The sequence below is a fragment of the Conger conger genome, chromosome 14, assembly GCF_963514075.1.
Source record: "Conger conger chromosome 14, fConCon1.1, whole genome shotgun sequence".
NCBI lineage: Eukaryota > Metazoa > Chordata > Actinopteri > Anguilliformes > Congridae > Conger > Conger conger.
Genome location: NC_083773.1, coordinates 26,104,682 through 26,231,031, shown reverse-complemented (window position 1 = coordinate 26,231,031; position 126,350 = coordinate 26,104,682). Strand labels below are relative to the sequence as shown.

The window sequence follows — 126,350 nt, the reverse complement described above, 5'->3', positions numbered from 1 at the left end:
TACTACGAGTACCTGGCCATACCATTCGGGCTCACTAACGCTCCAGCTGTGTTCCAGAACCAAATTAATGACGTGCTGAGGGATATAATTTCCAAGTTAGTGTTTGTCTCCCTGGATGACATTCTCATTTTCTGCACCTCTATGGAAGAACATGTAGTGTGAACTGACCACCGAAACTTGGAGTATCTGAAATCAACCAAAAGACTCAACCCATGCCAAGCCCGCTGGTTCCTCTTTTTAAACTTCTTCAACTTCAATCTTACCTACTGGCCCAGTTCCAAGAATGTGAACCAGATGCACTTTTAAACTCACCACCCAAGGACAATGAAGGGTCAGCCGCCATCCTGCCTCCCGGTACCCTGGTCGCCGTTACTGAATTGTATATTGTCAGTAAGGTGGAAGAAGACCTGAGAAGATGCCCTGCCCCTGACATGCCCATTGACCGTCTGTTTGTGCCAAAGTGGTCGACCTCAAGTCCTGGAATGGGGGCGCTCTACCCCTCTCGTGTGTGAACCCGGCGTCAACAGCAGGTCATCAGTTCTGGTGGCCGACTGCCAAACAAGATCCTGCCGAATTCGACAGCAGATGTGGCCAGCAGTCAGCGACCTCAGGGGCTACTCCAGTCACTGTCCGTCCTTTATCATCCCTGGTCATGTCGCCCTGGATTGTGTCATTGGGCTACTGGTCTCTAAAGGCAGGTCTGTGATCCTGACCATTGTCACCACATCACAGAAATGAAGAGGTTTGCAGACCACTGCCATTGCCCTGCTCCTCGCTATTCCATGGGATAAAATGTGTGGCTCTCCTCCAGAGATATTCACCTCCGTTCTGCCTGCCACAAGCTTACTCCCAGGTTCATCGGTTCCTTCACCATCACCCGAGTCCTCACCCCCTCTGCCATTCATCTCCTACCCTCTGAAATGCATTCTTTATATCCATCCATGTGAACTTTCAAGTTTACCTACTAGTTTAATACATTATATTACAGGCATTTAGCAGACGCTCCTATCCAGAGCGGCGTACAATGAAGTGCAAATCGAACACAGGGACAAGTGCGATTATAATCTATGGCATGCACAAGGCTAATCATGGTGGTAAGGTAGGGAGGGAAAGGTGCAGCCCAAAGAGATCAGTCTTCAGTTTGTGCTTGAAAGTGGTCAAAAACTCTACTGTTCCGACATCCATAGGACGGTCATTCCACCACTGTGGGGCCAGAACAGACAGCAGTTGTGACTGAGAAGTGCTGGTGCAGCGAGGGGGAGGTGCCAGGCATCCAAAAGTAGCGGAACTACTTTGCGGAGGGGTCTAGCTGGTTCATAGGTTCTGATAAGTGATTGAATGTATGCAGATCCCTTAACTCCCTAATATGCGAGCACCAAAGTTTTAAATGTGATACAAGCCATAACATGCAGCCAGTGGAGGTCGCTGAGCAGTTATTACCTGAACTGTTATAATTTTGATAACATTCCCATAATTTTACGATACAAAAATGACATTCCTAATAGCCTAATTCAGGAGAACATATCTGATGGTATTGAGTAATTAGTGATTGAATCACTCCTGTAAATCAAGAAACCATTAATAAGAGCTTCAAGTGCTGACTGTCCTTCTTTAATTTGAGGCAATTTAGATTGATATTGAGTGATCCATGTCGGAAATGCAGCATATTTATTAGTCTTCCCATTTTAGGGGACCAAAAGTAATTGCACAAATTAACATAATTAATATAAGTAGTTATATGTAGTACTTGGTTGCAAATCCTTTGCATTCGATGACTACCTGAAGTCCCACTGCCATCATCAACTTCTCAGGTGATGCGCTGCCCAGCTTGTACTGCTTTCATCTTCGGTTCCTTAGTGTGTGCCTCGAGTCTTGTCTTCGGCAAGTGACATGCATCAGTTGGGTTCAGGTCATCTGATTGAATCAGCCAGCAAAAAACATTTGTACATTCAATACCAATGGACTGCACTGCATAAGGCACATTTCATATGTAAGGAGGCTCATCCCAAAGCAATATACAATGAATTAGAATTACAATATACAATATAACTGATCTGTTGACTGAACTAAAGCTTTGTGGACAGGGCTTCCATCAAAGGTAGGCTAATCCCCCCCTCTGAGATGGCATTCCAGGAATTCCAGAATCTTCTTCCAGGCGTCTTCCTGAGCCGCTGAATGAGGTGCAGTGCGTGCACCCCAGGACATCATCACTGGGAGAGAAACAGGTCCCACGTGAATCAGTATTCCCCACTCTAAGTGTACCCATGACTAAGGAATGGCAATCAGACCCAATTCATACAATGCAAATAAACTCTATACTTTATACACTTACATGCATGGGCGGCACTGCCCAAAGTGAGGTACGGGCATGAGGTGAGTATGGAGCCTCAATCAGGTGACCTGTGCCAGGGTATGACACCCAGGTGAGCAGGTGTGATTTATTGGCAGCTTGCAGTCTCTCCTTTATCTGAAAGTGGCACAACAGGACATACAGTTAGTGCCTTTGGGACAAAGGCATATTTTTTATTGATTTGGCTCTGTAAACAGTAGAGCCAAATCGAGGAAAATAGTTTGAGTAGTTAGCTAACATTGCATGACACTGTTCCGAAAAATGCAGAAGAGCGGCATGTGCTTTTGACGAAAGGCAAGTAGGAGATCATTGCAGCTACCCATTTCAACAATCAGTTACAATCCAATCACTAGAAAAGAGCTACAATCAATTCACTGAAAAGAGCAAAAAAGAAAACAAATGCGATACCTGTCTACCTAGTTGTAAGTTACTTCACAGCTAACATTAGCTAACTACATTATGTTCCTTTAGCAGACGATGCTATCCAGAGAGATTTACAATGTATATGGATAGCAGACCTGGGTATCAGTATTTGCAACATAATGAAGCAAAACCCCCATTCAACTATTCAGAAACGACGTCAGGGGGCAGTTGCGGATGTGTCAATAACAGACTCTAAGGCAATCAAACAGACCTCTACAGTTGATGTACGAAGAATTATCAACATAATGAAGCAAAGCCCCCATCCAACTATTCATAAACACTCTTCAGGGGGCATTTACGGATGTGTCAGCAAGGCAATTAAACGCCTAGAATCAATACTAGATACTTAAAGCTTCCTGATACCTTCACAAAGGATGTGATTGAATACACCTGACGAATCGGAAACAGCGGAGAAGCCAACTGTCCTATTACTTTTGGTCCCCTAAAATGGGAGGATGTTTTGCATAAAAACAGATGTGCGTAATTCCTACATGGATGACCAAATATGGATATAAATACCCTCAAATGAAATGTAACAGTCAGCTGTTTAACCTCATATTGTTTAATTTCAAATGCAATGTGCGGGAGTACAGAGCCAAAAGAACAGAAACTGAACCACTGTGCAAATAAGTCTTATTTGTCTGACAGTTCTAAATTATAATGGCTTTGTTTTTATCTTGTGGCAAATACATAATACTACAGTGTGACGAATGAACATACTTGTGGGGACAGATCTACTGTATTTCATCAGGTGGGGGACAAAAATATGTCTTCGTCCCAAACGTTATGGAGCACAAAGAATTCACTTCTCAAAATAATTTTCTTAATCCTTGAATCATTTCAGTACATGAATGTTGCAAAACTGCCATATATGAGTTACTGTTGTATGTGTGCCAGTTACCGGCACTGATGTGTGATATATAAGTAGGAAATGGGAAATTCACCCCTGCTGCATTCTCCAAAACCATGGAGCACTGGTCATCTTCAGAAGTGAACAGCAGCAGGGGGCAGTGGAGGTTCTCCACCTGCAGAAGAGCGCATGGAAACAGGCCCAATTGCCAAAGCTGCTCAAATGACAGCGAATCAGCTTGCAGCGTGGTGCTGGATCCTAACCTTCAACGCCCCTCTCGCCTCTCCCGATTAAAACCACAAAATTGTGCAATATGTGGCCGATATGTTGTCAATGATCATTTTTAGGTGAATACATTTTTAAAAACGGTCAAACTAAAATCCAGTTTACAAGGTGAACAGGCCAGAAGTGTTGAAGGCAATTGACAAGTATTCCCATTTATCTGATGAGCAGAAGAGGCTCCCACAGTCTCCTGTAGGTTCAGGCGCAGAGAATGGGGGAGTTCTCACTCTACTGCATTTTGCAAGAAACACCTAAGTTAGGACCAGTACCATTCAGGTGAATAATGAAATAAAGGTCAAACCAAAATCCAGTTTACAATGGGTAAGGGTGAACAGGCCAGAAGTGTTGAAGCCAAATAATCCCATTACTCTGATGAGCAGAAGAGACTCCCACAGCCTTCTGTACGTTCAGGTGTATAGATCATGTGTTTGGGTGTGAAGGTGATGCCCAATACCTTAACTTTAGCATTGGGAGGAAGCAATTTGGGATGGGTAGATTCTTTATAATTGATATAGCCTGGATCATCATGGCTGTAGGAAACCCTTAACCTGGAACAGACACACTGTTTTGTGACCACAACGGAATCTGAGTAATAGTAATTTGAGGTCCATAATCTTGGATCCATTCCAAAATGGATCCGAGGTTTTGTTACTGAAACAGCCCACATTAATTAATTTTCCAAAAACAAAAAAATCCGAAATGGACCCAAAGACAGTTGGACACCTTCGGAAATGTATCCAAGGAAATTTGGTCTTTTTGAAATTGACCGACGACAGTCAGACACAGTTGGACCCAACAAAGTTGAATAAGAGAGATCAGCCGATAACTCATGTAAGCCAAAATTACAAATGCAATATTCAACTGACAAACTTAAAGCCTACTGGTACTTTGTTTTATCCAAAACATTTTAAGAATGTGTTCTTAGGCTCTTTGATCTATGTGATGATTGATGTTTTAAATTTCAAAAAGGCCATAAGGATTGATATAGCTTTTAATTAGTTCCGGTGCTGCACAGACACTGCACTTAGAAAACAATGAAAAAAAGGAAAAAAGTTGGGAACTACTTGGCTAATGGCCTGCTACTTGCTACTTACCCTCTGTACCTTACCACTTTCCCATCAGCTTGAATGACCTGGTTTGAACACCCGATTCCCCCATTTTTTCAAATTATGCACCGGGGCTGAAAACAAAAGGGTACAAGACTGGGATAAATGTTCATGCATGTGCTCCCAACATGGTCATGAAGCACGGAGAACACCATTATTAGGGGCATGGGCCACTGCATGCCTCCACTTAATCTCACTATCAGTAAATAGCAAACCTCAAATTGCAGACTTACATTGACAGGCAGGTGAGTAGCGATGCGTAGGGCAAGGTAGGCCCCGAAGGACGTCCCAATCACAGCTACCCGGCTGCTGCACACATGAGGCTGGAACGCAGCCTGAGGGGAGACAGGACCAGGACAGATCAGCCTCTGCACAGACACACCACCAGACTCCACAGGCATACCAGATACCCAACCTAATATTCTGAACTAATGTCTTATCGGCAGTCTTGGTCGCCTTGGCAGTGGAAGTTTTGAACAAGAAAATGGCAAAGGAAACCCCATTACCACATGGATTCCTTTGTTGTCAAGAAGCCAGGAGGCCATCTGGTTAGTGAGTAGAATCTGTGCTAGGTTCCATGGTCTTGCAGGTCTTCAATGGGTTTGTGGAATAGTTAATACAAAATACTTCCAAACAGACAATTGACAGTAGCAGTAATAAGAACATGATAAGTTGACTGTGCAAGCACCCCTGGCAAAGATGACAGCCATGACATGATTATAATTGAATGATAATTGATAAGACGAGAGAGCACATTTGGAGCCATTGCAAAATATGGGTGTTGTTTTTACTTAACCACTAATTTGTTGATTTTGATGTAAATTTGGAAATCATGACCTATGACCTATGACCAAGTCTCAGCTTCCGGGCAGAGGCAGATTTTCTGCCAAGATTTCCTGGTACTTGAATTCACTGTTTTTTTTACTAGGTTATTTTATTTTGTCCCCGGTCTGGGGTTGTAGTGCTCGTATCGGCACTCATTTTGGTTGGGTTATTCGCCCTGGTTTTTAAGGGTTGTTTTATTTTCCTTTTCGTTTTTTGGGACTATTTCCTTATTTGATTTCATCTACCTTCCGGGGTTTAGTGGCGGACATGTTCGCGTGCCCGCTTACAAGGGATTTCCCTTAGTCGCTCCTGGCTCTCCGCCATTCCTCAACCCTTATAGTTAATGGAGTGGCCAGCTCAATCCCCGACCTCAACCCCATTGAAAACTTATGGGGTGACATTAAAAATGCAGTTTCTGAAGCAAAACCTAATAATTCACAGGAACTGTGGAATGCAGTTTGTAGCATCCTTGGCTGAAATACCTGTTTCTAGGTGCCAGAAGTTGGTTGACTCGATGCAACGCAGATGAGCAACAGTTGTCAAAAACAAAGGGTATGCAACTAAATATTAGTTCAGTAATTTAAAGTTAAATCTTAAATCAAAAAATGTCTTCAGTTCATACAGTTTGAAGAAAGTTTGAAGGGAAAAATATCGACACTGCCGTTTTTTTTAACAGAAAAAAATGCACTGCTTACCTATTGGCCATTTTGAAGGTGTGGGTGTGCTCCTCCCCTGTTAATACCTTTGATTCTGATTCATTCTTTTCGCTGGTTCTTATAAGTTATATTAATCATCTATATTTTGACAGTGGAGTTTCATGTCACGCAAGCTGCGTGTTTCTTTCAAGTTACCAGCTCACTTGGTGGCCATTGGTTTCGTGATTAGCCAGGTGGCTAGCCAGCTCCAGGCTAGCTATGGCTGATTTGTTGCTAGTCAGTGGAGTTGGCTTGTAGGGAATAAAATCACTTTACAGAAGGCTAACAAAATTAGTTTTATTTAGCTAGCTAGGTAAATCATTCAGCATGGATAGGTGGCTCATTAAAAAAGAGGCACCCTCAACCCCAGTGCATGCTGCCTCCACTGTCGAGCCCAGCACATCCACCAACCAGCGAGTAAGGCATTACTGCCTCAGTATGGGGGCACAAACCTCCGTCCTCCACACAATCCAGACACACCATCCTCCAGCCCTGCTGTGTCTGCTCCTGACTTAAATATGGAGAGCTCATCCCAGCTAATTTTAAGTAGTTGTCCGAAGTACCCAACTGTGAGAAGCTTTAGTGCAGGCTGGTAGCAGTCTCAACCATGGCTAGAATATTTCAGTCAGACAACTCACAATGAATTAAGCAATATTTATTGAGGTTTAATGTAAATGCAAACTGTCTGTCATTACATTATAGGAGTTCTACATTCATTTACACACACAACAAAACAAAATAGTAAAAAAATACATAATAATAATTTTTGCATCTGCCAATCATATTGGGCCTAGACATCATTGTTCTACCCTAGGTAGAACTATCCTAGTTCATCATACAAATGTTCATCATACAGGCACTGCTGTCAAATTCTGTGCATTCTATTCTATTGTACCCTACTGAAGATCCAAACCAAAATTTGCTCAAGTTTTCCTCTCTAGTTCATCATACAAATATAGCTCATCATAAAATCAAAATCAAAATTTTACAGGGTTTACAGAACATTAATAAACTTGTGACAGTAAGAGAACCAGACGGATTCATGTCAGTTATTTTATAGCTGTCCCCACGACATTACAGGTATGGTTAACAATTTGTTTGTCCCTTCATTCACTTTATATTAAAAAAGGAACACACAGACAAATATGAGGGACAGCTTTGTCACAAAAAGTAAAAATGTAGACACAAAATAGATTTTGACCCATGTATAAATTCATTTTTTCAAAATAATTTCTGCGAATCATAGCAGAAATTCGTTATTATTGTGTGCAGTAGGAGAATATACAACATCTCTTACCTCCCGAGCTCTCTCCAATAATTTAGGAGCTAAGACAATTTTTAACACATAAGAAATTTTATACAATGCACTTATTCTTACTCGTGCAATGAAGATCAGAATCGCGTCATTCTCAGAATTCTGACGCACTTGAGAGCAAAGTTTTACTCTCAGGAGCTTTATACATACCAGCCCTGGAATCCAAATTGGCTCCTGCACAAACTTAACAGCAAACCATGGCATACACACCGCATCTGACAGCGGGGGAAATAAGAAAAAGATTTTATAGCAGAGGCTAAGTGCGTCTATCAGTACGTCCCGAAGTTGCCTTATGTGTCTCCAACACGTTTGAAGAGAATGCCGGGTTCAACGAGAACATAATTGCAAAGTGGTTATAAAAATAGCTTTTGCACACTTGTCTCAACCAGCCCCAATACAGGATTGTTGGCATGTGTTATGGGGTTGGTTGGCCAAAAGAAAATAACCAAAAAGCACAAATACTCGATGGGAGAGGATAAATATAATGTAAAATAGAGTTGAAACAAAACAGTATTTCATGAGTAGAAATGCCATACCTACAGTCCCCTCCAAAAGTATTGGATTGGTTGAGATAAAAAGATGAACATGAGACAAGCTTTTATTTCCTGGTATTTACACCTAGTTGTGTTAAACTAGCATAGCACCTTTGGTATCAGACTACCCAATTTCAAGGTGAATAAAAGTATTGGAACAGAGGGTATTTAAGTAAATGAAAGTAAATAACACTTTGGGAGCATATCCCTTGCTTGCAATAACTGCATCAAGTCTGTGACCCATTGTCATCACCAAACTATTGCATTCTTCTTTTGTGATGTTTTTCAAGGCTTTTACTGCAGCCTCTTTCAGTTGTTGTTTGTTTTGGGGAGTTTTTCCTTACAATCTCCTCTTCAGGAGGTGAAATGTATGCTCAATCGGGTTAAGGTCCGGTGATTGACTTGGCCAGTCTAAAACCTTCTACTTTTTCTCCTTAATGAAGTCCTTTGTTGTGTTGACAATGTGTTTTGGGTGATTGTCTTGCTGGATGATGAAGTTCCTCCCAATACGTTTGGACGCATTTCTCCATAAATTGGCAGACATAATGTTTTTGTAGACTTCTGAATTCATCCTGCTGCTACCATCATCAATAAAGATTATTGAGTCCACTCCAGAAGCAGCCATGCAAGCCCAAGCCAGGACACTTCCTACACCATACTTCACAGATAAGCTTTTATATTTTGGATCATGAGCAGATCCCTTCTTTCTCGACACTTTGGCCTTTCCATCACTTTAGTTGGTTAATCATGGTCTCATCAGTCCATAAATCTTTGTTCCAGAACTTTTTGTGTGTCATCTCTGTCCTTCTTTGCCAATTGTAATCTCGCCTTCCGATTCTTACTACTGATGAGTGGTTTGCATCTTATATTGCATCTGTATTGCTGCTCTATAAGTCTTCTTTCATTTTCAGGACATTCCAAGTTGTTGTACAAGCTATCCCCAATGCGTGTGCAATGGATTCCCCCTCTTTTCTGACCTTCAAAATCACTTAATTTTCTCCAAAAGACAGCACTCTGGTCTTCATGTTGGTTTATCTTTTCAAACACAAATGCAGTGTTCAGAGGCAAAACCGAAGGCTAAAACCAAGAGTAGACATTCAGAACTATTTATTCTTTACCCAATCAATCTAACATCACACATCTGGGCAACAAAAACACCTGTCAGTTCCAATACCTTTGCTCACCTAAAGATTGGGTGGTCTGACACAAAAGGTGATCTGTTCTAATTTGTTTAACAAATCTAGATAAAGAAAATACCAGGAAATAAAAGCTGAAATTCGGATCTGTAAATCTCATGTACATCTTTTGACGTCATCAGTGTATAGCAAAAACAAAGAAATTGACCTTGCTGCCCCATTTTGAAGACTAATCCCCCCCTCTGAGATGGCATTCCAGGAATTCCAGAATCTTCTTCCAGGCGTCTTCCTGAGCCGCTGCATGAGGCGCAGTGTATCCACCCCACAAAACCATCACTGGAAGAGAAACAGGTCCACATGGATCAGTATCCCCCACTCTAAGTGTACCTGTGACAGTAAGGAATTCCAATCAGACACAATTCCTACAATGACAATAAACTCTACTTTATACTCTTACATTTGTTGGGCCGCATCGTCCAAAGTGAGGTACGGGCATGAGGTGAGTATGGAGGCTCAATCAGGTGACCCGCACCAGGGTATGACACCCAGGTGAGCAGGTGTGATTTATTGGCACCTTGCAGTCTCTCCTTTATCTGAAACCAGCACAACAGGATTAAACATACAATAAGCACCTTTGGGATATATTAAAGAAAAGTAATTTGAGCAGTTAGCTACAATTCCATGACACTGCTCCTAAAAATGTAGAAGAGCGGCAAGTGCCATTGACGAATAGCAAGTAGGAGATCATTGCAGCTACCCATTTCAACATTCAGCTTCAATCCAATCACTATAAAAGAGCTATAATCAAATCACTGAAAAGAGCAAAAAGGAAAGCAAATGGGAGACTTGTCTACCTAGTTGGAAGTTACTTCACAGCTAACATTAGGGTGCAAACTATTGGCTCCTCCTGCAACAAAAGTTGTGGCCTGCCAGCCAATTGCAGACAATAGCCTTACCTCAATAGCCTAGCTCACCTGAAAGAAGTAAACACACAACCCTTTCACTGCAGTCTAAATAAACACTACTTGTACTAACTAACAAACAAACAAACAAACAGCAGAATCACACTATAGTGACTACTAAACTTAGTTAAAAACAGCACAAACAGTACAATCTGCACAAACAAGCACAAACAGCACAAACCAGCGATACTTAGCTAATCCTGGAGAAAATGCTATGGAGGGTGACAGGCAGGGGGAAGTGCAAACACTTTTTTTCAGGATAAAAAAGTGTTGAATAGTTTAGTAACCAAAACGAACCATTTTATACCTCATAAGACCCATAATATAAGTTTGTTTCCATGTTTCCTTTTGGAGTCTTCTTTGATGGACAGAGCAACCTGTTAGATCAACCTTTATCAAGATGTACAACTTACAAGCAGATTAAAATTAAGATACAATATAGATCCATGTCACATCTAGAGACTGGTTCAACTACCTTAAAACAATGAAGTTAACAGACATAGATAAGTAACAGTCACAAGAGAAAAGAAGAGAAGTGCCAAACCCCACTGTATCTCCAACAGTCCCAGATAACTGAAGTCCAAAGACCCAAAGGCAGCTGAATCTTCCTGAAATCACTGATGACAATGTAGAAATGGCTAGAGCAGCAGTAAAACAGAATCCTCTGTGCACACCAAGAGCAGATATTAACCCCCCAAAATGTCAACACTCTTGACTCCCTGAACGTGTCGGTGTGAAAAAGCCAACTAAGTCAAGGAAGGCCTGCATTTTATGTACTTAAAAGTATAATCTTGCCCTCAATAGGAAGCTATTATGCTGAGAAATAAGAAAAAACTGTCAAAAACATACGCCAAACAATAAGCTTACCAAAATTAATTGTTTGGAAGAAAGAGAGCACTGGTGATCTCAGTATTCACAAAGGACCTGGTAGGCCAAGGAAAACCTTTACAGTTGATGGACAAAGAATTCTTGAAATAATGAAGCAAAGCCCTCGCCCAACTATTCAGAAATACTCTTCAGGGGGCAGTTGTGGTACCGTCAGTAATAGACTCCAAAGGCAATCAAACACATATAATCAAGACTGGATACATAAAGCTTACTTATACCTTCACTAAGGAAGCGATTGAATACACCTGACGAATCAGAAACAGCGTAGAAGCCAATGCAATGTGCGGGAGTACAGAACCAAAAGAACAGAAATTGTACCACTGTCCAAATAATTATGGACTGCACTGTGTCAAACCGTGACAGCGCTAACGTCTTATTTGATTGACAGTTCTAAATTATAATGGCTTTGTTTCTACCTTGTTGCAGATGCATAAAACTACAGTCTGATGAATGAACAAACTGGTCGAGACAGATCTACTGTATAGTGGCCCCCCACAACACAAATTTCACACATCTTTGTCCCAAACATCACTGTATGAGCGCAAGAAATGTTTTGTTTTGGGTTTTTTTATCCTTGATTGATTTCAGTCCATGTTATACTGCTATATATGAGTTAGCATCACACGTGTCATGTACTGTGTGACTGCTGTGTGATATATAAACAGTAGGAAATGGGAAATTCACCTCGCCTGCATTGTCCAAAACCTCAGCGCAGCAGTCATCTTCAGAAGTGAACAGCAGCAGGGGGCAGCGGAGGTTCTCCACCTGCAGAAGAGCGCATGGAAACAGGCCCAATTCCCAAAGCAGCTCAAATGACAGCGAATCAGCTTTCAGCGTAATGTGGGATCCCAACGCCCCTCTCCCCTCTCCCAATCAAATATTAGTGTTTGCATAATGTGACAGGGAATTGGCACTTTTTGGTGAATGAATTAAAAAAAGGTCAAAGGTCAAACTAAATTCCAGTTTACATGAAGGCGATGCTCAATACCTTAACTTTAGTGTTGGGAGGAAGCAAAATGGGATGGGTAGCTTCTTTAAAATGGACATACCCTGGATCATCACGGCTGTAGGAAATCCTACCCCTGGAACAGACACACAGAGTTTTGCTGTTTTGTGGCCACAACGGAATCTGAGTAATCGTCTTTTGAGGTCCAGAATCTTAGATCTGTCGGACAGTCGGACACCTTCGAAAATGTATTCAAGGAAATTTGGTCTTTACAAAATAGACCTGAAGGCAGACCCTGTAGGATCTGACAGAGTTAAAGGATTGCTCAGTGCTAGACCTGGTGCTGGGCTGCATGCATCATCAGCAAACAGAGACCATGATGTTTAACTTGCCGTTTAGACTGGACTGCTACATATGACCATGGCATCTAGTTTAAATGAGAAGATAAAGTAATAAAATGATAAATGCAATAAGCTTATTTAAGCAAATTCAGCGATTTAAAAAAAGTGCATGGACAAAGAGTATTCATAATAATAAACTATTCACATGTTATTTTGCCACAGAAGAACTGCCAAATAGTGAATGGTAAACGGCTGGAATTTATATAGCGTCTTTATCCAAAGCGCAGTACAATTGATGCTTCTCATTCACCCATTCACACACACACTCACACACACCAACGGCGATTGGCTAACTCCGATTGCCAGACAACTGCTCTTACCACATGAGCAAATGTTGCCCAACAATGTGTGCAGGAACAATGTGAACATACCCCCCCCCATCAAAAACAAAGACCACATCATTAAAAGAACTAGAAAAAATGGCACTATGAAGACACGTACTTACACCCGTTTTCTATTTGTGCTTGTCCAGAGAAGTGATCAGTTATGTCCAGAGAGAATTCACTCAAAACTACGACTAATTATGTTAGCCAAAATTACAAATGCAATATTCTCCATAGTGTTGGTAATCTCCAACTGAGTGGCAGCGACGAGAGCGAATCGTAATCAAAATATTCAGTCCTAAATCGTAAACAGTAGATCAACACGATGACAGAATTAGAAACCAGAAAACAAAAGTCGGATCGAAACACGGATCAGGCAATCAGTAAAACGCTGGAAAGTCAGAGGTAAGCACATAACAACCTGACAAAGAAATACAGGAAACAGAGGGGCATATATACACAGGTGAATTAACTAAAATGACAAACAGGTAAAATGAATGAATGAACAGGAGGACTACGGAATGAGAGGACGGACAAAAACACAAACACAGAACAAGTAACAGAAAACATCAAAACAGAGAACAGCACAGGGTATGACAGTTCCGGAGCTGCACATTCACTGTACACAGAAACAGTGTTAAAATGGACTCAAAAAAAAGAAGGAAAAATTTTGGGCTAATAGCCTTGACATCACATGTGGAACACAGCTTTGGGCAAGATGTGAGACATGAATTACATTTTTATTTCTTCAGTTTTTTATTCATAATATACAAAGAATTAAGTGAAAACATATCAATATAAAAACAGGTTGCAATCATTTGGGTAAGTCAGTTTCAGTGCTACGTGCTACTTACTCTCCAAACCTTATCACCTTCTCATCAACTTGAACGACCTGGTGATAACACCCGATTCCCCCATTTATTCCAATTATGCACCGGGGCTGAAAACAAAAGGGTACAAAACTGGCATAAATGTGCTCCCAACACGGCCACTGTGTGCCTCCACTTATTAATCTCACTATCAGTAATTAGCAAATGCATTCCCTGCTGCCCTCAAATTGCAGACTTACATTGACAGGCAGGTGAGTAGCGATGCGTAGGGCAAGGTAGACCCCGAAAGACAGGCCAATCACAGCCACCTGACTGCTGCACACCTGAGGGTGAATCTGCAGCAGCTGGAATGCAGCCTGAGGGAAGACAGGACCAGGACAAATCAGCCTCTGCACATACACACCACCAGACTCCACAGGCATACCAGATACCCAACCTAATATTCTGAACTAATGTCTTAACGGCAGTCTCGGTCGCCTTGGCAGTGGAAGTTTTGAACAAGAAAATGGCCCCATTTCCACATGGATTCCTTTGTTGTCAAGAAGCCGGGAGGGCGTCCGGTGGATGAATAGAATCTGCGCTAGGCCACAGACACTTGTGTAAAGGAGCTCAGGTAGTGAACCATATGTAACCAATCACCAACACACCAATGACTACTGTGGACTCTCAGTTGCTGAGCTCTTTTGCGAATTCCTTCCTTTGTTTCTGTTTAAAGAAATTAATAAAAGGCGGCAAGCCAATCATCATCAGTTCACCATGTGCCACAGTGACCATCCCTAGGCCAACAGCGTGTGAGGGATAAACTCATGTTGTGTGGAATAATAAGCCCTTTAAGGAGGACAGTGCTGGAGAATTCATCAATGGTCCACCTCCATATTTGACAGTAGGTATGAGGTGCTTCTCCTTGAATGTGTTCGATTTTGCCAGCAAACATGTCGATGGTGTGTATGGCCAAACTCTTCTATTTTGTTCTCATCTGAGGAGCGCAATCTCTTCCAGTCATAATCCCAATGAGATTTCGGAAACTCAAGATGCTTGGTTTTGTTTATTGTGCTCAGTAAAGGCTGTCTTCGTGCCACCATTCCTTTGTTGGTAAGGAGGTGTCATTTTATGATTCGTTTTTTTTTAGATTGGAGACCCTAAGACACTGCGATGGACTGGCGACCTGTCCAGGGTGTATTCCTGCCTTTCACCCAATGTTTGCTGGGATAGGCCCCCTGTGACCCTGTTCAGGATAAGCGGGTTAGGATAATGAATTAATTAATTAATTATTTTATTTACTGAATTGAGAGTTCTTTGGATTTTCCCATGCTGATTGTGGACAAAGGGATTTTGCACTAATGTTTATACTCAAGTGAAACAGGAATTCACAGAATGACACAATATAGTTCCTTTAGACTGACTTGATTTTATTTAGGGTGGCACGGATGGTGCAGTGGGTAGCACTGCCGCCTCACAGCTAGGGGGTCCTGGGTTCGAACCCCGTGTTTGCGTGGGTTTCCTCCGGGTACTCCGGTTTCCTCCCACAGTCCAAAGACATGCAGGTTAGGCTGATTGGAGAGTCTAAATTGCCTGTAGGTATGAGTGTGTGAGTGAATGGTGTGTGTGCCCTGCGATGGACTGGCGACCTGTCCAGGGTGTATTCCTGCCTTTCGCCCAATGTATGCTGGGATAGTGTGACCCTGTCGAGGATAAGCGGGTTAGGATAATGAATGAATGAATGAATGATTTTATTTACAATAATTGTTAGCCAATTCCTTTGTTTTTGCAAACTTCAGCAAAAACAAAGGAACTGAGCTTGCTGTTCCAATACCTTTGTATGCAGCCTTATTGCTCCATTTAAATTATGTTTAATTAATTCTGGAGCCTACTGTATATCCTCATGAACCTGTGATTATATTCAAGCTGCTTTTAAAATAATAATTTTACCTGCATGTAGTCGTCGCCCACATTTATAACATCAAGCGGCCCAGGAATGTCTTTGTGGCCAAAGTAAGCCAGAGCTAAGCTGGCCATGCCCCGGGATGCCAGCAGGGCGGCACGATACTCTATCAGACCGCCACCCATTCCAAAGAGGTCCAGAACCGCCGGGAACGGCCCCGGACCTGAGAGAGGAACCCAGGGACAATGCTCAGAAGCAACACCAGAGGGCAATCAGACAAGCTCAACATGAGGGGGCTCACTCAGTCTCAAAGCCTGACATTGGAAGGAATCATTGAAAAATAAAGGGTCACACTTTACAATAAGGTTCATGAATCAATGGTGTACAAATACAGTAATTACGCATTAAAATTTACTTTTCGTTAATTAATGAATTAAGGCATTATATTAATATTATTAATATTATTAATATAATGGGGCGGCCTGTAGCATAGTGGTTAAGATAAATGACTGGGACCCGCAAGGTTAGTGGTTTGAATCCCAGTGTAGCTACAATAAGATCCGCACAGCCGTTGGGCCCTTGAGCAAGGCCCTTAACCCTGCATTGCTCCAGGGGAGGATTGTCTCCTGCTTAGTCTAATCAACTGTACGTCGCTCTGGATAAGAGCGTCTGCCAAATGCCAATAATGTAATGTAATGTATTATTATTCATAATATTACAATACAAGTGGCCATTAACGGGGTCCAAGCTGCATGTGGTCGTTGGCAAGCTAGAACTGTTAAGCTGTAAGAACAGATATCTCATGAATGGTGCAAACATTTTCAGTCGCTCAACATAAATGATTAATGATGATCAGCCAATTGCTAAGCCTGGCCCTTGAGCAGTGAAAGCTGATTGGCTGATGTCGTCCATATTTCTTCAGATATGACTTTATCTTTGTTCATCCAATTGGGGACTGACAGAAAGCAATGACAAAAAATATAGCATTCAAAAGGTACAGCTATTTCAGTAAAAATGTCCATGCCCACAACAACTGACTGACATGTTGTGGACTGTCAAGGATCAGAACACTGGACCCAAGAGCGAGACATTACATTACATTACATTATTGGCATTTGGCAGACGCTCTTATCCAGAGTGACGTACAACAAAGTGCATACCCATAACCAGGGATAAGTTCGCTGAAAGACCCTAGAGGGAAGTACAATTTCAACTGCTACCTGTACAACAAAGATAAGGACAAGGGCCATTATTATTTTTTTATTTTTTTTGAACAAACAAACAAACAGAGCAAAAGTGACCAAAGTTAACTATCCAAACACTGCTTACCTAGCCAACTAAAAATACCGATACACAAAGCAAGTCACAGAGACAACAATTAAGGTTCACAGGGAGGTAGGGAGGGATGGGGAGAGGTGCTGCTTGAAGAGGTGTGTCTTCAGCTTGCGCTTGAAGGTGGGGAGAAATTCTATAGTTCTGACCTCAACGGGGAGTTCGTTCCACCACCGTGGAGCCAGAACAGACAGTAGTCGTGAGCGTGAGGTGGAGGTTCTGAGAGGGGGAGGTGCCAAGCGGCCTGTGGAGGCTGAACGAAGAGGTCTGGCAGGGGTGTAGGGTCTGATGATTTTTTGCAGATAAGCTGGGGAAGACCCTTTAACTGCTTGGAAGGCTAGCACCAATGTTTTGAATTTGATGCGAGCCATGACAGGCAGCCAGTGGAGGGAAGTAAGCAGGGGGGTGACGTGTGAGTATTTGGGAAGGTTGAAGACCAGACGAGCTGCTGCATTCTGGATGAGTTGGAGGGGTCTGATGGCGGACGCTGGGAGGCCAGCCAAGAGGGAATTGCAGTAATCCAGGCGGGATAGAACCATCGCTTGGACCAGGAGCTGGGTCGAGTAGGGGGTGAGAAAGGGGCGGATTCTCCGTATGTTGTATAGGAAGAACCTGCAAGACCGGGTCACCGCCGCAATGTTCTCGGAAGTTAATGTTAAAGTCTTTATTAACTTCAGAATTGTTCAGACAGGTAGGGGTTGAAATCCAGCAAACAGTTGTGAGATCAGGCAGTTCGAAAATGAGAGTCCAAGCAAACAGGTTCAGCAGGTATAATCCAATACGTGGTCGATGTCACAAGCAAGGGGTCGATAACACACGGGCAATCCAAACAAAGGGAGAATTCAAAATCAAAAACCACAAATCACAACAAAAGGGTAAATCAAGAGATTGCGATCTAGGACAAAACGGGAGTCAATCGGAAAATACCGCTGGAGATTATGGCGAAGGCTCATGACAATCTGGCAACAAATAGAGGGGTTTTTATACACAGGTAATGAGAGGGAATTGGAATCAGATGTGGAAACAATCAGGAAGTGGGAGACGAATGACAGGGAATGACTGAACTGACAGACAGACTGCGGTGAGCACAGAGGGTAACAAAACGGAAACGCTAAGCACTTAGACCAAAATGAGACAACAAAAAACACAGAACCTGACAGTGGACAAACTGCTTGCAGCATCAAAGTGACAACTTTTAATGGGGTTAGTCCCAGCATGCTCTTTGTCAAAGTTAGTGAAGATTAGATGAAGTTTATAGAAGAAGCAAAGAAATTGTTTTTGAAAAAATTCTAAATGGCTGAATATCAGAGGATTTGGTTATGTTGTTACTTGAGGTTAAGTTATTCATTGGCAAGAGTTGGAGCTACTGTGCTGATGCAAGTTATAGTTTTGAAGGAGTGCCAAATTATTTCAAACCTGCACATGTGCTATAGTCCCCCTAAACACTGACTGATCCCATATGACATGGGGCAGGTGCAAGCTAAGACTTGAAGATACTCAAGATAAGTTTTGTGATGATTGGACAAAGCAATCGTGAGTTACATTTGTTTTTAGTAAAAAATGGCCAGCCCATGTCATGGACAAAAGGTTTGCTGCATCAAAAAAGTGATAACTATTTCATGGGTTACATCAGGCATGCTCTTTGTCAAATTTGGTCAAGATTAGATCAAGTTTAAATGGTTGCCAACATTATTTCTTCAAGTAAAGTTGCTCATCTGAAGTAGTAGGACTTGCTGAAGTAAGTAATAGGGTTTCCCATAAACCATAGCCAAAATTACTCTCTTTGAAATCCTGCATATTTGCTATAGCTGCTACAGTACTCCTAAATGGCTAACTGGTACCAAATTCTACATTGCAGTATCAAGTCACAACATATATCATATATCTGTACACTCACTGAGCACTTAATTAGGTAGGCCGGTACACCAGCATGTTAAGTAAATATTTAATTAGCCAATCATGTGGCAGTAACTACACACACAACACATCAAACCTAAGTGGATATGCTACAGCAGCAGAAGTCTAAAAAATAAGTCTAATAAATACCTAATAAAGTACTCACTGAGTGTACACACCAAGTTTCATGATGATTGGATATTGTTTGATCTTTGAAAACCCAGTTAGACACTTGCACAAAGGTGGAAGATACTAAATTCCAACCTTATTGCTCATATGGTTGAAGAGTTATAGGCATTTAAACTTATTTGCTTGTGTTCTTGAAAAAAGAAATGTGGCAGATGCAAATTAAATCAGTAATACACATTTTGTTTGGCCCAGGCCATGGTATCTGGGGAAAAGGTATTCTGATTCTAAACTAAACAGTCCAGGAGTTATGGGCTAAAGGGTACATGATTGTGTTACAGCACCATCATGGGGCCAACAGGAGTCACTGCAATATTCTGAGTATTGGTGAAGTAACTGAACCAACATGCCAAGTTTTGTAGCTCTACAATTTACCATTTTTGCTGCCCACTCACTTTTAGTAGAGAAAAATAATAATAAAATTATTAATTAATTGCAATCATCCAGTAGTTCAAGCCTGTAAATTGTATCAATAGTTTGCTTTGATCTAAGCCGGTCCTCACCTGGTGGTAAGAACATGGTTCCCACCAACCCCTCTTCCCGAATGTCGATCCTGCGCACACCAGGGGCCATGTACCAGCGTTCCACAGTCACAGAAGCCAGCTCCTCCCCCTTTCCCTGCCCCTCATCATGTGACCTGATGCCCTGTGATGACACATGTCCATTCAGCAGGGACACCTGCACCGTGTATGGAGTCTCCACATTCTTCTTCCTCAGCCTGTGGAGGGAAACTCTAAATGAACACTGATGCTGAACACTGTATGCTTGGTTTCCAGATTGTGAGGCACTCAACACCATAAGCTTTGTTTCATGCATTTCCAGATTAATAGATATAATTAAAACATCTAAATACATTAAAAATAAATCAATAATAAATATTACATGAATAATATAAATAATAATATAAAATAAACACTTCTTTCAGATGGAGGAATTCTGAACAATGTATCAGAGAGCAACAATAGAGAGAGGTTAATTTGTTCCACACTTAAATCTGCTTATGCAGACCTCGCCCCTTTTTTTACAATGGGTCTTTCCAGGTAAGTTTCTGACGATGAGTTGTTACCTCGTACTTAATGAGTCCTTATTAGGCTTGACAGGCCGTTGGACAGTTTTGAAATTGACGGGTTACAGGCACTTCCCTCACAGTTTCTCCAATTCCTGACGGTGGCCCTTCCAGCAGAACACATCCATTTCATGGTTTCAGACGGCTCTCAATACTGATAGTGAGACTTCTTCAACCTTGCTTGGGAAGGCTTTTTGAAGATGTTCTCACTGGGGTTACAATCCTGGAAAGCTCTGTTGATGTAACTGGTGGTCATATTACCCACAAGTCACAGCACCCTTAGAGTGGAGCATGTGTTTCCTCAACTCTGATCAAACTGTTGTGCAAACAATCATGTGGTGGAATCAGAGCCATATGGTAGGAAAAGAAATACGCCTTATCCGTCATCTCCTGACAGAGAAAGCAACCCAGATCCTCATCCAGGTGCTCCTCATCTCCCATCTGGATTACTGCAACTCACTCCCGGCTGGTCTCCCAGCTTGTGCCATCAAGCCCCTCTAGCTGGTCCAGAATGCAGCAGCCCACCTGACCACCAGTCAGCCCAGGTTGGCTCATGTCACTCCACTCCTCATTGGCCTCCACTCGTTGCCTATTGCCGTACGCATCCGCTTCAAGACACGAGTGTTGCCATTCCCGGTTGTTAAGGGGACAGCCCCACTCTACATCCAAACTATAATTGCTCTCTATACCCCAGAAAAACCACTCCGGTCTGTCGGCTCTGGTCGCCCTGTGGTTTACGAGCACCAGGTGGTCAAGCTGCACGTTCCCGCCTGTTTTCCGTTCTGGTCCCTCGGTGGAGGAATGACTTGCCTACCACTGATAGGACAGGAGAATCCCTCCCTATATTTTGAAGCAGACTAAAAACACACCTTTTCAAACACACCTAGTCCACCCTCCTGATTTGACCCGCCCCCCTTCTTATATCCCTCTTGTACACCCTATATTTAAAAACAGTTAGCAATAACAAAAATAATAATAGTAGTTTATTGCACTTTCGATGACTGTTGTTTTTTGGTTAGAACTGCTCATCATGTGTGCTTTGCAATTTATGGATTTGATGTTTTTAACTTGTTAAAGAACCTGTGCACTTGTAAATCGCTTTGGATTAAAAGCGTCTGTAAAAGATTTTTTAATAGTAGACGATTGCACTGGTAGAAGCAAGTTATTGTATCACCAGCGGTTGGTGACCATCCAGTAGATAAACCTGCTTCCAGTAGGAACTGGAATGACAAAATCTGGTAAGATATGGGAGTGATAATTAACAGAGCTTGAGCATTGGCATAGTCTCTCTCAAAATCTAAAATGCTTTAGTGAGATGAAATACACTTGTAAATACATATACTACATACACTAGAATATGCATGGAGATTAATCTGAATAATTTCTATATTGAACACTTGAAATAGGAACAACAACAACAACAATCGCTATATGAGCAGAAATAATAATATAATATAAATATAATATTATAATATATACCTTACCTCAGCCCCTCTCTCCCCCCAGGTGCAGGGAGCAGACTCCAGAACAGACCCATGGGTTCACAGCCAGAGTATGACCCTCCCTGGGCCTCGTCCCGTGACACTGAGGGGACAGAGAAGCAGCGCCCACATGTCCCCGTTAGTCTGCAGCAACAGGATTTTACTGCACTATTCAAATCCACTGCACTCAGTAAATTCCAGCATCTGCCAAATGCCACTAATGTAATGTCATGTAAAAATCCACAAGCCTCCCAACACTCCTACTGAAGGGTTAAACATGCTTTTATCTGTTTTATCCTGTTCTATTCAACCTTGATTGTGAGAATTAAATAAATAAAGGTGTAAAAACTCAATAATAGAGTAAAAGTAAAAGGAAAAACCTCACGGTTCAAGACACCACTGCTGTCTGCGTAGTAATACGCCAGCGCCTCCCACAGGTCACCCTCCTCACAGCGCATGTGGGCACGCAGCGTGACGGGGCAGTGCGGGGTCAGGTGACGCGCCTCCAGCATTATGGGCTCGTCTATGAGCGCACGGGAGGGCGCAGCCATCAGCACAGGCGCGGGAGCGTAGGTGGACTTCCCTCGAACCGCACCTGCCAAGATCATCAAGCTCAATCAAGACCCATGAGCTCAGAGTTTGAAGGGACAATTGGTAAGAGTTTTGTGTTAAAACATTGTTACAAGACCACTGTAAATCCCTTCCTATCGTTGAAAAAGGCTCACTGATATGTTGACTCACCCTCTGCCTGTGTTTATAGTCCTTAAATTATGGTTTCAAAATATACTGTGGCCGTCACTCTGTACCAAAACATTGCACAGCTGTACAATAATTCAAGCTCATTGGTTGAATAAAATGGTTCTAATTGCCACAGCCAATGGCGTGGGGGCTTATTCGGATTGTTCGTGTGTAGCTGCCAAAATTGCACTCCCTGAACTTACCTCACTGAAACTCGGTATTCTATTGCTTATTATCCAAGCGAAGTCTCAGGTGGATATTTGTAAATTCGTGTTTTACACTAATTCACTGGCGTTCTGATAAAATTGTGTTCCATATATAATAAGTCATAATCAGCTAAAGCTTCAGCCTACACCTTTTTCAGTAAATATTCATTCATTCATGATCCTAACCTGCTTATCCTGAATAGGGTCGCAGGGGGGCTGGAGCCTATCCCAGCATACATTGGGCGAAAGGCAGGAATACACCCTGGACAGGTTGCCAGTCCATCGCAGGGCACACACACCATTCACTCACACACTCATACTTATGGGCAATTTAGACTCTCCAATCAGCCTAACCTGCATGTTTTTGGACTGTGGGAGGAAACCGGAGTTCCCGGAGGAAACCCACGCAGACACGGGGAGAACATGCAAACTCCGCACAGAGAGGCCCTGGCCGACGGGGATTCGAATCCAGGACCTCCTTGCTGTGAGGCGGCAGTGCTACCCACTGCACCATCCATGCCGCCTGCTCTGTAAATATTGTTATTCATTATTTGTGTATGCATTTATTCTGTAAAAATTGTTAATAAGGACCAAAATAAATAACTACTACGACTAGAAATGAAGCTGCTGAAACAATCCCTGAGACATATGGAAGATCATGCAGTCCAAGCAATTCCAAGCATCAATTCAGTTTACCTCCATCCATGTCTTACCAGTCATGCAGCATTGCCATGCCATCTTCTGCCTGAGGTAGGCCCTGACCGGCAACAAGTTCGACAGCCGGATCAGTTTCTCAAAATGGCCGGCAAACAGTGCTGATCCCCTCATGGTGATCTGTCCAACTGCTCTGTGAAAACAAAACATAAATGGAAGAGGGGTCAAAGAAATCTATCTACATCCAGGCCATCGACATTATATCTTAGCACACAGCGTCCGTTGTGCTAATAACCAGTATGGCAAATGAAATACTGTAACATCATTGAATCCCATCACTGATCACTGAAACCCATGCTGGTTATCACGGGTTCCAACTGGATGTGCCCTGCTGAACATTCACCTTTAACCGTAGCCTTGCGTAACCTACAATGACAAGTTAATTTTTTTCCAGGATACTCCTGAAAAGCATGCAGTTACATTATATTACAAAAGCTATGTAGATCCACAGTGAGATCTGTATCCAGAGCAATGTACAGAAGTGGAGAACATCAATAACATTACATAACAGAATGACAAGAATAACAGGCCATTCAGCCCAGTAATGCTCACCGTTTCCTTCCATTAAAGTTGACCTACTGCATAGTTGCCTAAAAGCTAAATAGCATCTAGCACCGTATCAAGCCTGGTCTTGAAAACCCCCTGTCTTTCTCCTCCATAAGTCCTGGCAAGCTATTCCAAACAGTGACTAAAAATACTTCCTAATGTCTGTGCGGAATTTATATTTTGCTCATTTCCAATATTACTCTGGAATACAAATACAATGCCACCAATAAGGCACATCAATAAGTGTAATGCATAAGACACAACAATTTGTTTTGTAACTAAGGAACATACTACTAGACAGATAGCATACCTTTACACAGCTACAACTATAATATTATTCGATGTGAGCCAAGATAGGTAGCCAGGGGACAGAGACGAAAAGGGGAATAACAAGGCTGATTACAGGGAGGTTGCACATCAAATGAGCAGCAGCTATGACATGAGACTTCAAATGTCCTGAAGCTGAACCAGAAATAAGCAGTTCATGCTTGAAAACAGCTACTTTTTCTGACTTTAAGCAACTCAGCAAAGAAGACTGGGCTAAAATTCCATCACCGCTATATGAAAGACTGATATCACAAAGCCTTAGGTTCTAGTTATTGCTGTTAAAGGTGTTGCAACCATTGTTGAAGTTTAAGGGGGCAATTACTTTTTCACATTGGTCAAATGGGTGTTTGAAAACTTTTTACATTAAATAATCAATTTTTACATCATTTTTTGTTTACTCTGTTTCCCATATAATATTATATTTTATAATGTCTAATATTACATTTTGTAAAAAGATCTGAAACCATTTAGTGTGGCATATGCAATAATAGAGGATATCAGGAATACTTTTCCCAAACACGGGTTTACTCTCAAATGACGGTTAATGCTGAAACTAATATACTTTAGGGCCTTTTTTTCCCTTATAGCACAAAAGAGAAAATCCTGTACAGGGACATTTTGCCCTTAAATTGGGCCATATGATTGCCACCTGTTTTTTTAGACTATGAATTCCTATTGATTACATTTTTGTTGTCTTTATGTGTGCACCACAGTCCACGTGGTCAAAAAGACCCACCCTCACCAGACAAACTGTGATAAAGCTTCTTTATTACATTTAAAACCCTAAGTCTATATTCTTACGTCTAAACAACCCGTCACTCACCAATAATTCCGCAGAACAATTTACGGAGCTCATAGTTCCTTTCCTTGGGTTCACAGGACAGAGCACGGTGACGCGGGCGCTTCCACCAGAATTAACGTCAGTTCAATGGTCGTTTTTCTCCTGAGGAATGTGGTTTATGGTTGCTTATTCCTTATCCCAGACACGAAAACACTTTTGATTGGTCTGGATTGGACGAGTATTTATAGAGAAAAAGACAAATACACCTATTCACTCTCTTATACATAAGCCTGCCCGGTCCCGGGTCTCTCGTCAGCAACAGCTTCCCACCAAAATGTCACAGTGGATCACCATTACCATGTTACTGCATGCTGAAATGGATCTCTTATGGACTCGTAACACGTTTTTATGAAAACGGAAGGAATTTGATACACGCACACGCGCACACGCACATCAAAGCTGATGTGAAAAGTTGCACCGTTCAGAACATAGTGCGATTACTTGGCGTTCGGAACACCGTGAGTTTACGCCACACACGAAGAGGTTTGGCTATGGTCAGTTGTAGCGAAATCTTACATCGTATGTAGGTACTGAATAGCATTAAACGTTGTTAATGGATATAATAGTCTATAGCCTACTGTAAATGTTATATAACATATTCTCTGACTAAACCAGGCACACACATGAATTACAATGATGTAGGCTATAAAATTATCCAATACCTCTCAGCAAAACTGTACTGTAGCACGAAACAAACTCGAGATATTCAAGGGCTGCGTCTCATTATCTTTCCTCCACTTCTCCACTCCAGCGGAAGTAACTATGTGGAGCAAAGGAGCGAACGAGGCGGAGTGAAGAAAATCGGGACAAGCTTCTCGGCTTCGCCGTCATCAAGGTCATGATCAAGTGTTAAGGAAATAGGCTAGCCCTATCATGATCGTTATTTTTTGCCGAACCCACACATATTCACATAGCCAAGTATAGCCTATATCTTACTCATGGTCAGCCCATTTAAAGCTATAAAATCCCTTGTATATTTTTGATCAAACTAAAAGTCTATACAAACATAACTATTTGCTGTAATCCCGGAATCCCAATGTGTCCGATCTAAACAATTTATAGCGAACAGTTTATGTTCTCGGCTATTGTCAGTTCCATCTCACATACGCTAATTCAGAAACATTTCTGTAGATAAGTGTGCCCCATAGCCTAGCCTATATGGCGCTTCATATGTGAGTAATGGTTTTCCAATGTTCAGTATTCATACTGAACAACAATCATTTCCCACTGTAACAGCGGTAACCAATGTAGCCTATTGGTAATAAATACGATATGTCAACAACGGTTGGTTCAATAAATTCATCCATGCATCTTTATGTAGGTTACTGAAATAATGGTAGCTTCCCTTGGAATTGGTTAATAGGATATGCACCACAAAAACAAACTGACATTTCGCAATTCGGATAGGATGATAAGCGCGATAACAATTACACACACATTTGGCAAAATATTGGGGGAATTCAGGTTCCCAGCTATCTCTACTTTCTGGATCTGGACAGTGCCAGATTTTGTGGGTTGGGTTTTCATAGTATGGACGTGAACATGATGTAACCCAGGGTGTGTCCCATTAGCCAGAAAGTGCATACTCCTTGGGTGTAGCCAGAGAGTGTATACTCCTTAACTCCTTAACTCCTTACTCCTTACTCCTTAACCAATCTTTGTGAACACCCGAGGGAGGGTATCTCATTTTTGAAGTGTACAAACAAAATGGCTACAAATCTGCCCTCCTCCACTCCCCTAGCGGAATGTACAATGATGTTTGTTTCAGCGGAAGTCTTCACATTTCAGGATGATATAACCTTGGTCTCGTGCACACATTTATTTTAGACTACCCCAATGGCCCCGATGTTCTCCCCATATACCTTTAAAGAAACCTTTAATGGAAATAGTAACCAGAGTCACCTGTACACGTGCAATAGGGGAGAGACATATCTTCAATTTCATAAAAAATGAGGTAAACCACCGCACCCCTAAACATTGGGAGATTAACTGCATGATGCAATTTAGTAAAAAAAAAAAAGGGCTCTGTTTTGTTTTTGTTTATTATCTGAGGAGATCACAGGTGTCCTAAATGCAATTAGAAGGGGGGAGAGTGTTATTCTGTCACTTTTGTGATGAGCTGGATTATTGATGTTTTCCTTTTCATATTTTGCTTTAATTGTTTTGCTGTACCGGACGCCATGAAGTCAGAATTGAGGTACCGAACCAAGATTTTTGTGTATTGTTATACCCCTACTGGACACCCAAGCCTCATCTGGATGTTTCCATATTTCATAATATTTCTTCAACTTTTTAATAAGTGTATAAATTAAATCATAAACTTTGAAATGAGAGATTCATATTTAAAAGACTAATATTCATATTTTAACCTTTTAAATATTAATATTTATTTTCTTTTGGAGTTCATTCTCATAAATAGCCACTCGTTCACTGGTTCTTGACACTCGTTCGTGTGTGTGTTTGTGTGTGTGTGTGTGTGTGTGTGTGTGTGTGTGTGTGTGTGTGTGTGTGTGTGGTTTTAATGACCAAGAAATGCAGGAAATTTTGTTTAAGGTGGTGCGAAAATACCTAGCAAAAGCCTGTCACTAGGGGAACCACAAATGGGAATGACAAAATCGTATTTCTTAAAAATATTTCTTGAGCAGATATTGCTAGACAGAGGCTTCTAACTGACACTTGATTAAATTCTGCATTAACAATCGGCTGAATCCAGAGTGCATCCATGGGCTACTGTTTCTCTCATGCTCCTGTTACTATAGAAACATTGTCATCAAGAGAGAAGCCTGCCTTTTCCCTCAGGCATTCCGAAGCATCATGCTTTGAAAGAGGGCAACCAGGGCAATCAAGACTGTGGGTTGGATGCCCCATGCTCATTGATGAGAAGGTAATACCTCTTGATTCATTATTCACTGCTGAATATGATTTTTTAAATAAGATTTCTTGTGATAGTATGTCTGTTAATTGTAAACTGAACACTGTTCAGTCTTTTTCACAGTCTTAAGTCTTTCAGAAAGCCTGTGATTACATGTGATAGGTGTATGGATACTGCATTGCTTCATAATATTCCAGTAATCATGTAAGAATACATCCATGCTGAAGTCACAAACACACACACACACACACACACACACACACAGACACACTCACACACACACACACACACACACACACACACTCACACACACACACACACACACACACAATGAGTGAATATGACTACATTTGCTGTAGCTGAATCAAGAAGTGAAAACTACAGACAAATGGAACTCTCAGACTTCTTATCATACAGTACATTTTGAGTTCATACAAGAGACATCTGAGAGACCACCTTCAGTTCAATGGAACCAGGCCAAAAAATATCAGTAAAAAAGAAAGAAGTGCTATACAGGAACATTGCTCATCTTAGAAATAATATTATTAATAATGATAAACCCACTAAAAAAACATCACAGCTGATGCACATTTCTTAACAGCTACGCATAACCCTGTACGGTTACAAACAAGTCCTAGACACATACAAACATCATTACATACAGTTACAATCTTGTACACACAGTACATTATCAAGAACCATGGCAACATATACAGAAACAGTAGTAATAACAATATAGTTATATATATTTGTATCTTTACAATACTTTTGTCTTTCTTAAAGTACAATTCTCAATCTTAAATCTGTTTTCTGTAGGATTTAGGGCAATAATCATCTATAAAATGTATGTCGTCTTTCACTGTTCAGCTATAATGCTTCATTACTTGGAGCACGCTATGCTTCACTGCAAATTCAGCACTATGTGTTCGGTCCACGAGCAAAAATAATTGGCAATGCCAGACAACAGTGGGGAGGATCCTCAGTTTTGTTTCCAGCAGTTTATTCATATCAGAATTGGCTCCAGCTTTCCTCCCTTTGGAGAAAAAAATGAGGTAAACCACTGCTCACCCTTTTAAATTACTTCACCCCTAAACGTAGGGAGATGAACTGCATGATGCAATTTAGTAAAAAAAAAAAAAGGAAGGGCACTGTTTTTTTTGTCTATGATCTGCGAGGATCACAGGTGTCCTAAATGCAATGAGAAGGGTGGAGAGTGTTACTCTGTCACTTTTGTGATGAGTTGGATTATTGCAGTTTTCCTTTAGTTCCACATTCGCGATCAGCGTAAGTGCCGTGGACCATCAAACGTCCGTTGTACCGTGAGTTTCACGTCCCTGGCAATGCTCTCTCCGAGCGGACATTCCAGCGTTCTGAGGCCAGGGCTGAGCCTGCTGGTCTCTCCCTGCTCCTGGAGAGACGGACTCTGGCAGTATGGAGGGGCCTGGCTGAGGCATCGCTGTGCTGTGGTGGCGGCATACTGACTTGGACCGCCCCTGTAATGATGCTTCCTGCGGGCGTGAGCCCATTGTCCACTTAGGGCTTCAGTTTCTTGGCCTCATCCCGTTGTGAGAGCATTGGCAATGCTTATACAGCACTGTGAATACACACCCCACTCACATTCACTCACATACGTACACCTCCCCCACTCTCACACACACCTACTCATATACACCTGCCCCACACACACCTGTTCATATACATATTACACAACCAACACTCATATGCACATACGCTCCATACATATAAACTCCACACACACAACATACACACATAGACATTCCAAACATACAAATACACACACTCCACATGCAAATTCATACATACAGTACATACAGAAGAACATACATCATCACAGTACAGGTACTGTACCATTACACGGTTGTTTGTCAATAAAGAACAAGTCACCTCTCCCTAAACCATCCCTGGAACTTCAAGCGGTTCATGAGAGAGTACGGAGAGAAACCCATGACACATACTCTGCAGATGTACAGCTCTACAGAACCAGTAGACCCATTCTCACTGGCTGACTGGCACAAAGAAACCGGAACAGTGCTCTGCTTGGGAGACTCCTGGCAGCAGCAGTTCAAGGCGCCTTAATTCTCACTCTTCTGCTTCATAGCATGTGGTACCTTCCTAAGCTTTCTAACCTATGCTTGTCTCTGAAAGGCAGTATGAAGGCAGAAACTTCAGTGGCAAAAAATCTATTGCTTCTTCATGGCTGAGCAAAATGTTTCAGTGCCCTTTATGGAGGGACATATAACAATACATAGAGTTCTTATAATAATGAGTATAACACTGTGAGAAGCTCTCTTCATCATGTCCATTATGTCTGCAGTTCACATCTTTGTCGTGCCATCCTTGTCAAGCTATGTCCAGGACAGTGGACTACACATACCCAAGGTCTCCCTCTCTCTCACATACACACACAGATAAGCACAGCTAGACCTATGTTTGTGTGTATGTGGGAGTGTTGACCGCCCCCCCGCCCCCCCATCCCCTTTGTCCTGTGCTGCTCTTGCTTCTGGGAGACGTTAGGACACCCCTCTCCTGGAGTTGGTACGACCCAGGCTGGTGCTGCTGCTCTTTCGGGAAAGGGTTGGTGTGAGGGCGGCGGCTGGGGGGGGCTCGTTAGGACAGCCATGTTGCAGTAGGATGTCCGCACACTCCTGGCTCCCAGCACGGCGTGCGAGAGTCAGAGCCGTCTGACCCTGGGCATCCCTCACTTTCACATCACTGCCATACTGCCGAAAAAGAGGAGGAGAGCAGACGATGAAGGAGGGAGGGGGGCAGTGCTTCATCTGTGCTGGAGTTCGGCTCCAGAACCTCTTACTTACCACTGCCACTTTGGGATATTTAGCCGCATTCCAATCCATTGTGGTTTAGATATCTGATTACCAGGCTTACCCTATATTTTGACATCATTAAAAACAAACTGGTTTGGTTAGATTGGCTTTAATTTGTGAATAAGGTCCATGTGAACCTGCTCCTATAGGCTACTTAATTTATCACTTGGACAAGAGACAAGAGAGTTTGCTTCACTTTGGGTTCTTCTGAATTAATAGATTCATAAATTCATCAACAGGTAAGTCCTTGATTTTCTTATTTGCAAATTAGTGTAGCTAATCGTGTTATTACTATATAAAATGGTGAGAGATTGTGTCTTATTATTGTACGAGTGTTTGTTTCATCATAATTATAGTAGCTTATGGTTTATCACACATAAACTTGTATGCTGCGTTCTGGTAGGCCTGTCATTGTCGTCATCCATCTTTGACTTCATTATACCCAAAAAGGTGCCCTCATTGGCCCACATGACATAAACACACCCTGCATAATGGCAATGTCATTTACATTTTATTTTCACAGGTTGCATATTCATATCATTGCAAATATCATCTTAATAACAAATTCAGTTGGTTAAAAACCTACAACTGAATCACAAATGTGGTCATCATATAAATTTCCTGTGTTGTAATGTCACGGTGTGCCATGGTTTACACAAAGTATGTCCTAAGGCTACAGCTTAACTGTTTATAAACCATTGGCATGTTTTTCGTAGCCTGTGCAATGTCAGCTTTCATAAATAGATTTGTCAGCTGCTGGGTAGCTCACTCGATAAAAGCCCAGCTTGAGCACCATGGACTCGGTTTGGATCTGACTCATGCCAGTGACGACTGAGGCTGGCAAGCCTGCTCTCACAGTAACTGGTGACCGAATGTTCTGACCTCTGAAATCAGCTTCTGTGTTCCGAAATCTGAACATCTGCCCCTAGCGGTTGAAGTTAACAGTACGCTAACCAAAATTGAGGCACTCCAACACATGCATATGAAACGTTTTTGTGCTTCTATGCTCAATTAATATTGTTAATGTTACATCGTAACCCGAACTATAACCTCTGTTGTTACAATTTGGCCACAGATTATGTGTAAATATGTTTGCCGTCAATTTGACCCCATTCAGTGTTTGTTTAAAAACCAGTTATACTTTTTTCATCTTGATACTGTATGATTTAGTAAATCTGGTGGGATTAAATAGTAAACATGCAATAAAAATAATGCTTTGTTTTCAGAAGTCCTGTACCAACTGTGCATGTTTGGCTTGTAACTGTATAGAATGTCAGAAAATATACAACCATTTTTCTCAGATTGCTTTTTGCCGCTTGCCGTTTTACATTATGTGTAAATACATCTATTACATTTCTCCTTACAATTGCAGAATGTTGTCGTAGGGTGGCGCTCATCCAGGATTCAGTATATGTGAACCGATTTCCAAAAATTGGTGCGAGTTCATGTTGGGCTGGCAGCCCCACAAAAGCAGAGAATAATTAACTTTGCTCTGCTCAGGGATATGCAAAGAATACAGTCGGTAGCTGACTGGGTGCACGTGGTTAACATTGCCTTCAGTCTCCTGAGCTGGCAAATAGGAAATTTGGGGAAATTTGAGATTCCAAATTTAGAAAAAAAAGAAATACATTAGCCTGCAAAAGATCAATGCAGATGTTAGAATAACGGCTTTACACATGCTTTCTGAGGGCTTTAGGCCATTATACCTTGTGAAAAGTGTGTTATTTATTGTTTGCATGTACAGTCATGCAACCGTGTGCACATGAAAACACCATTTTTGCACTTGCCTTCTGTTCTGATAATTTTTGGCTACATGTATGATATACTTTATGTATGATATTAGACAATGATATGGGATGAGTTGTTCCCTCAATGGATAAATGGAGATCAACAGGTCAACCTGGAAGTGTAACAGGCTTCTGTCAAAATACTTCACATTCATCCCTAATGGTGGAATAATCTGGAAATCTGTGACCAGAATCCCTTGCATCTGAATTTATAGCAAATGACAAAAACTGTCTCTCTGAAGAGCCAGGGTCAGTAAAATGGAAATAGATTTCACAGAGTGAAGCTGAAGAGCAGGAGGTGGAGGGCTGCTCACCCAGACGAGGAGCTGGGTCATGACCACGTCGGCGAGCTGGCAGGCCGCGTGCAGGGCGGGGTGGGGCTGCTGGGAGGCGCCGTTGGGCAGTGCAGGTGGTGGGGCATTGATCTCCTCCTTGGTGCTGTGGGCCAGCAGGAGCAACAGGGCGGGGAGGTCTCTCTGGGTGACGGCCGAGAGGAGACGGGTGGACATGGCCCCGCCCGCGGCCGGCAGGGGAGACACAAACACCCGTTGTTCGTACTTGGCCCGGATCCATGACTCCCTCTCCTCCCTGAAGAGCAAAAGGGCACAGGTGTGGACAGGGGTTGTTACCGCAGCAACAATTTAGGGGACGCCAAGATAGTCGGATCTGAGCTGAGGCACCCTGCAGATGATGGTACCTTATCGCCAAACCCTCCCCCTTCCCACTCTGTACCTCTGTGCCACAAATGCATTCATCAGTTACCCAGTAATCCAGATGCCCACTCATTTTTTATCCAGAATTCCTTTCACTTTCACCTCTGCTGTTTGCATATCCGTGTGCTGTTTTGTGTAAAAGGATGGCACTGAGCCAAGACCAAAGCTTTGGAGAGTAGTCAATCCTGGCTGCTCTGTAGGACACATTGTAGAACAACGCTCGGGGGCGTCATATACCCTGGCTAATCTCGAGGAGCTGACCCTAGACCATGTTCTCACCGTGTGGAGTCCGGTGTGGGTTTTTGGCGGCCCAGAGTGCGGCTCTCCCAGATGCTGTTGGCCATGTGGTTGCCGATGGCGCTGAGGACCAGGGTGAGCTCGCGTGGCCAGTCGTCCAGGTCCAGCGAGCGCACGCGCGACAGGTGGGTCCCCAGGTTGCGGTGGATCCCGGAGCACTCGATGCAGATCAGCGCCCCCAAGTTCAGACTGGCCCAGGTGGGGTCTGAGGGAGAGAGGAGTGGGGAACACGGAGATCTGGGGTCAGTGCCGAAACATGGCTCTCCTCTATGACACATGTAGAGAGAGAACATGAGACACTGACAAGGGGATGACACGAGGTCGGGCAAGCAGCACTTACTTGGCGCCTCGCAATCCACACACAGACTGTTGCCCTTGGCGTTACGAATGGCCTGCAGTGCCACTGCCTCACTCTGGCTGTTTCTCCGAGCCTGTTAACACACACACACATGCAAACACGCACAGTTTCTGTAAGTTTATGCCAAGCCAAGTCCCAGGCTAGATGCTAGTAGGCCACACAGCACACTTGCCTTGTTTCTGCCGCTCTCACAGGACTGCAGACTGGCCAGGATCTGGCTCTCGATGGCTTGGACCCAGGCATCCCTTTCCTCCAGGCTCTGGGCCTCAAAGTGCCAGGTCTGGCCCGTGCTGGACACGATCATGAAGTCGAAATTTTCCTCATCTGAAAAATATTGAGACAGATATCACTGACGAATGGCAGTCCATATCTTCTGAAATGATTGCCATGAACTCCTTTCACACACTCTATATACACACATACTGTACACACACACACACACACACATACAAATACTATACACACAGTGGTATAGATTCAATTATTTCCCTCAAAAATATCTCACACTCACAACACATGCATGCACATAGATGTAAATATAAACTCACATGCACACATACACACATAAATGGCATGCAGGAGAACACAAATCTAATGTAACATAACGTTATGCATCTTTAGAAATGTAGGATGTCATATCAAGGGACACATGGACAGCATGAGGCAACTGATGATGAATTGGCCATGTAAGAGGACTAATGTATTTGGCTGAATTTTACAATATCATCAGTTTTTGAAAATCAGACACAGACAAATGAAGACAATGGGTTGGCACCATGCTCTACCCTCCCAGCTCCCTGTTACCTGTCTTGTAAATGTTTCTCAAACTACCAAAGCTTTTTAATTTCCACATTTTGCGCTTGGCTGCAGAGTGAAGAGATTAGCGTGTGTCCCAGAAAGGAAAAGAAGGAGAAAGCGAATTAGAGACAAAGAGAGAAGAGAGGAGAGGTAATTAAAGAGGAAGTAAGAAGCAGACACTGGTGAATCCAGAGCAGAAATACATTGCCCTTGAGCAGAGCTAAAAGGAGAAAGTGAGTACACTCACTCAAACTCTCCTTCTTAAATGATAATTTCTCTTCCAGTATTTTCATTCATATATTTGCATCATAATTTAATTCAACATTGGACCTCATATGCAAATTCTTTTGACATATCTGCAGCACTAGCCTACATCATTGTCTTCAGTCATCCTGTTGTGATTGGCTACTCACCTTCAGCTTGTCCAATGGCTGCATCACCTTTCTGGTTCATGCTCTTCTTCCTTCTGTGTTTCTTTCTGTCAATCAGTGGGGAGGCTGGAGCCAGGTCTTTTGCAGTGGGGGGACTGGATACCGTTTCAATGGCTGAGTCTGACACAAGGACACACAAAATGGAGGAAAATATGTTTGTGAGGTAGAATCATAAATCACGTGACAAACACTGTAAAAGTATAAAATGGCTTTATTGGTTGTTAAACGTCATATTATAATCTGACATACCTACACTTTGTGCCTTGCCCGAGAGCGATGAGGGGCACCTTTGTGCCCCCTTGTCCCCTCTTGATAACACACCACTGCCACTCCCCTCCTCCACTGGCAGGAGGCTGCTGGGAAATGTAGGAGCTACAACAACCATGAAAGAGCAAGTCACCCACAGCTCCTATGAAATACATTTTGACAATCTGAAGCACACCATTCTCATTTTTTAAAAGCTTCGCTCAACCACCACTTTACTACAACAGGCTGAAATCCTGATCAAAACTTTGATCACTGGACTGGACACCTGCAGTGTTATACTGGACACCTGCATTGTATCCAAGTTAAAGTGAATATTTTGGGGGTTCTTTGAGCATTCCTGTATAGAGAATCTTTTACAATCCTTCAGATCCTTTAATCTGCCCTCTTCAATGCAACTCTTAGGTTGGGCTCAAGTCTGGAGACTGGTTATGTATGCTTGTTGCCACTGTCTTGCAGAAAGATCCATTTTGTGGTCTAATGTTTTGAATTGAAATTGAGGAGGGCAGTCCAGATATTTTACTAAAATATCTGAACATGAAAACAGGGTAATTAGCCACATTAAAAGAATATACAGAAACCAGACATGCACATGAAACACCCACCCAATTACTTAGTATGACAAATATTGATTATCAAATATCCAATTTGCATATATGACTTTAATGTTACCTGCACTTGCCCCATCAGGGCCAGACATGTCCTTGACCAATCCATTGAGGCCGGGGGCGGGGCCACAGGAAGTCACAGCACGTGGTGGGCGTTTCCCCGGCACCTTGACCGTCACTCTCAACAAGTCTATCTCCTTCCCGTGATTATTCAACATGTAGTCCTGCCACGTAAAACACAGGCAGTAACACCAGCAACACACAGACAACCATATCACACTGAGTCACTGAGAAACAACATTAGGTAACAGAAAACTGAGGACCATGTCATAGAGTATGTAGCCATAATTATGACCATTAGAGGGCTCTAGACCAAACTCAGCCGAGAAGCAAGTTGCTGGCATAGCCATTCATTTGTTTGAGCAATTGTACAGCATTAAACTGTAAATACCATTCAATAAGACAAGGGGGAACACTTGTGTTTGACATGACTTTTACTTTGATGTGCCATTCATCTGACTTTTTAAATGGCACAGCTGGAGCGCCGCAGTGACTCACGTTGACGCTGGAGTGGTACGACAGCATGCCGTTGTTGGACAGGGTGACGTACTTCTTCTTCCACTCCTTGTTCAGGGAGTTCCCACTGCGCTTCAGGAGGATGCTCTGTAGCCATGGAGACAGAAGTCAGTCACTTTGCACGGAGGAGCACTTACAGCGAGGGTCAGATCCCTCTCGGGAGGGACGCTGCACTGACCTGTTTTATGGGGATAGACCTGCCACTGCCCATGTCCCCTTTACCATCAGCAGCCCTCTTATCTGTGTCGCTGCCTCGCCGGTTCTGGAACAAAGGGTCAAGGGAAAGGCAAACAACAGTGTGGTTTAGTGCTTAACTGGGCTATTGGCTCAGAGTTTAAGGGTTTCAGTCTGCTGCGGTTTCACCTAATCTGAACTGCATCAGTTGATACTCAGCTATATAAAGATGCAATATGCAAAATCTGAGCTGAATACCTTGTTCTGAAAGGCACATCTGTGCCATACACTCTGTTATTGCGGCAACATTTCTGAAAACGTTTACCTTCACAACCTTTTCATTTCAACCACCCCAAACCACAACATTTCAGCTACGTTGGAAAAAGCTCTTTCTGCACTAAAAAATATTGGGACAGGTTTGTGACCTGACGAAGAGAACACAGCACTTCCATAAATGTCCAAATCGATAATCACAACAGGAGGTAATGTTATGCAATGGAAGGGTGGCAGGTAAATAAATCCTGTGAATAAGTGTACAGAGATTGGACAGGGAGGGAGAGAGAGTCGGGGGGTGTTCACGGGGGTCGTGGCTGACCGTGAAGCGGGAGGTGCGACGGCGGGGGGTGCTCCGCTGCGGACCGGGCGTGGCGCTCCCCCCTGCTTCCCCTCCTGACACCCCTCTCATCTCCTTGTGGCTGATGACAGGGGTGGAGGGCAATGAGGAGGAGTAGTCACTGCTCTGGCCTCCATTACTGGCCTGAGAGAGAGAGATGGACAGAGAGTGAAGTGAGACTGTCCATCTCATCGCAGTGATAGTATTTGCTCTAGGTCAGGGGTGTCAAACTCCAGTCCTGGAGGGCCGCAGTGTCTACACATGTTTGTGGTTTCCTTTCAAACAGCTGCCAATTAAGGCCTTGAGAACATGGTGTGTGGACTCTTTAGCCAATGAAAGACTTTGAAATACATCTCTCGTGCTGAAACACACCAAAATCCAGCAGACACTATGGCCCTCCAGGCCTGGAATTTGACTCCCCTGCTCTAGGTAAAGCATGATGTGCGTGTGATGGTCTATGTGTTTTGTAACAAAGGCTGCACATATTGAATACATATGAATATAGGCAAATTTCTCTTCAGTTTCCCCTCCCTCAATGAAAAGTGAGTTGGAGTTACATTATACATTATATAACTACATATTATGCTCTATAATCTGTGTGTGAACTTGCATTTCACAGAGACATGACAGAGCAGGTGGTGTTTGAGAAGGAAGATTGTAAAAGAATGTAAAAAATCTGAGTGAGGACATTGAAAGGAGTTCTATTGCGAGACGTGGAAGATAGCGGAGATAGCAGACTGAGATAAGGGGCCGATTAGAGTGAATAACATCCATCCAAATCCTTTACTCTGTCTACTGGCACACAGTCACCACCACCCAAAATGGATTCCTCGGTGTCACAAAATGGTATACAAGCCATATCATAGAACAGGGGTGGGGGGGGATGAACAATGGCAGTGGAATTGGGTTTTGGGTGTGTTACCTGTCCAGGAAAGGCTCCGGAGAGGGGAGTTGAGCCCCCGGAATGGCTGGGGGAGTTGGGCAGGGACTTGCAGGAAGCCAGGAGGAGAGCTTGCTTCTTTACTGCCACTATCTTCTGAGCAGCTGTGAGTGTGGAAAAGGCAGGTGAGTCACTTAATTCCCCAGGTACACCATGACCTCCAGCACTCACGCGCCGCGCATCTTTATCTCTGCTTCCAAACTAATCACTGCAACAAGGAAATTACATTTGCACTTCCCAACCTATCCAGAGTTTTATAATTTAGTCCTCATCTACCCGAGGAAACAGAATCAGATTAAACTCTGATTACTTACATAACGTGCTTGTCTGACATGACAACCTATTCCCTGTTATGTTCTGTTTTGTACTGATGAGGCCCACAATAAGGCCCATGTTCTTAAAGCATCTGATTAGGAGTGGCGATCTCAGATAAGGTTTCCACCATCATCATCGTAACCTTATCCTTTACCCGATAAAGAAAAACTGGTCTGAGACCAGCACTCCTTACCCTGAAATGGTCTATGCGTGAAGGCCCTGTATTTAACAACCTTCATTATCTTTGACTCAAATGCATATACAAGGCATTCTCTTCATGAATCCAGTTTGGAGAGCTTGAAAACGCCTGCACTTTTAAGTCCGTCAAGGTTAAACATATAAAGGTACATACTGTAGCAAAGTCAACAGAATATAACATACAGGTAATATAATACATAGCATACAGTATTTTTGTCAGTATTCTGTTTTTTGGTGTGTATGGTATGGTAGCTACCTCCATTGTAAAATAATAATATATAGCATGCAATAAACAGCATGCCCCAGGTGCCACAGGAATATACCCTAATGCACATTACATTTCTGTGTATCATTTTAGCTGACAGAATGGTCTGACTAGAAAAGAAGTTTGCATAATCTTTGAAACTCCATTCCTTATGAGTTTAATAATAATTCATTTCAGTGGTTTGGGGTAGTTTGATGCACCCATTTGCGCACTGTGTATAACCTTTGCTGCACTGAATACGCGTTAGCTTATAAATAAATGTATCGAATAAATATATGAAATGCAAAGAAGTGAATATGTGTGTGGCAGATTGGAGTGTGACGACGGTCTACCTTCTGTGAAGACGCGGTTGACGTTCAGACCGTAGGTGGCGCAGGTCTCGTAGTACATACACCGGCGCACGTCACAGCACAGCTGCCGCGCTCGAGCGTCCTCGATCACCCGCGGGTTGGTGCTGCTGATCTTGTCTGGTGGGGAGAGCCATTGGGCAACGTGAGATTGCACCACAGATTGTCACCATCAGTCAGATGATCAGCTCTGCATTCATATCATTGGCTCCTTGTCACTGTCTTCAATGTTGCTGAATCTCAAAGCATTCTGATTTGCCTCGCCATGAAAGTTGATGAAGGATGAAGACAAAACCTCCATAGCTAGCATGACAACACAACAAAGGAACTGTTAGAACTGCTGTGTAAGTACAGAGGACAGGTGTAAGAGCGGAGCTGGCCATCTTGTTTGTTAGTAGAGCATCGGTGTTACACAACAGTTTGAGCCATTCAGATCCAAACAGCCCCTTCACATGTAATGTAATGTGTATTCATATCCACGAAAGATTGGGGACCAAAAAACTGGAACCACAGTTCACTGCTGGGCTTCAATTAGCTCAGATGCACAAAGCAGAACACACTGTGCTATGGAAAACTGCTCATTCTGAATTTGTTGGAAGGTGACCGTATGTTCACCACACAAAGTGGAATGGAATGCCTCCCCCTTACCCTGTGTCCCCACCACTATCAGCGGGACCTCGGCAGCGTTGCGATGCATGGCCAGCTGGCTGTAGCACTTGTACACCTCCTGGAAGCTGGGCTCGTTCTCCAGGCTGAAAACCAGGATGGCCGCGTCCAGCCAGGAGCTGAACTGGATAGGGTGGTGGGAAGTGGGGAGAAGGAGCGTGGGAGAGAGAAAAGCAGAGTATAAAACAGGAGATATGGGAAGGAGGGAAAGGTATGTGGGGGCGATATGTGGTCTCCCCATCACTTTCTGTCACCTTCATTTTTCTATTCCCTCAGATGTGGCTGACAGGTCAACCATGACAGACAGTAATGTTCCCACACTCACTTTCTAAACAACACACAGACACACACCCGCACACACACACACACAAACACACACTCACACACACACACACGCAGTAGAGGGACATTTTCCAATCCTGATTTGTATTTTTATGATTTATAAATCCTAAGAAATATAAGTATATATAAATTGTGTTCTTAATACATTAAGGCAGTGTGCAAAACTTCTGAGACATTCAGACTGCAGCATGCGACAGTTGATAAGGGGAAGCTTGGGCTTCAAAATACATTGGGCAAAAGGTAATGTTGAATAAAAAATAGAGATATTCAAGTGGGGGAATAACATGTTTACAAGAAAAGATACACCTTACAGAAAAGCAGAAAAGATAAGGTATGACATCAAGCCCTGGCTTCTGTTTATTTCATGTGTTCACACCAACCCAGCCCTCTGATGAGTAATCAATATGATACACATACCCTTTGGTAGTAAACATCATCAGAAATCCTGGCATTGTACCTTGTTCATAAGCACATACCCCCATTCTTTATTGGCTTGCAAGTATGAATAAAGTCTTAAAATACTCAAAGGTCTTGTTGTGTTGAACAGGGTTCTTCACCCTCTGCTGAAAGAGGAATAAATGTTATTTCCATGACAGCGCGCGCGCACACACACACACACACACACACACACACCTGTGCATCCGGTGGCCCAGCCTCCTCTCTGATTAACAACAGGTGATTATGTCCTTCGACCAGTACTTCTTTCTTAAACCTGCCCCCTGACAATGACAGAAACACAGAAGATAAACAGCTATCAGCATGTCTGTGTCAATCACAGACTACGCCAGTGAACACTGGACACAGAAGCGGAATGAAGTAGTGAAAACAGATGAACATGATAAGAAATCAAAGTGTGCACCTTCTGCAGATTCCTGGGGAAGATAGCTCCCTGTAAGGTATCTGTGGACAAGGGCAGATTTTCCACTCCTGAGACTGCCCAGAACCCCCTGATCAAAGAGAGAGAGGTAGAGAGAGAGAGAGAGAGAGAGAGAGAGAGAGAGAGAGAGAGAGAGTAAAGATGTCCATATAACTGTGCACACAATCCACATAATTAGATCAAAACCACTATTCCCCCAATTCTGAATAAACGGAACACTAACGGAAGGAATAGCAAATATCGCAAAGTGCATTACAACTGGCAGCAATTACCATACAAATTGAAACTTTGTCACACCAATGCTCATGAGTTAGCTACAGTAGCTCGGCAAGGTGAAGTAATGCCTCTTGATGCTTACTATCTAACAGAAGTACTGTATTTGCTGTATGTAGTTAATAAACCCCCATTGATGCTGGCCTTTGTTCTTGCATTAGCTATGGCTTAGCTATAAACTCACCGTTTTTCTTTTTTGACAAATATTGCTAGCATGCTAATTACCTCAAAATATCTATCTGGCACCTACAGCACTAGTTAACTGATATGGTACAGTTAACCTTTTGAACAAATATTTATATTATCCCTTGATTACTACTAATAATACTACTAGTACAATGATGATTCTGCTGCTGGAATTGCTACAAACACTTTCAGTACTACTCCTGAAGTCCTTACTCTAATTCTTGGTAATACCATCTTAAAACAAGCAATTTAATCTGAAACTATATACGTAGTTTCTTATTCATATCATTTAACTCTGTTCCCATGTGTTTTGGAAGACATGGATATCAGATAAAACAATAAAAACAAAGCTATTATATTACATTACATTTATTTAGCAGACGCTTTTATCCAAAGCAATGTACAATAAGTGCATACCAAATGTATTACTTCTACAAACTAGTACTACTATTACCACTAAACTACAACTGCACAACTGCTTGTACATACATGTATGAACAGTGCAGGCTGTGCCAATAATGATAACAAGAAGTTTTCTCACCAGGCGAAGTTCAGGGATGGAACGACTCAGGGTCCATTCTTGACTGTTGGCACAGGTAGCTGTGAGAGTGGGGGGGGGGGGGGGGGAGAGACAGGTGAGATGGCCAGGCTTACAGTAGTGGGCTGCAACAGATTTTGTCCATCACAGCGCCATAGCTCCAGCCACATTATCTACACAGAACCCAATGACCGGGAAGCAAGACAGAAGACTGAATGCAGAATTACATAAAACTGTTACAATGTTTTACAAGTTTGTAGAAAGGTTTTGTTTCCAGCTACCAGCTACATAGCAAATAGGCACTTTCTACTTTATCAACACAGAAACACAGGAATGTGACATTTTCTAGCTGGGTGGACATACAGTTCTGCCTGGTTCATCACCCTCCCTTCTGAACCCTCAGCCTCTGCGACCAAGTTCATCCACATGAACAGCAGTTAACATCTTCTTCAACAATCCGAAGGCTGTAGCCTGCAGACACTGCCATACGCATTCCACAGTACAACAGGAGCCCCTCAAACACACACCGACCAAAGCCTCACACCCCATCTAGATGCCAGCCTCGGCCTGCTAAGTTTCTCTGCTCCTCCCACAGCATGAGCAACACCAGCCCAGCCAATCAGCACCGCTTGGAGCCCGCCAACCTCACCGAAACCATGGCAACAGCAGCAGCTGGGGCAGCCCATACCTGATCCTGTTTCCCAAAGGCACTGTGCAGTAAAGGAATCCCAGCTACACAGCAATACTCACACAGCCAGAGAGCACACAGTGGAAAGCTCAGTGTCATCTATACAAGTCTGATGAGCCAAGCACAGTCATACTGTGCCATAAATCACATTCTGCGTTAACTGCAATCACCCGTGTTTATACTTAGGCACTACATTACATTTACATTTTATGTATTTTGTACCCTCTTATTACACAGTTTTTCAATTTTACATTTAAATTTTGCATTTATACACATGGATATACGGTCTGCTGAAGCAATGAAGGTGAAGTAGCTATCTCAAGGGCACGATGGGAGTGTCCCATATGGGAACTGAATCTGCAACTTTTAGACAACAAGCCCAGTTCCCTAACCTGCCCATGACTGAAATAGCAGTCTTAAGCTACTTGATTCAGACTAATGTTGGTATCAATTCAATAGTGAATTTTATATAATGGTTTATCCTTGTTCATCTTCCTCAGAGCTTTGATCATCAGTGATGAAATCAATATCCGCTGGCATGTGAAATCTCCAGGGTCACAGCTCTTCAGCCTTTCATTTGAAAAGTTCTGCAATTCAATGAGGTCATTGAAACAATTTAAAAGAATTCAGACTGCGGTGGAAAATGGGCAGTGAGAGAGCAGTTCTTATGGGGATGGGGAGGACGTTCCACCACTGGGGAGCTAGGGTGGAGAAGCTCCGTATTCAGCTTTTTAAGGGCCAATGAATGATGGACCAGATGATTCCGTTTCTGCTCAAGTTAGTCTGCCCTGCCCAATGCCCAATATGGCAGGAACTCCCACGCTGGAAGCCATTTTTATATTGATGGAAGGTTAGTGTGGAGGCATGCTGTTAAGACATATCGTAATCCAACAGACCATGTAATCAGGGCACAATACAACCTACCACCTGCTAGTAACTGATTACAAAAACTGAATGCTGATTCTATGTATAGTAGGCCTACAATGTGGAACCTTCAGAGCAGTTGTGTAGCTCGATCTGTGCATGGGTTTAAATGTGGAAGGCTTGTAAAAGTCAAAGCTTGGCTGCAGCCAGCATCTTCCTGGAGTTTGCAACAAGGAAAAGTTTGAAAGTCACTGGGTGTCTGACGGTGGTTTTTGATATTCGGAGTGTAACACCACTTGGACGGTGTCATAGCGCAGCTCATGTGTGTCCTCTCACAGGTCCAGATGGTGCTCTGTGGGAGGCGGGGGTTGGGGAGGGGAGGGGGGTATAAGGGACTGAGGGACAGGAAATGGAGGAGAAGTGAAATTAATTGCATGGGCTCTATGGGGCAGCTCTGGTGTAGCTGAAGTTCATTAGCAGCTCAGTGTCCACGACTCAGGTAGCACTGTGTGTGTATGCATGTCATTGTGCGTATGTGTGTGTAGTGTGTGTGTGTGTGTGTGTGTGTGTGTTTGTGCGTGTGTGTGTGTGTGTGTGTGTGTGTGCATGTGTATGTGCGTGTGTGTGTTTAGAAAGTGTGAAGGCACTGCTGGGTGGCCCATTCAGTTAAGGTCCCATGCTGTGGTGCAAGGATGAGCCCCATGGTCTCGGATTGAATCCAGACCATGCCAGTGCAGACTGTGGCCGGTAGCTCTATAGGGCAGCACAATTGCCAATTGCATTGCCTAAGCTATGGGATGGTTCAGTCAGTTAGAGGTTCACATTTCATCACTCTATAACTGGTCAAAGTCACAAATGAAGGTCTCTGACTCCACTCTATGCAAGCTTAACTGAAGTCGAAATTGGATGTGTTCAGCTGCATGTTGGGCACCAAATGTATTTTTAAAAAAGGCCCTTTGTTTTGCTCAAAGCAGCTACAGTTCTCTGTGGCTACATGAGCGCTTGTATACTGTATACTGACAACATGACAGTCAAGCACGAAGACTTTCAATGCATTCCCATGGGTCACTCCTCACAGGTGCCAGATGTGACTGTGCAGAATTCATTTGACATTTCAACCGATTTCAGCCAGCGCAAACCTACACAGAAACAACACCATCTAAATCTCTGGTAAAGGTGGCAGCCTCTCAGGGTACAGGCTCATTGTAAAAACCCAAAAATAAGTCAGTCAATCTTAACAAGCATTTTAGTATTATATTCAATACGAAAATCTTATGTCTATTACATTTTTGCAAAATAGGACAAAGAAATTACTGATGCATTAAAAAAAAGTACTTGTCAAGCAAGCAGTAAACAAAAACACGCAAATATTTTCTTGAGGGAAAAATACGATTTTAAGTCTCATAACAAGAAAACAGGCCTCTCACTGCTGTACAGTTTGGAAGACATGGAGTTTGGAGAGAATGTTTCCACAAGTGTGAGCATGCTGATCCTCATGGTTCTTTATTGTGAGAAAGAGAAATCAGATCACGTACTCTCTCTCTCCCTCACACACACGCACACACACACACACACACACACAGGCGCTCATAAGCACCTGTAAGCTGGCATGTGAGGACACGATACGATGGGTCAGCACAGTCAGAGAAAGGCCTGATGGCTCATCAAATCTCCTATGCAGTGATAATTAAAATCTCCCACTCAATAAAGCGAGGGCACAAATGCAAAACCACTTCCCTCCAGAGCTGCAGAACAGGACAGAGCACCAGGAAACTCCGTGGAGCTGAAGAGCCTTGGGACATTACATTTTGAACCGATTTACACACATTTAGACACAGAGTAGCCTATGTTTCTGTGTGTGTGCATGTGTGTGTGAGTATGTGTGTGTGAGGGAATGAGAAATTTGAAGTTACTGGCGGATGGTGAAGTCAGATTGCAGAGTATAATACTGAATTTCCGTTTCCTGTTTTTTTCCGTTAGAATACAAAAACCACAGCGCTGTTCACTGCCACTGACTATCTGTAGCCAGGTACAGAAATGCCTTATCTATCTATTGCCTAGATCCAACAACAGCAGGTATTGTAATACTGTACACACTTAAGAAATGGATCCCAAAGGGACTATTTATAATGAATATGAGTGAATAAGGGCCTTGGGGGAGCACTGTAGATTGATTTATGCATGGTGCATACTCAGAGGATCAGGATAGTGCTTGGCCTCCCCTATTTAAAGAGGGCCTTTCAAGCACAAAGGCCAGCATTTATGAATCAAATCCACAAATCGCTGAATGGGTATGTACTCACACACACGGGAGACCAGGCTGCGTTTACATAGCTCTTTCCGCAGCCACACCACCCTATAATTTCTCCTGCCAGATGGCTATGGCTAAGTGGGGCCTGGCTTGGTTATTATCTGGATGGGAAAAGACATATTGGGAAAACTATCTCCTTGTAAGTAAAACAAAGAAGAACTCACTCTCATTTGTCCTTCCTGATTAAAGGAAAGTCTATATATGAATTTAATAAAAAACAGCACTAAAACTTTGCCACGGTTAGCAGTGAGATGAATGGCTGAACTCTGATACCGAAGTTGTGATCACCAGCCCTGGCTGACCATGAAGAGGGATGGGCAAAAATACATAAAAATACATTTTATTACAAAAAGTATCCGTACATCAGAAATGGCAGAAGCATAGGTTGATTTGTCGGTTCCACAGATGTATAACTCATAGAGGAGTAATGAAACTGCAAATTACATCTGATATACATCCTTGCAGATTAATATTTAGGAAACACATATTGAAAATTATTTCTGTCAGATCAACTCAAAACAACAGAAAGAGAGGAAAGGAACGTAGGGGTGAAAAGAGGAAGGAGAAGGAGAGGGGTGTGAACATAGATCACATCTGTGGGCACCAGACAGATTTCACTTTCAATGAGAGCCCATTACACACACACAAACACACAGACACATTTGTGGCTTCCAAATTAATTCGACTCCAGTCAAAGGGCACTTTTTTGGCACATCTTTGTCTGTGCTAGTGCCAAAGCAATTAGACAGTGTGTTCCTTATGCGCGGTGAATACACTCTGTGTAGGAAGATCGGGAGGGTATCCGGACCCCCTGTGCACTGGGATGTGCTGTTCTGTCACACATCAATGACATTCACCAAGCCCTCCTCCCCCAGCCAGAGATTTTCACAAACCACTCCAGTGCCTTACATCCTGCCGCCTCGTTCGCTCTGTCCATTCTCATCTCTCTCTCACACGCTTTTGCTCTCCCTCTTTCTTTCTCTTCAGCAGCACACCACCTTCCAACAGGCATCTTTCACAGCTCTCTGTTGCCATGGCAACCATTCCTCCAACAACTGCCTTGATCCCGCATAACAAAAGCGTACATGCACACACAGTTTGTGCGCGCACACACACGCACACCCAGTAAATCATGACACATCCTGCGTGTGCGCATACAGCAACAGCAAAGAGCTGAGGTTCTGGGAAATCAGCCTTGCACAAAGAAACCGATAAAATAAAATAAAAAAACAGGCAAACAACATGGCCGACCTGAACAGACAGTTCAAATGCTTGTCACGCTTTTGTAAAGAACCCATTGAACATATTTCAGAGTGAACCAGCATAGCAAATGTCAACCATACAAATTGTCAAGCAGACTTGTGCCTGCATACTGGTTGAGTGAAATCTGCATCGTCCATTTTGATAAAAACTTAGAAGGAAACATGCGAAGGGTCCCTCGCCCACGATCCTGTAAACCACACTCCCCATCCCCTTCATTTCTCTTAACAGACCACGACTCGTGTACGTCTTTCTTCAATTATTCATAAAGCACTCATGTAAAACAAATCATTGAGCACTTTTACCGATTGTGAATGCTTATTCATTGCTCACTGTGAAGGTATAACTGAAAGACAATCTACAATTTTCATTCCATTTTTATTTTTAAAATACCAAGCCGCCACCGTGAAGCAGCAACGGACTGTGAAATATCGTCTGGACACCACCGAGCTCTCGCTGTAAAACGCAATGGGTATGGTGGCTGCCATGGCTGCTGCAGGTTCCAGTTTTATTCCAGCAATATCTCACAAGCTGCAGACTCTTATACGCAGCCCAGGCGGAGAGCAGGTGCTGCTGCTCGCAACTTGTCCACATTTAATAGTATTGATTTATCGATAAGCTCCAGTCAACGCTCTCCTCGTGCCGGCCGCAGCTGGACGCTTGCCTCTGCTCTGCACTGGTTGTCAGCGGCCCCTGAAGACTTGCCGGACATCTGTCTTCTTGCACGGAGGCTGACCCGTTTGAAGGACTCTACTCCTGTTTACATGCTAATTACAGGAAGTGCGAGGAGGTGCAGGAATTTGCAGAGCGAAAGGCCGCGTGAGATATCTGCAAGTGGAGTAGCCACAGCTGATCCATCAGAGCTGGGAAGCTGAGATTTTGGCCTTCACTGCAGTTTTTCTGCCTTTCTGCCTTTCTGCCTAAAAACAGAATTAATAATTGCACTACCTTTGTTTCTTGCCCTTCTAAAATGTGTGGTTTAGATACAGAAACCATGGGAAGAAAAGCCACCTGGACTGTTCTGCGTAGAACACCTTGTCTTCTCTGAAGATTCAAAATGGGCCAAATTAGTTTATGGAGCAGGCATAGCAATGCTTAATTTTTCCACTGACCATTTTTTTCATTGCCATTTTTTTCCTTTGTGTTGTCAGACAGCTAGTTTTGAAAAGATCAAGCAAATTAATGTGGCTGGATCTTCTGATCTTCTGGTGCTTTGCAAAGCCGAAGGGTACTGAGAGGTCCATCCATGCACTGTAAGTAGGCAGGACATTGGCCACTTCTCCATTTGGTAATGTGCTAAAAATGGTAACATATGACGTATTTGCATTTATAGCTAAAAAATGCAAATGTTATGTAACTAGTACTCTAACCAAAAACCGGCCTCACAACCAGGGATGTAACAAGGAATTCTCGGCCCCCAGAACAAATATTGCTCTAGGTTCCCCATCCTACTGGAATTGTTGTGTGCCCTTTACAGCTGTTCTGTACAGTAATGCAACAAGAACCTAAATTCTGAGCTGAAAATATACATCCCTCCATTAACCTTAATTTAAGGCCCCGAACAAAACAGTAAGTCAGAACAGAATGGAATAATGGGTGAATGTGTGGAAAAAGTGCATGAGGCCCTTTCAGGGAGGGCTGGAGAGGTTGGTGGTGTTCGGGATGGGCACAGTCCTACCTTCCTCCTCACTAGACTCCCTCTGCACGGAGCTGTAGAGGGGTTGAGCCGCGGCCGTGCTGGGCTGGACGGGCGTGCTCTTGGTGAAAATGCCGCTGATGAACTTGAGCATCTTGCGGTCGCGGGCGGAGGTGCGCTGCGACTGGCCCGGCAGAGGGGGTGCGGCGTGGCCCTCCTTCCCCCGCCGCAGGTCCTCGGAGAGCGAGTGCAGGTCGCTGTTGTCCAGGGTGCGGCTCTTGCCCTTCCGCGGGGGTTTGGGGATGGGTGCCACGGGGGCGGGGAGAGAGGCGGACCCCATCTTCAGCCTCTCGGCCCTTGGGCTGTCCCGCGTCACCACCGCCCCTGCCCCACGCTGGGGTTTGAAGGTCCCCTCGCTCTCTGTCCAGGAGGCCCTGCAGGGGCCCGGGGCCAGGGTCCCCGGCGAGCGGGCCAGGGCCTTGCCGTCCTTGCGGTCCAGGCTCTTGGCTGAGGCCTCCTTCAGATCGCGGCGGCTCACCGCTCCGCTGTGGCCCTTCAGCAGGGCCCCCGGGCGTGCCCCAGCGCGCGCGGAGAAGCCGCTGTCGCCCGTGTCCACGGACACACAGGAGGACTGCGAGGTCTCACTGCTGGGCTCTGTTTTTGGGGCCTCCACTCTCTGAAACCTCCCCTCTGCTGCCCCCTCCGCCCACTCACCCCTCCTTTTTGCACCATCTTTGATTCCAGGGCAGGAGCCTCCGTCAGTACGGGATGTCCTGGCGTTGGGCTGTCCCAGCGGCTGACCATCTCTGCTCTGGGGTTTAACCTTGTCCTTTGCATACACGCTAAGGCTCTCATCCTCCTCCTGCTCGGTGTCCCCTTCCTCTTCCTCCATTTGGGAGTGAGGGAACCACTCCTCGTCCCCCGGCGCCCTGCTGGGTGTCTCGCCCCCGTCCGCCCCCCTGCCCTGCCGGACCCCGCCCTCCCCCACCTCCTCCACCTTCACCAGGGTGAGGGAGATGAGGTAGGTGGTGCGGCGCTGCAGGGTGCCGGCCTGGCTCATGGGCTCGGTGTTCAGAGGACTCGCCATGCCTGACCGAACCCCGGCCACGTGGCAAAGCTCATGGCTACACAAAATCAGGAGCCCCCTCCACTGGAATACTGATCCGGCCAAGGGCCTCCGCCGATAATTGGGATGCTATACGAGCAGGTGTGAGCAGTGGGGCTTTTCTAACGGGCCACTCTAAGAACACGGCAAACTGGCTCTAGGCGAAAAAGTCTCAGGCCCTTTCTTTCAACCCAGGGTCGAATTTCAAAATTCAATGAACCAGGCCAAGCAGGACAATATATTACACAGTTCCCGGCTCAGACACTGACGTAAGAAAGAAACCCAAGAGGATGGCAGAGAGGATGCAGATGGACAGATGGAGATGCTCTCCTCCTTCGATCTTCAGAGGCTTTGTAAACAGAGAGGCCTCGGGGCACCTCCACTCGTTTATCCCTGCCCTTCATCACTCTCTCCTTCCCTCCTGAAAGAGCGGGCTGCATCCTGCCCTCCACGCTACCGTTCCTCTCATCTGTCCACCAGTCGGGGGAAGGTAAGCACTTGGCTCCAGCATTTAAAAAAATTTAAAAATCCTTTTTTTGTTCAATTATCCCGGTCGTTAAGTCTTTCCAGTGGTCGCTGAGGCAGATGGGCAAGGTGGTTTAAATCAAGCGTCTCTCTTTCTCTGGGATCATTCTCTCGATTGGCTCCTTCCTTCCATTTCTTATAGTCATTGTTATTTTTCCATCCCTCAACCACGCATATTGTTAATCTGCCACCAGTCTATGAAGCACTTGCAATCAACATTGGAAGAATAATGGGATAACCCCAAAAATCTGTCTGACCCACCGTTTTTCAACAAAGGTCAAATTACCGAGAATTTCTTGTGCACGGGAATCAAAAGGCCGAAGCAGAGCAGCCGATGCACGCCGTCGTCCGTCACCGCGGTGCGGAGCAGCCCGATCCGATCCGACCCAGAGAGAAGAAAAGGAGCGCACACACAGATGCAGGAGAGAGGGACAGATGGATGGAGAGCGTTCCCGGCCGTGCGCGCCTGCAGATCCTCCACGGAGACGCGCGTCCTCTTCCCAAAGCGACAGCGAGCGAGACGGAGGGCGGGAACGCTGCGTGTCCGGGGAGGGGCGGCGGAAAAACGCCGATGCTCCCCGGCGGAGACGCGGAGGCAGAGGACGGAGATTCACGACGCTTCCCCGGCTCGCTGAGCCTCCCCCTTACGCCGCATCCTCCGAGTGCGTTAACCGATTACAGAGTCAATACGACGCGTCTGCTTGCTTCTGAGCGCGAGCGCCCAGCGGAAAGGGCGAGCGAGTGGTCGAGCGAGCGTGCGCAGGGCCGGATGGTGGAGACGAGATAGAGAGAAAAAAAGAGCGGGATGCTTGTCTTCTCTCCCTCCTCCGTTTTGCATTGCTTGTTCCCAGCCAAACAGAGCAGAGGAGACGGAAAACCTCTGCCTCGTTCTCCTCTCCTCCTCTCTCCCCCTCTCTCTCTCCCTCCTCTCTCTCTCTCTCTCTCTCACTCACCCTCCCTCTCACTCTCTCTTGTGCGCATTCTCACAAGGCAGTCTCCAGGCAGTCTCCCTGCTCTCTCTCTCTCTCTCTCTCGCTCGCTCTTGTTCTCTCTCAGGAAGGGGGAAGAGTGATGATGCACTAAAGGAGAGAGAGAGGAGATAAATCGTTGGACCAAATGAAAAGGGATCGGGGCAGGGAGAGGAGGACCGGGTAGCAAACAGGAGGTGGTAAAATACTGCACATGAATGAAACAGGGAGAGAGGTGAGGAAGGCTATCCAGGGAGGCAGGAAGAAAGAGGGAGGGAGGGAGGGAGGGAGGGAGAGGAGGAAGAAGGGAGGGGGTGCTCTCCTCTTCCTACCCCCACAGCACCAGCTCCGTCAGCGTCCGTCACAGCCAGTCAGCGCCGCCGTGGCAACAGTGCTGGCCAGAGCCTCCCTCTCCCCTTTCATGCTCCTCTGTTCAGGAGCTGAGGACACCCGTTACCAAGGTGTGCCTGCAGCAAGATACAACACACCTCTCTCTCCCCCCGTCTGTTTCTGCATCGCATCCTCTCATTTTCAACCTGCGTGTGTGTGTGCGTGTAAGAGTGCATGTGTGTGCGTGTGTGTGTGTAACGTGTGAGTATGCATGTGTGTGTGAGTGTGTGTGTGTAAGAGTGCATGTGTGTGCGTGTGTGTGTGTGTGTGTGTAAGAGTGCATGTGTGTGCTTGTTTGTGTGTGTGTGTAACGTGTGAGTATGCATGTGTGTGTGAGTGTGTGTGTGTGTGTAGCATGTGTGTGCATGTGTGTGTGTGTGTGTGTGTGTGAGTGTATGTAAATGAGTGTGTGTGTGTGTAGTGTGTGTGTGTGCATTTTGTAGCCTGTGTGTGGATGTGTGTTCATGTGTGTGTAGCGTGAGTGTGTGTGTGTGTGAATGTGTATGTGCACGGGTATGTGCGTGTGTGTGTGCCTGTGTGTGCATGCGTGTGTGTATGTGTGTGAGGGTGTGTGTGTGTGCATATGTATGAGTGCACGTGTGTATTTGTGTGTTTAGTGCTAGAAGCCTCTATACATGAAAGAAGAAATGTCAGCTTCACCCGGCAAAGGAAGAGCACAATGCTGTATGTGTCAAATTGTGACACAGAAAAGGATTGCCATTGTTGCTCATTGTTTTAAATGAATCATTCCTGCATGAATTCAACACACGCTTGAAAAAAAGTAATTGCTATCTTTTAAATAAAAGAAATGCTGTCATTTCATAACATACAGAATGCTGCATATCTGAGCAGATTTTCATATTTGAAATGTGGTTTACACACAGTGTGAATCCTACTCTCGCCCCACAATCCACACCCCTTTCCCTTGACTGCACCCTCTATCCCCTCTTTCTCTGGCCCCTGCCCACCCCCCTATCCCCCCCAACGGCCACAGCTGCTGAACTGTCATTGACACTGAGAGGCCCCATCACATCCACTGCACATACAGACAGTCTGCAGCACTGGTAGGGCACGGCTTGCCCTGGGCATTGTGGCAGCGATTTTCAGTTCATGAATAACACAGCAAGCAGGGTCTGTCAGGCTAAGACAGAAAGAGTGGGGTGAGAGGGGTGTGGTATCAAGAAAGGGCTATTGTCCTCTCACCCCTTCTCTGAATCAATAATCTCCTGAACATTGAGACAGGGTGTCACCTGAGTTTATATTCGGTTATAAACTGACCGCTGGAGATGGATGGCGGATGGACAGGGAGCTCCCAACTGTGTGTATGTGTGTGTGTGTGTGTGTGGTGTGTGCGCATTAGGTCATGTACATGCCTACCAGTGCACACAAACATGACCTGAGGGTCACTTGGTTCTGTGGATGTAGCTGTTTCCAGCTTAATTGGATCACTGTGATGTACGGTACTGTAATGGGATGAGCAATCCGACTGCATTTAGGCTGGAGTTAAATCACACACTGAGACGCACACGCACACACACACACACACACACACACAGATATAGACTCACACAGTGTTCTCTCCTAACTGAAAGAGACGGAGCTGCTATGCTAATTCCTCATCTCCTCACGGTGCGCCACAGCACCCACAGGACAGCTCGTACTTGTGCAGCACTCCTTCATTTTCTCCCTTCTTCCCTCCTCGTCATCCTCCCTGATTCTAGGCTGTAGGGTAGAAGCGACAGTCCTAGAGCCAGTTTAGCAGTGGCCTATTTATTTGTTTCTTCGGCACACACATCCCAAGTACAGTTGGAAAAACATGTTTTGAAAACCTCATGGGTGACGGGAAATACGATCCTGACATCTCATGCCGATCAATTGGAGCCTTGAACACATGAAATATTTTCAGTATTTATAGAATTTTGAACTGAAAAGTCCTTCAAAGAACAAGTTATTACACTGGGAACCAAGGCAGAGGGGCAGATTCCTTTTTCAGCTGCACCCTCCCTGCTTTCGGAAACCAAGTTCACAGATTCCGCACAGGGCTAACATTCTGTGCATTCCAAGGAGGTGCTACGAACGTGACACGAATTGAGCCGGTGATTCACCCGTAGCGGTGAATCGCCGGCTCAATGAAAAAAAGACTGTTCATTTTTCGGCACACAGCCATCCCCTGCTCGAAACATAGTCAACGGAAGGTTGCAGTTCTGCTACGCCGTCCCTTCAAAATATATTAACTTGCCTGGGTCGAAGGAGTGGAGCTTACTCAAGAGCAGGAGCATCAGAATTCCGTTAAAGCTACCATTTAGACGCTTTGAGCTAAAGTATATACACTGATCAGCCACAACATTAAAACCTGCTTAAACCAGTTTTTATCATGATTAAAAATGGGGGGGGGGGGTGCATTGTTTTTCATGACGATGTCTATCTTAACAGATGCACCAGGACCTGTATGCATGGCATGGCATCTATGCATGGCATCTATGCGTGGCAGTTTCATCCTATATTTCACTGCTGTATAATGCCGCTGTGTAGCTTCTGAAGTACAATACAATCACAACACTGAAATTCACATTTCACAGACTTGGAATTCTAAGGTTTTATTTGTGTTCTTAGTCGTGTTGAGTTTTTGAGCTTCAAAGCTTTCACATCCTACACAACAAAACTGAAATGCAGGGTAGTTCTTCATACACCCTAAAAGTACTCTCTAAATATACAGTACAAATCTGATTGTCTTATCAACAACATTCATGATACCAAATCATTTTTGTAAAAAATAATAAAAATAAAAATAAGGTTAGTTAAAATCGTATAATTCTCAGGTCTCGATTTGATAAGGTCTTCTCTTAAAGCAGAGACTGTCACTTGGGACTCCTGGCATTAATCGCATGTGACAAGCATGTAATTCAAGGCACATCCAAAAAAGATTTGACATTTAACCTCTCACATCCAAGGGCTCCCACGCGGATCTGCTTATGTGTAATGAGCTATTAATATCCCACCATGCACTGGGAAGGGCTATGGAGCAGATGGGCATGGGGGCAGGGCCCTCAGAGCTGCCAATCAAAAATTGGACACACGCGGCGCAGTGCTAATAGGCAGCAACTTATCTGCAATTCAGATGGAGCAATTGGGAAACTGTGCACCTCCCAGTCACATAGTCTGTCAGGGAGCCGCCCACACAATGCTCAGTTATGGGGGACATAGAAACAGACAGGTCACATTTTTACAACACTGACTCCGAATTCAAAGTCATAAGTGAGATTTTGTGATGAAGGCCTATTCATTTGTAACTGTGCAGGAAGGAGAGGACAAATCCAACATGGCCATACAGTATCTGTGTGCTCTTCTAGAACACACTGTAATTGTTGAAAATACTGCTGAAAATGTTGAAACTGTTGAAAATACAATGCCGCATATTTCACATTTTAAACAAGCAGATTGCAATAACCAAAAGTGAGGATAATTTCTTAATTTACCCATACCATGCTGCCAAAAATTTGGGCGCCTCTGTTCATAAAGCCTTTTACAATCAATATCTAACTGAACAAAAGTGAACCTGACCTCTAAATGGCACAAAGTTAAGCAGGACACATTCTTTTACATTTTAAAGCAACATTACTTTTCATTTTAATTCTTTTCAAATAATAAAAAAAGAAAAAGGCCCTGTGCAAACATTTGGAAACTCTGTCAGCACTTTGTAACTCCTCCTTGGGCAACTATAACAAGTATGCAAACACTTCCTGTAGCCTGCTAAGAGTCTTTCAATTCTCGCTTTTGAGAATATTCTTTGGCATCCTTGCATGTACAGCATGTTTGAGATCTCTTCACAGATTTTCAGTATGGGGACTGTGGTGGCCATTCCAAAACCTTCATCCAGATCATTGTCTTGCTGGGATATGTTTGGACATTAGCCTGCAGAATTTCTTGAAATTTGGTGGAATCCATTTTTCCTTCCACTTGTACAATATTACCTGTGCCCCCAGCTGCCACACAACCCCAAAGCATAATGGATCCACCTCCATACTTAACAGTCGACAAGGACTTCACCCTTTTTTCTCGAAAAATACCTTTGTTGGTGGCCAAAAAGTTCAATTTTGGTTTTGTCAGTCCAAAGCACATTGTTGGCTTCAGGCTTTTCAATGTTTTGTGGTGAGGTCATAGGAAAGGCTTCTTTCTGGTAACTCCGTCATGTAGATATTTGTTGTTTAAAGTATGTTGTATTGTTGTCCTGTGAACTGCGAGACCTGTGTCTGCTACTCTTTTTTGCAGCTCTTTTGCAATGATGTGTGGGTTCTTCTTTCTCACTGGGTCTCGAGCCATTCTATCTGAAATTCTATCGGATGCTTCTTCCCACATCTTTGACTCTGCCCCTTCACACACCACCCACCTATGTAAGCCTGCACACCTGTGCAATGTATTGGCCGTCTAATAAAGGCTTTTTATCACATCCAAATCGAGTGCCTTTGTTGCCAACTTTAGCTTATAATTCTCATCACCCTTGTTCCAAAGAGAACCTTTTTGGGTTTTATATTTTGCCTTAGACACACTCTTCTCCCTGTTTTTCTCCACAGGTTTCATTGGTTCTTTTGTGTCTGGTATGGATGTTAGAACTGCCTCAGTTTTACTGCTTTTTTGCTGTGCGTGTAACAGAAGGTTTGAACCTAAGTTGATTAAATTAAAAATAAAAATGCATTTTCTGTGTTCTGTCATGTGCTTCCAGTTAACAGCTCCAATGTGCTGACCAGAGAGGAAGCCTGTGTGTATCAGTCAGGCTTTACAGAAGTTAGCTTTGTGGGCCCACAATAACAATACATGCTCAATTCATGGAGTACAAGAGCGACAGAAAACAAAAGAGTAAGGGAGAGGAGAAAGATAGCAGAATAGGCAGGATGCAGGATGGTGCCAGGTTAGACTGATACAGGCAAGGGAGGAGCTTAGAGATGGCTGGCTTTCGCGTCTGGAAGGAAGTGGGTTTGAGGGTAGTGATTGAGTGGCAGACAAGAAATAGGCCAGCTCTGCAGGGGCACAGATTCAAGCCTCCATAGCAACACGCACTGGGATGTTAGACATCAGCATCAGCCGTGGTTACAGCAAATGTACTGTCACATGCAGTCACAGCAGTCTTCTAATGCAGCACAATTATGCTGCGCTGACACACATTCATATTCAAATTCATATTCAAATCCCTAAAACAGGGGATGTAGATATTTAGAGATTTAGAATAATGCATCACCAACATCCATAACCAATGTGTAAAATATCTGAATCAGGGTTAATATACTTGGGTTAAGACAGACTTATCCACACATACAGCAATATCCACGCATCGGTGCTGAACTGAGGCTGATCAGATCCATTTGTTTATATTGCAGTTTTGCAATTTACAGTACAGTACATTAATTTAGCTGAATATGAAGTGAATGTCACAGTTTGTCTAGTCTACCGTGCCCCTGTTTTCTAAAACTGCTCTGTGGCAGCCATTTTATTATTTTTTTATTTTATTATTAGTTTTTGGAAGGTGCAGTGAATTTGATAGGTCCATCCATTGTAAACTGACTGAGCACTTTATGGTAGACCAGTACATCAAAATATCTTCCAAATATCCAAATATCTTATCAGCCGATCATGTGGCAGTAACTAAATGCATAAAAGCATGCAGACATGATCAAGAAGTTTAGCTGTTTTTCAGACCAAATGTCGGAATAGGGAAGAAATGTGATGATGAAAAGTGACTTTGACCGTGGAATTACATTACATTACATTATTGGCATTTGGCAGACGCTCTTATCCTGAGCGATGTAAAGTTGATTAGCAGGAGACAATCCTCCCCTGGAGCAATGCAGGGTTAAGGGTCTTGCTCAAGGGCCCAGCCACTGTGCGGATCTGTGGCTACACCAGGATTAGAACCACCGACCTTGCGTGTCCCAGTTATTTACCTTAACCACTACGCTACAGGCTGCCCCGGAATGATGGTTAGTGCCAGACTACTGACAGAAACTACTGATCTCCTGGGATTTTCATGCACAACATTCTCTAGAGTTTGTAAAGAATGGTGTGAGGAGAAGGGCCAGACTGGACAAAACTGACAGGAAGATGACAGTGGTATGCAGAAGAGCATCTCTGAATGCACAATGTGCCAAACCTCTTTGGATAAGCTACAGCAACAGAAGACCAATAAGTCTAAAAAATAAGTCTAATAATGACATAATAAAGTGCTCACTGAGTGTACCTTTGTACATTGTACATGCTCCCTCGACCCAGAAGGGCACACGCTACCACATGTGTGAAACCAGTTACAGTAAGAGCAAGGGTTACTGTGGTAAAGGACTAAACTGTTGTGGCTGGGGAAGTGAGATCATAGGTCCCTGATAAAGCAGAGGGGTCACCCTTGTGCAATGGTCACCCCTGCCAAATGAAGGCCTCACTCACTGGGTGATACTGTGACCAATAGACTCCAGTCTACATTCACTTGGGCCTGTAGGGTACATATTGCATTAAAGGTACAGGAAAGGGGTTTACCTTGGGTCAAGAGGCAGCCATTTTGGGCATGTGTCTCATCATCACACAGTTTAAAGGATAATAATTAAAAGGGAGGAAGACTGAATTCTACAACGCTATCCACATTGTGAAAGAAAGGCTAGGTGTTGTGTATTTCTTTCCGTATTGGCAGTATTTTGGAGAACTTGAGAAATGCTCAGGACAACATTCACTGAAAACAAAGAACACAGTACACTACTGTACACTTCTGCATTCAGAGCATATCACAGGCTGTTTCTTAAACGGTACAGGATGTGGACATCAGGCTCATGCTTGAAGCCAGGGCAACAAGGATGTGTTTGTGTGCTGGTGCCTCCCTTAGTCAGTGCCACAACAGACAGGAAGTGCACGATAGTACAGACAGGAAGCCGAAGTTATCAGAGTTCAAGTTGCCACAGCTGAGATCACATCATGGCTAATTACTCATCTCAAAAGCATGGAAGAAGGTTCTAGTGCACACTCTTTTCAAATGTTGCATTCAGTGTTCAGTATTGTCAAAGTAGTTTTGTATGCCTGGGTGAAAAATAAGTCTCCTTTAGAGGTGGGACACTTCTGGGGATAGAGACTTCACAACAAATACAGCAAAGTGAACAATTTTTACTCAAATAAAAATAGAGGGTATTAAGTTCTTGACAGCTCCCGGGGTGTTTATTCTGCTCAGTCTGAGTTTAAGCAACATTCAAGGGCACTATTAATAGGAAGTCTACATTTTTAAAGTTCCTCTTCATTAGACTCACTGTCTGGTATCCACACAATTGTGTTCTCTGAAGTTCTCTGAAAAGTCAATCATTCCCACTTATTCCCACAGGGACTCATACTGTATCGCTACTGCCAGCACAGAAAAAATAACTAAACTCATAATTTCAGTATAATAGGTCTATGCATTCATAGGTATACTTACTCGCAAACATGTATGCTAGAAACTAGGTGTATGTGATTGATTATGCAACCATTTCCATGCTTAATCAAACAGTGATAACTGAATCTTAGCCTAAGCTGCGAAAAAGAAAGATATTGAATGTCAACTAGTAACAGACAGTCACTAACATTTAAAAGATAACCTCTCTGTGAGAGCCCCACCCCACCTCTCTCTCTCTCTCTCTCTCTCTCTCTCTCTCTCTCTCTCTCTCTCTCTCTCTCTCTCTCTCTCTCTCTCTCTCTCTCTCTCTCTCTCTCTCTCTCTCTCTCTCTCTCTCTCTCTCTCTCTCTCTCTCTCTCTCTGGTGACACTTGATGACTCTTTCTGCATTAGGACAAGAACAACACTTCCAACAGTCTTTGAACTTGCATTTTTTATATACAGTTTTACTTGGTGGAAATGGGACAAGGCCATCCGCAGTCTTAATCCATAAAAGAGATACCTCAATTCCCACACAATTACATTGACTATTTTTTGTAATTTTCAAACCGTCTGATACTGAACGTCTGTGGAATTACATGCTGTAAATGCTATTATAATATGAGTTAACAATGCACATCAGCCGTTGATATAAATATAAATTACTGAATTCCCAGGTATCTGTGTATACTGACGTGGAACTATGTGGGTTTCTATTTCTGAAATGTAATGCCAGAGACATCTAAAGAAGAGCAAATTAGACTACGGCTGAATATAGGGTAGTAACATTTTTTTTTTAAATCTAGAAATCAAGCCACGTTTCACTGTACACCTGTCACGGAAGGTTGCTCACCTTGGACGCCATGGAGACAAAGTTTCAGCCCCACGCGGAGCTGCTCATCCTCAATTTTATCCAGTTGTTTGAAAAGTTTAGTGATGCTTTTCTTCATCGTTTCGTGCCGCTTCACCTCCGCACGAATCGCACTTGAATGCGACACCTTGACACAGTTCATTTTGACGTTCGTGAAGTCTCTTTGCAAAAACAATACACGTTATCCATCCAAGCTTTGCATCCCAAGAAGATCTTAACAGCAAAGCAGTCTTAACCTCCCTGCGTTAACTAAAGCATTACTTTAAAAAAAAGATTTGAAATTAAGTACGTCTTTCAAAACAGCAAACTGTCCATTCTTTTTCAGCCGACTGAGTCCTTGCTTTACTTCCTGATTTTAAACGATTAGAGTGTTTGTGCCTGTGTGTAGGATTCTCTTATTTTGTAAAGTCCTGACACCTGATGGCGAACCCCGTCACTCAATGTTATTGATATGCCTAATCACATCTGTATTATTTAAAATAGAACAATAGGCTACCTTAAGGTTATACATTACACAGCATATTATGAGCAGGCAATTGGAAGTATATATTAGTCAACATCCCAATTCAAAATTTACGAGAAACATGAATGAATGACCTTAAAATATAAGGCCTTAACCTTAGCATTTGTCCCAACAACCCAGAGGAGTATGTCTGAGAACATTTTACAACTTATTACTAATGCCGTTGATCAGTTGAGAAATGTAGGCTATTTGTGTGAGAGGGGCGCAGTGAAAGTGTTTGCAAAGATAATTATTGGAATATATACTTTTTTGTCTTTCGATTGTGTGCAAGAATATATGTGAAAATATTTAATTTTTTTCTTCTCATGCTCCTCAGGAACTGGTTTGGCAGGTAGTGTTCAGGCTGCTAAAAATGATCCTTATCACTGAAATTCAAGATACAGGTCAAGAATAAGACTGTCAAGAGCCAATACATTTTTAGTCTTTCACATTTTACAAGTACAACACTTATAAGGTTTTAGTCATCTATGAGTTTTGGACGAGTCAAAGTGCTCTTAAAATTATAGGTTGTATTTGGCTCTTTTGTGTGTGCGTGTTTTTTTTTTCATTGTGATAACAGTCTCATTAATGCTTGATGATGGTTTCCTCAACCTGGAAGCTTGCTAATACAAGTTTATTTATTTTGTGTTAATGTGAAGTTCACAAGAGACCCCTAAGATGCATAAGGCCCTTAGACAATGGTTATTTTGCATCATGCCCAACCTTTTTTTGCTCAGAGAAATAATTAGCCACTTACTCCCCCTGCTGGATAGATTTTGAGCACAAAAGGCAGTGTGAGGAAACCTGAATTCATGTTTGTGTACAGCATAATCTCTGACATGTATAGAGGTTGCAACAAAGACACACAGAGAATGTATGTTTTATTTGAGTCGTGCACACCAGAAACAAACCAGCATTTTAAAAGTGCCAAACACAACTTTTGTGTTTCTGTTGAACAATTCCTGTTGATGCCAGGAATAGAGTGCTACTCAACTCCATGTTCTGCCGGCTACAGTGTCTGCAGGTATTTGCTCCTACCATGTGTTACACCACCTGATTTCACTAATTAGCTCATTATCTGAACCAAGCCAAATCAGGTGGTGTAGCATGCGGTAGAAGCAAATACCTGTAGACACTGCGGCCCCCACTACTATGTTTTTTTGGACATAAAATTCCAGTAAAGGCATTTGTAAGTGCCATGTCGCATGCCTCTGTGTCTTAATTCATTTACTGGTTTCTCCATTTCTAAGTGTTTTCTGTGGTTGTATTCCGTTTCACCTTTTTCGTTCCTCACAATTTCTTGTCCACACCTGATATGTTTCCTCTCTTGTAACTGTCCCATCTGCTGTTGTCTAGTCATTAGTGTGGCATATTGCCCGTTTATTGGTTCTGTGCCAGATTGTCTTGTGCCCTGCATTTGTGCGTGAGTCCCTGTACTTTCCACCCTGCGCCTTACCTGTTTCCAAAGTTCGTTTTTCCAAGGCCTGTGTCTCCCCCGTCCTGCCTGCCTCACCTGTCTCCCTTCAAGCCCTCCTGCCCATCTTACCCACCTTGTCCAAGCCCTGCTCCAGCCCCTCAGATCCTGTACCTGTCTCCAGCCCTTCTACCTTCCTGTTCTTCAGCACCACTGCTTGATCTCTGCCTATATACCATATATATATATATATATATATATATATATATATATATATATATATATATATACATATATATATATATATATGGTATGTAACAACCCCTAATAACATTTTATAAGGCAGGGACAATCCACAGATTGTCAAACAGTACACATGCCAGGTACAAAGAGAATTGGCTATCTTTACAAGCAATCCAAATTGCGGCCTTTAGGAGAATGATATCTTCTTTCCAAAAACAAAGAACATTCCTCAGTGTCACACCATTGGATAACTAGTCTGCATGGCTTACCTGTGTCCGTGCATCCTATGCCACCCCTCTCCGACAGAGAATAATAATAGATGTAGTGTATATTACCATTAAAGACAAAATAAGTAATAAACATGACTAAATGTCCGAGCAGTTTAGCTCACATAGAAAAACAGGCCATATCAGGAATCATAATGAAGTAAGATCTAGGGATGCTGAAGTAATTAAGTAACTCATATCCCAGAATACGCACAGTTATTTATGATGGGCAGGCCTGGTTGCTTATAATTATGGCTAGCATGGTTAGACAATGAGACCTCAATGTCTTTGAAAAAGGGATGATTTTGGACATGTTTGACAATTAGTGATGAAAATGGAATTCTGAAAGAAAGCCATAATCAACAAAAGCAAGTGTGGTTGTAAGCATGTACTCCTGGATCAGGATTGTCATGCATTAGTTTGAGGTGCAAGGCCAAAACAGGTGGGAAACTAAATCATTTGACTGCAATTTTCAGTCTAGTATGAGCAAGAAATTTTTCAAGGATGGTCTTTCAAGAACTCTAAAGAGCAGAATAACAAAGTCAAGTTACAGTGCACAAACCGCAATGCACATTTGCAAGTACAATGGTGTAAACAGCACAGGCGATTGTCAACTGTACTGAGCAGTGGACATATAGTCTGATGAATCACCCTTTGCCATGTTCTCGACAAATGGACAAGTGCACATACTCATGAGTGATTGGTTTGATGAATGAAGGGTTCTGGTGGCTCTGTAATGGGTGTGTTTGCCTGGCATGGTTTAGGTGGATACAACCCCAGAGAAGGCAAGTTCCTGCTTTTCTTTCCTGCCAGGAATTATGTTCCTATCCACAGAGCATGTGTGGTAATCCATTGGTTTGATTAGCATGACATCACTGCTATCCACATGCCATGATCTGGACTCAATGGAGCATCTATGACAGATCACATGCATGGCATCTGAAACAGTGTTTTCTACCTTGTGGATATCCCTCCTCCACAATTGCTGACACTGAATGTGCAGTGTCATCCAGGGAGGGAGGGCTTCAGTTTGCAGGGAATCATCTCATTGCTGATTTTTGACTGCTCTAATCATCAGTCACCTGCAGCTTGCATGCATCAGCCGTGCAAGAAATTCAGTTCTCTGGGGCAATGACTGTGCCGTTTATCTAACAGAGGACCATAGTGAACAGAACAGGGGGCTGGTTACACAAACCTGGAAGGACAGAAGTAAATGGTAAATGGTTGGAATTTATATAGCGCCTTTATCCAAAGCACTTTACAATTGATGCTTCTCATTCACCCATTCATACACACACTCTCGGCAATTGGCTGCCATGCACGGCACCAACCTGCTCCAACCCAGATGAAGAAAACCAATTGCTTGATGCCCCCATCAAACAATGCCTGTAGTAAACAATGTTGAGGAATTTACAATAAACTTGAAAATCTGATGTTGATGAAAAACCTATGGTCCCTGCAGTTTAAAGAAGCTTGAGCTCTATAGTCACATCGGATGAGGAGACATCACGTTCTACGCAAAATAAAGACACCGAGACAGACCTTCAGCTGTACCTTCAGCGTTGAAAATACGTTAAAATTCATCACGATGGATCGCATCAGCCAATCACATCATGTAATGCAAACGCCCTAGGATAACCCCCAACCTCGCCCGCAGCGGAATATCGACGGCTTTGCTGTCCAATGATACATAGAGATGGGTGGAGTTTTTATTCAGTGGGCGTTAGTTAGCAGGCGGACTCAAGTCTGAATAGCCAAAGGGATCCAGTTATTGTATGAGGGTGGGTACTACTATGATTGGGAAATTGACTGACGTTTACCGGCTGACTGCTTGGAGGAAATCCGTTTCCAGAATTCAAGGGCCAGGAGAGCCTCTCCGCCTACTTTCACGGACAGACACGAAGCAGGCTAAATAAAAGCATAGTAATCATTATTTCGGCTTGTTGGACGAATAAACAAGCATTTTGAAGATGGTTTGTGGAGGATTTACATGTTCAAAAAATGCTCTTTGTTCCCTTAACGTGGTGTACATGGTGAGTATCACAGATAGGCTATGGGTAGCGATCCATCTTGCGTATGGCAACGGTACCGCTAGCACTAATGTCTGATGATGGTTGGTCCATCTTCGTGAGTGACTGATTCAGATAATATTTCAAATCGATAACGTTTAACATTCATGTTCTGGAAGTCTAGGTTAGCTACCAAAATGTAACCAGTAGCTCGTCTAGCTACTTTACAACCTAGCTAACGGCAAACCTACTATCAAGTAATATGACGGTGTAGCTAGATAGGACGCTGTATATTTAAACAACTTAACGGACATTGGCTGGATTACTACTGTTACTGCCACTGTTTGTTTCCCAAATAGCTCTAACTACGTTGCCTGGGTGTTTTGCGGCTACGCTCACACGTACATGCTACATTAGCTATGGCGTTATAGCTTTTACAGCCTGTTAGCTAGCGCTGCCAGCTACATTGCATTTGTTCGCTTGTCTTTTATTTGTTATTTAGCGACCAGATCTATTTAATGTTACACTGCCAAATACAAGGATTTTCATGTCATGTGGCTAACGAAGTTACCAAATAAATCCTCACTGGCGTGATTGCTAACGGGCGCTGTAATAATATCACAAGATCTGCAAAATGATTACGAAATGGCTACACTTTACCAACAGGCCCCCAGGTGACGTCACTTCGCGTACAGAAGGTTTTGTCTTGCACGCGCGCCTGATGGCTTTAGCTGGTTTGCTACAATATTCTTTGATTGAGCGTTTTGTTGAAGATCACCTAAATCGGGTGTTTTTCCGTCAATTGTTTTTTTTTTTACTGTTCTCTACGCGAGTTATATGCTGCGTTTGCAATGAACTACACTGAATTTGATCGTTTTGAAGTCAACTAGCTAACTTTAGCTAGCTAGGTTATGGAATTGCATATTAGAGTTGGTTATTAATTGACTTTCGTAGAAAAGCTTTATAACGTGGATGCTCATTTTAAGGGTTTGAACAGGGAGTACGCGTGACGTCACATAGCTAGTTGGAGCTAGATTCAGTCATACATTGTTGAACTGAGAGCCTGTTTGCTACCACGTATGCACTTTTTAGAAGCTTTTTGGGGGGCTTGGCATTAGGTCAAACATAACATTGTTGAGAGGCGGCACGGATGGTGCAGTGGGTAGCACTGCCGCCTCACAGCAAGGAGGTCCTGGGTTCGAATCCCTGTCGTGCGGAGTTAGCATGTTCTCCCCGTGTCTGCGTGGGTTTCCTCTGGGTACTCCGGTTTCCTCCCACAGTCCAAAGACATGCACGTTAGGCTGATTGGAGAGTCTAAATTGTCCGTAGGTATGAGTGTGTGAGTGAATGGTGTGTGTGCCCTGCGATAGACTGGCGACCTGTCCAGGGTGTATTCCTGCCTTTGGCCCAATGTATGCTGGGATAGGCTCCAGCCCCCCTGCGACCCTGATCAGGATAAGCGGGTTCAGATAATGGATGGATGGATAACATTGTTGAACGAGGATAAGTGGAAATGGCTCCACAGTGCACCACAATTCCGGTAGTGTTCACCACAGGGACATGCCTGTGACGATGAGCCCGTCTGCAGTGTCTAGTAAGCATGTGCTTTCATTTGCAAATAAGGTAATGTGGTGGCTTCAATTCGTTTACACTTGTTCTGGGTCATTGGTTCGCGAGGAGAGAACAAGGCTGTGTCTTGAATTGCTTTCGCTTCCCCATGGTCTCAGTAGTCAGCAGTCACATCAACCACGTGATATTTCAGCCGCGGATCACTCGTCAACATTATTTCTACTAACTTTTTTCATGTGCATCTTGTTTTAAGTGATACTTGCCAAAAACAAGCAACGGTGTCGCGCTCAAATTTCTCCCTTCAAAACTTCAGGGATTGCATAGCCTACCACATGACAATGAATAGGCTTACTTTTAGCTGAATCTGTTGTGTCTACTACGTGATGTCATTTTCGGTTGCCTCATGGTCATGGTTTCATGAGAATAGACCGTCTACTACTGATGAAAGACTGTAGTATACATACAATACAAAATTATCCAAGGTATGTATTTTGTAATTAATTAATGATAAATAATGTGTTATTTAGCAGACATTTTTATCCAAAGCGACTTACAAAGCGAAACGGGGATAATCCCCCTGGAGCAAAGCGGGGTTTAAGGGCCTTGCTACACCAGGGGCATGTTCATGTTCATCTGAAAACGTTTTGTTTCAGTTTCTGTGTAGAACCATATGTTTTCTCCCAACGGTGTGTATAGTCTTACAACAGGCCTTGAGGTATGTTTGGTGGGTGTGTCGGGTTTGTAGCCCGAATCAGTAATGATGTAGGCCTATGTCGGAGAACGTCATTGGAGCAAACTACTATGTCAGTCAGTCCGCCCACGGTTTGCAACAGGATGTTCAGCGCGCCACCGTTTGTTTAAATAAAAGTTTAGCTGCGTTTTGTCGGGGCTGAATGTCGCCCAGGGAATGAACCACCAACATTCTGGGTCCCAGTCAAGCACCTTCACCACTACGCTACCAGAGCAAATTCAGTTTCAGTAGGCTTGTTCCAGGACATAATGGTATTTCCCCATAAGTAGTAATTTCTTCACTTTTTTCACATTTTACTTATTTTTGGGTACTTAGTTTAGTTTTAGTTTTAGTTTAGTTTTATTTTGCACCATTTAAAGAAATATAACAAAAATTGACAAAGATGGCAAATAATAAACAGTGCAGGAAGAGGCAGAAAGCCCAGTGGGCTTATTTGAAGCCTCCACCTAAAGATTGTTAAAATAACGCAGTTTTATAAAGAACACAAAAAATAACATACGGAAAAATTATATAACTACATAAAAGTGATGGCAAACTAATAATAACAAAATATATAACAACAACAATAATGTATACATAATATATAATATATTGTATTCTAGGTGCAAGATATGTCCATGGTCTACCTTTGGTGCATGTGAGTGTGTATGTAAGTGTGTTTGCATGCATGATAAATATTGATTGATACATCTGTATTGACTCCTAGAGCAATAGCAATGGCAAGTCAGAGACATGTATCATTACTATTGTCACTATGGGTGAAACAAACAGGGGGTACATAGATAACAGTACGTTTTTCAAAAAATAGTTACAAAACAGCAGTTAAATGATCTTTTAACTATCCTTTGTAACATCTTATGGAGGAACAGTTTCTCACCAGGTGGAAAAAGTAATTCCATAACTTTGTGCCCCTAAATCTGATCGAATATATCTTATAAATTAAAACACATGTTTAGAAAATGTTGATGTCATAAATAGTAAGAATGTGTAGTTTATGAAATAGAGGAGCAGAAGAGGTAAATGGTTGGCGTTTATATAGCGCCTTTATCCAAAGCGCTGTACAATTGATGCTTCTCATTCACCCATTCATACACACACACAGACACAGACGGCGATTGGCTGCCATGCAAGGCGCCAACCAGCTTGTCATGTTTCTGAAATAAATACAACAGAAAACCTGTAGCAGCCTTTAGCGTAGTGGTTAAGGTACATAACTGGATCCCGCAAGGTCGGTGGTTCGATTCCCGGTGTATCCACAATAAGATCCGCACAGCCGTTGGGCATTGCTCAACGGGGATTGTCTCCTGCTTAGTCTAATCAACTACGTCACTGGATAAGAGCGTCTACCAAATGCCAATACTGTAATGTAATGAAGGATCAAAATTTTGTGGACAGTAGTAGGAAAAGCACTTGCCCAAACTATATTACTTAATATACATGAGCCCAAGTTATTCTGTGTTTAATCTTTGATGCACACACAAAAATAGTTGATTACTGGTCATACAGTGAGGGTTAGAACATTGTCTTTGTGGAGGTGTACATTTCTCAGTTTTTTTGGATTGTGTCTGGGCACAGGGTAGTCCAGTTCTTGGCATGGCCATGCTGTACTGTGAGTGCGCTAGTGAGTCAGTGTTCCGGCTCTGTGCCTTTCCAGCTGGTGGGGCTGCTGCTCATTGGCGTGGCAGCCTGGGGAAAGGGCTTCGGGATCGTCTCCAGCATCCACATCATTGGCGGGGTGATCGCAGTGGGCGTCTTCCTGCTCCTCATTTCCATCGTGGGCCTCATCGGCGCTTTCAACCACCACCAAGTCATGCTCTTCTTTGTATCCTTTCTTCCACCGATGGTGTCCATTTTTTGTTTTCATGTTTTCTGAACTTTTACTTGCATGTAAAACGGAGGCATTAAAACTGAGTTTGGTGAATGATGCTGAATCAAAACTGTAGGTTAAAAGTCTTGATCTTAATGATTCCTAATTGTTAGTCAAGATAAAATAAATGTTTATTGGGTTCCAGCATTAGTCCTTCTGCATCACTTAACCAGAATGCAGTGCATTGGTTTTACAGGTCTTGATCATGTAAAAATGAGCTGCTGATGTTGAACCATGTTGGTTTTCGATTTCCTTGATCGTACCTTCTCTCAGTATATGGTCATTCTCTTCCTGGTGTTCCTCTTCCAGTTCGGAGTGTCCTGCTCTTGTCTGGCTTTGAACCGGGACCAACAGGTAACCCTCCTCCTCGCACCCCGCAACGCAGTCCTATCAAAGCACTTCAAGTCACTTTGAACCATTCTTACTTTAATTCAGCTTAAATTGGCTTTGCAATGCTAGTTTGCTCTTTTTATTGTTGTGTTTATGTGTTTGAATCTTACATTTTATATAAAGGTTTTGTGAATTACCGTCTTGTTTAATATTTGATGTCTGGTTTATGTATGTTAAATTTGAAAATAAATTGTGTGACTACATTCAATATGTGAGGTTTTGTCATACAGTTTCAAGTTTAATTTCAGACTGGTTTTGGTTTATAGGTGAGAAATGTTTTTGTTGCAGATGCTCTTATCCAGCATTTCTGCGAAATGGTTAGGCAATGAAGGAGGGCTGATGCCAAGTCATTGGTCTGATGTAGTACCTTTACTGGCATTAAATGGGATTGTTTCCAAATCACTTTCAAATTCAGTCTGTATATTCCTTAAAGATAAGTATTACCGACCCTTGCTTGAACTTCCGTCTCCTTTAAAAAGTTAGAAGAAACCCAAACATATTGCTACAAAGACATACTGTATATAGGCCGACTACACAAAACAACAAAATGAAATGGCTATTACTCTGATATAAATATGTAATATCACTTGGAGGTTCTGATTGTTTACCCACTGAAGGAGTTTTGTTGTCTTTTATGCTTCAATTTTTATCCCATATTTTATTTTTACTTCAAATGTTGAAATGGCCTGGCTGCAGCATTTGGGGATTAAATTCCAGATGGTGATGAATTTTAGCTGGACCAATGACGGGGGACATCATATTTGCTCAATTCATAAAATAAAATAAAAAAGATATTAAACTGGCTTTGACTCTTCTGTCACATTGACCCTTCCTTCCCTCCCTCCTCTCTCTAGGAGAAGCTGCTGAACACCTCATGGAACCTGATGGGCGATAACACCAAGAAGAGTCTGGAACATCAGCTGGACTGCTGTGGTCTGGTGAACCGCACAGATAGCCAGGAGCAGTTCACAGCCGACGCCGCGGGTTGCAATGCAGTAAGGCCAACTGCCCAACACCTGCTTTCTTATTAACAACAACAATCTGTCCTGTATCGCATCCATACCTGTTCACACTAATAAGCTGTGCACTTAATGAAGAAATAGAGTAAATTTCACCATTAAATAATATTTTGCTAAATAACCCTGACTTGAATAAGGCAATGACCCTCTACAATGCACTGCTGTAACTGTTCCCTAGGAAAGCTATGATTGCTACTCCAGTAAAGCCATATGATGCCTCTCAGACTGTGTGAAGGTCTTGGTCTTTTCTGTGTTGCTGACATGCCTCTTGTCCTCCCACTCCACCTGCAGCTGTGTAAAAGCAGTGGGACGTGTTCTACCTGTGGGGACCGGATGCTCCAGCACTCTGGCGATGCGCTGAAGATCCTGGGGGGCGTCGGGCTGTTCTTCAGTTTCACCGAGGTGAGCCCCTTCCACTGTACGCAAAACTCCACCGCCAGCATCCCCCTGTCCGTTTCCCCCAATCACTAATGCTGTATGCTTCCCTTACAGATCCTGGGCGTGTGGCTGGCTGTACGCTACCGGAACCAGAAAGACCCCCGAGCCAATCCCAGCGCTTTTCTATAGAAACATGCACTGGGAATATGGGGGGGGGGGGGAAACCACACACACATACCATAAATGCACAAATGTATAACAAGCAACCCATAGACACGCAGACACTCATTGATATGGCCACATTGAGACACATTTGCACAAACTTCATCTGACACATGGAGACAAATGCCAAACGCACCAATGGATATACAATCCACAGCTTCTTTTGCCCATTTGGTACTGAGCCCTATCTACACTGTACACGTGAGCCATGTATGCGTATATGTAACGTATGACACGCATGTAAAACCCGACGTGTGTGTTTATAAAACCTACTCCGTACAAAACAACCTTGGCCTTTGCAAGCAAAGCCTTGAAAATGCACACGCAGGCTCCACAAAGGCTGTCTGCACAGCAGTCCTAAAGCGCTACTTTCCTCACGTATGATTGGATGGTCGTCTGCATTTCTGCCTTTCTGAACACTACCATTGGCTTGCTTTGCTCATGCCCCCTTCATCCACCTTACTGCCATCCTTGATGTGAGCACAGTACAGGCAGAATAGCCAACTCACAGTGCAGCAGACCTTTATTATTTTCTTTTATTATTCCTTCTTTTTGGGATAAGAAAGGATTTTGCTGTCCCAGAACTGCACAATTCCCACCGTACTGCAGTCCTCTGCCATAGACCCACTCCTGTGCGTTTCATCATCCCCATCGCTTAAATGCTTTCTTCTGGACCCCTTTTCGGACAAGATCGAGGACCGGTCATTTTGATGCACTGACCTCACACAAAATCACTCACAAGGAATACAGTTTTTATTTATGTATATGTTTGTGTATATACCTGAAGTTCGTACGCTTGGCATGCAAAGGAAAATCTTTGTGTTATGTCTTGCCACGTTCCAAATCTGGCCAAGTTGCAAGAATGACATGGTCGCCATGGATATGTTTATTTTTCAGCACAGTGGGAAGGACTGGGGGATAGAGAGTGGCCAAATCCTCTCTTCCTCTGGCCTGATGGTCACACGGAGAGACCCGTGGCTAACACGGTCTACAGGGAAGAACTGAACTGAACTGAGCCGTTCCCTCGGCAACAGCCACACGCATCTATCACGTGCCGCTCGAAATGGGTAGTCTGGACACGTTAAACTTACCATTTCATCGCACTCTGTTCAAGTAGCTCACTCCCTCTTTTCTGAGGGGCTCTTTTTGTTTGTTAGATTTTTTTAAATTTGCTGAATTAGACAAAGTGCAAAAACCCTCTACAATGTAAACAACCTGATTAGCTCACATTTAACCCACAGGGAGTACTTGCCTGTACCAAAATGAGAATTGAATATAGGATACAGTACGAAGAACAGTCCTTTTTGCTCATTAGACGCGTAATGCGTAAGGGGCTTAAAACTCTTGTTCTTAGTTCTGTTATAATCCCTGCGTAGAGGTGGAATACAATTAATGTTGCCTTCTGTTTACTGGAAGAGGCATGCTTGAATGCTTTTCACGAAAGTAGGATCCTATTATAACCCGACTTGGAATTAGTTTTATTTTGCTGCTGTTGTACGAATGCAGCTTCGGTCTTCAATATGGTGTTTTTTTTATGTTAATTAGATTATAGGATGAAGTGGTCCTTTATCTGAGCCTGATGAATCGAAACGTTTAGCTGGGTATTGGTTTAATAGTTCTGCTGGTCTGCATTCCGAAGCGATATGTCTTTCCCCGTGCAGTTAGGCCCAAACAGTAGATCATAGTTTCATGTTTTCCTCTTCTCAGCTCACTGGGCGCTTCGACGAGCGTTGGAAATGACCAGAACAATCCCAGTTCCCTCTCCTTTCCTGCTCTATTGTACAGTATCTTCAAATAACTTCTCTCAGATTCTGCATTCTCACAAGCCTCATGACAAACTCCTCAAATGTACATTTTAAAATTAAGTGTAATCATTTCAATGATTTTACAGCAATTAGAACATTAGCTAGTTATGTAGGAATTTGTCCTACAGTTGGTTGGTTGCCAAAAGACAATAACATTTGTTAACAGGAAGTGGGGTTCTCCAAACCCCTGCAGTTCGCACTGAACAGCTAGGTTGGATCCTAGTTGGATTCTTAAAGAAAACAACTTGATGTACTTTTTTTCTTACTGTTATTAATAGTCATTGTTATTTTTGCCAAATGTGTAATTTGAGTGTTCTTATTAACGTCAGTGTTTTTTTTGTTTTGTTTTTTTTTAATGGCACTTTTGTTTCTGAAGTTTTTGGTACTGCAGAAGAATATTGCCAGATTGGGAAAAATAGCAGCTCTGGTCCAGTTGCAGCAAGCTGATTAGCATGGCGGTATTTGGTTGGTAAGCAACCATTTTCTTATTTAACACACACCTTGTATCCCAATGCGAGTGAAAATGTGTTTGTATGTACATTATATTATGTAACAAATGGATATTTGCTTTTATTTTACTGTGGGGAGACTTAATTTCAGTGCTTTTGGATTGCTATCAAGATTGGAAATCAAGTGTGTATGCAATATTCAGTAATGTAACTGCTGCAGAAAAACTGGTGTTTTGTAGAGTGTCAAACTGTTGCCAGGTTGCCTTTTAGGAACCCGTTTGCTTTTGAACAGCCTTTCCAGTTCACGTTGTCTGGACATAAACCAGATGTCACGCCAAATGTAAAATCTGAAATCAGTTGACTGCAGTTAGGCTGGCATACAGATATTGGGCAATCCTGTTAAATACTGGGCTGCATGTAACAATCGCATGGTACTTGTCACGGCGCTCATTAGAAGTGTGAAATCAGCTAATGGTTGCAGCTGGGCCATTGTATTGTAATTATTTTTTTAAATACTGTCCACAATTTACAGCTTGTTTTCTTGGCAGAGATTGCTATCTTCAGCCTTCACTGTCACATCCAGCAACTGCAGTGATGTAGCATACGAGAGACCTGGGATGCATTCAGATGCCCGCATTGTTTCAGAGGGCAGTCAGAGACGAGGTCTATAGCTTGAGATTTCCAAGCGTGTTTGATCATCTCTGGACTCCACCTCCCATCAGCCCCCCTTTAACAAAATGGGTTCTGTGATGCGTTGCCATCCTAATCAATCTCAGGTTTTGATTATGTCCACCTTTAACTGGAAATACATACTCATCAGAAAGGGACAGTAGTAGCAAGTCATTAGGTGTTTATTTGTAATTTATTGGACTGGAGGTACTGGGCTGTTGGATGTGTGAACGTGTGGCAGGAGGAGTTGAGTGATGGCAGGTAATTCCCCTCCTTCCTTATCTTGTACTTTTTTTTTTTTATGTTAAACCCGTTTGGGCACACTGTACTCGTTTTCCTGCTGAACTTAAATATTTTTCCCCTATTAAAACATGTCAAGATCCAAAACTTTCTTTTGAGTTGCCTTCTTTAAATTACTGTGAAATGTTATTGTATATATTTGGAACTTTGAGTTTTCCACACTGCAAATAAAGTGTTCTTTCAAATTATTCAAGAACCCAAGGCAACCCTCTAGAAGAAATCATTCCTTGTACAACAGACACTGAAAGGAAAGCAGCATTTAATAACCACAGTAATATTAATACATAACATTGCGGTATGTTGCCTCAATACCCATATTTTGGTTAGCAAGTGAAGGAATGTTTTCCCCAAAGGTATGAGTGGAATGAAATGCTGGAATGCAACTGGGACTGATGGGTGTGTGTAGAGAGAAGCATTATTCAGCTAAATCTCCATCTACAAAGACGTTAGTGTGCGCAACCGACGCACTCTGCTCATTCCCCCACTCAACTAACTCAGCCATTCAAATGTTTGAAATGATTCAACAAAAAAAAAAGAAAAAGCCACTCGCCATTATTCCCACAGATATGTCTTTAAAATATAAAATACAGGATTAAAAGGCTGTTGGTGATACTCAGACAGGCATTCAATCGGCACACGTCCTGAACTTTGACCTTTAGTTTGGAAAGTTAAGTGTCAGCGATTTCTGGTTTTGTTCACTTTTCACTTGGTCAAAGTGGAGGACAAATGTTGCCTGAATTCCAGCCTCAGTTGCTGGTTGCTTTTGGATTCCTTCTCCCACAAATTGGTCCAAGATATTCAACTCAAGTATTTCCCTCACTTTTCCATCCCGGCTTTTGTCTATCACTCTCAACCCCCTTTGCAGTCTTCCCTTGCTTCTTATAAGGCAGTACAGTATGATGGAGCACCATTAGAGACCCACAGGCTTTCCTGTAGAAAGAAAAAAGCTCATAGATATGAGGGATTGCATTGTTCCAAATCTGGAAATTACTGGTGTTTGGGTTGCAACTACAGTGCAGTTCCCTCTGCCATTACGCTCCCCGCAGCTGTCATTTACCCTTTCTTCCAAAACACCCTTCACTGACTCTCACCAACCCATCAGCTGGACCCCCCTCCCCAACCATTGCCCGCCTCATCACCCCTCCTGAAAATACAGATGGTCCAAAGCATTCAGGGCTGAGATTCTTCGCAGAGGGTCAAAGGCCAACATCTCCTGTGGGAGAGGAGGGGGAGGAAAAAAAAAGGTCATTTAGAAACAGTTGTGTGCACAGATGGCTTACTTCTTCATCTGTTATTAACCCAACACGTCCTCAGTGAGGACTGTTGTGTAGCCAAAGGTCAATAATGCAAAACACTTGGCTACAACTTTACATCCCAGTAAATGATTCACCCATAATCTCTGTATGACATGACACCGTAATTATAAACAAATAATGGATTTGAATTACATTTTCAAAGTTTTACAAACGTTTAGTTGGTCATCATCACATATAGAAAGATATCACTTTTAAAACTCAATGTGGCCTAAAATAGCAAAACAATTTTTTAATTAGGACACATTGGTTAGATACAGAGTCTACAGCAGCATGTTAGCACCAAGTGACATATAAAGTCATTGGTTGATTCATTACTAGCAAAGCCAAGTTTAACCACCATTCGTCAAGCCCACTGATTCCTACCACACACTCAAAACAGTACACCATCCTCTTACCAGCAGCAAGTCTGCCCCCTGGGGGCTGATCTCAGGAACAAAGTCTGTGATTGGACGGTGGTTGACAGGGCTGAAATTGCGCCGTGACAGCGTGACATCAGTGGGCCAGTCCTCTTCTGCTGGTAGGCCAATCACTCTGCAGAAGAATCCGGAAAACCAGAGTGGTTAGGGCCAGCAGCCAGGTGGTCTCGCACAAAGCCACCCAGGCCCAATACTCACTCAAAAATCTTTCCCAGTTGGTCCACCTCGGACTCACCACAGAACACCGGCCTGAGACAGACAAAAGTAGAGAGGAAAAAGCTCCAGCATGATTCCTTCAATCAAAGACAAACCAATGTTACACTTTCTAGAGAAAGGAGGTCAGATTCCAGTCCGTGAGGGCTGCAGTGTCTACTGGTTTCCAATGCGTTTTAGCCCTTAAGTGGTCATTTAACAGTAACTTGAGACCACATTGTTTTCTTCAAGTTATAACTTTGGCTGCTGACCACAAATACCTGCAGACGCTGTGGGCCTGTATGACTGAAATGAGTTTGTCATTTCTGATGTAGAAACATCACTAGTGAAAGTTGCAGGAAAGGGATGTGATAGTTTTCTGAGAACTGATGATCATCAGAAAGTTTATTTTAAAAAAAAGCGAGACATGCACTCTAGACACATTCTGTAGAGTGACACAGACCTCAAAGGACATAAACATATCAATTCAAATAATTCAAGTGTTTTACTATAGCCTACTTATATCCGGGATTAACATTTTGTGGACAGGTTACCGGAATTCCCTATAAAGCAATGGCTACAATTAGCTAATCATAACCTGAATTACAACAAACTATGTTGCCTTCGACCCACACCACTGAGAATGCGGTATGGCAGTCTTTAAACTGAATGTGTGGGGGCGAGCGGCAGCAGAGGGGTTGTGACACAAATCTTTGAGATTAACCAGGCCTGGGCTGACCCTCCCTCAGGCTGCCTGTTGTGGCAGTTGGTGTTGAGCAAGATTGATAAGCAAGGCCTCTTTCAGACCTCCTTTTATCGAGGGACCACAGACAAAGGGCCTGCAGCACTTAATCACACCACCAGGGGGCAGCATAGGGCATGGCACAAAAATATGGGAACAGCCGCTTTGAGCATTCAGGTCAAATATGCCGATTGTGCTTGTCACGGACCAAGGCACTAGAGCATACATTTTGCAGAGGGTCTTACAACAGAGAAAGCTCTCCGTCTCCAAACACATTATCTAAGATCCTTCATCCTCTGTCACTCACTTGCGTCGGAACATCTCGGCGAAGATGCAGCCAGTGCTCCAGATGTCGACTGGGGTGGCGTAGGACGACTGCAAGAGAACCTCTGGGGCGCGGTACCACAGAGTGACCACCTAAGGGGGTGGAGGTGGAAGAGGTGCAAGGGTGAAACTGCATATGCATTTTTCTGGCACATTCTGTACAGTCCTGTCCATTAGTCGTGGGTCCGTGCGTGTGCGTTCATAACCTCGAGGTGCATTTACCACTGGGGTGAGGGCCATGTGACAGCTGTAGATGCGTGCGAGTCCGAAATCGGCCAGCTTGACCTGTCCTCGGCTGGTCACCAGGATGTTCTCTGGCTTCAGGTCTCGGTGGACGATGCAATTGGAGTGGAGGAAGGTCAGTCCGCACAGTAACTGCCGCATTAGGTCCTGTCAACAAAGATGGCAGCTGGCTTTCCTTACTGAACACGTGAGCACCTTAGCTGATCCAAAGCTAAGGCAACATCAAGAGAAAATGTCTGGTTGTGGTGGTCAACATTGATCTAGGAGATCTGCAGGGTCTGCTGGTTTTTGTTTTCACTGTAAAATCAACAGGTTTAAACTCAGCTAAGCAAGTGAACAATTCAACTACTTAATTGGATCAATTACATGTGAAGTAACCACAAAAACCAGCTGGACTACCCTTCCATGACCAGTGTTAGCCACCCAAGCACTTAAAGGAAAACACCAACATTTTGGAAAATACCAATAATTTTCTTACCCAGACATTCGGTTTCATTTCCATGCATTCATTTTGTGCTCAGTTTCATATTAGCATAACGTGTTAGCTTAGCATAAATAATTGAAGCCTACAGGAGTCCGTAGCCTACCTCCTTCAAAGTGAAGAAATACACCTTACAGCAGCTCCGAAGCCATCGTATTTACAAGATATTGTGTATTTGAAATACACATACAGGAAAAAATAATAATAAAAATGAGAGACGTCGTTTTTGGAGAAGTTAGATGGTTGGAAGTATAACCGCTGAACACACATGTATCCTTACATCTTCTGCTGGTTGAGCGCAGTGATCTGCGCACCTTCTGAAGGCATCTAGCTCTTCCTTCAGAAGGTGCGCGAGTACACTACATCAGGAGGTGTTACATTAAGTTGCAAATGCTTGATTCACAAGAAGCAAATCCTTGATTCACACAGACACAAAATTGTGCCATGTCGTTTGCACCTTATTCTGACAAGCAGCTGTGTACCCTGATGATATGCACTTGGTCAGTCAAGCCCGTCAGACTGGATTTACCTGGATCTGGCTGGCAGGAAGCCCAGGAGAAGGCGCCTTCTCCAGGTAGGTTTTGAGGTCCTGATCCACATGCTCAAAGACCAGTGTTACCTTCGTCTCCTGGTCTGTCCGCAGGGTGGCACAAACGTCCATCAATCTGGGGCAAATATGCCAGCCGGCAAAAGGTCACGGAGGGGTTGTGATGGAACCCAGAACATTCAAATGAACCCATGACTGTGTGCGAGTGACCACAAGAGGCAGTGCGAGTCAGTTAGTGGGAGTGAGAGTGAGAGGCAGTGTGTAGTGTGAGTGACCATGAGCGGCAGTGTGAGTGACTGTTAGTGGGAGTGTGAGCGGCAGTGTGAGTGACTGTTAGTGGGAGTGTGAGTGACAGTGTGAGTGACCGTTAGTGGGAGTGTGAGTGACAGTGTGAGTGATTGTTAGTGGGAGTGTGAGTGACAGTGTGAGTGATTGTTAGTGGGAGTGTGAGTGGCAGTGTGAGTGACCGTTAGTGGGAGTGTGAGTGACAGTGTGAGTGGTTGTTAGTGGGAGTGTGAGTGGCAGTGTGAGTGACCGTTAGTGGGAGTGTGAGTGACAGTGTGAGTGGTTGTTAGTGGGAGTGTGAGTGGCAGTGTGAGTGACCGTTAGTGGGAGTGTGAGTGACAGTGCGAGTGGTTGTTAGTGGGAGTGTGAGTGGCAGTGTGAGTGACCGTTAGTGGGAGTGTGAGTGACAGTGTGAGTGGTTGTTAGTGGGAGTGTGAGTGGCAGTGTGAGTGACCGTTAGTGGGAGTGTGAGTAGCAGTGTGAGTGACCGTTAGTGGGAGTGTGAGTGACAGTGTGAGTGGTTGTTAGTGGGAGTGTGAGTGTGAGGGGCAGTGCGACCATGAGTCCCAGTGTGAGTGACCATAAGCGGAAGCGAGTGTGAGTGGTGTGATCTTACTTGACCACGTTGGGATGGTCAAACTGCTCCAGCCGCTTGAGCAGGGCCACCTCCCGGACCGTAGACAGGGGCAGACCATCCTGGTCAGTCTGCACTCGAACGCTCTTCAGAGCCACAAACTGCCCGCTCAGCCTGTCCCGCGCCTTATACACCGTGCCATAGGCCCCACCTCCAATCTCTGCCACAGGCTCATACTGCAGCCCCACCTCCTGAGCCATGGCCAGCCTGACGGATGGGAGACACGGCAAATCAGACCCACGTCACAGCCCTAAGCTCTACTCCACTTAGACTTTAAACAACCATATTTTACTCATTATTTGTAACAGTGCCTCTCATTAATGACAATACAAAAAAATATATACAGTAGTGCTTTAGCTACAGAAATGCATTCAGTGTTAGTATAAACTACAGCACTCCAATAAATAATACAGGTAAAAATAAGATTAACAAATAAACCTTGTGGACCAGTCGTTTAATGTCACAGACTGGGAGATGCATTTGGCCACTAGATCACTGGGCTGATTAGTGTCTACACCAGGGATGAACTCTGGCCCTCAAATCCTGATCTAGCCCTGGTTTTCTTTTCTCCTGGGTAATTAGTGCTACTAGGTCTCCACACCTAACTCCCAGATAAAGGGAGGGTGGAAAACCAGCATCCCTGGCCTACACTATTATTTATCATTCATGAAATAATGAAAAATAAATTAAATTATCCTGTATTTCGTGACACTTACCATTAATTGCAAGAACTCTATGTTTGACTTTCCCCATTTGGCAGGGATTACTGAGTTCCTGAGCAGAAGATTGAGTGTGTGTGTATGTGTGTTTGTTTGAGAGGGGGGTTTGGGGCATGCAGGGGAATCTGACCTGATATCTAGCAAGACAACAAAGAATTCAGTCAACATTCCTGAGGTGAACCGCAGGGCCACACAGAAGACAGAACACACTATATAATTTCATGTTGTAGCAGCAGCTGCCGGGAATATAGTAGGACAACAAGAAGATTCAGGAACTGCTCAATCATTTCAATTGTCAGTATCATATTATGACTTATTTGCATAACAGACCGACCGATATGCAATCAGCTCGCCTGAACAGGTGTACAGACTGGTCTAAGATTGGTCTTAGATAACCAGTAGCATTTTTAGTAGCATTATTATTATTATTATTTTTAACATAATAAATGAGGCACCTTGATTACAGGAAGGCCCACTGGCGTTAGAATATTTAAATCCAATAATTAAATACCATAGTCAAAGACCATAGTTACTTTAAACGAAAAAAAGCAACTAGTTAATACGTGTGACGAACTCAGGCTTTTCAATAATTTGAGAATGAATGCCTCAGCCACAATAAGAAAACGGACAATCGGTTTCAATTTTATGCAACTAAAATAGTTGATGTGCGTATACCATCCTGGGGAAATAGGCTACCACTTAGGTCGACACTTTCCTAGGTAAGATAATGTGTCCCCTTAATATAACTGTACATACTATTTAAATGGTCCCTATGAACCAAAAGTATAATAATTTTAGCGACTGTTATTGTCTTCCGTTCCTTGTTAGCTTCCGTTAATGGCTGGAGGGGTTACAATAACGAAAGCGTTTCCTCAACACGTGGTGTATAGTCAGGGCTCTTTTCTTTGTTAATTAATCAGAAGAGCTTCAAAGGCCGGAGACGCAACTTCGAAAACCTCAATAGTTAGCTTCTATATTGATTCAATTTCCTCAAGCCAGATATTTGTCGATCTAGCATCATTTGTTTAGCCAACATGGTAAAATGGCTAAATTCAGTAGATTATAGCCCACTGATTTGTTCAATTTTGCGAACTTAATTATACTTATTATATTAGCATACTTTAAATCAGTTGCAAGAGTACTACCAGAAACACGGCAAAAGTAAAACTTACAAATATATACAGCTTGTTAACACAATCATAGTATCGAACATATGTTGAAAAGCGTTCTTTTTGGCCGGATATTCTACTCACCACGCTCCTCGTTTTCTTTAGCTAGCGAGCTAGCTGTAACAACTTTAATTTGTGAGCGTAATCATCTCCTCCAACGACTCCTTTGTGTTTATGATTGCATCGGACGATGCATAAAAGCAGTGATTGGTCAGTTTTTGCTGTTGATACTGATGTGCAGAATATGTAGCGATAATTCTGTTAAAACTTTGGCCTGACTTCACTTTTTCTAAACACTCCAACCTAACTAATATAATAGGCTAGTTGACCGTAGGCGCTTCCTGCCGAAAGTAACGCCCCTTGCTACAATTTAACCAATCACGGTTCAGTTTTACAAAATAACGCGCTATTATCGTTGAGCTTGTCCCAATAATTTTTTGATTGAGAAAATGCGCTAGTTCTAACCTGAGACATACATGTAGCAGCCTAAATAAATTAAAATTATGATGCGTAAAATTGTCTCATTGCGTACTGTTGCAGAGTAGATCGTTACAGATTTACCAGTTTGCCTACATTTTATATGTTTTTGACTGGCAATTTCGCAACATGTTAGAATTCATTACTGTGTAGCCTACAGACGGATGTGTTCCGACTTGAATAATAATGAGATCTAAATCTGATTACAACATTTTTTTTTTAGTTAGTCATATATCTGAGCGTGCGTCTACTTATATGTTATTGTCTTTTTATATATTATTCGAATACCCGTGAATATGCTTTTCTGCGCAATAATCGTAGCGTAAGGACTGTGAAAGAGGAGTGTCACCGACTCTTCCGCCCCCGGTTCACACAGACAGATAAGCGGCGTGGCGCTGAGCGACCGACCGACGCGCAACCCCGCCCCTCATTCCAGCTCTACTGCGATTGGTGGGAAAGCTGCTGTTGCTAGGCTCGCCCGCTGCTCTGCTGTGCTGGGGTAACTGACTGCATTCCACAAGAGACAGTGAGTGGCAGCAATGTGAAACATTTAACTATAAGGAGCCTACACACATTCATTCATCGTGTTATAGGCTATAATATGAAGCTATATCACTAAACACTGGAAGGCATGCTTTTTCCAGTGCTTAAAAAGCGTGTATTTAATATATCATGTAGCTTGTTAATTAACCACTGGTGTTTATGTCACCCAAATAGGCTACAAGCCAGCATAGATGATGCTAATAGTAGATCATAATGGTTAGCACAGTTTCCCCTTAAACGTTCGTAAGGGGATGTGGTTTTGTAGAAAAAGAATGTGCGTAAATTGCTGAAAGCTACTGTGTGGGCCTATGACGACGTTCGTGATTCACACTTCTGTAGACTATAAGAGTTTCCCCAGTGAGCGATAGATCTGTGTCAGTTTTTAACACTGCTTGATATGGAGAACACAGACAGAACAAGGGACCAAGACTAATTGTAACATACCTCTAAATATGCCACATGTTTTTTGTATTTCAGATAAATGAAGATAATCCACATTGTTGGCTACACTTGAAAAAAACTTTTTACCGAATTGCTTTAATACAGTTATACATTAAGTATAACTACAACACTAGACTATATCGCACAAAGTCAGCAGTTTATCATTTCAATCTGAAAACAAAATATATGTTTCAAAAGGTGAATTGTTTTACGCTTAAATTAATATAGTATTCCTCCATACAAACCGGTTACAGTTTGTGTTGTAATATAATTTTAAAACATAGATTTAAGTGTCCGGCGCGCACACACAAACACACACACATAAAATACGTGGCACACACTGCCCCCTCGTGACATGTAGAATACACTGCAATAGGCTGATATTTCTCAAACCAAGTCCACTTTTATGATGGTTCTCGGTTTAGCACAGCTCTCAGTCAGATATGTTCAGATTTGCCTTGATCTGAATTTCATTTATAGTTTCCATTGTGAGGTCTTTATCGTAGACAAGATTTCTTGAAAGTTTGTTAGTTCCTCTCTGACTGAGGCATACAGGTATAATTGCAAATTAGATTTTTTCTTGCTTTCCCTTACAAATTAGACCAATACACAAACAAATTAACCAACCTATTATAAATAATTCGTTAAACTGGCATTGAGCCAGTCCCTCTAATTAGCTAAAAGGACATACATGAACAATAATATTTAAATAAACAACGTAACATCAGCATCCAACAGCACATTTCTTTATTCAAGAATTAGTCACAGGTGATGTCTACAGAAGTATTTGGTAGATGTCAGTATTCTGACCAGTGAAGGAAGTCTTCCAAAGTTTTTGTGTGTTGATGCTGGGGTCATGGGGAAGGGTGCCAACATCCAATCACGTTGCGGCTCAAAAACTTCTCCCAATGTGATAAACTCTTAATCACACATATCCGATTAGATACGACTTAATTATTCACTTCCATTAAAATGTGTCTTTTGTCTCATTTAGAGGGGAAAAACAAGCAGGTGAATCACAGTGTCAGCAGCCAAGCAGCACCTTTAAACACCTGTTGCTCGAGAGGTCAGCTGGAGCCCAGTAGGTTCTGTAGGACCCAGGTAGATAAATGCTCCCTTGGAATGAGTGCATGCTCACTGCAGTGGCTGTAACTCTTCTGAGAATGGTACGGTAGTGTACAGTTCCAGTTTAATCAAAAACAAAGCAGAACAAGCAATATTTTAATTGGATCATCACAGCCAGTACAAAGAGTCCTTCAGTGATACTGAGTCACAGCATCTTCCTTATGCATTATCCCAAGAAAAACAAGAATCTGTCATTCTACAATTCACTGTTTTTTTTAGACTGCGATTGGATGGCTCTTTGCGAATCAAGATTCATGTGAAATAAGTGGGACGCGCCAATGTAAAGAATGCAGATATGTTATGAAAGGTTTGTGGTAAGTTTCCACAGCATAACAAACTTGGACCCCTTTTGAGCAAACCTGGGCCCTCGTCCTGTCCGGCAGCTCTTGCAGGGCCCGGCGCCAAGGCCCTCTCACTGTGATACGTGTCCATATGCCGGGTGCCTTTACTTGGAGTGACTGCGGAGCGGTACTGACTGGGGTGACCATCTGTTCGCCAGCAGATATAACGCGGCCTCCTCCAACGTAGCCAAGCCGGCACCAGGCAGACAGAACAAACGCTACAATGCTCCATCAGTCTGTCAAAGTGGAAATTAAGACCACTGCTAATATGCAGTCTCTATGGATTATGTATTTCACCAATCCATTTGTGACCAATAGGGATTGTTAGTATTTTATCCACTGCTTCAAGGTTCTGATCTCCGGTGCCAGACTGTAAATGCCAACCAGAGTTGTTATGCAGTTTTCAGACATTGGAAAATATTACCCATCAATAACATTTTTTTATTTTTTTATTTTGTTGTTGCTTAAACTCAGTCATTACGACACTGCAGGATGACTACAGTATGAACTGCTGGACATGGTCATTTTGTAGACTATTTAGTTTTCTGGCCAGAAGCTGCTTGTTGTTTTTACTCTGCTCATTAATTTTAAGATGGTGCCTTGGCAGGTATTATTGAGTGTTTGGCAATTGTTTATTGGTATGGTATTTATAGCAATATACTTTCAAGTTGTTGAAGGGATGGTCAATCCCCCCCCCCCCTCCCCCATCCTGATGTCCAGTGTTCGTGTCAAGCACAGAGAACATGGCCGACGTGTTTTGTTTTTATTAACTAAATATCTGCGTGTAATAGATTCTGTTCCTTTTGTATTTTCAGGCGCTGCCAGCACGCAGTGTTTGCAGTTGGTGGTGTGACGTGGCAGGTGTGCGCCCTGCTCGTGTTCGGGCCACGCTGCTGTCGCGTGTGGGCACGCATTTGCGCGCGTACAGACCGCCGCCGCGCGGCCTCCGCTGGTAACCTGCGTGGCATATGGCGTGCCGCTGATCTTGAGGGGCGGCCAACGCTGCTCACTTCCCGGCCATACCTCTGCCCCCTTCCGCTCTCCGTCCTTTTCTCTCGTCTTCATTTTTCTGTGCCTTTACAACCCATGCCCACCTTTTTTACCCAATCCTGGAAATAGGAACTTTCCTGCTTCCCTCCTTACTTGAGTAAGCCTGCTTCAAATTCTCCCGGGACTCAAAGAAAAACAGTGATGTAAAATGAGTATGGGGAGAAATAGGGCATGGTATTGTGCTTAGTGGTAAGGCTCCAGCTCTGGGTGGAGAGTTAGTGGCAGGGGACTGGTTAATAATTGACTATCCCCAGAGCTAGTGTTTCTGTCTCCTCCAATGGCAGCCTCCATTTTAATACTCTGTCTCTTTCACAAGTCCTAAAAGTAGGCCTTTTGGCAGGTATGATTTCCTGAGCATTAAAAAACCTTTTTTACCAGTACTGTTTTGCTCATGTCATAGCTGGTGTGACAGTTGTAAAGTAAATGCAGAACTAGCAGCAACAGCAGCAGCAGTGGTGCAACTAGTAGTAGCAGAAGTAAGTGTGTTGGTGATTGATAGTGAACTCGTAACTAATATCTAATAATTCATACTGCATTTCTAGAAATGTATACATGAATGATTTGTTTTCTGTCTTGAATTACGTGGATTGCCCTGCCTATCCGACTGTCAGACTGTTATCTTACCACCCCACTGTGGTGCTAACCTGTGTGTATGTAGTTTTAGAGACTGCATTAAGATGTAGAGTGATGGTTTATTGCCCTTTTCTGATCGCTCCGTTTGTCAGTTAGACACGCTAAACCGCACTTTGTGGGCCGGGTGGCGCCGCTCATGGTTTAATGGCAGAATGAAATTCAGAACCGTGGACAGCGACTGCAACCTGCGTCCGCGTGTACCATCTGGACTACATGACCCATTAATTTACCAGAGAGTGTCTTAATAGTTGTTTGAGAGTTTTATCTGGCGTCATACACCTTAAAGTTGCTTATTCATTGGTTTGATTTACAACGTTGAATTTTATTAGTAGAGGGTTGTCACAATTCAAAAACAAATAAAAGCCGGATAGGGGCGATTTTTAAGGTCCTGTCATGAAAAAAGTTAAATGCACTTAGAATATTAGATTAGAACATTTGAATGTGCCAAACGCGATTAATTATCATTATCCAATATACTGGCTTTAGCTGCCAGTTATTGTTCAGTTAGTTTCGTTGGGAAACCTGTCCATACAGCTGTGTCTCTGAAAGCTACAATAAGTCATAGTTTGGTTCAAAATCCATATCGTTTTTTCCTGCGGGTCCGACGTCATAAATCAAGGTTTTGCCTCTGGTAGATGTAAGGCCATCGATTTTTGGATCGTGGCAGATTGCTGAGGGCGCAGTCAGAAACGAGTCAGCCGAATTACAGAGGACACATCGGGGTTATTAAAATTAGATTTTACATCAGTGAAGAAAAATAACCTTACTGAATACATAATATGCATCCTAAAGCCAGGTCCATAACAACATGTGATCAAGTGGCTTGTTTCTAGTTGGCTATAGATGACTGCTCGAGATATACCAACAGTTGAGAGACACTACTCAGAATAAAATGGTAATTTTCAAAAAGAAAAAAGATGGCTGCCCCAACACTCTCCTTGTCTGTACTTGCCTATACATTAGCATGACAGAATGTGCAAGCAAAGGTGGCAAATTAATGTTTTCCTCTCGATATTCACATCACAGTATTGTGCTTGTTATGTGAGGATTGAAACCAATGAAATATACAGAGTAATCCTTTCAGATGGTACATTTTGGTGTGTGTGAGAGCTGGAATCCATTCTATTGTGAATTCCTACCACCAGGATATCCTCATGCAATCATAAATATACTATATACAGTATACTTATACATCAGGTGACTACACATTCCCAGTGGAAATAAGGCTGCCAATATATACAACTTAAATTCTATGTTTATCTTAGTACTTTCCACAAAAAGTTTCAAATGAAAAAATTAAACCGTAAATCTAAATGCAATAGGTTATGATAATGGAGTTGGCCTGTCTAAATAAGAAGTGTCAGGTGGCAGGCATCTCATCACTGCTGAGCTAGGCATGCAGTCAAATCCACAGACTGTTTGTCTTTGGCACTATTTGAAAAAGAAATCATTGGGAAAATCACGACAGAACATTATATAATGAAAAGGCAGACAGGGCAAGGTTTTCTGTTTGGGAACATACATATTCCTTGCCTTTTGAGAAACAACAGTGGTAGAAATGGGTTTTGACAGGCAAAAAAAATAATATTTAAAAACAAAAACACTTTTGGATCACATTGGACACGTAATGCTCACTTTCACTTGCCAAGAACACCTACAGAGGTTCTGCAAGCTCGCTGAAAGAAGATGTCCTCATGGAGTCCCTGCACACTGGGCCACTTGTAAATATTATTTTCACAAGTAATTTAAAGCTTACCGCATATCTCTGGATGTGAATTAGGTCCAGTAATCAGTCATGTTTTAACAATCAGAACAACAGCTGTATTTGCTGGAAGTACACCAGAATGTCAGGGAAGTATTAGAGTGGGTCGCAAACAACTCTAAAAACAAACAAATATATATAAAAATCATCCGAGTACACATTTGAACATTCAGTGAGACTAATTTACTGAGTTATACATTAAATTACTGAGTTATGAAAATGCAGGAACTTTCTCCAAAAATACAATTCAAACAAATGCTGGTACATTGGAATGTGCTATATGGTTAGATATGTAAATATATGCTTATTATTTGTCCCATTTAGCCTAATATTCCCATTCCTTTTCACATTTACCATGGGTAGGAGCGAAATAGAAATAGTTAAAATTAATGAATGAATTTGTAACTCTGATACTGACATGGGCATTTTCCATACAGATAACAATTTACTGGGAGTCAATCATTCTGCCATCTCACAAGACTCCCATAGTTGTGTCATAAGCCACATGAAATCAAATATACAAATATATTGCCATCTTTAAGCATTAGCCCTCTACATTCAGGACAACCAGCTCCAGAGTATTGCCTGATCATTTTTGAAACTTGATCTCCTCAACACTATGCAATGATGAGCATATTTCTATATGAACTAGATCTGTTTGGTTTCCACAGCATTCACGTAGGGACACAATGTGTGAACCTTTGTACAATATGCCTTCTAGCCTGTAGGAAAATAGTATTTCTGTTGGAAAACAATGATGAAATAGCACTGTCACTCATGAATACCTTATGTATAGTACCTATCATATTAAAAAATGAACAGCGTGTGATGAATTTGACATTGGTTGCTTTTGCTGTTTAATTTAATCACAAACATATGGTGCTTCAGTGAATTCATTATGGTAATATGTTTGCTTATTAGATAGGTCAGTTCTATTTCTCTAGTATTTCGTATACAAATATTAAAGATACACAAATTAAAGAAACTAAGAGACAACAACAAATATTGTAAAATCCACAGAGATACATCCACTTTGTCACTTGAATGCAGGATAATAAACAAGCATACGCATAATGTGGTTCCATTACATTGTTTTTAGTACAAAGTCAAGTAGTTGGACCCTTGAGCAAGGTCCTTAACCCCACATTGCTCCCCTGCTTAGACGAATCAACTGTAAGTCGCTTTGCATAAAAGCATCAACCAAATAACATAATGTAATGTAATGTAATGTAGCACAATCTGCTGGCGAACAGAAGTACGTGCGATCATTGACAAGTTAAAGGGGCCTGGGAATTGTGCAGATCTTACATAAAAATTGATAAAAACAAATACTGATTAACTTATAAATCAATTCAATAATTAATTGGTAGCTTTTGAAATTATCTCATGGTTCTCAAGTGAGATCAATAAAAATTCTTGCACAGTTGGTATTCTTACGTACAATCGCCAAAAGTAGGCTACCCATTCTTGATAATAATAAACTATAACGGGCACTTTCATGTATGCTCTTGATAACTCACCTCTTGGTCTAGAGTTATGGATTTTCGGGTAATGGCTGTGAACACATTTTCTGCACTGCCTTGGCCCTCCATGTACCACTGCCTGCTATAATCCCGAGACCCCAGAGAACGCTTGCACTTTAGATTTCCCGGGTTTACTGGCTAACACGTGGCCGCAACGTCACATGGGGATCAGTACCTCGGACAGTGGCGTCTGCCAATGCGCAGCTAAACGGCGGATCTTTTTTTCCTCACCGAGAGACCAAGGGAGAAAAAATCATAACAGGAAAACGTTGGGGGGGCAAACAACATTGATAAACATTTTTTAGCGGCTCAATTAGCATGCTAATCCGAAACAAAGCGCTGCATTTGTCCGTCTCCAAGATGCACGTCGGTGAGGCAACGGTGTTAATACTAATATGTATATGACTGCTATTCCAAATATTATCGCTATCATCGTTATTATTATATAAATTATCACTGTTCGTTTGATGTATATCACCTCGGTGCCACTCTGTCTCTCTGATAGAAGAATTCGCTGCATCCTTTTTTTCTTTCTTTTTTTTGGGTGCAACATCTTCCCGTTACATGTTGTGCAGGAACCGTTGCAGAAGGGAAAATTTCAGCATGGATATTCGATGGGAAAAGGATGTTTGTTTTTATGCTCGTTTTCGCCGTCGTATCCAATCCGATTTAAAATGCGAATACGTTGGATTATAAATCGGATCTCGGCGGTGTTCAGAGGGGGGACAGTTTGGGACATATTCTCAATATATCAACCAGAAAATGTTCTGTAAAGAAAAGAAAAAACACCATGGTCTGATAGCCGGGATGGCATTGAGGGACAAACAAAAGAGAGACGATTTGAATTACGTTTAATTCTAGCTCGACTTTGATTTTTCTTTATCATTTTGGATTATGCTTACGGACACGACACCCAGATTCGAAAATTTGGATTAATTGATGTTGCGGTGTCTTCTGATTTTATAAATGTGATTTTACGGGATCTTTGTTTCTCTTTCGCTCTCGCTCCCTCTTTTCCCGTCTCCTGCTTTTGATAGAATACTGAATTTTCGTTGCAAACCTTGGGCGGCACACTTAAAAACACGGTTTGCAGCGTAGCCACAGCTCTTAAATATTAATAAGAAGGCCGATTGTTATATTATTGCTGTTTAATTCGCTGATCGCTCCTTCATGCATCTCCAGTGTTTTCTTGTATCGGCATTCGTTGAATACTGAAAGAGCTTCTGCCCCTTCGTGGGAAGAGAATCCCTTTCATCCGCATTGGTTAATGTACACATGCAATTAGAGGGAAATAATAACAGCTAACGTTTTTCCTCTATTATACTTTTATTTTGACTGTTAATTAGCTGGGTGTTTTCATTGGTTGTCATTGCCTACTTTGGCTCTGATTTCTATTACTATATCATAGCCCAATACCCTAGCCTATTCGTTCCCATAATCATATTATTAATTAGTCCTATTGATTATATTTATATTAGCCTGATAAAAAGCTACACTGGGTTTGCAAAAATCTAAATCCGGAATGCTACGTTTATCCCATACCTGATATTGATAGGTGTTTTTCACTCTACATCTGGATATGCTTATGTAGTAAACGATGTTTAAGTATCGGATCCGCATGTTTTTCAACGAACTGAAGGTACTGGTTTTGATGCGGTCCGGTTCTAGACGGGCCGACTCAGACACCGACGCAGACAGACGAACGAGCATGAGAGGGCTCGGGGTGGGCGGTTGTGGTTGGCCGGCCTTTGATTGCTCTTCCCGGGACGATGAAGAGGAGTACTATGGGACGGACCCCCGGCCACGGAGTCTGGCTTTTGAGGAGAAGGACGCCAAGGTGCAGGCGGGCCTGGACGCGGTATCACTTACGAGCAGCATGGAGAGCGGCATGCGCTCACCGCAATGTCGGATCTGCTTTCAGGGACCTGAGCAGGTAACGTCCCAGTATCCAGTGCTACACATTTGCCTTTCGTCTGTGCAGCCCTCCAATTTAACGTTTATTTAGGTGAACCACAATGTGTAGCTAATATGTTTTAATTTCCCTGTGGTCACTGTTCCATCCAAATATCCAGAACATTTTTTATTCCTAAGTGATATAGGCTATTCAGTTAATATCGATATCGCTTTACATGCCAGCCAATGCCTTTAGGACGAGCAGAATTACCCTATACTGTCCGGGGACTTTGGATAAAACGAACCACAGGCCTCGATGTTTTGTGTCTGGAGCACGAGGCCCCATTGTAGAAGATGTTTTTTTCCCATCTTTATATTTTATTACTAGAGGTCTTTGTTGCAACATCCGGTAAGAGTTACTATCGTTGCTATTTCAAAAACAAACATAATCTATACGTGGATTTTCAGTCCGATTTAGCGACAGAACCATTCTGTAATTAGACACTGAGATTGATGGCTTGTTGTGTGTGAAAGTTCAGGTTAGATGGATAGATGGTCACATGGCATAAAGGTTGACCTTATGCTTGGTACATGTATCTACGCTCAAAGGTGTTAATGAGTAGGGCTACCCAGAAATCTTGAACTTGCATTTGACGCAAATTAGTGGATTTAAACTACTGTAAACGGAAGACCTAAGATTAAAATTCCCCAGGGGAAAGTAGGCTATCTGAAAAGAAAATCACCCATACCATAGTTAATTGTTAACTAATACAAATAAGAGCTATCCCAGCTAACACAAAATGTTCTCACAATGTTAATGGAATTTTATGTCAATATTATGACATTGCCACAACATGGCAGCAACATTGTGAGAATGTTTTGTGTTACCTGGGATGTGGGTAGCCATGACTCTGCCATGAAAATAAACTTAGTAGCTAACATAGAAAGACCCAACACCAATTTTGTTTTGATTTTGTGATGCACAGGCAAAGGCTGCAACCAATTTAGTGAATTTAGCCTTTGGATCACAACTTCATACTCCTCTATAAAGGCTACAAATGCCATGCTATTTCAACAAACTTTACCCTGAGTTCAAAGCTTTTCAGGGTGTGCACCAGACAGGAAAATTGCCTTGTGTCACATGATGTGGCTGCCATATTGAATCTTTCTTCATTTCAGACAAAACATTATATCCATTTTACTGTAGGTGGGGAAAGCATAAGGAAAGAAAATGAGCAGTCAGGCTTTTTTCTACAACTGATTAATCCGTAAAATACAAGTCTATTAAAACAGCTGATCATTTGATGAGGTTCCTATTCCGTGTTAAGTGTTCGTAAGATCCTTGTGGTGTGCTAAAAGTTTGAACGCACCATTCTGGCACACTCATCTCTCTCACTTTACCAAGGACACAATAATCCACCTCATCACAGTAAAACCTTAATAATTGTAATACCAATAACACAATCCAGTGTATATGCAAGCTATCTGTTTTTTATATTCAGGATATATATTACAAAGCAAATTTTTTGTTATATATTAAACAGTGAATGTATATTAAAAGTTAAATTGACTTAAATTGCATGTATATGGTTCTGAAGAGATACAAGGTGCTAGGAGGAAGCCTGTGTTCACGTTTGAGTGTGTCTGATGGTCATTTTTTGTTATTGAGCTGAACAGGGTTGTCTGGATGCTGTTTGGAGCATTTGGAGTTATGTCGCCATCAAACACTCCCCCTTTACAAATGATCCATGCAACAATTAATGAAGTGTAATGTGCATGAGCCTGTCGTGAACTTTGAGTGATGATGCATCAAGGGAAAGCCACTGTGGGTTTTTTTTAATGCTGGCTGCAAAAATGATGTCAAACATGGTGAAGTAATGTGGAGAAGATCTCATGCAGAAGTATACAGAGAAACGTGTGTCCTTAACCTCCTTAGATCCTGCAGGAAATATGTTTTAAGTATTTTATTTTTTTGACATACTGTAATGCAAGGGTCCTGAATGACAAAAACATGTTGCTATGGAAATATTTAAGAAAATATTATATATTACATTGTTGTAGTGTAGTGTAGGTTTCAGCGTACTGTTTATGGCTTTTGAGATTAAGACCAGATATTTATGTCCCATACAGGGGACAGAAATGGTTGCCGGGTTATAGGAAGTTAAAGTGGTGTATGTGGTATACTCAGTGAGCACTTTATTAGGTATTGATTAGACATTTTTTGGTCATCTGCTGCTGTAGCCTATTCTCTTAGATTTTTGACACGTTGCATCTTCAGAGATGCTCTTCTGTATATCACTGTTGTAATGTGTGGTTATTTGTGTTACTATCACCTTCCTGTCAGTTTCGACCAGTCTGACCAGTTGACCTCCTCTGACGTCTCTCATTAACAACGCCTTTCTGCTCGCAGAACTGCTGCTCACTGGATGTTTTCTGTTTTTCACATCATTCTCTGCAAACTCTAGAGACTGTTGTGTATGAAAATCCCAGGAGATCAGCAGTTTCTGAGATACTCAACCCACCCTGTCTGGCACCAACATTTATTCCACGATCAAAGTCACTTAGTTCACATTTCCCCATTTGGTCTGAAAGACATCTGAACCTCTTGACCATGTCTGCACACGTGTATGCATTCAGTTGCTGCCACATGATTGGCTGATTAAATATTTACATTAACAAGCTGGTGTACAGGTCTACCTAATACAGTGCTCCGTGAGTGTATTCAGGACACAGCTCACCCCATCTAAACCACACAACTGAGTGCCTCTCTTTCGATTGAGAGCACTTACATTCTGTTATAATGAGACCTCATTAGGCAATGCAAAGAGACATAGCTTTGAACTTTATTTTTAATTAGACATCATTGACACCACCCGACTGTCCTTTAAAATATAGATTGGGGTCTCATTTGTGCAATGAACCTGTAGGCAGTAGACGGCGTCACCTCCTGAGATCAGGTGACAGAAGTACAGGTTGAGCACGCCTTGCCAGGATGCGTATTTTGCCTAAAGAAAAAATTCTAAGGCACTGTTCCACATTAATAAAGCCTTTATTGTGATGCATCATCGAGAATGGAAAGTGATTCAAAACTCAATGAGAAATGACTAAGGCACCAATGCTTCAGCCTTCATCAGGGTCTACAGTGAACTAAGCTGTTAAGTGTACTGTACTTACCCCAGGTGTTTGTATTGGCTTTGAGAGCATGTCAGTAACCCACGTTAACATGAATGTAGGCTGTCATTAGGGTAAAAGTGATAACGGAAGTAGTGCATTATTATTATTATTATTATTATTACAGACCAGAGGTGGATAATACAAGAGCGTGAATGTTTCCACGCCATAAGAATATGGAAAAACGGGACAGGGTGACATTCACGCGCACTGTTTTTCAGCTGGTACCGGGGAGCCTGTGTGTCATGCACTTGCACCCCGGGCAGTCTTTGGCATTCTCCTGTCATTAGAGAAGATGGTGCTTACGGGAGCTACAGCACGCGAGCCATGTGCCCGGCTCCACTCACTCACAGGTGTTGTGGCTGTCCTCCGGTTCTTAGCACCGCAACAGTTCTGCGGTTCTTCCTCGGTTCTCTTTTTTGGGGTGGGGTATGGGGGCACATTTCACGTCCGGGAGCCAGTCTGCTGGCGTCTCTGCTGGTTGGGAGCATTTTTGAGCTGTTTGATATGGAATTGTCAAGTTCTCTTCCATAACCAGATATAAGCCTAAATCAGGACCTTTTTCATTATTACATTATAGCAATACTATTCAGTGCAGACTGTAAATATTTGGATGGTAACACATTTTTTGTTGTTTTCCCTCTGTACTCCAGCGAACAAACAGTTGAAATAAAACAATCAGTATGTGGTTAAAGTGAAGATTTTCAGCTTTAATTTAAAGGTTATTGAGTGAACTGTGTAGGTCCTTTTCAGCTCCTGCTTATTCGGGGGATATTTGCCTTCAGTCTGGTCTTCAGCAAGTGAAATACTGCTCAAATGGATTGAGGTCATGTGAATGACTTGGCCCGTCAAAAACATTCCACTTTTTGGATCAAAAACTCCTTGGTTGCTTTGGCTGTATGTTTTGGATCATTGTCCTGCTGCATGAAGAAGCACTGTCCAATCAGTTTTGTTGCATTTGCTTGGATCTGAGCAGACAGGATGTTTCTGTATACTTTGGTATACTGATACTTACATACTTTGGTGCTGGAAGCCATAAATGCCCAAGCCATAACACTGCCTTCACCATGTTTCATAGATGCGGTGGTATGCTTTGGATCACAAGCTCTTTTTTCTCCATACTTTCCTCTTTCCATCACTCTGGTGCAGGTTGATCTTCATCTCATCTGTCCATAGCAGTTCCACAACTCTGTGGGGTTTTTTCCCACTGTAACCTGGCCAGTTCATTCTTGAGGCTTGCCAGGGGTTTGAGCCCTGTGGTGAACCCTCTGAGATTATGCTGCCGTAGTCTTCTCTTGATGGTCTTTTTTGAGTGTTTTTGTTCTGTTGAACAGTTACAAAGGGATTTCTCTTTTACAGTTACTGAGCAGTTATTGGGGACCAAACTGCTCTCTAACTTGTCTTTGTTTTATTTCAAATTCAATGTGCTGGATTTCAGAGCCAAAAGAACCAAAAAACTGTCACTGACCAAATACTTACATACTGCATTTTACATGATCTTCTCTTCATGTTACAATGTAGACTCAGCCCAGAACACCTTGGGTCACTTAGAATTTACACCATTGGTGCTTCACATGTCTGATATCAAAGGAATTATGATTAGGTATTTCCATATTTATATATTTATGGCAAAAATAAAAATAAGCATAAATCTCTTCCCATCTCTTGCCAGCCTGCAGTTCAGACAGTGTGCGTAGGGCAAAGATATATGGCTGTAACCTTACTCCTGCCGTTTGCATAAATAATGACGTACAGGCTGAGCAGTGGGTGTGACTCTGGCCTGAGCCCAAGGTTTGAAAACAACACATGCAGAGAAAGCTCTCCAGGACTGGATCAGTTAACCTTGGGATGGAGTCAATTGATGCAGCCTTCTTTTTGTTGTTGTTGTTGTTGTTCTTTTTTGACTCCACCCAATTGAAAATGCTGTAAATTGCATCAGTGAACGCAGGCAGTATTGTCCTCTCTGACACAGTCTGGGATGGTGAAGCGGTTTACGGCACTTTGACGGAGAGGTGCTCTGCACGCCCGTACGTGAATGTGCCCAAGCCCCAACCGCAAGGAGCTGGCGGAATCAGAGAGAGGGGAGAGCACACGGGAGATATAGGGAGAGTGTAAAAGGGAAACAGTGTGGGGGAGGGGAGAGACACAAAGAGAGAGAGAGAGAGACCAAGAAAGAGGGAGAGAGAGAGACAGGAAGGAACAATCCGAAGCAAACAAAGGAAAAGGAAAAAGTGAAGGGAGATGGAAGAGACCTTGGCTGAGGACATGTTTGTGTTTATCATGCAGCTATCTTGTGGTTTTCATATCGCTATCCTAACCATGCCAAATCATTAGTGCCTGACATCTTTTTTTTAAAATTTGGCACACAACTGGGGCGCATGATATTGAATTTCCGCCCGAATTTGAAATGGCCAGTCATCTGCACGAGCAGTCACATACATGCACAGACCCCACAGCTGATTGGGGAAAGCGTGGACGTTCACAGTTATCCTCCGAAACACGCGGTGTGGCCAGCTGCTTCCGTTCACGCTGAAAACTGCAGCTGAGCTCACATAGAGCAGAATGGGGGGAACACCCTTCATATGGAGCTTTCACTGCAATCTGCAGGCGCCCGACTGACCAGCAGGCATTGCTAGATAGCGCCGTAAGCAGAACCCTGTCCCACTGAACCCTCCTATACCCTGGGCAACGTGATCGCCAATTACGCATCGCCCTATGGAGCTATTGGCCATAGTCGGTGCTGGCAGGGTCCAGATTCAATCCGAGGCCATGAGGCTCATCCTTGCACCACAGCATGTTGCCTTAGCAGAATGAACCATCCAGCAGCCCAGTGCTGGACATCATCTGTTAAATTCTGACGTGTTGTGTGTTCAGAGATGCTTATTTGAGTTACTGTCACCTTCTGGTCCGCTTGAACCAGGTTGGCCATTCTCCTCTGACCTCTCCCATGAACAAGGCACCCAGGACCTCTGCTCGCTGAATGTTTTCTGTTTTGTTAAAATTGTACAGAGGCAAGAGGCAAATCAAGGACGAATATGTATTTGTCCCGAACATTATGGAGCTCTATATTTGCCCTCTAGAATGTTTGGCACCCACAATTAATGTGAGCAAAAATGCAGAACATTCACTTCATCTTTTATAAAATGTTTTCTATATTCAGCAATATGAGACAATTATATAATTTTATTGTGATACCATTTCACAGAGGAAAATCTTTATCTTTAACACAAAACCTTTTTTATTTTTAGAAATATGTATATTGCGCACCCTACTTTTAGTTTGTTTTAACATCACTAAGTTCTCATATAATACTTGATGAGGAGAACACATATAACAGCAGCTCACTCCACAGGTTTTCAGTGGGATTTGCAAAAGCTTGATTGTGTGGTCAGTGTACCCTTTTTTATGGATTTAGAGGCATGCTGCAAGATCCAACCACAACTCAGTTTTAGCCTCCTGTTAGATGCTGCCAGATTGTGGTCTAACATCTCCTGCTACTTCATGTAGTCCATGATTCCACGTACCCTAACAAGGTTCCCAAGGGTCTTTAGAAGTAAAACAGCCCCACGACAATGTAGATACACCATAAAACTTAGTACATAGTAGGTTATTTTCTGCATGACCATGCCTCTTTTTACACTGAGCCCATCTCTGCTGTTTGTTTCCAGACAGCTCTATCTTTATCTCATCTGACCATAGAACCTGGTTCCAATCAATATTCCAGTGACATCCAGAAAACTGCAGGCACTTTCACCAAACCACAGCCATGATTGTGGTGACAGCAGAGTCTTTCTTCTGACAAGCCGTCCAAAAAGCTTGTTGGCATGGTTAGTTTGGGAGATTTGGTGACCCCAGGCTACAGCCAGCTTCTCCAATTCTCTGCAATCCTTGGAGAAACAGGTCACCTTATTACTTTTTATTAAATTAATTGGCAGGCCCCTTCCAATAGGCACGTTCTTGATTAATATGCCGTCTTGAATATATTATAATGAATTGGATATGAACTCAGACAAAATACTTTTCCTGTAAAATGCAATCAGTTCAGGGGGAATGAAGTGAAAAGAATGGGGATGTATGCATTGCGTCATACATAAATGAATGACATTCTGATATTTAATGTCAGAAGCTGATTTTAGGAATATGGGGGGTTATCAAGTGATAATGCATTTCAATTAATTTGGTTGTATCCATGTCCTAACCAGTGGCTGTGGGCATGTCTTGTTCAGAAGAAGATGGCATTTCGATTGTCATGGCAGAGAGAAGCAAGGCACCTAAAGCCTTTCTCTGTTTTCTCTCTCTCTCTCTCTGCGGTCACCTGCGGTTAAACCACTCAGCAGGTGATGAGGTCACCTCCCCTGTGCTCACCAATCTGCGTCAGTGAATGCAATTAGCCGTCTCATCAAGCGGCAAGGAATTCATAGTTCAGCCCACCTAGTGGGCGTCAGTGTCCGCTGATGTGCCACTGCATCGACCTGTGCAAACCGAAATTGAAAAAGAGCATTGATTTGGCCGAGCAGTGAGTGGTGCCTCGGTTTGGCATGCCAAGCCCCTGCCCTTCGCCGCGCCCCACCGCACTCTGCCACGCACTGACATCCTCCCGTCTTCATTTGCAAGGCCCTGCTGGTCACCGTTGACGGGGTGGAGGTGGCTAAACGTCTCCCTCTGCCCTTAAGGGCGAACTCCACGCTGCCGGGACAGGCTTAGCAGCGTAGCAGCCCAGCAGGGTAACGCTGAGAGATGCTAATGGTCAGCACCGGAACACAGCTCATCCTTAACCATTGTGTCCTGTGATATTGACTGTTTGTTTATCTTATGAGCGCGCGTAGCGATGGGTCGTTTGCATCGCCGTGACGTCAGCTCAGCAGAACGCTCGGAGGCAGGCGAGAAAATGTGCGCGCTGACTCACCACCGCCCCTCCCCCTCCCTCTCTCCCTCCCCCTTCTTCTCCACTGTCTCCTGCAGCCCTTTGGCTATCATAGCCGCACACATACACATACACACTTGTGCACATATGTATTCACACATGCACTCGCGCGTGCACACACAATAGCACACATACTAATACATGTACGTGACAAGGAGAGGGATTTAACAAAACCCACAACAGAACTGAATATCCAGAAAGAGGGGGAGTAGAGACAGAATAAAATGGAATTGCAATGTGTGTGTGTGTGTGTGTGTGTGTGTGTGTGTGTGTGTGTGTGAAAGAAAGAGAGCGAAGGAGCCTTGTACATCAAGTGTTTACAGGGCAAATGAGCAAATATCAGAAATCATTACATTTTTGATAATGAGGTAATTTAAAAAATCATATACACCCTCTCTATCCTTACCACTGCTAACTGGAAAGATGCTGCATTCTTCTTCCTCATGAGTATTTAATCACTCTCACTTTCACACTGTATCACTATCACATACCAGACACAATGGAATTCAGGAACAAGCTGGCAGGATTTAGACCAGCTTGGAACTTTCAGTAGATGTAGATCAGGGTCAACAGCTTGCAGTGATGTCAGAGGTGTTGATTTGATATTATCATACGGAATCAGAGTAAATCAATGACAACATTCTTGTTACATCTATTGGAAATCGCTGAGAAAAATATTAGTACTTTGGTCATAATTTCTATCCAGTCCTTCTCATTTTTTATAGCAGGAGGAAAATGACTTCCTGAAACAGCAGATCAAATAAATGAGTGGTTTGGATGTGATGTAGCACTGCCTTTTAGTCTAGGGACTCATTCCAGTTGCTTCATTTTACCTGCTTGGCTCCTATTCTTGCCTCCCTTCCTTGGTGCTAGCCCCACCCATTGGAGGAGGCAAGGAAAGGAAGTGGGGATGAAGGAATCAAGGAAACATTTATTTGCCACTGAAATGTCCTTCCTCTTTCAAGCATCAGTTTTAAGGCATTTCAATGACAAACCTGGAAGGTGGGAAGAGGTGGATTCACAGTCCGATCATTCTGAAAAAATGCTTCTGCGAAGGTAGCACTTGTGTTTCCTTGCTAAAGAATCCTTTGGGAGCCTTCCAGCTCCTTGATCCTAGCTCCTTCAAGGGGCATTTTATGGGTTAGAATTTTCTTAATGATGGTGGATCTTGATCGATTTCCAGGTCAGTCGAGGAACAAAGAGACAAGGAAGGGTAAAATAAGCTTTTGGAATTTTTCCAAACCAGCAGCGAGACCCGACCTTCCAAACTCTTCAGAATGGTTTGCAAGTGCTGCAGATGCTTCTTGCCAATCGTTACTATGGATAATTACATTACATTACATTACATTATAGTCATTTAGCAGACGCTCTTATCAGGAGCGACGTACAATAAAGTGCAAATCAGAACCAGGGACTAGTGTGCTGAAGAAGGAAAGTACAGTTCTGAGTTCTAGAATGATCACATAAATAAAACTTGAACCCTTGAAGAATAATCAGGTAACTTTCCAAGTAGCATACCACCGTTTGTCACCTAGAATACACAAGTGCAATTACAACCTATAGCATACACTTACCGTACATGGCTAATTCTCTATGCATCCTCTATTTGCTATGTGGCCTCAAAGTGTCCTTGAGCAATTTGGATGCTGACAATCGGAGTAAAACTAGGACTTTGTTTCCTGGATAAAGTGATCGTATTGCCATCTCTGATGTTCTTGAGCTTAGAGAAAATGCTAATGTGCAATTTGAACATATCTTGTAAATGTAACTGTCACAGTTCCAAACCCTATTGCACCTGATTGTTAAAATGGCTAAGACCAACCAGCCCTTACAAAGTATGTTGGTTAATGGCATTGTGAAGAAAAATACTAGCCCTTGGGCAGCTCCAGTTGGACTTGGTAGAATGATGGGTCCGGTCCATACGTTTTGATTAACATGATGTTACTCATAAAGATACCTGTCCTCTCCCTTCACCACTGCAGAAGGCTGAGTGGTTTAGCACCCTCAACTTTGTCAGTGGCTACTGGTAGGTTGAAGTTGCCCCTCAAAATAGGGAAAATACGGCCTTCACCATAGTCATGGGACTTTGAATTTGAGCACATGCTGTTTGGGTTATGCAATGCCCCTGCTACATTCCAGCGTATGGAGTGCTGTCTGGAAGAAATGAATTCAGAATCCTTATTAAAAGGACAGAGTTTGTGTTACTGGTTTTGCTGATGATTTCCCTACCCATCTAAATAACCTTGAAATTGTATTTTCCCGGCTGCTGCAATTTGGGCTGAAGCTCAAGTCTGAGTGTGTGTGTGCCTTCCTCTGCCCTCAAGTGCACCACCTGGGGCATGAGGAGTCAAAGGCTAGGGTAGCGCCCAATCCTCTGGGCAGCCTGAGCAGTCCATGGCTGGGAGGTCCCCTCTACTATCACAGAGCTATGCTCTTTCTTGGGTTTGTCAGCTATCTAGCAAACCCCCTGCATGCACTAGTAGTGGGTATTGGGCTGAATTGTAAAACACAGAAACTGGGCATCCGAAGAATATAACCTGGTGCTTAACACAATCAAGGGTAGGCTGGCATCTGCACTCGTTCTCACCTTTGCTGACTTTACATTACCTGGCCTTTTTGTCAATATACAGATGCCAGCTTCCTGGGACTCGGTGCAGTGCCCAGGCTTATCTAAACTGGTCCAGGATGCCTTTGGGCACTCACCTGTTCTTTAAAAAACACTGTGGAAGCTGGGGGAACTTCTCACACTGCAAACAGAAGGGAGTCAGTTCCAGTTGTCTTCATTTCAAATATCAGTGGAATTTACTAATCATTGCCTTCCACATCTTATTGGGCTGCTCCACCAGACCTCAGTTTGAGGGTGGCAGAAGCTAGTCTGAATAGGCCTGACACCCAACAATTTGTATAGTTCTTTCAATACTTGTGACAAGAATGATGTACTTTGATCTGTGAGACTCTCTTCCGGGATTCCCACATGGGGAGAAAAACGAAATATCACCTTTGCAATAATCTTATCTGATATACTGCAGAGGGGCACCACCGCCAGATATCACATTGCATACAATAATACAAAAAAGTAATACAAAGCAATAACCTTTGTCACTTAATTTTAACGGGCCGATGAGTTCCATGCCAATTCTTTCGAAGGGGACTATGATTAATGGAAGTGGGTATCAGTAGGCTTTTGGAATAGCTGCAGGGTTTACTTTATAACTTTATTCAGGGATATCACCACATGCCTGGCCAATTAAATCTAGTCTGTATATGGCTTAGCATTTTATCCTGTTCCAAATTACCTGCTATTGGACTGCTGCCAGCCACCTGAAAAACCAATTCCCTTTGGTTTTTAGAACAGAAAAGAACTTGTGTGGCATCCTTGTTTGTATGTGGGTCCTGACTCATCCAATACAATTTATCTTTAATGATGCAGAAATAGGGGTATGTGACTGCTTTCTGCTGGTCAAGCCATCAATTTTTATCACCTAGTCGGCACCTTGACTCGTGCCGACTTGGTGATAAAGTGTCTGCTCACAGTCAGACATTTCCATCTCACCAGGTATGGGGGAGGGGCTACTAGATGACCCTTCGACTGGAATTACCATTATCCATGACCACCTCACTCCTGGCTACTGAAAAAGGACACTGAACACACCCGTTTTCAGGACCCAGTCTGTCTCCCACTACTTCCTGAAACCCCGGCCAATCCCAGAATTTGCAGAAAGGGTAACGGAAAAGAGAGGAGCCTTTCGCACACTCGCTATGCTGCAGATCCCTCCCTGCGTCCCCTCTGAAGGTTGGTTGGTGGCAGCAGAGCCGGTCGGAGGTCCCTTTTGGGAGCCCCGTGTCAAACTGTTCCAACGCCACATGCTTCACAGTTCCGTCTGGTGCGTAGTGTTCCGGCTATGCTCGGCGCGGGCGAGAGTCGGGGAGCTGCTGACCATATGCCACGGGCTGACCAACCAAATTGAAAGAACATTCCCGCAGCTTCTGGTGACCCTCCAGCTTCAGTCCCACCCATTCCCAGATGGTGTCCTGGAGGGTAGAGTAATCAGCCAGGGCACTGGCCAGTAAGTTGCTGGCAGCGAGCTGCGCCTCCCTAAAGAGCAGTGATAGGAGGCACAGTGCCCATTCTTCTACTGGCCAGTCACATGCCTTGGTCGTCCTCTTAAAGAGCTCCAGAAATGCTCCCAGGTCAACCTCAGACCCCATCGTCTGCAGTTTCAGGTTTGCCAGGAGTGGAAAATAACAAAGGCAAAATAAAATAAACAAGCTTTTCAGGTCTCTCTCTCTCTCTCTCTCTCTCTCTCTCTGAGAAACTCAGCTCATCACAAAAACAGCAGATACACTCAAGAACATGGAAAAGTAATTATGCAGCTTTTCATCTTGACATTTTTTAAAGGTTGCAGAAAGTTGTGTTCATTGTATTTTCAAGACCTATAAGAATCACAAGCAGATCAGAATCATTGTCCAACATTGGTACAACATTGTTATTCATCTCAACCTTACACAGCCCTATCAAAATGTTACAAAATATATTGTGATAATGGGTTATAAAACACTGCTTGCTCTTTTGTAAGCAGTAGGTATAATAGTACGGAACTAGCATAACCTTGGTTGGCCTAAAACCTCCAAGAGAATGAACAAATGCAATGGATATTGAGCCATAGTAGCTCATATATCTGCCAATGAGTGGTTAATTGCAATGTAAATGTTTATGTTTGAGTTTGACTGTTGGAGATTTGACAAAATCCCAAGGCATGTACCAGTTTTGAATATCATTCAGGGCAGGGTACCATCTCTCTCTCTCTCACTCTCTCTCTCTCTCACTCTATCTCTCTCTCTCTCTCTGTCTCTCTTTCTCTCTCTCTCTCTCTCTCTCTCTCTCTCTCTCTCTCTCTCTCTCTCTCTCTCTCTCTCTCTTTTCTGCATTGCTTAATTTCTTTCTGACACTCTCAGCCCTCTCACCTGTCTGTCTCTCGGGTCTGGCCACCTGCTCTCCCTCGCAGATGCACTCACATCTGTCTGTAGGATGAGCAGGTTTTCTGCACAGCAGGCCCTGTGCCTCAGTGCCACAGGTAAAAGGTGGGGGAAATCTTCCAAAAGGAATGGGTGTGGGTGCGGTGGTGCGGTGGCCCTCCAGGCTGCAGCCATTAGTTTCTCTCCAAGTCCCTCTCGGCCCCTTCCCTGTGCTGTACCCTCTTTCATGTTTCTCTACGGCTTCCCTCCCTACACATCTCATCCTCTGCTTCTGTTCAATTTGTATTGCAAAAAGCATTTACAAGAAAAACAACTGTAGCACCAAGGAAAAAAACTGAAATTGTGTTTGAAATTGTGAGTAATATGAAAAGTATTTATAACAATAATTTCTTATTAAGACAATATTAACTGGATTTTGTAATGCCACTTTAGTAAAGTCACCAGCTTTTCCTCACTTTTATCATATATCACATTATGGTGTAATAACCTTTAAAATATACTGAACAAGATGTGGCTCAACATGTGGATGCAGCTTCATATAATCATTTCTAGATTACCTTTTGGCAGTGAAACTTTTCATATCACATTCTCCATACTGTATTGGAATCTGTATTGTTGCTGTATGTGGGCATTGTGCCAGAAATAATGGACTTCATAGAGCTACTTTACGCTGTGGAGCAGCTTACATCATTTAGAAGGTACATGGAAGCATTGATTCCAGATCAGTTTTATCTTTTGGCAATGTCAAGGATGGTGATAAATATTGGTGTGGGTGAAATGTCTTCAGAATATGCTACAGAAGTACATATCTTGGTTTTCACCAGCACAGCGGACATGTTCTTTATATAATATGACATATGCTTTCATATTATTTCAAAACAAATAATATGAAATTTCCCCCCCCCCCCCCCATCTATGTATTATCTATGTATCTATGATTAATGTCTTTTTACTAGACACTAGTCACTCAGCCAGTCACACAGTAGGCCTCTTCCTTTGCAACATCCTTTATCAGTTCAGAGCGCTGCTGAGCAGTGTGCTTGTGTGTGGTTTAGTGCGCAAATGGAAGAACCAGCAGGCCGTCTCACTGTGCAAATGGGCTGGCTGATCGAATAATCAAAGTGATCAAGGCAACTTGGGTCTTTGTGAGACAGCCTGAAACTACAATATCAGCTGTACTGGGTACAACATAAACAGAAAACTTAGACACATGGGTACTTTGTGGTGTACTGCCCCACACTGGGTGGGATCATATACATTGTAGCCTTACAGCTAAATTGCTGGTTTGCCCGTGGATATATCATCTTAATTGTTTTATTGGTGTTATTGGATTTTTTAAATGTCCCTTCTAATCAAATCTGATAAGAGAGCAAAAGCGGAAAGAACATTTGAAACAAAGGAGCTATTTTGTTTTTAATGAATGCATAAAAAAAGAGTGTATGCCATGTTTCTCTAATCAAATACAAGATCCTCACACAGCAGAAAAATGTGTCACATGGCACCTCCATCTGAGGCTCTGAGTCTTAATGCAGTGCTGTGCCCTGGGGAGGGTTTAGATGGACCCCATGCTAGTGCCAACTGTGGCTGAATAGCAGAGGCGTATAGTCTCATTGGCAACACGATATTTTTTCTTGGAATAACCCATTTTGTACAAAAGAAATATTTCTTTAAATTCAACTGAGCAGTTGGCAAGCCAGCTGTGAAAATGTTGACCATGTTTTGCCAGACCAGAAAATCATATCAGATATCTGAAATGGCATCTGTGCTATTTACAAGCTAACCACAATGAGTTCCATAAATTGTCATAAAGCAAACGCCTATGATAGTGGTGCAGCTCCAGCATCACAATTGCTTTCAGAATGTCAATTATATACTGTGGGCAGCCACTGTGCTGTCCTCATGGTTTAATCACACCGCATCTTTGTAACTACTGATCATGACAGTTTGCCTGCAATTACAGGCAGCAACAATGCCTGTAAGCCTATGATAAATTAACATAGCACAGACAGTTCCCTAAATCTATTCTTTATTCACCAAAATAATAATCACTATGAATGATCGCTATAAAAGGTGTTCCTGTTTTTTTGTTGCCAACATGACAGAGAAAAAAGTCTCTGTATTTCCCACAACAGTCACTTCTGGATAGAACTCAAAAGGAGTTGAGCTAAGGCAAGTAACTTTTTCCATTTTCTCATTTTGTGTTGCTCATTTTAGATGGATAAAAAAGTGCATTTGGATGAAGATTTTAATTACTTCATCGAAAAGAAATAAAATATGGTGCAAACCCTGCTGTAAAGTTTTATATTCGGCAATAAACTTGCCAGGTTGGCAACACTGCCTTTCCTCCATGGCTTCAGCCAGGATTCAAACAACATTTGTTCTTCGTTTATCAGAGAAATAAAAGTGTTCTTTTCCCCCACAAACACAGTTGCTATTGCTTACATTTGTTTCGATTATTTCTAATGCATTTCATATTGCTGGTATCAAATTAAATCATAAAATTTTACATGAAACATGAATGTATTTTATACTTTTATTTATTCATTCATTCTTTTATTTTGGAAATCCATGGTGACTGTCCATCGCAGGTGCTACAAACCGTTGCCAGACATTTAATTCCATGTTTTTGTTTTACAACATTTTATCAGTAGCCAATGCAGTATAATGATTTGCCATTTTTCATTTTCAATTCATTTATGTCTTCTACAAATATGAATATCCAGGCTACCCCACAAGTATGCCTAATTATTGCATCAACAATGGCTTCTATTACTATTTTAATTAAAGTATAAGCATAAAAAAATGTACTGCCCTATCTCTCTCTCTCTCTCTCTCTCTCTCTCTCTCTCTCTCTCTCACACACACACACTTTCTCTATGTCTCTCTATCTCTGGATGAAGTGGTGATAATAAAGCAGTGTAATAAGAAAGGGACCTTGGTTTGCACCCACATAAAGCCATCGGAGAGCCTTATATTAGTGGTCTTAGCAAAACTAAAACTGGTTAACAAGCTTAGTTCAAAGCATCTGGTGAAGCACGAGAATAGATAATGAATGCGTAGCTGATTTGTGTGTGCAATTTGTGTGCAGAATTTACTGTATGCCTGTTCTGAGAGGGCAAGATGTCATCAGAGATCTGAATCCCCAGTGAGATTTATCAAGTTATTGACAATAACTTATCAATAACTTTTGGACATTTGGCGGTTCTGCATCAACTATGCCAAAATGCCAGCAGAACAACGTTTCCAAAATATCTTTTTTTCAATAGCATACTAAAGAAGCTGTGGCAATTCCAGATAGCTTTCCAGTTTGGGAACTAACGCGCACAAAACAATTTTGTAATCGATAGTATGTTCTACTACCATGAATTTGCACTTCGTTGTACGTCGCTCTGGAGAAGAGCGTCTGCTAAATGCCACGTAATGTAACGAACGGAACAGAAGAAGACTGTATATTTATCATCACTTTGACATGAACCTTTATGTATTATTGAGTCAATTTCTCAAACTTCCTGAAACATTTCAAATAGAAAATCTATATCTGGAATAAAATATGTTATTTTTTTCAGATATATGCAGTAATAAAAGTAAGAAAATGTTAGCTTAATAGCATTTATGCAAATCTTTGTTTTGTTCTTTGTTTGATGATGCATAAGTACTCTCACATTGCAAGGGAACATTGTCACATTGTTTCTGTGAATGACAAGTAGGCCTAAAGTGGCAATGTGTGCTACAATTTTCAGTCTCCCAAAAACACATGTAGGGAATTCCTGTGCATACTTATTTTTGTGTAGAGCCACGAATCTAGGTAGTTAGGGTTCAAATATGCCATTCAGTACAAATAGTACTGTAGACCAGCAAAATTGGGCGTATATTGAATATGTTACAGATACGGTGCAATGCCGTCCATGCAAGAAAATTGATTTGTAATGGTATGTTTGTCCTACAGCTGTTTTTTGCACTTTAATTTGCAATGATGAGCTGTATATGATGACATAAAACAACACATTCTATTGCCTTTACACACCCTTTGCTCCTGTGCCACTTCTGTGGATTATACACTAGTTTTCATTGATGATTGAGGACTGAGGGTCAGGTAAAAATCTGTAGGCTGCCGTAGCCATCCCTTTCAACAAGCTCACAGTTTCTGAGAGTTGTGGTGTCTAGTTCTCATCTGGAAACCCACCTGGTCACTTCTCCTTACAGGGTGACAGGAGTCTCAGCCAGCAGCCTCTTCGTGTGACTGTAAATGGATCCTTTCTATGAACATCTAGATTGACCACGAAGCAAGAAAGCACATAACTCAAATTACCCCATGTCTGGTTGTAGTCTAGTTACCCTGTGAACTTCAATAGCGACCCACCCCTCAGGATCCCTATTGACATAGTTGGCTGTTGAGCACCGATTCCTCTGTAAAAAGAAAAAACTGGGCTGGCACCGCAGTGGTGCATGGGTAAGGGATCGGGCCTTGATGCAGGCATCTGTTGCACACCGAGGACGGGGGTTCGGGCCCCGGTCCTGCCAAATCTGAGTACAGCCGGCGCATGGGAGCAGCAGAATTGGGCCGCTGCTCCTAGAGTGGGGGGAGGAACTTGGTGGGCAGGATCACAACATACAAAAAAAAGCACCCCGGTTTGCTCCGGACATGGTCTAGAGCTTGAGATGATGCAGCTTGATGAAGGTGTTGATCTCCTTCAGGCCGCTGGGAGACAGGCTTGTAGCGGTGTTTCCTCAACTCACATGGGTGATTTAAATAAACAGGGTACAATTGGCAACCAAATTTGGGGAAAAACTGGAAAAAATGTGAACAACTTAAAAATAAAAAAACTGGGCTGAAGCATTAGGCACTACTTTTCTGCTTATGACACCTAAAGCAGTTCTGACTTCTCTATAGGCTTCCACAGGAGTGCATGTACCCACTCCTGACCTGTTAAAGTGAGCCATTGTTCCCAGGCAGATGACGTGACATCATTAAAAGCCAGTAATTGGCTGTTTGTGTTGCATTGGCATGTTCACACGTGTCTGGGCATACTAATGCAACACACCGTGCCCAGTAGGTATCATTTACACAGCAGTGATTATGCTAAAGATGTTGATGATAATGCAGATGATGATGATGTTTATTATTATTATTATTATTATTATTATTATTATTATTATTATTATATTAGGAAATGTAGCCTTTTTGTAAACAATTGTATAATAGGCATAATGAAGGATCGGGCATAGGTTTACATGGTGAGACCATGTACAGAGACCAAGCACATTCGCAAGGAATGTAAAGAGAATCCTGATTGGTGAAAGCCACTCCTTCATCATACCTTCAAATGACTACAGGGGCATAGTCCCCGGCAGTCAGCCCTTAGCATGGTCTGCGTTTGTGCCATTAAAACATCAGAAGTGATTCGGACAGCCTGCCAGTGTTCGCAGGCTGTGTTTCGGCCCTGTGTCTGAAGTCCAGCTGTGCCCTGCAGGGGGAGCTGCTGAGCCCGTGTCGCTGTGACGGCTCGGTGCGCTGCACGCACCAGCCCTGTCTGATTCGCTGGATCAGTGAGCGCGGCTCCTGGAGCTGTGAGCTCTGCTACTTCAAGTACCAAGTGCTGGCCATCAGCACCAAGAACCCACTGCAGGTGATGAACTGGAACACCACCGCCACACCCGGCTTTCACATATATTTACATGTAGTTTGAAGTGTTTAAAACGTTTGATTTTTATCACGATTTTGAGTGTAATGTCATGCAGTGTCATTTTTAAAACTAATACATTCACCCAGATCTGCTTGTAACACACACAGCGTTTTAAGTAGAAAATGTCTGTTAAATGTCTGGCTAATTTACACAGTGCGCGTCTTCTGAAACTGATGCAAGGCCTACATGTACTGACACCATTCCTGCCTGCACTGACATACTGCCCTTGTGCACTGACACTCCGTCTATGTGCACTGACACTCTGCCTATGTGCACTGAGACTCCATCTCTGAGCACTGACACTCTGCCTATGTGCCCTGACACTGTTTCTATGTGCACTGACTCTCTGCCTATGTGCACTGACACTCCATCTATGTGCACTGACTCTCTGCCTATCTGCCCTGACACTGTGTCTATGAGCACTGACTCTCTGCCTATGTGCCCTGACACTGTTTCTATGTGCACTGACTCTCTGCCTATGTGCCCTGACACTGTGTCTATGTGCACTGACTCTCTCGCCACCTGCACTGAATGGACCGTGCTCTCTCCCTCAGTGGCAGGCCATCTCACTGACCGTCATAGAGAAGGTCCAGATCGCGGCCATCATCCTGGGCTCACTGTTCCTGATCGCCAGCATCTCCTGGCTCATCTGGTCGTCCCTCAGCCCCTCGGCCAAGTGGCAGAGGCAGGACCTGCTCTTCCAGATCTGCTACGGCATGTACGGATTCATGGACATCGTCTGCATAGGTGAGGCCCCGGCAACACTAGTGTTACTGCAGTGGAAACTCCAGGGGTCAGAAATTCAAAGACTTGCCTTGCGTTTCTTCCACCTATGAACTTCCATCCAGTTGATTTCACGAATGAATTCTACCTCCAGGTTATTGAGTTTTGCTTATTAGCAAATCCAGCTGATTGGAACAAAATTCCGGGGAGGACTTTTACTTTCTGAACCTGGATTTCCACCTCTAGCAGATATACACTTCTTATGTCATTCAATATTGATGGATTGTGTCCATGGTCCTTATTTTGCTATAGCTGGGTGTAATGTATGTATACACCCATTGTTTTAATGTGGCTGTGTTTGAAAGTGCATACTTGCACACTTTTTAGCACAGCAAGTACTGCCAAATATGAGCTTGCAGCGTCCACAAAATTTTGCTGGTCAGGAATTCACTCGTCTTGGCAGTGTAGTGCAAAAGTTAGAGAGTTGGGCTTATCACCTGGGCTTTGCCACTGTGCTTTTGGGCAGGGTAATTAACATGACTTGTTTCTGTAATTATCAAACAAAACAATAGTAAACTTTGAAAGTCAGTATTAGTGAGTTTTAAAATCTAAATAAATTATCCGTAGCCTGTATTCAATCAACAGTTTTCCTTAAATCTGACAAGTAAATGCTAATGTTTGACAAGACTTTTTTGTACTCCTAAGCAATGAACTCTGAACAAGTACTAACTGTCACACAGTTGTTCAGTTTGGAATTAAACTTTATGTGATGGTCACCAAAAATACTTTTATTGCAGGGATGGCACAGTGAAGTTTCTTGAGACTGTAGATAGGTGGAGCTACCAAACACTGTCAGCAACTCCATGGTTATTGGGTATTGCTGTGGAAAGCCAGGCCTTCTTATAGGTTCAGACATCTTATCTTAGCTCCACCTATTATATAAGCATTGGACCACAGCCTGCGTTGTGTGTGTCTTTTTCCCCACTGGTGAAGAATATTGTACAAAATGCATGTACAGCTAATATAAAGTAGTATTTTGCAGAATTTAAATGCTTACAGTGCATTGGCATAAATGTATGCTCATGAATGTAAGTGAATGTAATTATGAGCGAACTCTCACCAACGCACTCTCTCTCTTTCTATCTCTCTCTCCCACCTCTCTCTCTCTCCACTCCTCCAATCTGACTTCAGGCCTTATAATTCACGAGGGCTCATCTGTATATCGGATCTTCAAGCGCTGGCAGGCCGTTAACCAGCAGTGGAAAGTGCTGAACTATGAAAAGGCCAAGGACCTCGGGGACCCTATCAGCTCGAGCGGCAAAGCCGGGGGGCGGGGCTCACGGAACAACCCCCACGGCTCGGCCAGTGGCGACAGGGGAGGGAGGCGGGGCCAGCGCGTAAGGACTATTCTCAACCACCACTGTGGCTACACCATCCTGCACATCCTGAGCCAACTGCGGCCCAACGACCACCGCATCAGTGCCACAGCCAACCGCGAGGTGGTGATGAGAGTCACCACTGTATGAGGCAGGGGGACATGCGGGGGGCCGGGGACTACGGTGGCCTTACAGGCCCAAAAACCGCCCCCACCCCCTGCTGCTGTCAAAGACTTTCTTCCTACTGATGAATGCATGGAGCAACAGTAGTGAATGAATTTATTGATGGACCCACCCCCCCCTCTCTGTCTAGCTTTCTCTCTCTCTCTTTCTCTCTCTTTCTCTATCTCCCAAGTTTCTTATACAAAACAAACAAAAAAAGAATGCACGTTTTTAAGTGCAAATAAACAAATGAATGAAAAAATGGGGGACAAAATGAAAAAAAGGAAAAATGCAAACAGAAAAACACACAGCTTCGAAAACAAAACCTGTGCTGGAGAGGTTTTTTTGTTCCCCAGCTAGAGTACGCAAAGCATTGCCATTTCTCTTGTTCTTCTCTTTTTTTAACTGTGATAATTATTGTTACTGATTTTTGATTTTATAAGACGAAACATAAGGGGTAAAAAAACGGAATTTCATACATCGGCCCCGGCTTGAGCCGCCTGCCCACATTAGACCCTTCCACTTCCTGTCGTCATCGGATCTTTCACTGGTGTTTATGGAGATGGATGCTCCATCTGCCTCGCCTCAACTGGCCCTTCTGTACGGCAGCCTTGGGCCCAGAAACACAACAAACACAACAACAAGTGCAATAAAAAACCATTTAAAAAGAGAAATGAATGACGATACTGAAGTTACATAAATACAAATTGTCTCTGCAATAAAGATACCTGTACATTTCATGGTGAATTCAGTTTGACATTAGTCTTGTTCCCTCTCTTTCTCTCCCTCAGCCCATGTCTGCTGTCTGTGCGTGAAAGCCCTTGTCAACAGTGTTTTTCAGCACCAATCACTGCTAAATCCTTCCTGTGCATTGTGGTGTCTCCGAGCTTTGCTCTCTTCTAGGGCTCAGAGGATACACTTAACTCCCAGAGTCAGCTTGTGCAAGCCACATAACCCCACCCCCCACTCTCCCCAAGACCCCGCTTAATCAAACACAGTGCCTCGCACGGTCAATAACAAAGTGAGCAGCTGGCAGAGCTGATCAATAAGAATGTTATCTCAGGCTTACTGCTGCACCGGGCATCTTTTGCAAACAAAGCTTTGAAAGCGTACAGACGTGACGAAACGTGTTGGTAAAAGCGGCCAATAGTTTTGGTGATCTGGCAGAAAGAGTTTTTACATAATGTTCATGAAAAATTTATTTACAGACGATCCCTGACAGCTGGTTTTGGCTGGGGCCGCGTGACCCAGTCTGGAACAGGAAGACCTTGTTCCTCCACAGGCTGTCCCCACTGTTGCAATAGCCAATGCTGTGTGCAGGCTGCTAGACTCCTGCGGGTTACATACTACACTTAGCCCGGAGCTGAGAGCGTTCTGGAACATTCATAGCCCCGAGATAATGGAGCTCTCGACTGAGTTTGCTTTCACCCTTAGAGCAGTGATAACTGCTCTGACCTGTTGGCACTAACACTTCCGAAATGGTTGAGAGAATATTTAAATCTATTAGCCATCATTCCTGGGGCTTGCACTTCGACAGTGTGTACTGATCGGCACCCTCTCAGATCAACAGAGGGCGTTACAGTGATTGGTTGTCACAAATTGGGGAACACAGGACAATAGGAATGGAAAAAGATTTCAGCAATCCATGAGACGCAATATGAGATGCAATTATCTCACTAAGATGAAATAATAATAAAATAATAAGACAAATGTCCCCAGCAAGAGGAACTAAATGAGTTTGTCCAGACTGCATGGAATAACGTTGCCTTCTGTAGCAACTGTGTACAAGCTCACATCTTCTTCTGACTCACCTACATGAAGCAATCGACCTTAACTTCAACAGAAGTCTTCAGTGCTGATCTATCATAAGGAATCTGGAGCGCTAAACAACTTTTATTCTACTGTGGAGAATTGTAGTGCGTAAGAGAACTTGGTGAACTGATGATTTGACACGCACTATAATTCTCCACTGAAGAATGAATGTTTTTTTTAAATCTGTATAGAGCTCCAGCTTCCTCATGACATATCAATCCTGAATGAATATTTCTAGGGTAAGACATTTTTTAATTACAGTGCAACACAGACTAAACCAAATGTATTAAATAACAGTAATCAAAACATATACAATATGTTGACTTTTTTTTTTTTTACAACCAAAGAAATGCCTTTATTCAGATGTTGGCAATGCTGCTCCTAGAGGGCAGGTTTTTGTCATCACCAGTTACCCTGACTCAGCTATAGGAGTGGAGACATGTGAGATGCACTTGTGTAAGTCACTTTGGCTAAAAGCATCTGCCAAAAGACTAAATTGAAAATTAATAAAAGACAAGCAGTCTTTTTAGGTTTATAAAGAAATATATCTTTAGTAGGTCATGTCATGCAAAGGACTGGGCTATTTAAATAATTAAGAGCAGAAGTTTGCATGAAATCCAAAAACATCACTACATCACTACCGATGAGCCGAATGACTGGTCCAGTGATACAGATAACCACTAGAGGGAGACAAAGTAGCTTCTTAACTATTAATTTGACGGTACAGTAACATATTGTGTTTCCTCGCATTTTTCCATAACAGCACAAGCATAATACTTCTCATTCCCTAGCCACTTAATGTGCAAACAGTTACTCGTAGTATGCATTTGTGTAACCGAAGGAATACAACAAATTCATGATAATAATAGCAGGCCTACATGATCAAACACTGAAAAATGACTCATTCATTAGTATTCACATACAGAAGTTCTGGGCACATCTCACCCAACGCCCACTTCAGCAAGTACTGAACCATTTTCTATCGTGTATGCAGTGTAGTATAGCCTAACCATTTCAATGTTTTGATCAGAAAAACAAGGTTACGATCAAAGTTGGAAATGTTATAATTCCATATTATTATGAAAGATTCTCTGAATAGCATTAATACCTCACCAATTTCAAAGAGGATGCATTATAATTTATAATCATACAAACCATACAGCCATACATTTTTTTTATTGATAAAAGGCAGGTTCTAGTTGTACAATTGTATATCTGAAAGGTTTGACCCAATCAAACGTGAATTTGTTGATTATTCGTCGAGCGAAAACTTTGACGTCATAAAAATGCGACGGAGGGCAGCAACGTGCGAAAGAACGGACGTGTTAAGACAGTACTTTATGGAGAATCATTTTGAATCAATTGTTTTCATATTTTATTGACTAAGCGATTGAAGATGAGCGTGCAGATGCCACAAAAGCGTTTCTACAGGCAACGAGCCCATTCAAACCCTATGGCCGATCATACTTTTGAATAGTAAGTTGAAAACGCTGGCTACATTCAGTGTTACTGGCTTAGAGTTCAGAATATATTGACTTCTCTAAGCTGTGTAGTGCTAGCATTGGATGCATTGCTTTGGGCTAAGGTTAGATTCGAGTATCCATTCATGATGTACTGTCTGTTTCTCAGTCCCCTGTGTCCAGAGGAGATGGACTGGTCTCAGTTGTACCCCCGGTTTTTCGGGTCGTCTCACAGTTGTCAGGACGAATCTTCAGACAAAGGACAGGCCAGAGTGGAGTTCGCTGACATCGGATGTGGATATGGGGGGCTTCTTGGTAACCCGTTCTCGAATGTCTTTTGCCTCCGCCTGAATTGGCACAACCTCACATAATAACCGCATTATATATGTAACGTAAATAAAACTGGTTCACCTAGATATGAGCATGTTCTACCCTTTTCATTGATTTGTCGAGAAGGTATTTGTGACTAGTGGAATCATATTCACCATTTTTATCACCATGGCGTTAAGATGCATTTTGTGGTCATGCTAGTTAATTTATGGTCCCCGACCACAAGGGAACGCTGTTGATTTGAGCAGTATTGTACGTGGAAGTTGCCCTTGAACAATAAAAATGGTAATTATGAATCTAGAACCAACACATAGACGTGACATGCCAAAATCATAAGGCTAGTTTGCTATCTGCGAAGATGCAATCTCAGTAACAGTTATCCTCAAAGGAACCAACGACTGTCATTATCAGTGAATAAACAAAAAACAAACAAAAAAAAAAAACTACCATGGTTCTTATGTAGGCTGCAACACCAAAGGTCTGCCTCTAGTTTCTGCTAAACACCTTCATCAAACAGCCAAGTTTTGTAATAATCATCACTGTTGTGCATGAATAGTCATCCATCTGCTGACTAAAACTTAAAACTAGCCCAGGTATTGCACTCACTGAGCACTTTATTAGGTAGACCTGTACACCAGCTTGTGAATGCAAATCTTTAATCCACCAATCATGTGGCAGCAACTAAATGCATAAAATATTTGGTCGAGAGGTTAGGTTGTTTTTCAGACCAAATATCAGAATGGTGGAAGAAATGTGATCTAAGTGACTTTGACTGTAGAATGATTGTTGGTGCCAGTCAGGGTGGTTTGAGTATCTCAGAAACTGCTGATCGCTTGGGATTTTCTCTCACAAGTCTCTAGTGGTGTGAAAAACAAAAAACATCCAGGGCAGAAACACATTGTTAATGAGAGGTCAGAGGAGAAGGGCAAGCTCGTCGAAGCTGACAGGAAATATATACAAATAACCAGTGATATGCAGAATAGCATCTCTGAACACACAACGCATTATACCTCAGTCGATAGGCTACAGCAGCAGAAGACTTAAGACAAAAAAAAAAAAAAATAGGATTAAAATACCTAATTAAGTGCTCACTGAGTGTGTATTCAAATTCAGGAATGGAAAAGCCTGGCCATTTGCGTGCAAGCCAAGCAGAAGCATTAGTTAAAAATGGTCGACTGAATTATTAATTGTGCAAATTCAGTCATTACATTTATCTAAACTTGAAAATTTCTCAAATCTGGCATTAATCTCCCTACCTAAAGGAGGTCAACCTAGAGGGACTGAGTCAGTGTGCTCATGCTGAACAAGCCAGCACCGCAGTGGCGCTCGCAGTGAGAGTACAACTGGAATGAATAATTATATTTTAGTAGCAGTCATCTGAAGCCACAACAATTTATAGCAATTTATAATTTATTATTGGTCGTCCCATGTGTTTAGAACGAGTTAAATTCCTGGCTTCTGCATTTTGTAAGACCAGGGGTCAAAAGAGCAGTTAATAGACTTTAGAAGAGAAATAATTTTCCTGCTGCTTCCAAATCTAAGCAGACCAAACTTTTGTCCAGAGTTTTTTAAATCGCTTATTGGTGAGAAACTCCAAAAAGCCTGTCTCTGACCCAGTGATGTTTCTGTGCAAAGTTGGGCTGAATGTTGAGTTGCAGCTGATTGCCAACACCTCTCTATGTTCTGTTCACAGTGGAGCTATCGCCACTCTTTCCAAACCAGCTGATTCTGGGTCTGGAAATACGGGTCAAAGTGTCAGATTATGTGCAGGACAGGATCCGCTCCCTCCGAGCTGCAAAACCAGGACAGTACCAGAACATCGCCTGTTTGCGGAGCAACGCTATGAAATACCTGCCCAACTTCTTTGCCAAGGGACAGGTAAGACTTTTGTTTGCGCCCTATTTCATCCTGTGCTTTTCAATCATGTTGGATTGTCCCTGTCTATGACCTCTGACCTTGCATTGTTTTGTCTCCTTCTGTTGCTGTTTTATTTTTCAAGACATTTGTTGTTTCTTCCCCTGTCCCAATATCAACCCCTGCATGCTGTGGGGGTCCCACTGCCAGAAGCTAAAACTTTTTTTTCCCCCCCACATTTCCAAAAACTAGATAACACCTGACTTTCGGGACTAAACAAACAGTTTTTGTAGGGAGTAAACAAACTTTTTGCATTAGCTCGAGAGCAGAGATCAGCTGCCACCATTCACGTGTGAGGTGGATTTTTCATTGAATTGCTTCCCTTCCATTGCAGATGGGGTCTTGTGTAATTTGGTAACATACTGCAAGTTGGGCCACATCCGTACACTTGTGGCATGTGGTAGTTTAGGGGTACGGTCTCTGAACATTTGAAGTTGAGTACGTAAATCTTTCTGGTAATGGTATTTATATGATTGAGATTCCCTTAACTAGAATAAAGGTGTCGCAGGGCTTCGTGTGTATCATGCTCAAATGTGGTACAGATGGCCATGGTGTTTTTTGGAGTTAGCTGAATTATTCATCCTTAAGGAATACTTAAGATTTGCTTAGGGAATTTTTTATTTTATTTTTTGCCTCATGAGTGACCAAAGAATGATGGGGATTCCTACATATACATTCATATAATCTGATTAAAATGGTATGTGTTTTATGTGATAAAATGATCTGTTTTGTTAAATACACATATTAAGTATTAGACCGCTTTTCATATAAAAACTTGATTGAGGCGGTCTGGGATTACCTTTCGAGCCAAAAGAGAGTGAGGCAGCCAAAGTCTGCAGAAGAACTGGGGCAAGTTCTCCAATATGTTTGTAACAAAGTGCAAGACTGTTTACCTAAGAGAATTTATGCAGTTTTAAAGGCGAAGGGTGGTCAAAACTGTTTACTGCTCTTTATAGTGTTTTTAAAATATATATATATATATATATATATATATATATATATATATATATATATTTAGACATCTTCACTATACAGAATTTTATTTTACATGTGCCTAAGACGTTTGCACAGTACTGTTTAAAATGAAGTAATCGTCAGTATCATAAAGCAGTGGTGCGTTTGGGATCATAAGTGCAGACATAGCTAGCTCTTATCCTGAGCTGATGCTGTGTTTGTGTTTGCAGTCAGGCTGCTGTGTCTGAGTGCCTCAGGATCCCTCAGGAAACATTCTAAGAAATGGCAGAGCCATGGGGGGTGGGGGAGGAGGGCACACACCGTTATCATTAATCAAACTAGACTGGAAGGTTTGTGAGCAAACGTCTGCATTTTGAATCGATAGCTATTAGGCTGTGTTTACACTGTGTAGATTATTTGTGAATTCTGCAGAAGATGATTTGCTCAGTGGTTCAGTATAGTGTCCTTACAGAAGGGCTTGGATCAGGGATTATCAACTATGGCCCTCAAATCGAAATCCAGCCGTGGTTGTTTCTCCTGGGTAATCATAGCAAATGGCAAACATTTGAGAGTGTGACATCTTCAGAAAGTATAGGTCACTGTATTTTATATACTATTAATGACTTGCTTTGTAGTATTTATTTAATGTATTAATTACTTATGTCTTTCTGACTGAAGCTTGTGATTTCCTATCATCAGAAGGCCCCTCTGGCAGCACTCCGAGGCCCCTTTTTTGGCCCCGGGACCCCCTGTTGAATACCACTGGTCTACACTGATCTGACCAAATGACCTTGTACATCTGGCCCAATGAATTCCTGCCATGTCTGTTGCTCGTGTCACATGCATGATCAGTCCTCTGCACCGTGTCAGAGGCTGTTTTGTGGCACAAACTAAATGATGTACAAAGCACTTCATTATTATCTGAAAAGGGGAAAACCTAGGTCTCAACTGAAAAATGTGCCCTTTTCTTATTGAAGCCCCATTCTTTGATTTGTATGAATCAAACAGTTTGAAATTTTATTTGTGTGGCATTGAGGATATTTACACACAAGTTCTGATGCAAATGTATCTATTGTCTGAGTTTTTGAAAATGACTACCTTTTTTGAACCAATTCAAAAGCCAGATCTGAGAATGATATTGCTCGCATCTCGCATCGCATCTGGGGCGACATGGCTCAGGCAGTCAGGCAGTAAGAGCAGTTGTCTGGCAGTCGGAGGGTTGCCGGTTTGATCCCCCGCCCGGGCTGCTTCGAGGTGTCCCTGAGCAAGACACCTAACCCCCAAATGCTCCTGACGAGCTGGTCGGCGCCTTGCACGGCAGCCAATCGCCGTCGGCGTGTGAGTGTGTGTATGAATGGGTGAATGAGAAGCATCAATTGTACAGCGCTTTGGATAAAGGCGCTATATGAATGCCAACCATTTACCATTTACCATCTTCGTGTTGCAGCTCAGCAAGATGTTCTTCCTGTTCCCCGACCCTCATTTCAAGAAGACCAAACACAAGTGGAGGATCATCAGCCCCACACTGCTGGCGGAGTACGCCTACACACTGAGAGTGGGGGTGAGGGAACGGCCTACTGCACATTTCAACTGCCTAGAGCACTGGCTCAGAGGCAAGGGTACTGCAGTAGTGACCCCTCTGGCCAATTGGCTGCATGCCGTTTGCTTGCACTAGCTGCCTAGTCCTCCGTTGCAGTTGGGTCCTGGAGGAGAAGTGGATGTGCTAGCGGGTTGCGACAGGCCCACCGTTGCAGTCGAGTAATCTAAATTTGTGATACAAAATCCTTTGAACCAGAGGGCTTAAGGGGGAGACTTGCTACCGGATGGGGCCAGGTAAGGCCACGGTAATGCATGTGCTAGTACACTGATCTCACGCAGGCCTTGGAGACAGCAGGTCCATTATCAACCTGTCTGCCAGGTCTGTCTGACGAGACAGAAGTCTGTTCGCTGCAGACCGTTTTTTTTTTTTTAGACGTGGCACAAAGTGCCAGGAGAGGTGTGTGGGACAGACAGCGCTTCAGGAACAATGAGGGGCTTGCCTTCACGAATTTAGATCATTAAATAGTGGCAGCTGCATACGGTGGTTAGGAAGAATTTGCTGAAGTGGGGGTTGGGGGGGACGTTGTCACCAGAATTGCAGGTATTACACAGAAAGACAGGGCATTACCCCCCACTCTGCAAAGGTAAAAAAAAAAAAAAAAAAGGTCCGGATCATATATCAAGCTCTGCTAATCTTGGCACGTCAAATGCCTTCCAAGAAGACGATCTTCCAATAACACTTTCTGTCTGTTCCAAAGTCAACTACAATGACACCGGCACGTCCTTCTGGAATGTTTGCCTGCGGTTATTTCTGTCCCGTTCAAAAAAAACCCCCAAAAAAACCTTTGTACTGTAATGAATTTAGGGTTATCCTACAGTGACATCAAATAAGGCTGTGCAAGGCCACTGTATGCGCGCTGTTACCCATTGCGTGCTGATCTGTTTGGGCCTCTGTAACAGCACATGTTTCCGCAGCCACTTGCACTGGTGCTTATCGCTGGGTGATCCTGTTCAGTGCCTCTGTCTGTTTGTCTGTCTCTCTTCAGGGCCTGGTGTACACCATTACGGACGTGGAAGATGTGCATCTTTGGATGGTGACGCACTTCACGGAGCACCCCCTTTTCACAAGAGTTCCCCTGGAAGAGCTGGTAGGGGAGGAGGGGTTGTTCATTGCCATGGGTTCTGGCAGGGGTACTCAATCTTACCCAGAAAGGGCCGGTGTGGGGGCAGGCTTTTGTTCCAACCAAGCAGTTACACTCCTGATTCTACTAATCAAGGTACTTGGACATAATGGTTGATTAGTAGAATCAAGTGCGCAACTGATTGGTTGGAACAAAAGCCTGCACCCACACTGACCCTTTCAGGGAAAACTTGTGTATCCCAGTAACTAACGCCATTTCGGCAGCACAGATTGCCATTGATGTTGTATTCTCGCACTACACTTGATTTAGCATTGTTTCTTTCACAAATGAAGATGTTGTTTTGCTGACTTTTTTTTATTTTTATGCATGTATAAAAACGTATTTATCCTTATGGACATTGGTTTGGGAGAACCAAAACTCACATGCTGTGATGTTCTCCATAGGCTGATGACATCATCATTAATCGCCTGGGAACGTGCACGGAGGAGGGAAAGAAAGTCCAGCGGAATGGAGGGAAGAATTTTCTGGCCATTTTCCGCAGAGTGCAGGATGAAGAAATGCCTTCCTGATGAGGCCTTCATTCAGATTCAGATTCTTCATTCTCATTGAGCGTGTAGACTGCAGAACGCTCGCAGCTGACCTGTGGGAACAGCCTAAGCACAGTCCGATTTGATATTTCATACCCTTAAGACTGAGTTATGCAGGCTGTTCATCTTCCTCTAAAACAAACATAAATAAATGAATAAATGGTAAGAGAGAATCCGATTCACTGAAATCTTAAGGTGGGATTAGCAAAAATGTGCAGTGTTTGTTTTTTTTCCCAGTTCGACACTGTTGTCTTTTTCAGAATGGGGGGGATGTCTGTCTACTATTTATTTGCTTGCAATTGATCTTTAGCTTGAATGTTTTCAAGGAAAGGCAGATTTGAATTGGGGGCACGGGAGCCTGTCCCGGTCTCTTTCTCTTTATTTTAAAGCAACTTCCAGCATTTCGGCAAGCTTTTTAAAATTTTATTTTAAATTAATTTTTTACTATTCTGACCTGATGATTTGATTCACCAGTTACCAACATTTTGACATGATGTGCCCCATAGAGAACACTGCCCCCCCCCCCCCCCCCCCCCAGCCCCAGACGGTCTCTCTCCTGTTCGTCTGGGAGGTTTAATGGCATCTCTGTCTCAACATGACTACTCAAAAAGACACAGTGGAAAAATGGGGGGTTGTTGTTTGGCTTTTGGTCCAGTGCCAAAAATGTACGAGCCTGATCATTGCTCTGAGAATGAAAAGAATAATGGAACAGAACGGAGGGTTGGGGGTGGGGGCAGGAATAAGAATAATGACCTGGGCACATGCTGCTTCAAAAGGTCTGTATGATTGGGTCTCTCCAGTAAGGACCAAGGACTTTAATTTACAAAGTCTAAGCTTAATCAAAGCTGATTAAGGGTGGTTCTGTTAAAAGAAAATGCATAAAATGCGGCAAGCAAACGTTATCTGTGAATTCACTGGTCCTATGACCTAGAATTGTATTGCAGTACTGTGGTTCTATTGATTTCCATGTTGTAGACCCATCATATCACTACTGTGCCACCAAACCTGCTGAAAAGTGTTCACATTCCAATATTGCATGCATTGCTAATTCAGGGATAGCATTTGAAATTGATCAGTTGGTCAAGCGAGTGCCATTGTCATTGTGTTGGGTTGAAAGACAATAAAGTGGTGTACTTTGAATGTGCCTTGCACAGTTAATGGTGACTTGTATAAAGTTAATTACATGGAATTGAACAGGGTGAACTGAACCCTGTTGGGGGTGGTGGTGGGGGGGGGGGGGATGCAGGACTGCACACTTGTCAAAACTTGAAATTTGCAGTTAGGTGGGTGCTGAGAGGTGTGTTAAGTGCCTTTTTTTAAATTCCCAACAATAAATTGGCCTGTTGATGAATGATGCACTGAGACAGTAAGCTTATTGTGTGTCTTTCTGTCTGTTCACCGCTTGTCTGTGCGCTTGCGGTTTTGATTTCAGATGAGCCGTTTTTAGTCATTGCCTGTGAAGGTGTTGGCTGGCAATCCGGAGCAGCCTTCTTCCTGTCACCAGTGTGGCAAGCGTTACCACTCACCTCCCTCCACTCCTTCAGAGTTTCATCTTCCAATAAATAAATAAATAAATCACGTCCTCAAAAGTCACTTCAGTGATTTAAAAATAAAAAAGACACGGTCAGGGGGGCATTTGAAAATGGGACATATGAAAAGATGGGTTTTTAAACGCAGTAGTTGAGGATCTTTATTCAGGTACATTACATATATATGTACATATGCGTGTATTTGTTGTCAAAATTTGGCAAAAGATCAGGGTGCACCAAGATGGTTGCTGGCTGCATTGTGGTGTTCGGCTTTTATTGATGGGAGATTAAATTGACCATTTTCAAAAGGCTGTGGTGTGGAACTTGCGGTCACAATTGCATGGAATTTGCAGCTCACACGCACACACACACACACACAGTGGAAGAAACTGAATGGTCCAGGTAGTCTTTTCCTTTCCCATGGAAAATGTAAACAGGAAAGACGAGGGTTAAAAAACACATTCAATAAGAACAACATTGAATAAGCTCTGAGAAGGCCAATGAACACAACATATAGTCTAAAAATGTGAAGGTATGATGAGATCACATCAAAGATATTTCATGAGATTGAATAGGCAAATACAGAGATAGTATTCCATTATGGTTCTTTTCACCAAGTGGTGTTTGTTGTCTTGGATGCCAACTTGGATGCCATTCTTGGGTGCAAAAAGGACTATAATCATCCTTGCATGAATGGAATACACCACAGTATATTGTAAATAAGTGTCATTTATGGAAAATACAATGTATATTTCACAGGAGTGGAAAATATTGCGATGTTTTCAATTGACAGTATATTTTACAATATTTTGTTGCAATATATAGATAATTCCATTATATATCCAGATCTATTTTTTTTCTAGGACACCCATATGGGAATCTGATGTATGGCTCCAGAGTTATTGGTTGATTAAATATGCAGAAAAAATATAATAAAAGAAAAATAGCTTATTGACATGAGCTTTATTTCCAACATGTGTAAAGTAGTGTGTTTTATTAATGATTCAATGGACTCAAACAAAGTCTTACATTTTCCCCATAAAACAGGTTTCACAATTATTGGTTTAATACTTTGTGCAAACACCACTGGCAAAGATGACAGCCATGAGTCTTTTCCTATAATTTGTGATGAGGCTAGATAACAATTTGGAGGGATTTTTGACCATTCTTCCAATCAAATCAAGGGATTTTGCATACTTGTTACCTAATTTTTATACTCTATATAACAGGAAGTGATGGAATGACACAACATATTTCCTTTAGACTGAGATTCATTATTGTCAATTTAACTTTGTTTGATTTAATTTACAATAATTGTTAGGGGTGCCAGTCATTCTGACATCTAGCTTTCACATATGTTTGAACATAGCCTTTAGATTATTATCTGTGGTGTATCATATGCAGCCTTTTCTCTTCATTTTTATTACGAGTTCCAATAATTCTGGAGCCCACTGAGTACTTCATTAGGTAGAGCTGTACACCAGCTTGCTAAAGCACGTGGCAGCAACTGAATGCATAAAAACATGCAGAAATGGTCAAGGTTCAGCTGTTTTTCAGACCAAATGTCAGAATGGAGAAGAAATGTGATCAAAGTGACTTTGACCTTGGACTGATTGTTGGTGCCAGACAGGGGGGTTTGAATATCTCAGAAACTGCTGATCTCCTGGGATTTTCAGGCACAGCAGTATCTACAGTTTACAGAGAATGGTGCAAAAAACAAAAACCATCCAGTGAGCAGCAGTTAATGAGAGGGGTCAGAGGAGAAGGGCCAGACTGGTCAAAGCAGACAGGAAGGTGACAATAACTCAAATAACCAAATCAAATAATAAGCAGCAGAAGACCAATAAATCTAAAAAAGAAGTCTAATACATACCTAATAAAGTGCTCACAGTTCGGGGGGCAGTATTGTTGTATACTGTAGGGGGGCAAAAATGAACAAGAGGGAATGGAGGTTCAAGGTGACAGGCCTTTATTTGAGCTTCTTCACGTTCGACTGCCAGGGTTGCAGAGAATCACGGACAATATTTGTATTCATGCTCTCCTCACACCTTGCCAGGACAAATGAAGATATGGCTGCAGTACCTGTGTGTTTGGCAAATTTCAAGTTAGTATTTTGAAATATCAGAAATTCTCCCAATTCAAACAATATTCCCATGAATGCCAGCAGACAATGCTTTTCTACCAGTTTTGGAAAGAATCGTCTTATGGACAGACGAGACAAAGATTTTTCCCTATTCCTTGCGTTTATTGGACTGCTGGCAATTCTTTGGAAAATTGTGTTCCTTTTTTCAGTTTTCATGTTCTTTGCCACGTTGGGTACAGGCTGAAAGCATGAACACTACCCACATGTCCTAAAAAAAGGTAAACAGATTTCACTGATGGATCACAGCATTGTGGTAATGGTGCGATGTCCTTGCCAAATAGACTGGCATCGTACAAACAATGCTGACACATATTGGCTGGAATAATGCGTAATACCAAGCATTACTCACCAAAACAGAGTGTACTTTCTGAAGTTGTTTGTTTTTAAGTTGTTTGTTTTTAATGGTGCATGACATTTAAGCAAATACCCAAATACCCAAATACCCAAATACCCTCGTCGACTACCTTGATTTGTGAGCTGATTATTTTATGTGCAATAGCTGATGTAATATTAAGTCATGGAACTTAAATAATTTAAAATTTTAATTTGATTCATTTATTTTTTGTTAATTTTAAGCATGTTTGGTTAAATTAACTTAGTTGTCACAAGTTTTTTGGATGTTTAACAAGTTTATGGAACTTCTTCTCCCAATCATAAATGCCCAATCCAAAACCCAGTGGTTTAAATCAATGAAACTGTTCGGATCATTATGATAACTACTCTGTGCCCAGATGTGTCTGATACGTGTCACGGACAGGTAAAGCGCAGCCCTGAACTCTCACATACTGGGCAAAGAGCACCGGCACTCAGCCAGCACAGAAGAGGAGACAGTCCTGGATGGGCTCTGAGGAGCTACTGCCA

At 42.9% G+C, this 126,350-nt stretch overlaps 6 protein-coding genes across 14 annotated transcripts; 3 read left to right on the top strand and 3 right to left on the bottom strand.

Moving 5' to 3' along the window:
* Positions 1-7,170: 7,170 nt before the first annotated feature.
* LOC133109937 (acyl-coenzyme A thioesterase 3-like) lies at positions 7,171-25,863 on the bottom strand. Of its 5 annotated transcripts, none has more exons than XM_061219700.1 (13): positions 25,743-25,863; positions 25,063-25,245; positions 23,366-23,499; positions 22,094-22,303; positions 21,712-21,811; positions 19,665-19,879; positions 15,795-15,970; positions 14,105-14,221; positions 13,890-13,975; positions 12,354-12,447; positions 12,050-12,130; positions 9,973-10,108; positions 7,171-9,851 (listed from the first exon to the last, which is right to left on the bottom strand). In XM_061219700.1, exons 3-13 carry the CDS (start codon positions 23,478-23,480, stop codon positions 9,745-9,747), a joined length of 1,437 nt encoding a protein of 478 aa, XP_061075684.1. In that variant the 5' UTR covers positions 23,481-23,499; positions 25,063-25,245; positions 25,743-25,863; the 3' UTR covers positions 7,171-9,744. The 5 variants fall into 5 exon arrangements, with proteins under 5 accessions (XP_061075684.1, XP_061075685.1, XP_061075686.1 ...); XM_061219701.1 differs by having other exon boundaries at positions 25,063-25,182; XM_061219702.1 differs by having other exon boundaries at positions 25,063-25,233; positions 25,743-25,839.
* A 2,478-nt stretch (positions 25,864-28,341) lies between these two features.
* On the bottom strand, positions 28,342-60,698 carry agap2 (ArfGAP with GTPase domain, ankyrin repeat and PH domain 2). 3 transcript variants are annotated; one of them, XM_061220056.1, is made up of 19 exons: positions 60,336-60,698; positions 42,365-42,423; positions 41,347-41,434; positions 41,121-41,206; positions 40,128-40,269; positions 39,465-39,599; positions 38,337-38,458; positions 37,397-37,558; positions 36,806-36,889; positions 36,610-36,714; positions 36,116-36,275; positions 35,429-35,551; positions 35,162-35,299; positions 34,755-34,814; positions 34,123-34,274; positions 33,933-34,023; positions 33,575-33,797; positions 32,897-33,170; positions 28,342-30,693 (listed from the first exon to the last, which is right to left on the bottom strand). In XM_061220056.1, the coding sequence occupies exons 1-19, from the start codon at positions 60,493-60,495 to the stop codon at positions 30,484-30,486; spliced, it is 2,574 nt and encodes an 857-aa protein (XP_061076040.1). In that variant the 5' UTR covers positions 60,496-60,698; the 3' UTR covers positions 28,342-30,483. The 3 variants fall into 3 exon arrangements, with proteins under 3 accessions (XP_061076040.1, XP_061076041.1, XP_061076042.1); XM_061220057.1 differs by lacking the exon at positions 34,755-34,814; XM_061220058.1 differs by lacking the exon at positions 37,397-37,558.
* Positions 60,699-64,572: 3,874 nt separating this feature from the next.
* On the top strand, positions 64,573-74,293 carry tspan31 (tetraspanin 31). The gene is made up of 6 exons (XM_061218847.1): positions 64,573-64,811; positions 68,762-68,929; positions 69,248-69,328; positions 70,219-70,359; positions 70,675-70,785; positions 70,876-74,293. Exons 1-6 carry the CDS (start codon positions 64,749-64,751, stop codon positions 70,948-70,950), a joined length of 639 nt encoding a protein of 212 aa, XP_061074831.1. The 5' UTR covers positions 64,573-64,748; the 3' UTR covers positions 70,951-74,293.
* A 155-nt stretch (positions 74,294-74,448) lies between these two features.
* On the bottom strand, positions 74,449-81,612 carry cdk4 (cyclin dependent kinase 4). Its single transcript, XM_061218846.1, has 8 exons — positions 81,359-81,612; positions 79,369-79,593; positions 78,450-78,585; positions 77,419-77,586; positions 77,180-77,289; positions 76,137-76,187; positions 75,918-76,053; positions 74,449-75,419 (listed from the first exon to the last, which is right to left on the bottom strand). Exons 2-8 carry the CDS (start codon positions 79,584-79,586, stop codon positions 75,342-75,344), a joined length of 897 nt encoding a protein of 298 aa, XP_061074830.1. The 5' UTR covers positions 79,587-79,593; positions 81,359-81,612; the 3' UTR covers positions 74,449-75,341.
* Positions 81,613-89,397: 7,785 nt separating this feature from the next.
* LOC133110304 (E3 ubiquitin-protein ligase MARCHF9-like) lies at positions 89,398-112,830 on the top strand. Of its 3 annotated transcripts, none has more exons than XM_061220312.1 (5): positions 89,398-89,539; positions 90,838-91,102; positions 109,606-109,761; positions 110,373-110,565; positions 111,733-112,830. In XM_061220312.1, exons 2-5 carry the CDS (start codon positions 90,878-90,880, stop codon positions 112,065-112,067), a joined length of 909 nt encoding a protein of 302 aa, XP_061076296.1. In that variant the 5' UTR covers positions 89,398-89,539; positions 90,838-90,877; the 3' UTR covers positions 112,068-112,830. The 3 variants fall into 3 exon arrangements, with proteins under 3 accessions (XP_061076296.1, XP_061076295.1, XP_061076294.1); XM_061220311.1 differs by having other exon boundaries at positions 89,403-89,539; positions 90,809-91,102; XM_061220310.1 differs by lacking the exon at positions 89,398-89,539 and having other exon boundaries at positions 89,551-91,102.
* Positions 112,831-115,167: 2,337 nt separating this feature from the next.
* On the top strand, positions 115,168-122,348 carry mettl1 (methyltransferase 1, tRNA methylguanosine). Its single transcript, XM_061220083.1, has 6 exons — positions 115,168-115,367; positions 115,521-115,666; positions 117,375-117,559; positions 119,997-120,110; positions 121,135-121,236; positions 121,674-122,348. Exons 1-6 carry the CDS (start codon positions 115,288-115,290, stop codon positions 121,797-121,799), a joined length of 753 nt encoding a protein of 250 aa, XP_061076067.1. The 5' UTR covers positions 115,168-115,287; the 3' UTR covers positions 121,800-122,348.
* Positions 122,349-126,350: the final 4,002 nt, after the last annotated feature.

Coding starts and splice junctions, on each gene's coding strand:
- agap2 (XM_061220056.1), bottom strand. CDS start 60,495: ATGAACTGTGTCAAGGTGTCGCATTCAAGTGCGATTCGTGCGGAGGTG. Junction 38,459..39,464: donor CAACCGCGTCTTCACAGAAG/GTAGACCGTCGT, acceptor CCACACTCACAG/CTGCTCAGAAGATAGTGGCA. Junction 36,890..37,396: donor GTCGCACCTCCCGCTTCACG/GTCAGCCACGAC, acceptor CCTTTGTTCCAG/AACCGGCGAGGCAGCGACAC.
- mettl1 (XM_061220083.1), top strand. CDS start 115,288: ATGAGCGTGCAGATGCCACAAAAGCGTTTCTACAGGCAACGAGCCCAT. Junction 115,368..115,520: donor GCCGATCATACTTTTGAATA/GTAAGTTGAAAA, acceptor TCTGTTTCTCAG/TCCCCTGTGTCCAGAGGAGA. Junction 115,667..117,374: donor TGGATATGGGGGGCTTCTTG/GTAACCCGTTCT, acceptor TTCTGTTCACAG/TGGAGCTATCGCCACTCTTT.
- tspan31 (XM_061218847.1), top strand. CDS start 64,749: ATGGTTTGTGGAGGATTTACATGTTCAAAAAATGCTCTTTGTTCCCTT. Junction 64,812..68,761: donor CCCTTAACGTGGTGTACATG/GTGAGTATCACA, acceptor GTGCCTTTCCAG/CTGGTGGGGCTGCTGCTCAT. Junction 68,930..69,247: donor ACCAAGTCATGCTCTTCTTT/GTATCCTTTCTT, acceptor ACCTTCTCTCAG/TATATGGTCATTCTCTTCCT.
- cdk4 (XM_061218846.1), bottom strand. CDS start 79,586: ATGGCTCAGGAGGTGGGGCTGCAGTATGAGCCTGTGGCAGAGATTGGA. Junction 76,054..76,136: donor CAACTGGGAAAGATTTTTGA/GTGAGTATTGGG, acceptor ATTCTTCTGCAG/AGTGATTGGCCTACCAGCAG. Junction 75,420..75,917: donor AGGGGGCAGACTTGCTGCTG/GTAAGAGGATGG, acceptor CCTCTCCCACAG/GAGATGTTGGCCTTTGACCC.
- LOC133110304 (XM_061220310.1), top strand. CDS start 90,767: ATGTTTAAGTATCGGATCCGCATGTTTTTCAACGAACTGAAGGTACTG. Junction 91,103..109,605: donor GCTTTCAGGGACCTGAGCAG/GTAACGTCCCAG, acceptor TGTGCCCTGCAG/GGGGAGCTGCTGAGCCCGTG. Junction 109,762..110,372: donor GCACCAAGAACCCACTGCAG/GTGATGAACTGG, acceptor TCTCTCCCTCAG/TGGCAGGCCATCTCACTGAC.
- LOC133109937 (XM_061219700.1), bottom strand. CDS start 23,480: ATGAGGGGATCAGCACTGTTTGCCGGCCATTTTGAGAAACTGATCCGG. Junction 19,880..21,711: donor GGGGGGAGAGAGGGGCTGAG/GTAAGGTATATA, acceptor TTCCCTCCACAG/GCTGAGGAAGAAGAATGTGG. Junction 13,976..14,104: donor CTACTCACCTGCCTGTCAAT/GTAAGTCTGCAA, acceptor TTTTGTTTTCAG/CCCCGGTGCATAATTGGAAT.